The sequence below is a fragment of the Entelurus aequoreus genome, linkage group LG04 (genome assembly GCF_033978785.1).
Source record: "Entelurus aequoreus isolate RoL-2023_Sb linkage group LG04, RoL_Eaeq_v1.1, whole genome shotgun sequence".
In the NCBI taxonomy this organism is placed as follows: Eukaryota; Metazoa; Chordata; class Actinopteri; order Syngnathiformes; family Syngnathidae; genus Entelurus; species Entelurus aequoreus.
Window position 1 is genome coordinate 35,483,007 of NC_084734.1, and position 134,627 is coordinate 35,617,633.

General features: G+C 40.4%; 3 protein-coding genes across 4 annotated transcripts; 2 read left to right on the plus strand and 1 right to left on the minus strand.

Moving 5' to 3' along the window:
- Positions 1-6,529: 6,529 nt before the first annotated feature.
- Positions 6,530-90,328, plus strand: iyd (iodotyrosine deiodinase). Of its 2 annotated transcripts, none has more exons than XM_062044702.1 (6): positions 6,530-6,978; positions 84,113-84,331; positions 87,017-87,214; positions 87,301-87,460; positions 87,543-87,699; positions 89,024-90,328. In XM_062044702.1, exons 1-6 carry the CDS (start codon positions 6,873-6,875, stop codon positions 89,204-89,206), a joined length of 1,023 nt encoding a protein of 340 aa, XP_061900686.1. In that variant the 5' UTR covers positions 6,530-6,872; the 3' UTR covers positions 89,207-90,328. The 2 variants fall into 2 exon arrangements, with proteins under 2 accessions (XP_061900686.1, XP_061900687.1); XM_062044703.1 differs by lacking the exon at positions 6,530-6,978 and adding an exon at positions 23,157-23,776.
- Positions 26,748-75,976, minus strand: ppp1r14c (protein phosphatase 1, regulatory (inhibitor) subunit 14C). Its single transcript, XM_062044708.1, has 4 exons — positions 75,647-75,976; positions 38,762-38,845; positions 34,112-34,144; positions 26,748-28,971 (listed from the first exon to the last, which is right to left on the minus strand). Exons 1-4 carry the CDS (start codon positions 75,887-75,889, stop codon positions 28,897-28,899), a joined length of 435 nt encoding a protein of 144 aa, XP_061900692.1. The 5' UTR covers positions 75,890-75,976; the 3' UTR covers positions 26,748-28,896.
- Positions 90,329-94,406: 4,078 nt separating the features above from the next.
- On the plus strand, positions 94,407-121,501 carry LOC133648530 (translocation protein SEC63 homolog). Its single transcript, XM_062044709.1, has 20 exons — positions 94,407-94,675; positions 98,590-98,689; positions 102,869-102,983; positions 103,058-103,170; positions 103,247-103,308; positions 103,380-103,438; positions 103,516-103,566; positions 103,640-103,748; positions 103,824-103,918; positions 113,022-113,154; positions 113,241-113,333; positions 113,407-113,552; positions 113,627-113,774; positions 113,838-113,920; positions 115,125-115,193; positions 115,273-115,419; positions 115,489-115,656; positions 115,723-115,923; positions 116,226-116,330; positions 120,161-121,501. The coding sequence occupies exons 1-20, from the start codon at positions 94,552-94,554 to the stop codon at positions 120,305-120,307; spliced, it is 2,268 nt and encodes a 755-aa protein (XP_061900693.1). The 5' UTR covers positions 94,407-94,551; the 3' UTR covers positions 120,308-121,501.
- The last annotated feature ends 13,126 nt before the right edge of the window (positions 121,502-134,627 follow it).

Sequence of the window (134,627 nt, forward strand, 5' to 3'; positions counted from 1 at the left end):
CAACTATTTCCAGATCAACACTGTATGAAAAAAATAGTCAACAACAGAAGGAGATAAAGTCTGCAGGAACCTACCACATAGCGAAGGACATACATTATTTGATTTCCTATTATGCAGCTAATTTTTATTTGACATTTATTGAAATATCTTGTGTGACATCATGCACAAAAGTGCACTTTAATTGTTTTAAACTACTGTGGTGGCGTTCTGTACAAAAAGTGCACTTTAATTTAGTGTTGTTTTGATATGTCATATTAGTGACATCATGCACAAAAGTGCACTAATAGCTTGTTTTAAAATGTCTCTGACAATATTGCACTTTCTGTTTTGAAATGGCATGAATGTTTGTGCCACTGCTTAATAACTGTTAAATAAATACAGTTTTGGTAAATTGACTTAGTTGTGATTTCCCTCTCTGCATGAAAGTTTAAAATAAGCATATATTAATGAAGTATGAACAAGAATGTTTTAATGTACACACATAGAATCATCATACTGCTGTGATTATATGCATCAAGTGTTCATTCAAGGCTAAGGTTAAATATCGATATATATATTGTGTATCGTGACATGGCCTAAAAATATCGAGATATTAATAAAAGGCCATATCGCCCAGCCCTAATTACACATACAACCCCTCCCCTTCCAGAGTGTGACTAACGAAGCTGCCAACAGGCATGTATTTTTTACCCTTAAATACACTTTGCTGCTCTCCAGGTATGCATTTTCTGGCATTTCACGCTATGAGTTCAGTCTATGAAACCTGAATAACGTTACCATGAATTGATTTACGTGGACCCCGACTTAAACAAGTTGAAAAACTTATTCGGGTGTTACCATTTAGTGGTCAATTGTACGGAATATGTACTGTACTATACAATCTACTAATAAAAGTTTCAATCAATCAAAAAACTCCTGTGTTGAAGAGCCAGCGCATGATACTTGCATTATGTGATGTGCACCTACAAATAATTAATTGCTCTGCGGCAACGTGGATTGTTAAGACTAGCTTTTTAAACCAATCAATTATTTCCAACCACAATAACAAACCCCTTCTCTCCTTAATAACCATCTTTCATTCACGACAGAAAGTTAACAGCCTAAAAAGAGTTGTAGTTGCCCATAGAGTTGACGCCACGTCATGCTATAAATATTTCAATTCAAAGATATTGGTCTTGTCTGGGTTCAGGGTCGAGACCAGGTATCCAGGGCTGAAAAAAGTTGATGACCACTTATTATTAATTTAAACCTGGTTTAAGGGGTCATATTATGTTTTTTTCCTACATTTAAAACACTTCCATTTGGTCTACATAATATGTAAAGGTGGTGCTTCGGTCTATATTTTGCATAAATTCGATTCTACAGCCCATCTTCAAGCCGCTTTCTGGAATATGCCGTTTTGTGGGTGGTCTTATTTACGTGCAAAATCCTCCTCCAGGCTAAACCCCCTACGACTGGTCCCCACCCCGTCAGCCATGTTTTAGTTTTTAGCGCTTCCATATCGAGTCTACAGACAGGTACAAGTTAGAACTGTATGCTACTTTTCATTAGAAACGGCAACGGCGGAGGATTTTAGCATGCATGTGCATGTACGAGCAAGTCTGCCCCACAACAAGAGGATAAAGAAAAAGAAGGAACTCATTGACAACTTTGGACTACAACTGAAAAAAATCCCTATAAAATATTGAAATTGTTGTCTTGGCAGCAAAAAACAGGGAGCGGACGTAATAACAATGCCGCACAATCAATATTTATTATTGAGCAGGGTTTCTGCAGTAGCTGAACCTGTGTTTAATTTGCATGTTATCTCATTCCATGACAGTGGATGTGCAAATCCAACTTGAACTGGAGGCAAGAGAGGGAGGAATTCTCGTTCAAATGTTGTATCAAATGTGACAAAAGCAATAGGTCAGGTACTAAAGAAGAGAGATTGGTCTATGGGTCATAAAGTTATCCTTATTATCTGGGGCCGGCCCACTAACACGAGCAAACATTAGGACTATTTGTATTGGCGTGTACATGCACTGCATTACACTCTAAGCTCACATCTAGCAAAAAAACTAACATAAAGATTTAACAACCAGCACAACAGGATAGGCCCACATTTTTATTTCCACAGGACACAGCGTTAAATACCATAAAGTGACAGAGTAATGAATTTAGAACACTGAGCAGCAATCTTTGCACAAAGCCTGCAGATAACACTTCCTCAGCAAACTCCCTTGACTATTTTTTTGTACCACTAAACAAATATAAACTGTCACTAAAATGCCAAATCTCTTCAAGCTTTTTGTCTTTGTAAGGATACAGTGGCAGTAATCCTACACTGAGACTTTAACCTGATAGGCCAGGCTACACACCCACTGCACATTTTTGAGTATGGCTGGCCAATACAACAATTTCAAATAATCCCACAGGACAAAAAAGGCAGTTAAACATCATTGAATCTTCATCCTTAGCTGTAGTGGCTATCATTAATCAACTCACAGGGGGACCATTTGCATTACTGAATCAGTAACTGATTTTTACACTTGTAATTATACCGGTGGGTAAGCGAGTGTACCATGGGTTATACATTTGTGGATTATTTCTTTTTATTCATGAAGAAGGGCTCAAATATCAAAATAAGTCTTATATTTTGAAAGCCGCACAAGGCAACAAGGATTCTGATCAAGGCCTAATAAAAACTATTCATACATTTTTTAAAGCACATATTTAAAATACATTTTAAATCATGGCGGACGCTAAATTAAACATTGACAGTTTTGTTTTGGTGAGTTTGGCGACACATCAGATGATAAGTTGTCATTACACATATTAATGTAAAAAGGTACCATAGAGCAGTGGTCCCCAACCACCAGTCCGGGGACCGGTACCGGTCCGTGACGCATTTGCTTCCGGGCCACAGAGAAACATTAAATAATTTATAAATGACTGCATTTTCTCTGACTTAACTTTCGCCTGTCCCACTAGACCAGGGGTCGGCAACCCGCGGCTCCGGAGCCGCATGCGGCTCTTTGACCACTCTGATGCGGCTCAGCTGCATACTTGCCGACCCTCCCGGTTTTCCCAGTATACTTAACGACCCCCCCGATTTTCCCAGGAGACTGCCTCTCCTAGAAATCTCCCAGGGCAAATATTATCCTATTTTCACTCTAAAGACTTAATCAAGGGCGTGCCCTAATGGCACTGCATTAATTGTCCTCTATAGCATTTACAAACAGCGTGCCAGCCCGGCCACATGTTATATGTTGCTTTTACTTGCACACGTAGGCGACAGCAAGGCATAGTTGTTCAACAGCCACACAGCTTACGCTGATGGTAGCCGTATAAAACAACTTTAACACTGTTACGTTACAAATATGCGCCACACTGTGAACCCACACCAAAAAAGAATGACAAACACATTTCTGGAGAACATCCGCACCGTAACACAACATAAACACAACACAACAAATACCCAGAATCCCATGCAGCCCTAACTCTTCCGGTCTACATTATACACCCCCACTACCACCAAACCCCCCCACAGATCAACGACCCCCCCCCCGTGCGTCGGTTGAGCGGAAGAGTTAGGGCTGCATGGGATTCTGGGTATTTGTTGTGTTGTGTTGATGTTGTGTTACAGTGCAGATGTTCTCCAGAAATGTGTTTGTCATTCTTTTTTGGTGTGGGTTCAAAGTGTGGCGCATATTTGTAACGTAACAGTGTTAAAGTTGTTTTTGTACGGCTACCGTCAGTGTAAGCTGTGTGGCTGTTGAACAAGTATGCCTTGCTGTCACTTACGTGAGCAAGCAAAAGCTGCATTCAACATGTGGCCAAGCAGGTACGCTGTTTGGGCAAGCTGTAGAGGGCGCTAAAAGCAGTGCCAGCACGTCCTGAAATTTGGGAGTCTCCCGGAAATTTGAGGGGGTTGGCAAGAAAGACGCTATCAAGCGCCACTCAATTAAAAGTCGCGGGCCGCACTAACATTAAATTTCCATATCGAGATGCGTGCCGGTGCGTGTGTCAGAGACCCCTGGTTAACATAGCGCAAAGCAATTTAAGCTTTGTATGCGGTGTTTTTCATTTTAAATTTTCAAAAAATTTTTGTGGCTCCCATTGTTTTCTTTAATTTGTGAAACTTTCCAAAATGGCTCTTTGAGTGGTAAAGGTTGCCGACCCCTGCACTAGACACACCAATAAGCTTGTTTATAGATGTACAATAACACTCTTCATAGTAAGTTGCCATTTGTTATATTTATTATAGCTTTGTGACATGATACAATGCACATTAAAGGCCTACTGAAATTATTTTTATTTATTTAAACGGGGATAGCAGATCCATTCTATGTGTCATACTTGATCATTTCGCGATATTGCCATATTTTTGCTGAAAGGATTTAGTAGAGAACATCGACGATAAAGTTGCAACTTTTGGTCGCTGATAAAAAAAAGCCTTGCCTGTACCGGAAGTAGCGTGACGTCACCAGAGGAAGGACTCCTCAAAATTTCCCATTGTTTTCAATGCAGCTAGAGCGATTCGGACAGAGAAAGCGACGATTACCCCATTAATTTGAGCGAGGTTGACAAATTTGTGGATGAGGCACGTTAGAGTGAAGGACTAGAATGCAGTGCAAGACATATCTTTTTTCGCTCTGACCGTAAGTTAGGTACAAGCTGGCTCATTGGATTCCACACTCTCTCCTTTTTCTATTGTGGATCACGGATTTGTATTTTAAACCACCTCGGGTACTATATCCTCTTGAAAATGAGAGTCGAGAACGCGAAATGGACATTCACAGTGACTTTTATCTCCACGACAATACATCGGCGAAGCTCTTTAGCTACTGAGCTAACGTGATAGCATCGGGCTCAAATGCAGATAGAAACAAAATAAATAAATCCCTGACTGGAAGAATAGACAGAAGATCAACAATACTATTAAACCATGTACATGTAATTACACGGTTAATAATTCCCAGCCTGGCAAAGCTTAACAATGCTGTTGCTAACGACGCCATTGAAGCTAACTTAGCAATGGGACCTCACAGAGCTATGATAAAAACATTAGCGGTCCACCTACGCCAGCCAGCCCTCATCTGCTCATCAACACCCGTGCTCACCTGCGTTCCAGCGATCGACGGAAGGACGAAGGACTTCACCTGATTATCCGTGCGGTTGGCGGCTAGCGGCGGCTAGCGCGTCTGCTATCCAAGTAAGTCCTCCTGGTTGTGTTGCTACAGCCAGCCGCTAATACACCGATCCCACCTACAACTTTATTCTTTGCAGTCTTCATTGTTCATTAAACAAATTGCAAAAGATTCACCAACACAGATGTCCAGAATACTGTGGAATTTTGAAATGAAAACAGAGCTTTTTTGTATTGTATTCAATGGGGTACCAATACTTCCGTATCAATCGTTGACGTCACGCGCATACGTCATCATATCTAGACGTTTTCAACCGGAAGTGTGGCGGGAAATTTAAAATTGCACTTTATAAGTTAACCCGGCCGTATCGGCATGTGTTGCAATGTTAAGATTTCATCATTGATATATAAACTATCAGACTGCGTAGTTGGTAGTAGTGGGTTTCAGTAGGCCTTTAATGAACATATAAAATATAAATGTGACAGATTGTAGCCAAAGGCTGATTTCCATCTACATCCCATTGCAAAGAAACAAGCCCAGGGCTGCCACTAATTCAGCGTTATAGTGAGTTGTATTTTTCATGCACTTATTTTTGCTGTATTTATCTGGCACAAGTGGAAAGCCGGTCCCTGAAAATGGTGCCTACATCAAACCGGTGCAAAAAAGGTTGGGGACCACCGCCATAGACAACAAATATTTTATTTTTCAAAACACAGAAGATATTAGTGCTTTGTTAATCGTACAGTTTTACACTTGTAAATATACCGGTGTGTAAGCGAGTGTACCATGGGTTAGGGATTGCAGCTGAGATAGGCTCCAGCAACCCCCGCGACCCTGAAAGGGACAAGCGGTAACAAATGGATGGATGGATGGATTATTTCAAGTCTATTCATGAAGAAGGGCTAAAATTGCAAATTAAGTTGAACATATTGAAAGCTGCACAAGGCAACAAGGATTCTGATCAAGGCCCAATAAAAATATGTATACATTTTTTTAAAGCACATGTTACAAATACATTGAAAATCATGGCGGACGCTAGATTAAACATTGACAGTTTTGTTTTGGTGAGTTTGGCGACACCTCAGATGATAAGTGGTCATTGCACATATTCGCATAAAAAAGGTACCATAGAGAACAAATATTGTATTTTTCTTAGTTTCAACACACAGAAGATTTAAGTGCTTTGTTGATCGTAACATTTTATGGTGTATTGCGTAGTAAAGTCTGTCAATTCTAAAGTAAAATATTTGTTTATGAAATAACACTACTAGTTGAATAAGTTATGCAGGTTTTAAAAGGCATTTTGAGAAGGTTATAAAAGTTTAGCGATGTTTTAAAGCGAGGTTGTAATGGCGAGGCGACACCTGTCATTTCATGCCGAGGCTCTCCTGGAGCTGTCAGCGGCAGGTGTGGAGCCTATCTACTACTTTCAAATATATAACAATGGCAGCCAAAAGTGAAAAGCGAGTACTTCGTAGCAAACTGAAATGACAACAAATGTTTTTTTTTAAACATGGAGCAACTTGTCCAGTGACTGGTTTCTTTTTAATCCTCCTCCCGTGACCGGCGCCCTAGCTGCCACAGACTACTACAGCTCCGGCTCTCCTTCGTTCGACGAAAACAACTTTTAACCACAGCCATTTTCCAAATGTTCCCCTTTGGGACGAATACCTGCGGTCTTTTAAGTGAGTTTGATAAAGTTTCTACAGTGCGTGGGCTCACCTTGGGACGCGGTAGGAGATGCGTCGCTGTCATCCTGGTCCGCCATTTCTCGTGACGTCACACAGGAACCGGAGAACCTGCCTGGAGAACCCCCGCTCAGCTCCCCCTCCTTCCTCCCTCTCAGGTAGGCGACACTGCGACGACACACCTTGTTTTATTTTTTTTTGCCGTTTGTAACGCTTGTTACCATTTACCATAACCATACAACCACTTGTCCTTGAAATGGGTCGTGTTATTAGCCATGACATGGTAAAAAGGTGTACGAGCAAAACTACCTGTTGTTTATAACTGTTACACTAACCCCTACTGGTAGTGAGCTGCTAATGCAGCCTCCTTGTACAGAAAGTCGTTTTTATTTTTTTATTTTCAAAACCTTTATTTATAATATTCAACATTTACATACAATAAATAATAATAATCAAAACAAGTACAGAAACAGTAAAAAAAACTATACAAAACAGCCCCAGGGGCTTGTAAACTCAATAAAGCAACTAAAGAAGAATATATATATATATATATATATATATATATATATATATATATATATATATATATATATATATATATATATATATATATATATATATATATATATATATATATATATATATATATATATATAAGAATATATATATATATATATATATATATATATATATATATATATATATATATATATATATATATATATATATATATATATATATATATATACATATATGTATATATATGTATATATATATATATATATATATATATATATATATATATATATATATATATATATATAAATGTGTGTGTGTGTGTGTGTGTGTGTGTAAAGCCATAGGCTCACACAAGTTCCGTAAATAATCCAAATTTGGAGCACAGCATCAGTTTTCTCATCTTTTTGGTTGTTAGAGGTAGAAAGCGTTTTAAAGTAAACTTCTAATTATTTTTTAAAGGCACAAAAAACAGGTCGGGTATTGATAGTACATGTCATAAATAATAGAGATTGATACATGACATGGTAAAAAGGTGTACGAAAAAAACTACCTGTTGTTTATAACTGTTACACTGACATTTACTGGTAGTGAGCTGCTAATGCAGCCTCCTTGTAAAGAAAGTTGTTTTTTTTAATTTTCAAAACCTTTATTTATAATATTCAACATTTACATACAATCAAATAAATAATAATAATCAAAGCAAGTACAGAAACAGTACAAAGACAGTACAAAACAGCACCAGGGGCTTGTAAACTAAATAAAGCAACTAAAGAAGAATGCAATATATATATATATATATATATATATATATATATATATATATATATATATATATATATATATATATATATATATATATATATATATATATATATATATATATATATATATATATATATATACACACACACACATATATGTGTATATATATATATATACACTACCGTTCAAAAGTTTGGGGTCACATTGAAATGTCCTTATTTTTGAAGGAAAAGCACTGTACTTTTCAATGAAGATAACTTTAAACTAGTCTTAACTTTAAAGAAATACGCTCTATACATTGCTAATGTGGTAAATGACTATTCTAGCTGCAAATGTCTGGTTTTTGGTGCAATATCTACATAGGTGTATAGAGGCCCATTTCCAGCAACTATCACTCCAGTGTTCTAATTGTACAATGTGTTTGCTCATTGGCTCGGAAGGCTAATTGATGATTAGAAAACCCTTGTGCAATCATGTTCACACATCTGAAAACAGTTTAGCTCATTACAGAAGCTACAAAACTGACCTTCCTTTGAGCAGATTGAGTTTCTGGAGCATCACATTTGTGGGGTCAATTAAACGCTCAAAATGGCCAGAAAAAGAGAACTTTCATCTGGAACTCGACAGTCTATTCTTGTTCTTAGAAATGAAGGCTATTCCACAAAGTTGTTTGGGTGACCCCAAACTTTTGAACGGTGGTGTGTATATATATATATATATATATATATATATATATATATATATATATATATATATATATATATATATATATATATATATATATATATATATATATATATATATATATATATATATATATATACACATATATATATATATATATATATATATATATATATATATATATATATATATATATATATATATATATATATATATATATATATATATATATATATATATATATATATATATATATATATATATATACACATATATATATGTGTGTGTGTGTATGTGTAAAGCCATAGGCTCACACAAGTTCCGTAAGTAATCCAAATTTGGAGCACAGCATCATAGTTTTCTCAGCGTTTTGGTTGTTAGAGGTAGAAAGCGTTTTAAAGTAAATTTCTAATTCTTTTTTAAAGGCACAAAAAACAGGTCGGGTATTGATAATACATGTAATAAATAATAGCGATTGATACATGACATGGTAAAAAGGTGTACGAGCAAAACTACCTGTTGTTTATAACTGTTACACTGACACCTACTGGTAGTGAGCTGCTAATGCAGCCTCATTGTACAGAAAGTCGTTTTTTTTAAATTATTATTTGTTAAAACCTTTATTTATTATATTCAACATTTACATACAATCAAAGAAATAATAATAATCAATACAAATACAGAAACAGTACAACAACAGTACAAAACAGTGCCAGGGGTTTGTAAACTCAATAAAGCAACTAAAGAAGAATGCTTTGTTTTAAAGATGTGCTATTTGTATTTACACAGTATGAGAAAATTTAAAAAAAATAATTTTACATTTGCAACCTCATTGTACTATTGGGTAAGTTTTATATTCATAAATGTAAGTTTCTCAATACCCGGCCTGTTTAAAAAATAATTAGAAATTTACTTTAAAACGCTTTCAACCTCTAACAACCAAAAAGCAGTGAAAACTATGAATCTGTGTGCCAAATTTGGATTATTTACGGAACTTGTGTGAGCCTATGGCTTTACATTTGTTACATATATATATATATATATATATATATATATATATATATATATATATATATATATATATATATATATATATATATATGTATATATAGAAATATATATATGTATATATAGAAATATATATATAAATATATATATATATATATATATGTATATATAGAAATATATATATATATATTTATATATATATATAAATATATATATTTATATATATATATAAATATATATATATATAAATATAAATATATATATATAAATATATATATATATATATATATATATATATATATATATATATATATATATATATATATATATATATATATATATATATATATATAATAATGATAAATGGGTTGTACTTGTATAGCGCTTTTCTACCTTCAAGGTACTCAAAGCGCTTTGACAGTATTTCCACATTTACCCATTCACACACACATTCACACACTGATGGCGGGAGCTGCCATGCAAGGCGCTAACCAGCAGCCATCAGAGGCAAAGGGTGAAGTGTCTTGCCCAAGGACACAACGGACGTGACTAGGAAGGTAGAAGGTGGGAATTGAACCCCAGTAACCAGCAACACTCCAATTGCTGGCACAGCCACTCTACCAACTTCGCCACGCCGTATGTAACAAATGTAAAGCCATAGGCTCACACAAGTTCCGTAAATAATCCCAATTTGGCACACCGATTCATAGTTTTCACTGCTTTTTGGTTGTTAGAGGTTGAAAGCGTTTTAAAGTAAATTTCTAATTATTTTTTAAACAGGCCGGGTATTGAGAAACTTACATTTATGAATATAAAACTTAGCCAATAGTACAATGAGGTTGCAAATGTAAAATTATTTTTTTTTAATTTTCTCATACTGTGTAAATACAAATAGCACATCTTTAAAACAAAGCATTGTACAGAAAGTCGTGTGTCACTCATTTACTTAATTTGATTGTAGGGGGCGTGGCATTTAATTGCTGGGTTTTGATTGGCCGATTTAACTGTATTGTTGTTTTACTGTATTCTTTTATGTTTAGCAAGTATTTAAGCATACAATTACTGGATTAAGGGAAGTATGGATTTTAATTTTACAATGTAATCCTCCCCCCAAATGTATTTCCCTCACATTTGTTATTGTTTGCCTGAAATTCACATATTGTATTAACTTTAGTGGTAGAACAATAGACTTAGACTTAGACTTAGACAAACTTTTTATTGATCCACAAGGGAAATTGTTCCACACAGTAGCTCAGTTACACAGGATAGAAAGGATAATGCAGGTATTAAGTAGACTAAAATTGTACCATAGTAGCAATATAAAATATAACATATGTGTAATATTTACATATTATATATACAGTATATAATATATACTGATTTATTATATTATAATATATTTCATATAATATATACAATATTTAACAAATCCTAATTACCATGTACAATATGACGGTATATGTATAATAATATGCGAGGTGTTTAAATAGTGAAAGTGCAATAATACATGTAATAAATAATGGATATTGTGTAAGAAGATGCACTTAGATTTATTTAAATAATATTTCAAAATAACACTACATTCACATTATTATTGTTTGTTTTTATTTATTTATTTAATTGTGTCAACATGATTATTAAAATGCATTTGTTGCTTTTTTCCGCTAGAGGGAGCGCTAACTCCTTGTATTAAAATGTAATTGACTATCCAGCACTTTATACAACTCGTGAAAACAACAAATAAAATAACATAATTTAGTGATTTACAGAATGCCGACTTGTGTTGATTTAAAACTAAAGGGTTAGGTACTTGACAATTTTGGACTAACAAGTATTCATCTGTATTTTACCACACTGGCCTGCTGTAGATCATTTATTCTAAATGTTAAAAACGTTTTTAATATACATTCACATTTGAGAAACCTTATTAAAACAGACCAGCTATTTGAAGGTAAGCCAAGGATAATTGAGCAAGGCTTTACCGTTCCAGTGGCTAATCTCCTCATATCAATGCTACACTACCCCCACATGAACCCATGGAGTAAAACAGCTACTGATTGGCTTTGGGGAAACCATGGCAACCAGCTGTTTTGACCATTCCATCCACGGAGGAGCTATGAGGGAGGAGATATTTGCCTGATACAGCAACAAACTGACACCTCTTGGGAGGGGATGCTTTGAGGTGTCTGGGGAGGTGAAAGGAGGACAAAATAATGATTGAAACCTAAAATGGCTAAATCAGGTGAAGTGAGGCTCAAGGTTGTGTATTACTTGTTGTATTGGTCATTGTTAAGGATAAAAGATTTTCCAAACGTTCTCTAATTAGTTCCCAGGGGGAGTTGGATTTTCTCGCTGCACAGACACAAAGCCTTGATGGTTCATCAATAAATGAATACGGATGTAAACACACCCTATATTTCTGCAGCCAAAAGTGTATGGACAGTGTATTTAAAACAGGGTGCTGATATGTTGCAGTTTAATACTCCTTTGACTGACCTATGACTCAAGACAAGCCATCAAAAGAACTATATGGTACGGTCTACTGGGAAAAACCCTGTCAAATAATAGATCCCTCTTGCAACAATTCAGTGGTGCGTGGTGTATTTTCACCTTTTTTCAGGACTGTCTTTTTATCCTCGTATTTCCTCTTAGGCAGCAGACAGGACCACAGCCATAGCAACAAGGCCTTGGTAATGGATGCTACTCTAGATTGTTTTTGACTGCATACAGAATCTATGGATAAAATACAGATCCCACCCTGCTCGCCCCCTTTTGCAATCTAAATATTGTCACCTATTACTGCAATGGACCATTGACTGCAAGGACAACAAGACAAAAACAATGCGCTAATGTACAAACAAGTCGGTAGGCGTGTGGCAGTGTGACCCTAGAAAATAAGTGCTATTAATTCTAAATTACTGCAATTAATCCCTGCGGTGCTCATATTCTATTGTCTACACAATGTTTGTTACACAGTGTTTAGCTGTTGTAATTTAGCCTATACCAAGGTTTCTTATCCATAAGGCCCAGCCGAGCGAGCCCTAGAGGGCTACCAAAAAAAAAGAAATCGCAACATTTGCTTTTTTTCCCTCTCCATCACTGATTATTATTCAATGCAGACTTCATGAGAGCCAACAAACATAATAAAACATCACTTACTGTGCAATGTCTGCTGTTATTAGGATGTTCATATATTCTCGTTTGGATAAAGAAGGACTCCTAATCCCCGTGAAAAAAAGGGGGGTGAAATCAAACGTCTTTGCGAGTCATTCTCGCCTTTAACGGGTCTAAATTGGCTATCAAAGTGTACCGCTTATAATAACAATATCACAAATACTTGGTTTATATTCAAGTCACGAATGTAAATGGAGTATTGTTGGCAGTTTTTGAATGGTTATTTCTTGGATGTTATGGGCTGAATAGAGGACCTCCCATTGGCTGCGCTGTAAGCAGACCTGTATTTACGAGTTAGAATGCCATCCATCCATCCATCTTCTTCCGCTTATCCGAGGTCGGGTCGCGGGGGCAGCAGCCTAAGCAGGGAAGCCCAGACTTCCCTCTCCCCAGCCACTTCGTCCAGCTCTTCCCGGGGGATCCCGAGGCGTTCCCAGGCCAGCCGGGAGACATAGTCTTCCCAACGTGTCCTGGGTCTTCCCCGTGGCCTCCTACCGGTCAAACGTGCCCTACACACCTCCCTAGGGAGGCGTTCGGGTGGCATCCTGACCAGATGCCCAAACCACCTCATCTGGCTCCTCTCGATGTGGAGGAGCAGCGGCTTTACTTTGAGCTCCCCCCGGATGGCAGAGCTTCTCACCCTATCTCTAAGGGAGAGACCCGCCACCTGGCGGAGGAAACTCATTTCGGCCGCTTGTACCCATGATCTTGTCCTTTCGGTCATAACCCAAAGCTCATGACCATAGGTGAGGAGGGGAACGTAGATCGACCGGTAAATTGAGAGCTTTGCCTTCCGGCTCAGCTCCTTCTTCACCACATTCCGTATTACTGAAGACGCCGCACCGATCCGCCTGTCGATCTCACGATCCACTCTTCCCTCACTCGTGAACAAGACTTCAAGGTACTTGAACTCCTCCACTTGGGGCAGGGTCTCCTCCGCAACCCGGAGATGGCACTCCACCTTTTCCAGGCAAGAACCATGGATTCGGACTTGGAGGTGCTGATTCTCATCCCAGTCGCTTCACACTCAGCTGTGAACCGATCCAGTGAGAGCTGAAGATCCTGGCCAGATGAAGCCATCAGGACCACATCATCTGCAAAAAGCAGAGACCTAATCCTGCAGCCACCAAACCAGATCCCCTCAACGCCTTGACTGCACCTAGAAATTCTGTCCATAAAAGTTATGAACAGAATCGGTGACAAAGGGCAGCCTTGGCGGAGTCCAACCCTCACTGGAAACGTGTCCGACTTACTGCTGGCAATGCGGACCAAGCTCTGGCACTGATCATACAGGGAGCGGACCGCCACAATCAGACAGTCCGATACCCCATACTCTCTGAGCACTCCCCACAGGACTTCCCGAGGGACATGGTCGAATGCCTTCTCCAAGTCCACAAAACACATGTAGACTGGTTGGGCAAACTCCCATGCACCCTCAAGGACCCTGCAGAGAGTATAGAGCTGGTCCACAGTTCCACGACCAGGACGAAAACCACAATGTTCCTCCTGAATCCGAGGTTCGACTATCCGGCATAGCCTCCTCTCCAGTACACCTGAATAGACCTTACCGGGAAGGCTGAGGAGTGTGATCCCACGATAGTTAGAACACACCCTCCGGTTCCCCTTCTTAAAGAGAGGAACCACCGCGCCGGTCTGCCAATCCAGAGGTACCGCCCCCGATGTCCACGCGATGCTGCAGAGTCTTGTCAACCAAGACATCCCCACAGCATCCAGAGCCTTAAGGAGCTCCGTGCGGATCTCATATACCCTCGGGGCCTTGCCACCGAGGAGCTTTTTAACTACCTCAGCAACCTCAGCCCCAGAAATAGGAGAGCCCACCAAAGATTCCCCAGGCACTGCTTCCTCATAGGAAGACGTGTTGGTGGGATTGAGGAGGTCTTCGAAGTATTCCCTCCACCGATCCACCACATCCGCAGTCGAGGTCAGCAGAACACCATCCTCACCATACACGGTGTTGATAGTGCACTGCTTCCCCTTCCTGAGGCAGCGGATGGTGGTCCAGAATGGCTTCGAAGCCGTCCGGAAGTCGTTTTCCATGGCTTCCCCGAACTCCTCCCATGTCCGCGTTTTTGCCTCCGCGACCGCTGAAGCCGCACACCGCATGGCCTGTCGGTACCTGTCCGCTGCCTCAGGAGTCTTGTGAGCCAAAAGAACCCGATAGGACTCCTTCTTCAGCTTGACGGCATCCCTCACCGTCGGTGTCCACCAACGGGTTCTAGGATTACCGCCACAACAGGCACCAACTACCTTGCGGCCACAGCTCCAATCAGCCGCCTCGACAATAGAGGTGCGGAACATGGTCCATTCGGACTCAGTGTCCAGCACCTCCCTCGTGACATGTTCAAAGTTCTTCCGGAGGTGGGAATTGAAACTCTCTCTGACAGGAGACTCTGCCAGACGTTCCCAGCAAACCCTCACAATGCGTATGGGCCTGCCAGGTCTGTCCGGCATCCTCCCCCACCATCGCAGCCAACTCACCACCAGGTGGTGATCGGTAGAAAGCTCCGCCCCTCTCTTCACCCGAGTGTCCAAAACATGAGGCCGCAAATCCGATGACACAACTACAAAATCGATCATGGAACTGCGGCCTAGGGTGTCCTGGTGCCAAGTGCACATATGGACACCCTTATGTTTGAACATGGTGTTTTTTATGGACAATCTGTGACAGGCACAAAAGTCCAATAACAAAACACTGCTCGGGTTCATATCCGGGCGGCCATTCTTCCCAATCACGCCTCTCCAGGTTTCATTGTCGCTGCCAACATGAGCGCTGAAGTCCCCCAGCAGAACGAGGGAATCACCCGGAGGAGCACTGTCAAGTACTCCCTCGAGTGAATCCAAAAAGGGTGGGTACTCTGAGCTGCGGTTTGGCGCGTAAGCGCAAACCACAGTCAGGACCCGTTCCCCCACCCGAAGGCGGAGGGAAGCTACCCTCTCGTCCATCGGGTTGAACTCCAACGTGTAGGCTCTGAGCCGGGGGGAAACAAGAATTGCCACCCCAGCCCGTCGCCTCTCACTGCCGGCAACGCCAGAGTGGAAGAGAGTCCAGCTCCTCTCGAGAGAACTGGTTCCAGAGCCCTTGCTGTGCGTCGAAGTGAGTCCGACTATATCTAGCCGGAACTTCTCCACCTCGCGCACTAGCTCAGGCTCCTTCCCCCCCAGCGAGGTGACGTTCCACGTCCCAAGAGCTAGCTTCTGTAGCCGAGGATCGGACCACCAAGTGCCCTGCCTTTGGCTGCTGCCCAGCTCACATTGCACCCGACCTCTATGGCCCCTGCTATGGGTGGTGAGCCCATTGGAGGGGGGACTCACGTTGCCTCTTCGGGCTGTGCCCGGCCGGGCCCCATGGGGACAGGCCCGGCCACCAGGCGCTCGCCATCGTGCCCCACCTCCGGGCCTGGCTCCAGAGGGGGGCCCCGATGACCCGTGTCCGGGCGAGGGAAATCTGGGTCCTTTGTTTTTATTTTTCATGGAGGTCTTCGAGCTGCACTTTGTCTGATCCCTCACCTAGGACCAGTTTGTCTTGGGAGACCCTACCAGGGGGCATAAAGCCCCCGGACAACATAGCTCCTAGGATCATTGGGACACGCAAACTCCTCTACCACGGTAAGGTGGCAGCTCAGAGAGGAGTTAGAATGCATTACAAAAAAATACATCTATCGTCATGTCTTCCCTAATGATTGTGAACGATAATTCCGAAAAAAGTGCAGTTCCCCTTTGATTGCACCAAACCCCTGGAATAGTCAAATATCTTGACCTAAGACCTTCACACAACCCTGTGTGTTTGACTTTAGCTGCACTAATAGTCATAGTATTTGCATTAATATAGTAGTAGTAGAAGTAGTAGAAATGTCCCAGTGTAATGTAGTACACGCCTACATATTCTATGCATGACACGCAGTAACATTTATGTCTGGCACGCTGGAATGAATGCGCTCAGTGTAGTGAAATTAAAAATACTTTTACACACACACTCCCAAGCTGTTAATGTAGTATTTATAACTTTGAGAAAGTGGCTTGTACTTGTGCTTGTAGAATAAAATATTTACTTAAAAGCTCCGAAACACATCTTGGTAGAGTGAGCAGAAATGTAAACCTCAACACAATCTGTTCTGGTGGGTGTGTTGACCTATAACATTTTTGGACGATTTTCCCCATAGGAGAGATTGAAATTAGAAATAATCTGTTACCGTATCAAACTCTTGCCTCTAAGGCAGTGTTTTTCAACCACTGTGCAGCGGCACACTACTGTGCCGGGAGATACAGTATGGTGTGCCGTGGTAAATTATTTAATTTCACCTATTTGGGTTAAAAATATTTTTTGCAAACCAGTAATTATAGTCTGCAAATGATGTGTTGTTGTTGAGTGTCGGTGCTGTCTAGAGCTCGGCAGAGTAACAGTGTATTACTCTTCCATATCAGTAGGTGGCAGTCGGTAGCTAATTGCTTTGTAGATGTCGAAAACAGCGGGAGGCAGTGTGCAGGTAAAAAGGTATCTAATGCTTAAACCAAAAATAAACAAAAGGTGAGTGCCCCGAAGAAAAGGCATTGAAGCGTAAGGATGGCGATGCAGAACGAAACTAAAACTGAACTGGCTACAAAGTAAACAAAAACTGAATACTGGATGACAGCAAAGACTTACTGTGGAGCAAAGACGACGTCCACAATGTGCTTTCGAACATGACATGACAATCAACAATGTCCCCACAAGGAAGGATAAAAACAACTGAAATATCCCTGATTGCTAAAACAAAATAGATGCGGGAAATATCGCTCAAAGGAAGACATGAAACTGCTACAGAAAAATACGAAAAAAAGAGAAAAAGCCACCAAGATAGGAGCGCAAGACAAGAACAAAAACACCACACACAGGAAAAAAGCAAAAAACTAAAAATAAGTCACAGCGTGATGTGACAGGTCGTGACAGTACACCTACTTTGAGACAAGAGCAATATTGATGCATGGTTTGTTATGGTTTAAAGTCATACCCAACAATTGCGACAACGACATTTTACTGTCAACTGAGTTTCGTTTTTTAATTATTTCTGTGGTGGTGTGCCTCCGGATTTTTTTAACAGCAAAAAATGTGCCTTGGCTCAAAAAAGGTTGAAAAACACTGCTCTAAGGGCCAAAGGGAAAACGTGCCAAAACACTTTAGACATCCCCTTATTACCATATAGAAGGTAGTGGAGATCGTCATGTTCGATATGTGGCAACAAATTAGCCTTGCGGACATGCCATCAATGATTGTGTGAGCTTGAAAGAGGTCAGGATCAATATGTGCTAAATTTGGAAAGCCACCCTGGCCAACGAAACGACTCACCCATGGTCTACAACAGTGTTTCTTAACCATAGGGCTGGGGCCCATTGTTCAGAGCCCTGAATAGGGAGAGTAAAACCAACTCGGTTTCATAGTTGTGACCAAACATGGCGCCCAGTACTCAAAAAAAGGGGCTTTTGACCAATCGGATCTCTTAAGTGATTGGTCAAAAGCCCCTCATGTGACGACAGGGCACCATCTTTGCTACCAACTTTGAAAACAAGTTGGCCATAGTCTCTCTATACACGGCTCTCCCATCGTTGGGCCGCGAGCGTTTCTCAGCTGTAGTCTGTATGGGCCGCAGTGGTACCGAGTTGTAATACACTTTTCTCCCACTTGTGGCAGTAATGACAATATCAAACAAACAGAAGAAGTCTGTTCTTAAGTGCAAAAATTATGACTAAAGTGGTGAAGCAGCATTTTCATTTGCACTTTCGTTTTATTAACGGTTTGTTTAAGAAACATATATATTGCCAAATCAAGAGTAAGATTACACATTCAGTGTTAATATTTGAGTGGGCCCCCGGTCCCCTCTGTCGTGGAAAAGCTGGGCCACGAGTTAAAAAATGTTAAGAACCCCTGGTCTATAGCATTATGAGTAACACTTTTAACAAGTATAAAAAGAAGATAAACTCTGTATAGTGTGGATGCAAAATAATAATAAAAACTGTGTAGCGACAGCTGCGGCATGATGACAAGATCACTGCGTGTGCCTGGGAGTTGAGTCTCTTTGTATAAAGTCAGAGTAAGCAATGTACTCTCTGTTCTTTAGCCAAATTCTTCTTAGCAAATTGGATGGAGTCACGTGTACGTACCACTTTGGTTTCCATGCTAATGCAACATACATTTGCGGGGGTCAGCAACCCGTAGCACTTCCACTCGCTTCTTTTTCTCGTTTTCTCCACCAAACGTTGTATACTGTGCGTGAATGCACAAAGGTGCGCTTTGTTGATGTTTTTGACTTGTTGGAGTGCTAATCAGCCATATTTGACTCCAAGCTAATCAATGCTAACATGCTATTTAGGCTAGCTGCATGTACATATTGCATCATTATGCCTCATTTGTAGGTACATTTGAGCTCATTTAATATCCTTTAATTTTATCCTCTTTGTATATAATTTAGTTTTGCATGTCTCATGACACATTATCTGTATGTAATATTGGCTGCATTTCTGATAGTTGTTTGTGTGCCATGTTGTTCCAGACCACAGCAAACGTTACCCAGCTTGCAAAGATTGTAATAAATCCATTAGAACTACCGTTACTTTTAACTTGGACAAACACATCTACACCTTTGGCCATTAAAAGCCAGTAATTGAGTCAGTTATCTCACCTTCTGAGTAGCCTCTGATTTACTAATGTTTTCCAATATTGTAAAAATGTGTAGAATAAATATTACATTTCAACATTTTTGTCAACAAAGTTTTGCTTCAGCCTGCGACACATAGTCATTTTGATAGTAGGCTATTATAGCTAATATAGACACTTACATTATGTGTTGCCTTATTATAAGACTTATATAAGTTTTTTCTTTTTTTGCGGCTCCAAACGGATTAGTTTTTTGTATTTTTGGTCCAATATGGTTTTTTCAACGTTTTTGGGTTGTTAACCCCTGGTCTATGGTTATCATCACTTTTCCTCTTTGCGATGATTGCATGCTTTGCTGTGGGAGATGCTCGCTGAGCTGAAGTCTCCCAAGATTTCCTCATGTATTCAGTTTCTACTGCTCGCTAGTGTTACCACCATATCTGAGTTAATGTGCAGAAATATAGGGAAATAACTTCAAAAGTACACTTCATTCATTAACGGTGTTACAAAAAAGATCAGTTAGAATTATACATAATGTTGGATATAGAGAACATACAAACCCTTTATTTTATTTATTGAATCAAAAATACTGAAATTCAACGATTTGGTGCATTTGCAAACAGCTAAAATTATACACAAAGCAAACTACAATCTGCTACCCAAAAATATACAACAATTCTTCTCAACAAAAGAGGAGAAATATAATCTTAGAGAAAAATGTAAGATACAACATTTGTACGCACGTACAACCCTTAAGACCTTCAGTATATCAGTATGTAGAATTAAATTATGGAATGGATTAAGCAAAGAAATCAAACAATGTACTAATATGATCCTCTTCAAAAAACTATTTAAACTTAAAGTGTTTACAAAGTACAAAGAAGAAGAACCATGATAAACATTCTGAATTTATCTCATCCGTCCTTTCATTTTCAAGATACTCTTACTCATCTCACCATATGAAATATAACTTACTTCACCAATTATTATGTATTTATTTTTATTGTTATTACTTATGGAGTATATTGTGAATAAATTGAGAACAGGAAGTGAACAAAAGTTTTAGCAACTGCTATGTAAAGGAAAAGGGTGTAGGATTAAATAAGCTCTGCTTCTTCCTACTCCTTTTCGAACATGTTGAATAGAGACACTGGAAATTGTGACGTATCATGTTGTATGCATGTATGTTCCAAATAAACTCAAACTCAACTCGAGGTTGTCTCCTAGTAAGAGGAAGTCAACCACGTGGTTGATCAGACACCGGCATGCCCTAACATCCGCCATCTTGCTCGTGAATTGCTTGTCATGTGACTGAAGTGGTTCAGGTCCCAGTATATGTCGGAGAAGAAATGAGACGCCCCTTCCACTTGAAAGGACATGTAGAGATGCGGGCGGTGATTATCTTTTTTTCTTCACCAGCCGGGACAGTCCGTCTTTTTTTTCCATCCCTGTGAGCGATGATGGATGACTGCATCCAGCAGGCGAGAGACAGGAAGGAGGAGAAAGAGGCACAAACATGTGGGACAGAGAATGGGGAGGTGGGGGGATGATATAGCGGGGCTATGATGTGCCGCATCTTCACATGACACTTCCATCACTTTACATTATCATTTTGATGCACAACGGTTTCCTTTTCCCATCGCTTCTGATTACCCGGGAAATGACTTGAGGACTCTGCTGGTGGTGATGTGATGTGCTGGTGTGCAGCCAGCTGACTGAGAGAGCATACAGGGGGGTGGAGGGTTGGGGGCCCGGTGCGCCCATCCTTAGCTATTCCGCTCACATTCACCTTGCAGTCCCAATTATTCAAGGCAGCGTGCACGAGTCCCTAACAGCCAGCCAGCCAGCCCCAGCTGTGAAAAGTGGGTCATGGAATTTAAAGGCGCACGCTCAGCTTCTTGCGTTGTCGCCAACCCCTCGCCTCAGCCTCCTCCTTGACACGCAGCATCCGCGCGACGTGCACGCTTCCTGCAGTAAAATTCCACACGGCTGTTTGGGAATGTGTGTCGGTTAATCAGAAGACATCATTCCCCGCCTTCAAAAGCTGCCCGTCTCCTCCTTTCACGCCACCGTGTTCCTCGCATTGGCCTTCGAGGGCCCCGAGAGGGCAACGAGCATACTCTGCCTAGCAACAGCGTACAGTAGGGCAGTAGGCTAGTCATATGGGGCCAGACTCGCAGCAGAGAAAGGCAACTCATGCGCACAATGAGCAATAAAGTCCTACTCGGCTGAGCTCCTGTCCTACTAATCCACCACACGGCCTCTCTTTAAAATGGCGCAGATTTCCTGCATTTTTTATTGTCAGCAAAAAACAGATCACACGCACACTTTACGTTACATTTTTAAAAACAAGATTGCTTATTGTGGATGTACAGAAAAAACAAGAGCAGCTGGGAAAAGTATTGATTAAAAAAAAAAAAGGTATAAAAAAAGGAACGTGTTTGTGAAGTAAAAACCTTTGGGCCGACAAATGTCCCCTTCCCCCCCCTCCACATACTACTTAAAAAATACATGCAAAGCTCATTCTATAATGGACACTTTTTAAAATACTTTCCATAAATTATAAAATAGCAACCTATTGCCCCTGAACTGTTTCTTGAAAGAGAAAATCCTATAAGGTACCTTCTCACGAAACCCCGGATGTGCCTTGTTCGGCTGTAATGACGACCTCCTGAACGAATACGAAAGAGGACGCTATTGTAGCCAACATAGCCCGGCGTCACACAGTGCAAACGCTATTTTTTTTTTTTTTACACAACCACAACCTGGGAAGGACATCAAAAACAGCACCGTTTTTTTTTCTAAAGATTTCCTGGATTCTCTCCAACGTGTTAGTCACGTTATTCTGTAATAAAAATTTGGTAACACTTTAGTATGGGGAACATATTCACCATTAATTAGTTGCTTATTAACATGCAAATTAGTAAAACATTGGCTCTTAATTAGTCATTATTAAGTACTTATTAATGCCTTAATCTGCATGGCTTTATTATCCAACCAGTAAGCCATTAACTAAGAGTCTTCCCTCAATAACCTCAGAATTATTGCTTATCGTAACCCTAACCCTTTTATGTTCCCCTGGTGTCCAAATAACTCTAAATTAAGTCTTTTTTAGTTTAATAAGCAACCAATTAATGGTGAATATTCCCCATACTAAAGTGTTACCAAAAAGTCTTTAAAGTTAAGAAGCTAACTTGTTTTTTGCTTGTTTATAAGTGTTCTATATCGATACTCTTTGTCAATGTTTACTTACTTATGTTTGCATGCAAGACGGGCACTTTGTAAAGTGTGGTATGCAACAAAATAAACAACAAATCAACCATTGACCCGCTTGTGTGTGCGTCTTTGGCAGCTGAGGGGATTTTGTCACATGGCTGACAGGTTCATTGATCGACTGAATCTTCGTTAAAGGTCCCGTATTATAATACTTTCACCCATTTGAAATTAGCGGTCCCACAATTGTGTCATGGAAGTGTGTTGTCCAAAGTCTAGCCTTGATTTTTCTTGGTTTTTCCAAGATGGCGCCAGTATGTGCTTTGGCCCGCCGTCTCTCGCTGTCAGCTCTGTTAGTTTTTGTGTTGTTTGCGTCTATTTTCGTCTCTGTCAGTTCACTGCTTATGTATGACCGCCAAACACTGTTGGATCTTTGCCCCTCTCCCACTGATATGATCAACTTCGACGTTGGTTTTTTGACGTCCCAGTCATCTTTTTCACCTGGCCGGATTCCTGCTTTCCTTTCCCGCCCCCTGGCTCCTCTCCCCCGGCGGAAGCGTCCCCGGCGCCGCGGTAGACGTGGCGGCCAGCTGGTGAAAGTTAGGGCACTCCTGGCCCGGCTTCCTGTGGCTTCCCGAAGGAGGAATGGTGCGGTATCCGGTCTCCTCCTGCACCTACGCTCGCTGGATCCCATCGGTTCCTGGCTTGTTCCTATCGTTGGTTTGGAGGAAGAGGCTTGCCGCCGTCGCTCCTGCTGGATTCCCGCCACCTGCGGGCTGTGTGTCGGGCCCCACCTGGATTAGCTGCGGCCTTGGACGTGCTGGCCCCCGCCAGGTTCGGTCTTGTGAACGCAAGATCCTTGACAAACAAAACTTTTATCCTGAAGGATTTCTTCACTTCCCGCGGACTGGACTTCCTCTGTGTGACGGAAACATGGCTGAGAGCCGGTGAGTCCGCCCCTCTTAATGAACTTCTGCCTCCGGAGTGTTCCTACTTTAATTCTCCGCAATCGTCTGGCCTAAAAGGAGGAGGATTAGCAGTCGTTTTTAAAAATGACTTTAAATGCCGTCAGATCCGCGTGCAATCCTCCTTTTCAAGCTTCGAACTGTGCATGTTTGAACTGGGTCTTTCTGATGTGGTCCTGTGTGTCGTCGTTTATCGTCCGCCCAAGTACCACAAAGACTTTATAACTGACTTTTCTGAATTTCTGGCTGAAATCCTGCCCAAATATGATCGTGTCCTTATTGTGGGTGATTTTAATATTCACACCTGCTGTCCAGACGAGTCGCTTTCCAGGAGCTTCCTGAATGTAATTGACTCTTTTAATTTCATACAATCTGTATGTGGTTCCACACATGAACGCGGGCATACACTCGATTTAGTGCTCTCGTATGGTTTGTGCGTTTTTAATTTGGACATTTGCGACGCTGTGTTCTCTGATCATATGCCGATCCTGTTTGATATTCCCACTCAGTGTCCGGTTAAATTGTGCGCTCCTCCTCAACGCTCTCGCATGTTTAATTCTTCGTCTCCTGCTCTGTTCTCCTCAATTTTTTCGACTCTTTGTGAGGATAATTCTGCAGCCTCTGTATGTCTGAATACTGAAGAGTTGGTTTCTGGGTTCAACTCTATTTGTTTACAAACACTGGACACGATCGCTCCTTTCAAGTGCCGCCGCTCTAAAGCCACGCCTCAGCCCTGGTTGAATGACGTCACTCGGGCTGCCAGGCGCAAATGTAGGATGGCAGAGAGAAAATGGAAAAAAGACAGGCTGCATGTGTCCTTTGCCATTTTTAAAGAAAGCCTGTTTTCCTTTCAGATGACTGTAAAGGCAGAGATGAATATATATCTATCTCAGATTATATCTTCTAACTGTAACAACCCCAGAGTTCTGTTTAAAACTATTAACACTGTCATTGATGCTCCCAAATCTGTTGGTTTTGATGCTTCTTTTGAATTCTGTGAAAATTGTCTCAATTTTTTCACTGACAAAATTGTGTCAACTAGAGCCAGTTTATCTCAGCCTTCATATGACCCTTCTGTTCCACTGAATGTCTCTTCTGTTTTCCATCAGTTTGAGCCGGTGTCCTTTTCTTTTTTAAATGACACAGTTAGTCATATGAAGCCCTCTGGTTCTCCTGCAGACTCCCTCCCACCTCGCCTGTTTAAGGAGGTACTTGCTACTATTGGATCAAGTGTCCTTAACATTATCAATAGTAGCCTCTCTTCTGGAATAGTTCCAGTAGAGTTTAAACATGCAGTGGTACGACCTCTACTTAAAAAACCAAGCCTCGACCCCTCTCTCCTCTCTAACCTTAGACCTATCTCTAATCTTCCATACATTTCTAAAATATTAGAGAAGGTTGTCTACAGTCAATTGTTGCCCTTCTTAGAGGATAATGGTATCACTGAGTTGTTCCAGTCCGGTTTTAAAGCCCTCCACAGCACAGAGTCAGCGCTTCTAAAAGTTTTTAACGATATCCTCCTGTCAACTGATTCTGGTAAATATGTTGTCCTGGTGCTTTTAGATCTGTCTGCTGCTTTTGACACCGTCGACCACGCCACCTTAATCACTCGTCTTGAGAACTGTGTGGGCATTAAGGGCGCCGCCCTCAGCTGGTTCCGGTCGTACCTAACTGACAGGAGTTTTTGTGTAAAAATAGACAGTTTTATGTCTTCCACAGCTCCTTTACCACATGGGGTTCCCCAGGGCTCAATCCTTGCCCCAATCTTATTTGCGCTTTACCTTCTCCCCCTTGGTTCTATTTTTAGGAAGTACGATATTGCATTTCATTTTTATGCCGATGATTGCCAGATTTATTTTCCCATGGCACAAAATAACACGGTTCAACGTCTTATTGACTGCCTGCACGACATCAAAGCCTGGCTTTCAGCTAACTTCCTGAGCCTAAATGAAGATAAAACAGAAGTTATGTTGTTCGGTCCAAGTCGCTCCCCCTCCCCCAACGTTGACCTCGGCACTCTGACCCCATATCTCAGCGACTGTGTCACAAACCTGGGGGTAAAGTTCGACTCAGATTTTAAATTCGAAAAACAAATCAGCAGCGTCGTACAAAAAAGTTTTTATCAATTACGCCAAATAGCGAAAGTGAAACCGCTTCTATCAGGACATGATCTCGAGAAATTAATCCACGCCTTTATCTCGACTCGTTTAGACTACTGCAATGCCCTGTATGTAGGCATTAGCCAGGCCTCCCTCACCCGCCTGCAGCTCGTGCAGAACTCTGCTGCTCGTCTGCTAACACAGACCCGCAGACGTGAGCACATCACCCCTATATTAGCGTCCCTTCACTGGCTCCCTGTGCGTTACAGAATCAATTTTAAACTCCTTTTATTTGTTTTTAAATGTCTAAACAACCTCGCGCCAACATATCTCTCCGACCTCCTTCAGCCTTACTGCCCCACCTGATCCCTAAGATCAGCCGATCAGCTGCTACTGACGGTCCCGGACACAAGGCTGAAGCTTAGAGGTGACAGAGCTTTCGCTCCTGCTGCTCCCAAGCTCTGGAACGACCTACCTCTGAGTGTTAGACAAGCCTCCTCCCTTCCTGTTTTTAAATCTCTCTTAAAAACATACTTTTATTCCATGGCTTTTAACACTGAGTGATATCCATCCTGCAATGGCGCCCCATAATACACCTGCTGTGAACCTGTTTTTAGGTTTTTATATTTTATTTATTTATTTTTTATCGTGTTCCGTTTGTGTTGTGTTGTGTTTGCTCGGTTCTTGTATTATTTTTAACCTGCCCATTGTACAGCACTTTGGCTACCCCTGTGGTAAATTTTAAATGTGCTTTATAAATAAAGTTGATTTGATTTGATTTGATTTGATTGATGCTGTAGTCTAGACCAGTGGTCCCCAACCACCGGGCCGCGGCCCGGTACCAGTCAGTGGATCGATTGGTACAGGGCCGCACATGAAATTTAAAAAAAACTAAAAAAAAAATTTTTTTTTTTTTTTAATTAAATCAACATAAAAAACACAAGATACACTTACAATTAGTGCACCAACCCAAAAAACCTCCCTACCCCATTTACACTCATTCGCACAAAAGGGTTGTTTCTTTCTGTTACTAATATTTCTGGTTCCTACATTATATATCAATGTAGATCAATACAGTCAGCACACATGATTGTATTTTTTTATGACAAAAAAATAAATAAATAAAATACCATCCCCCTCCCCCCCGGTCCGTGGGTCAAATTTTCAAGCGTTGACCGGTCCGCAGTTACAAAAAGGTTGGGGACCACTCGTCTAGACAATTTAAAAGGGCTTTAAGTAAGCCCGACTGTGTTTGTAGCTTTAATGCTAATGAGCTTTGTTTGTCTGACAGAGTGTGTGTCTCCAAGAATTGCAGTTGTGCACTTTTTACATACACACTTTCAACTCTGCACTTGTCAAACGTAATAAATGCCGTTTATCGCATACAACAAGGTTCCATTTAGGAGTGGGACCAAAGGACGCCAATGTTAGCTATGTGTCCTCACATTTTTTACAGTAACAGTGTGTTATAGGTTAGCCTTTTCGCTGAAAAAAGACCAACTGATCCAACTCCGAGAACCCACGTATGACCGAGAGACACTTGGCGGAGCTCTGGTTTTTATTTGAAGACATGTAGCAAAGCCTGGGGATGGAGGTTTGGGCTTTCAAAAAGTAACCATTTGAGCGTTTCTTCTCTTAAAAGTGGAGACTGCGTGGCGCGGTTGGGAGAGTGGCCGTGCCAGCAACCTGAGGGTTCCTGGTTCGATCCCCAGCTTCTACCAACCTAGTCACGTCCGTTGTGTCCTTGAGCAAGACATTTCACCGTTGCTCCTGATGGGGTCGGGGTTAGGGCCTTGCATGGCAGCTCCCGCCATCAGTGTGTGAATGTGTGTGTGAATGGGTGAATGTGGAAATAGTGTCAAAGCGCTTTGAGTACCTTGAAGGTAGAAAAGCACTATACAAGTATAACCCATTTACCATTTACCTGTATATTTTTCCACAGTTGATGCTCATAAACAGGCTCTCGGGATCATCTTTTGCTTAATGGGAGACCTTTAAAGGCAAGTGGTTTTTAAATGAGTGTTGTTGCTCTGCATTAAGTACCTAAACACACTTCATCAACCTGGCATTCTGCAGCCGACATGACAAAACACTTCCTCTTTGGGAATGGTGTATCACATGTCAACGCTGTTTGACATTTGTAATCATGTTTGGCACGTAAAGTGTCACGTTTCAAGTCATCTACAGGTTCTGACTTTACTGTTTGTGTCTGTCAGTACAGTTATAAGGTTGAGCGCTGAGAAATAGTCCAACATATCCTGAATGTCCTTTTTAAAAGGCGAGCCTTACCGATAAATGTGCACGAATCAAAACAAACCGCTAAACGATATGTGCTGTGACGGGGAAATGAAAGGCTGCCAATCATACAGGCTTGCGGTCCCGTGCGGAGAACTACAACACCCATCATGCCTTGCTGCGGTGAAAAGTACACAAGAACAGTGGGTTAAATAGCATACATATTTAAAAACGGTTTCGCTAGTAATATATATTTTTAAAATCCACTATCTCTTCGGGGGTTACATGTAAAAACAAAAATCAAACAAAAATTGCTTTTCCGTATGCAAGCAGAATAAGTTACAGTACATGAGGATAATGAGCAGGACATGAACTAAAAAGCATTTTCCTATCAAGTAACAGCGAAACACTTCAGTAAAAAAAAAAAACAGCAGAAGAGTCGGAGTGAAGCACTGTGCTTACGTACATAGTGCCTACTTACAGTGCCACAGCTAATCTCACAACAAAATGCAGTACAAATGTTTTAGCGCCTCCCTTTGCTTGACATTTTTTGTCTCTATGGCTGGAAACGAGCAAACATGGCTCTGAAATGTAAAATTAGGCTACGTACCTTTTTTTTTTTTTTTAACAGTCCAGTAATGTATATTACCCTTGTTTGTGTACATGTATTGTCTAAAATGCATGATGAATGCTTGCCGAGTGATGTGCTGTGTAATTGGAGGGGGTGGGAGGTGCTGAGGGAGATGAGGCGACGTCGCTTTCCCGCTATTATAGACCCTTCTTAGACGGAGCGCTGAGTTTCCTCATTCCTCTTATCCTGCCCAGCAACTCGCGGATAAAATCCTGTGGAGGTGGGGGTGGGAGAATGTGAGTGGAAGAGAGAAAATTATAATTAGAAAGGAGAGCTCATTCACACACAGAAAACAATGCTGTCATCATGTCATCACATTTTACAGGTCAGTCAGTTCATTGCTAGTACACTATATATTACGATGGAATATAATTAAAAGTGCATGGTTATGATACTGTATATGTGCCATATAAGTTGTTTAACAAAACATAAGGAGTGGAAAGACAAGATGACACCACTGTACAGTATGTCACCTTTAACCCCCGCTGTGACTGTCCTCCATCTTTATGTCGCCTATTTCCTATTCTATCTTTGGCCCTCCAGCTGCTTTCCGACATCATTTTGCATCACATCGTCCCAGACTGTCGTTTCTTACAGTAGTTAGTTACCAGGATTGAGTGAATTACATTCGTGGTCAAAAGTTTACATACACTTGTAAAGAACATAATGTTTTTGATTGATTGATTGAAACTTTTATTATTAGATTGCACAGTACAGTACATATTCCGTACAATTGACCACTAAATGGTAACACCCGAATAAGTTTTTCAACTTGTTTAAGTCGGGGTCCACTTAAATTGATTCATGATACAGATATATACTATCAAATATATACTAACATCATAATACAGTCATGACACAGGATAATCATCAGAGTATATACATTTAATTATTTACATTATTTACAATCCGGGGTGTGGGATATGGAGGGGCGGGGGGGGGGGGGGGGGGTTAGGTTTGGTTGGTATAAACACTTCTGTCATTAACAATCAGCATCAACAATTGCATCATCAGAGAAATGGACATTGAAACAGTGTAGGTCTGACTTGGTAGGATATGTACAGCAATTAGTGGACATAGAGAGAGAGATATCAGAAAGCATAAGAAAAACATTTGATAATTAACAATCCGGGGAGGGTGTTAGTTTAGGGTTGTATGGCTGTCTTGAGTTTCCAATAATTTCTACAACTCTTATTTTTTTGGGATAGAGTGATTGGAGCACATACTTGTTGGTCACAAAAAACATTCATGGAGTTTGGTTCTTTTATGAATCTGAAAATGTGACCAAATCTGCTGGTAGTATTATGCTCTGGGCCTGTCACGTTTCAAGTCATCTACAGGTTCGGACTTTACTGTTTGTCTCTGTCAGTACAGTTATAAGGTTGAGCGCTGAGAAATAGTCTAACATATCCTGAATGTCCTTTTTAAAAGGCAAGCCTTACCAATAAATGTGCATGAATCAAAACAAACAGCTAAATGATATGTGTTGTGAAGGAGAAACGAAAGGCCGCCAATAATACAGGCTTGCAGTTCCGTGGAGAACTACAACACCCATCATGCCTTGCTGTGGTGAAAAGTACACAAGAACAGTGGGTTAATTAGCTCACATATTTAAAATGGTTCCGCTGGTAATATATATTTTTTAAGTCCACTATCTGAGTATAATACTACCACCACCATGCTTGACGGTAGGAATTGGTGTTCCTGGGATTAAAGGCCTCACCTTTTCTCCTCCAAACATATTGCTGGGTATTGTGGCCAAACAGCTACATTTTTGTTTCATCTGACCACAGAACTTTCCTCCAGAAGGTCTTAAGTCCTCAGCCCGGAGGTTGGGTCTTGGGCGCAGTTGGGTGTTCCAACAGGACAATGACCCCAAACACACGTCAAAAGTGGTAAATGAATGGCTAAATCAGGCTAGAATTAAGGTTTTAGAATGGCCTTCCCAATGTCCTGACTTAAACGTGTGGACAATGCTGAAGAAACAAGTCCATGTCAGAAAACCAACAAATTTAGCTGAACTGCACCAATTTCGTAAAGAGGAGTGGTCAAAGATGCAACCAGAAGCTTGCCAGAAGCTTGTGGATGGCTACCAAAAGTGCCTTATTGCAGTGAAACTTGCCAAGGGACATGTAACCAAATATTAACATTGCTGTATGTATACTTTTGACCCAGCAGATTTGGTCACATTTTCAGTAAACCCATAATAAATTCATAAAAGAACCAAACTTCATGAATGTTTTTTTGACAAACAAGTATGTGCTCCAATCACTCTATCACAAAAAAATAAGAGATGTAGAATTTATTGGAAACTCAAGACAGCCATGACATTATGTTCTTTACAAGTGTATGTAAACTTTTGACCACGACTGTACCTATGGCCCCCGGGATGATATTTGATTAGTATTAGAAATGGCCCGCAGGCCACAGCCGCCTGCTGCTGTTTTGCACGCACCAATACTCCAGTGTTGGCGCTAGGAATTTTCAAAATGGGGTCCCAGGGACCTCATCGAGTCATAAAAATGGGGTCTCACAACAAACTTTTGGGGTCCCACTTTTTTGTAACCTATTTGAAAACAAATGGTAAATGTCTGCATTATTAAGTTAAATTAAAGTTAAATTACCAATGATTGTCACACACACACTAGGTGTGGCGAAATTATTCTCTGCATTTGACCCATCACCCTTGATCACCCCCTGGAAGGTGAGGGGAGAAGTGGGCAGCAGCGGTGGCCGCGCCCGGGAATCATTTTGGTGATTTAACCCCCAATTCCAACCCTTGATGCTGAGTTCCAAGCAGGGAGGTAATGGGTCCCATTTTTTATAGTCTTTGGTATGACTCGGCCGGGGTTTGAGCTCACAACCTACCGATCTCAGGGCGGACACTCTATCCTGTTATATCTCACATTCTATATTGTGTTTTGGAAAAAGGTTGTCATAAACGTTACTTAATTCATTGAAAGAAAAAAAATACAAAAGAAAACACATTTTAATATGTACATTTATTCAGTTATAAATATTTATTCACTTTCTTATTTCCTTCATGGTTCTAAACTTTACTTTAATTACATTTTTCTCTATATTTTTATTGTAATATTTTCAGAATGTGTTTGTTCTATTTTTGGCATAAGTAAGACAAGAAAAACAATCTGATGTTGTCTTTTTTTTTTAGTTTTAATGCCATGATTTTAATAGTCCGGCCGGCGTGTGCATAGATTTTCCTCCATGGGCCCCTGAGCTAAAATTGAGTTGGACACCCCTGCGCTAAAGCTACACAACAATACACTTTGGTGCAGTATTTTAATCTTTGGCCGTTACAGTCCACTTGTACTGCGGCCAAATGTGGCAATAGTGATCCACCACATACAACTGGTGTAGTTTCTTTGTGTGTGGCACCTATCACCGTCAATGCTGCCTACTGTCATTTATTGAGCTAATTGCCTCTGCCAAATGTATAAAATATGTGCCACTAACAAACACAATGTGTTTTGTTTGTCAGTGGGTTAGCAGAATTACACAAACACTACATTAAATGAGGTGAAACGCTTTAAATTTGATTGTAAATCCTGCTAAAAATGCAGACCTAGGACTTTATTTTAAACCGGGGTCCGCTTGCATTGGGGCCAAAATGAGGGCAGTGACCCATCAGATGGAGCTCTATTGGAAAGAACACATAGTTGTTTACTTAATATTACTATTAGTATTTTGTACTTGCATTGCGGTCAAAAGTGGGCAGAAGTACCAAAAAAATGTGCAAATAAAAACTAATGTGATGAAAATTTAAAAAGGGCGGCAGAAGGCACTGACCAGGTGCAGCAGATGTGGCCGTGGTGTAAAGAAAACGTTGAGATCTCTATTTGTGGTTAGATTGTTTACTTGTTTGTAATTTTGGAGGACTCCACGACATTTAAGAATGTAAAAAAGACAAACGAGTACTGTCTGCTTGCATCAGGGCCATGTGGGGCAATGACCAACCAGAATTGGTTTGAAAAAGTTTGCTATGTGTCAGTACTAGGGATGTAACGGTACGATATTAACACGATATTAGTACGATATTATTGTGGTATATGTCCAATAAAAAAAAAAAAGACTTAAAAATGCCACAGTATGTAAAATAAAGTGGCAGAAATGTTTAGGATAAACACACTTACTGTAATTGAACACACACACAATGCTAAAATGTTGTAATCGTACTAAAAACATGTATTTTTAAGTGCAAATAATTGTGCAGGTACAAATCGGCCCTAGTGTGTAAATGTTGTCTGTCTATCTGTGTTGGCCCTGCGAGGAGGTGGTGACTTGTCCAGGGTGTACCCTGCCTTCCGCCCGAGTGCAACTTTTTCTTTCTGAGAAGCAGTGTCCTCCACAGTGGACATGTTTATATCAGTCTGGAAAATGCTTCTTCTCAGAAAAATTGGACTTTTAATCATGTACAGTATATACCTTACAAACTGGTTTCACTTGCAAAAATATTTTCTGGGTGATGGTTTAAAAGATGGCGACTTGTCCAGGGTGCCTCCTGCCTTCTGCCCGAGTGCACTGATATTCTATCACACTTACTGTACATCACCACCACCTTTAGGCGTGGAGTGGAACAGCATCACCCGACGCAGTAAATTCAATGAAATGAGACAGGTTTGGGATTGTGCTGCCTCGACAAAGGTCTCTTTCGGAACATTTTAGATCTTTCTGTTAACATCTTTACCACCGCCATTTTTTTTCCTGCATTGTGTCCTTGCTCTTTTCTGTGAGGATTGTCAACAAAATGGCATCTGTGCCTCTCCATTCTCAATGGATTATCGTGTGTGTGTGTGTGTGTGTGTGTGTGTGTGTGTGTGTGTGTGTGTGTGTGTGTGTGTGTGTGTGTGTGTGTGTGTGAGTGTGTATACGCGTGTGTGTAGCGATAACACCCGTTCTACATGAGCTGTCAATCTGGCAGCCGAGACGACTAATGACCTTGAAGTGGTTGCGGGATGACCTAATGCCACGTACTTAAAACACCAACAGCCATATGCAGGTGACAGATGGGAAGTGTGAATGGCCTGTTAGGACATTGTTATTACCAAAACCGCTTAACCCCACATTCATTAAAACACACTTAACACACACACACACACACACACACACACACACACACACACACACACACACACACACACACACACACACACACACACACACACACACACACACACACACACACACACACACACACACACACACACACACGTCCTCTATATTTATATCACTTGCTAGATATGACGCTTCAATGCACCTGAATAAGCAGGTTATGTGTCTAGCATATAGTTCACTGATGTAATGTTTTAATGTGCAAATCAAATACAAACTCACCTCTGTTGGCTTGTAACAGTCTATTAATGATTCCTGTGGAAAAAGAAAGCATTATTAACAAATACATCTTAAAATCTACTATACTGAGAAACAAAATCACACATAGTGATTTATATAAATAAACATTGATTGATTGATTGATTGATAATGCTTAATGCTTAGCATACAAAAAATTTGCCGAATTCAGCGTACCATACCATACAATGCAGTAAAAGTAACAGTATAACCAAGCACCATATATTCAATCCAAAACACACAATGTGTCAATTGAGCTGCATTTACCCCCTTTGTGTATGATTTGGTTTTCAACAAAAACTTAGCCCAAAATGTTACCCCGTTTCTGTGTACAATTTTGGTTATTGTACAGACATATATTGCGTGTAAAAAAACTTGTCCAAACAAAAAATGCTAAATGTCAGCGACTCAGTCTTCTTACTTTTTGCATTGCGTAAACTACAAAATAAGATACCATGGGGCCAAAGGAAGTTGTGAGTGTCTGCATTTTGATAAAGAGGGTGAGAAACACTATTGAAATTAAGAAAATATTTGTAACAAAGTACGAAGATGACATCCATGTGGCTCTCCCGTCCCCACCTCGGTCTGTGCTCATGTTTCATTTATCCATTTCATTCGCCATTCATATGTAATTCAAATTGTATGTAAAAATACAATGATTCACAATAACTTGTGTTTGTGTTATTTTTATGTGTCTGGAATGGATCAATTGGATGTACATTACTTCTTTTCGGTTTTTGTACAATTAAGTTTTTGTTGGACCTTCTGGAACGGATAACTCACGAAAACAGATGCCCTACTTGGCTTCAACCAGCAGAGGCGCTGTTGTTGAACTAAGTCACAACTAGTTTGCGGTCTACAGAAGTGGTCATGAAGTCCTTTGAGCGTTTGGTCCTGCCCCACCTCAAGGACATCACCGCCCCCCTCCTGGACCCACTGCAGTTCGCCTACAGAGCCAACAGGTCTGTGGATGATGCAGTGAACCTGGCCCTCCACTTCATCCTGGAGCATCTGGACTCCCCAGGAACCTACGCTAGGATCCTGTTTGTGGACTTCAGCTCTGCCTTCAACACCATCCTCCCTGGACTGCTACGAGACAAACTCTACCAGCTCAGCGTGCCCGACTCCCTCTGCAGTTGGATTAATGACTTCCTGACAGACCGAAGACAGCACGTAAGGCTGGGGAAGATTGTCTCGGACAGTCGAACCACAAACACTGGTACTCCTCAGGGCTGTGTACTCTCCCCCTGGCTCTTCTTCCTGTATACAAACTGCTGCACCTCCAGTCACCAATCCGTAAAACTGCTCAAGTTTGCGGATGACACCACCCTCATTGGGCTCATCTCGAATGGCGATGAGTCCGCCTACAGGAGAGAGGTAGACCGGCTGACGTCCTGGTGCAGCCTCAATAACCTGGAGCTGAACGCCCAGAAAACAGTGGAGATGATCATGGACTTCAGGAAAGTCACAGCCCCACCATCCCCCCTCACCCTGATTGACTCTCCCACCCCCGTCCCCATTGTGGACTCCTTCCGTTTCTTGGGCACCACCATCACCCAGGACCTCAAGTGGGAGCTGACCATCAGCTCCCTCATCAAGAAGGCCCAGCAGAGGATGTACTTCCTGCGGCAGCTGAGGAAACTTAAGGTGCCGACCGAGATGCTGGTGCAGTTTTACTCAGCCATCATAGAGTCCATTCTGACCTCCTCCATCACAGTGTGGTTCCCCGGCGCCACAGTCCAGGATAAGAATAGACTGCAACGCATCGTACGTGCTGCGGAGAAGGTGATTGGCTGCATGCTCCCATCCCTCCAGGACTTGTTCTCCTCCAGGACCAGGAGGCGTGTGGGTCGGATCACAGCTGACTCTTCTCACCCTGGACACACACTATTCTCCCCTCTCCCCTCAGGCAGGAGACTACGCTCCATCCAGACCCACACCTCCCGCCACCTGAACAGTTTTTTCCCCTCGGCCATCAGGCAAATGAACAAGAACTCCTAACAGCAGCTCCTTGAATTCCTTGAATCCCTTCTAAGTCTATCTGATAGCTCAGTCACAGCTCTTTTTATACCAAATATGTGTTATATGTGTTTTATGTCGCACGTTTGCACCAAGAAAAATTCCTAGTTTGTGAACCCGTTCTCAAACAATGGCAATAAAACTATTCTGATTCTGATTCTGATTCTGAACAACACTTGCACTGAAACAGGTGTTCAGAACATTCAGAGACACATTGATTTAAAATTATTATTATTTTTGAAAATAGATTAACTTTTGAATTTGGATTAATCACAGGTTATTACTTGTTTGCATATTCTAAATAACTTAAAAAAGGTCCCCGATATTTGTACACAAATGCAGTTTTATTGTCAGAATGTCATACATGGACATGTTTAAAAATGGTTTATTTGAATGCACGTAATTTATTTGCTCAAAACTTTGTAACAATTTTATGAAAAGTTCTGTCAGGGTTTATTTTGAAGTGAAATTTGCCACTAAGCACACCAGTTGGAGTTTGCTCGTTCACGCATTGATCTGATCACTAACCATCTGCGGTTTAAGGTAAAGGAGCATGTATACATTCTGTAATTAATATGTGTATATACTGTGCATGATTAATGCAACATTTTTTTATGATTATACACATGAGTTAACTTGTTATTTTTGACACACCAGATTAAAATATGTATTTTTAAATGACAATGAATAGGTTATGTCTGCCATAGTTGATCAAAGAAAATTGAAGTGTACTCTAAATGCTCATCTCTTGTTTATACTATATATGAACAAAAGTATTGGGACATTTGGCTAAAGTCGAAGAAAACATGAAGACTATCTACAAGATTTTAGAGCAGGGGTCCCCAAACTTTTTGGTCGGGGTCTGGGCTGTATATACAGTATATATATATATATATATATATATATATATATATATATATATATATATATATATATATATATATATATTCTTCACGCACTAATTTACTGAAAGAGAGCGCACTTGCACATGTCACGTTATCAATGGTAAAATTTGCATTTTTAGACAATATGATTTGCCTGAGCGGCTAGGAGACACCGAGAGTAACAAGCGGTAGAAAATGGATTCGAAAAGACAGATTTATAAAAATAATAATACATTTAAAAAAATATATGTATTCATATATATATATTTTTTTTTTTTGGGGGGGGGACCCCTGTTTTAGAGTGTCATTGTGAAGTAAAGATCTCCTTCTCATGGACATGGTACAACGTTTGACCCAAGCTCGACAAACTTTCCCCGACCGGATTACAAAGGCGAGCTTTGAATTAATAAAAAAAAAATAAAATCTGACTTTACTACACAACTTAAAATATAGCCGAAAGTTGTTCTGACTAGCCATCCATCAGGGAGTTAAATATGTTTAATTGTTAAAAATAACAATTAGTCAGTTAATGTCCCCAAAAGTTCATCTTTAAATGTTGTCTTGTTCTTGCAGTAAAAGTATATGGGCTAAAGTAATGGGACACATGGCTACAGAAAGTGAAAATGGAAAAAAATATGATCATTTTTTTTACAATATTTAGAGTGTCGTGTAAGTGTTTTTTTAATCTGGTCATTGGGTATTACATTTGTGTGTTTGGATTAATTACTCATTTAAGAGGTGTACTGTATCTCAGTACTTTTCTCCATATAATGTAGGTTATTTGATCTTAAATTGGTTTTAAATACAGATAAAAGCAAGGTAATGGTTTTCTCTCATTCAAGGGTGCTACTGGAAAATATTCCAAATATTGTAACATCAAATGGAAACCTATAGAGCAGGTCTTAAATTACAAGTACTTGGGTTTTACTCTTGATCAGGAGCTTTCATTTAAAGCCCATATTAACATCTTGGTCTCTAAGCTTAGGGTAAAGCTTGGTTTCTTTTTTAGAAATAAAAACTGCTTCTCTCTTAAAGTCAGAAAGAAATTGGTGACAGCAACAATCTTGCCTGTAATTGATTATGGAGACGTGCTTTATTTTAGTGCTTCATCTAAATGCCTCCAGTCCTTGGACACTGTTTTTCATTCAGCACTAAGATTTGTTACTGGCTGTCGTAGTCTCACCCACCATTGTCAACTGTATATGAAGTCAGACTTATTTTCATTGAGTGCACGCAGATACACACATTGGCTGACTATCATTTATAAGGCTCTTTTAGGTTTAATACCTCCATACTTGTGTACTCTGTTACAAAGAAAAAGCAGCTCTTAAGCATTACGTTCTAACAATTTGTATGTTTTAACTGTTCCTCATGTACTGACTGAATTTGGCAAAAGAGCTTTTGGCATTGCTGCCCCTATGGCATGGAATGCATTGCAGACGAAACTGAAACTTACAGAACTACTTCCATTTGGAGCCTTCCGTTCTGTCCTGAGGGACAAACAGCGAGAGACGTTTGCACAGTGCCTGTGTTTTTAAAGATGTAAATCTCTGTTGTTTTACAGTTCTCTTATGTATTTTAAAATGTATGTCTTAATGTATTATTTTTGAAACTGCTCTGTGACATGTGCTGTTGACCTCTTGGCCAGGTCACCCTTGTGAAAGAAATCTTGATCTCAATGGGTTTTCTTATCTGGTTAAATAAAGGTTCTAAAGGTTTAATGTAAGTTTACCTGCAGTTTGCTGGCTCTCTCGTCATCATTGTTGACCTCCAAGAGGTCATCAATGTCTATCTCCACCTCAGGCATCTCTTCCTCCTGCAACACGCAAACACAAATGGTGTAAATTAGAGACTTTGACATACTTCAGCCGCATGATGTTGTCCTAAGAGGAACACATGAAAATGTCATTGCCACGCTGCGCTGTCAGGATTGGGCCGCTTTGTGGCTCTGTGGTTTAAGGGTTGTATTCTGCTTGGAGACACTTCAAAAAGGTTTGCCATCACCCCAAGGCTACGCACCAGACCTCACCTTCTAGCGCAGGGGTGGGCAATTAATTTTTACCGGGGGCCGCATGAGCAACCCGAGCACTGCTGGAGGGCCACATCGACAATATTTCAATTAAATTTTGCTCAATATTATTTTTGATATATAACGTAAGATAAATAATAATAATAATAATAATAATAATAATAATTAATAATAATAGTAATACTTCAACATAGTGTGTGTAACAGCATTCCATGACTAATATAAATAAATTAACATTAATAATAAATGACAGTAAAATAAGCACACGTATGACTGAGGAGTCATTGTGTAACTTTGTGTGGTGTTTGAGTTGTCTGACTTTTTGTGTGGCCATAAACGCACCAGTGGTTTAGTGCTATGCGTGTTGGTGACAGATGACAAGTTGGTTTTGGCCTGGTTTGTACGGCAGAAAATTACTAGTTTTTCGAGATAGAAGTGTTTTCTTATGTTTTTGGTGTGGTTCTGGCCGAATATAAACAGTTTTGCTCAATAAAGTGATCGATATAATTCCTGGCCTCGAAGCATCTCGATAGACGTTACAATAATTGAACGGTGTTCAATTGAATGCTGTTGACGAACACCGTTAGGGCCGCTTGTTGTCACTGTCACTCAAAGTTGCATTGCAAAATTACATAGAATAAATATGTTTATTTTGTTTAGAATTCAGATGGGATTTGATTTGGTGCGCGGCATATATTTGCTGCGCGCAGCAGACGCTAGCAGTGCGCAATTGCGCAGGCACGCACCTTAGAGGGAACGTTGCTTTGCAGTCCATGTCTTGTTGGAAACACGGCATTCTTCATCAACTTTTCTCTTTTTAGCGTCTCGGGTGTAAACCGTGCATCACTTGTCGCTGCATGTGCACCTTCACTCGCAGGTTACACACGGACACACGCCCATAAATAATACTTTTCAAAATAAAAGCAGCACAGTTGTATTGCGCGCACGACATAGATGTTTTTTCAACTTTATTTTGTAATTAATGATTGCAGCTGTTCACATTCACTCACAATCACGCACACGGAAGTAATACAAATAACGATTTTCAAAACAAAAGCAGCACCGTTGTATTGCACACTCGACATAGATACTTTTTAAAATGTATTTTGTAATTTATAATTGGCCTCACGCGGGCCGGACAGGGACGCACAAAGGGCCGGATGCGGCCCGCGGGCCGCAGAATGCCCAGGTCTGTTCTAGCGGGTGTCAAGACGCGTCTCAATGCTGTCCATTGCAAACTAAATCCACGTTAACAGTGTGAACTTGTGCAGCCGTTTTATCCAATAGTCATCGTGATGAGTTCAGGCCAGGAACCGCAATTATTTGAGGAAATGCACGTCCATAGAGTGTCCTCTGAAGTACAACTCATCTGAGCGTATGCTTTAGCCGGGAGCCGTCGTTGGTATTCAAACGCAGGAAGAAGAGCGATGATGAAAAGACTGTATTTTGTATCTTATCTTTGCGCTTTGACATTCTGTACAGGTATGTTGGCGTGCAAAGAATCAAATACAGAGCCCAATTATACTTTTCTATATTGCAATAGCTCGTGTAGGGCTGGCAGTTTTTTTGGCTACATGTGGCTATCTTCATTAATATTTACACAGACATGAACACCCCCGTTAACCTTCAATCCTCATTCACTGAGAGGCGTTTACACGAGCAGCTAATCATCTTGCCGCTTGAGCTATCTCATTGAAATAACCTGTCATCTTATTAGCAAAACATGAGAGGGGAGACGAGCCATATCAATGCAAGAGGAGGGAATTTAATATTTATATGCTTGATTACGTATTAGGAGTGAGAGTTTTTCATATTTTTGTTAATGAGGTGATAATGTAAAATGCCCTATACATTTAAAATGTATACACACATTTTTGTCTAGTAAAAACAGCAAAAAAAAACCTAATAGAATGCAGCCTTTAAAAGTGCCTGTTTATAAACAAGCACAGTGTATCCCAAAGTTGACCAACTGTGCAGCCGTTTTATCCAATAGTCAATGTGATTTTTTCAGGAGAGAACACACAGACGCTAATACAAATAATAACAGAAGAAAAGAACAAATTAAAAAGATGGTTTGACAAAAACAGACTATCTTTGAATCTCAGTAAAACTAAAATAATGCTATCTGGTAACAGTAAAAGAGAAAGTCAAACACAAATACAAATAGACGGAGTTGACATTGAAAGGGTAAAAGAAAACACATTTTTGGGTGGAAATTTCATGTAAAAAATATACAACATAAAGTAGCAAGAAACACGTCATTAATGAATAAAGCAAAACATGTTCTGGACCAAAAGTCACTTCATATTATTTACTGCTCGCTAGTGTAACCATATCTGAGTTACTGTGCAGAAATATAGGGAAACAACTACAAATGTGCACTTCATTCACAAAAGATCAATTACAATAATACATAATATTGGATATAAAGAACATATAAACCCTTTATTTATTGAATCACAGTTATTGAAATTCAACGATTTGGTGCATTTGCAAACAGCTAAAATGATGTACAAAGCAAACTATAACCTGCTACCCAAGAATGTACAACAATTCTTCTCAACAAAAGAGGAGAAATATAACCTTAGAGGTTATAACGGTTATAAACGTAACGGGTATAAACGTAACGTTTTTTTTTTTCCTTCACTTCCGGTTCCGGTTCACCGTGCGTGACTGCTCGCCGTCTGTTCGCTGTTGCGAAAAAGCTAAGTAGCGCTCTATCTGTGTGCTTTTAATTGTTCTACAGCTTTCTTTATCACTTCTCAAACATTTTTAGTGGTACTATTTAACTTGCAAATCACCCGATCTCTGTCCCACCACCCTTTCCTCAGCTAGCTAGCTGCTAAGCTAGCGCGGAGAAAGGCAGCGCCGGTCAGTAAGAAGCTACTCCTACAGACCGCGACCACTTCCCTGAGGACAGCAGGAACTTCACTCGGTGACAGAAAACACTGTGAGTAATGGCTTCCTGCGCGTCTTGCACCATACTCACGGAGAGGTTGGCTCTGCTAGAGGGCCGTGTCCGCCAGTTAGAGCAGAGTAATGTCGTAACTTTAGATGTTGCGGACACATCTGCTAGCGTTAGCTGTAGCGAGCTAACTAGCCCAGCTTGTAGCAGTCCTAAGCGGCCTACAAGCTACGGTGTACCGGTTGAGACGCATAATAGATTTAGCTCTTTAGCTAGTCCTACACCCCAGTCTACCGGGCACCACACCTTAGTTATAGGGGACTCCATCACCCGAAACATAAAGCTTAGCAAACCAGCCACAATAAAGTGTATCCCCGGGGCCAGAGCACCTGACATTGAAGCTAATCTTAGGGAGCTAACTCGCAACAGGCCTAGTAAACACGTACGACAGGCTAATCGCACCACTAATTATGCGAATATAGTTGTACACGTTGGCTCCAATGACACTAGAATGAGACAGTCAGAGATTACAAAGAGAAACATAGCCAGGACTTGTGATCTCGCCAGAAAGATGTCCAGGCATCGAGTAATTGTCTCTGGCCCCCTGCCTGCGAGAGGCAATGATGAGAGATATAGCAGATTAGTCTCGCTTAACAAGTGGTTGTCTAGCTACTGTAGGCAGCAGGGACTAACGTTTATTGATAACTGGCCCTCTTTCTGGGGCAAACCAGGTTTGCTGATGAGAGACGGCCTTCACCCTAACCAGGAAGGCGCCATCATCCTGTCTAGAAACATAGACTACTATTTAAGTCTCACTTGACTGACTACACTAGAGCAAGCCCGGTCACAGGCAATTACAATGTCTGTTAGTCCGGGTGAGGAGTCAGTTAAGCTAGAACTAGCCAGCGCCAGGCTGGATAATCCATGTACGCATAGCAATTCTCTTAGAATAATACACAATTCACATAATGTTTTTTCTGTTGTGTCTGTGTCAGGGGTGGACATGCATTCTACTGAGGTGGCAAATTATGATATGTCCAGTCTATTGCAGCACCAAGCAAACAATCGGAAAATTCCCGTCATATCAATTCCTAGATATGGTCGAAACTATTTAAAGTGCACTACGCATAATAAACGCAACATTGTTAATATTGCCACTACGGATAATCTTAACAAAAACTCGTCAAAACAGCCCAATACCTATAATATGGGCTTTTTAAACATAAGATCATTGTCTCCCAAGGCGTTATTGGTTAATGAGGTCATTAGAGACAACAATCTTAACGTCATTGGTCTTAGCGAAACCTGGCTCAAACCGGACGAATTTTTTGCGCTCAATGAGGCATCTCCTCCTAACTATACGAATGCGCATGTTGCCCGCCCTCTTAAAAGGGGAGGGGGTGTCGCACTAATATACAATGAAAATTTCAACCTTACCCCTAACCTAAATAATAAATATAAATCGTTTGAGGTGCTTACTATGAGGTCTGTCACACCGCTACCTCTCGACCTGGCTGTTATCTACCGCCCCCCTGGGCCCTATTCGGACTTTATCAGTGAATTCTCAGAGTTTGTTGCTGATCTAGTGACGCACGCCGACAATATAATCATAATGGGGGACTTTAATATCCATATGAATACCCCATCGGACCCTCAGTGCGTGGCGCTCCAAACCATAATTGATAGCTGTGGTCTTACACAAATAATACATGAACCCACGCATCGCAACGGTAATACAATAGATCTAGTGCTTGTCAGGGGTGTCACCACCTCCAAAGTTATGATACTTCCATATACTAAAGTAATGTCCGATCATTACCTTATAAAATTTGAAGTTTTGACTCTTTGTCAACAAGCTAATAATAATAATAACTGCTATAGCGGCCGCAACATTAATGCTGCCACAACGATGACTCTTGCTGACCTACTGCCTTCGGTAATAGCACCATTCCCAAATTATGTCGGCTCTATTGATAAACTCACTAACAACTTTGACGATGCCTTGCGCGAAATTATTGATAGTATAGCACCGCTAAAGCAAAAAAGGGCCCCTAAAAGGCGCACCCCATGGTTTACAGAAGAAATTAGAGCTCATAAATTATCATGTAGAAAACTGGAACGCAAATGGCGCGCGACTAAACTTGAGGTTTTCCATCAAGCATGGAGTGATAGTTTAATAACTTATAAACGCATGCTTACCTTAGCTAAAGCTAAATACTACTCAAATCTCATCCGCCTCAACAAAAACGATCCTAAATTTCTGTTTAGTACAGTAGCATCGCTAACCCAACAAGGGACTCCTCCCAGTAGCTCCACCCACTCGGCAGATGATTTTATGAATTTCTTTAATAAGAAAATTGAACTCATTAGAAAGGAGATTAAAGACAACGCATCCCAGCTACAACTGGGCTCTATTAACACAAATACGACTGTATATACGACGGACACTGCCCTCCAAAATAGTCTCTCTATTTTTGATGAAATAACATTAGAGGAATTATTACAGCGTGTAAGTGGGATAAAACAAACAACATGTTTACTTGACCCACTTCCTGGGAAACTTATCAAGGAACTGTTTGTATTATTAGGTCCATCAGTGTTAAATATTATAAACTTATCACTTTCCTCCGGCACTGTTCCCCTAGCATTCAAAAAAGCGGTTATTCATCCTCTGCTCAAAAGACCTAACCTCGATCCTGACCTCATGGTAAACTACCGACCGGTCTCCCACCTTCCGTTTATTTCCAAAATTCTCGAAAAAACTGTTGCACAGCAGCTAAATGAACACTTAGTGACTAACAATCTCTGTGAACCTTTTCAATCCGGTTTCAGGGCAAATCACTCTACGGAGACAGCCCTCGCAAAAATGACTAATGATCTATTGCTAACGATGGATTCTGATGCGTCATCTATGTTGCTGCTTCTTGATCTTAGCGCCGCTTTCGATACCGTCGATCATAATATTTTATTAGAGCGTATCAAAACACGTATTGGTATGTCAGACTTAGCCTTGTCTTGGTTTAACTCTTATCTTACTGACAGGATGCAGTGCGTCTCCCATAACAATGTGACCTCGGACTATGTCAAGGTAACGTGCGGAGTTCCCCAGGGTTCGGTTCTTGGCCCTGCACTCTTTAGTATTTACATGCTGCCGCTGGGTGACATCATACGCAAGTACGGTGTTAGCTTTCACTGTTATGCTGATGACACTCAACTCTACATGCCCCTAAAGCTGACCAACACGCCGGACTGTAGTCAGCTGGAGGCGTGTCTTAATGAAATTAAACAATGGATGTCCGCTAACTTTTTGCAACTCAACGCTAAGAAAACGGAAATGCTGATTATCGGTCCTGCTAGACACCAACATCTATTTAATAATACCACCTTAACATTTGACAACCAAACAATTAAACAAGGAGACTCGGTAAAGAATCTGGGTATTATCTTCGACCCAACTCTCTCGTTTGAGTCACACATTAAGAGTGTTACTAAAACGGCCTTCTTTCATCTCCGTAATATCGCTAAAATTCGTTCCATCTTGTCCACTAGCGACGCTGAGATCATTATTCATGCGTTCGTTACGTCTCGTCTCGATTACTGTAACGTATTATTTTCGGGTCTCCCTATGTCTAGCATTAAAAGATTACAGTTGGTACAAAATGCGGCTGCAAGGCTTTTGACAAAAACAAGAAAGTTTGATCATATTACGCCTATACTGGCTCACCTGCACTGGCTTCCTGTGCACTTAAGATGCGACTTTAAGGTTTTACTACTTACGTATAAAATATTACACGGTTTAGCTCCAGCCTATCTCGCCGATTGTATTGTACCATATGTCCCGACAAGAAATCTGCGTTCAAAGAACTCCGGCTTATTAGTGATTCCCAGAGCCAAAAAAAAGTCTGCGGGCTATAGAGCGTTTTCTATTCGGGCTCCAGTACTCTGGAATGCCCTCCCGGTAACAGTTAGAGATGCTACCTCAGTAGAAGCATTTAAGTCCCATCTTAAAACTCATTTGTATAATCTAGCCTTTAAATAGACCCCCCCTTTTTTAGACCAGTTGATCTGCCGTTTCTTTTCTTCTCTCCTCTTCTCCCCTGTCCCTTGCGAGGGGGAGTTGCATAGGTCCGGTGGCCATGGATGAAGTGCTGGCTGTCCAGAGCCGGGACCCCGGGTGGACCACTAGCCTGTGCATCGGTTGGGGACATCTCTGCGCTGCTGACCCGTCTCCGCTCGGGATGGTTTCCTGTTGGCCCCGCTGTGGACTGGACTCCCGCTGATGTGTTGGATCCACTGTGGACTGGACTTTCACAATGTTATGTCAGACCCACTCGACATCCGTTGCTTTCGGTCTCCCCTAGAGGGGGGGGGTTACCCACATATGCGGTCCTCTCCAAGGTTTCTCATAGTCATTCACCGACGTCCCACTGGGGTGAGTTTTTCCTTGCCCGTATGTGGGCTCTGTACCGAGGATGTCGTTGTGGCTTGTACAGCCCTTTGAGACACTTGTGATTTAGGGCTATATAAATAAACATTGATTGATTGATTGATTGATGGAGGGAAATCTAATTTAAAACCTTTAGCATATCAGTATGCAGAATTAAATGATGGAATGGATTAACCAAAGAAATCAAACAAAGCACCAATATGATTCAGTTTAAGAGACTGTTCAAACTACAAGTGTTCAGAAAGTACACAGAACAAGAATCATGATGAATATCTTGAAAAAAATTATTGAGACAAAGATTATTTATGTATTTAATATTTGTCTACTTACTATGGTATATTATTCATTTATTATGTATTTGTTCACTGTTATGTTACAGAGAACAAGGATATAGGATACAATTGCTATGGTATGAAAAGGGGTAGGATTAAATAAACTCAGCTTCCTACTTCTTTTCGGGCGTGCTGTAATGAAACAACAGGAAATATGTGATGAATTACATTGTATCGTATGCATGTTCGAAAAAAACTGAAACAGAACTGAACTGAAATTATGCCTCGAAATAGTAATTGAAAACCTAGTAAGTCCACAATTGTATCGTAACGCAAATGAGAAACAGCTGGTGGTGAATTTTTTTTTACAGTATAACATATTTTACATTGCTACATATTTTCACAAGCGAAATCAAATTGTTTAAATATTTATCAGCTTGTGAATGCATCATTTTCCCTTCCTTTTTTACCCCAAGATTAAATAAGATCTGCTTCTTCCTACTCCTTTTTTTGACTTGTTGAATTGAAAAGATGTTCCTTGTGTGTTTGAAAGAAGCTAATCCATAACACACTGATAAGGTGGTATACAGATACATGGTGTCTCTGCTGTATATATGTGCAATAGCATCGTAAATAACGATCATCATTTGTGGTATTTTTCAATGAAAAGAAAATGTATACTAGTACAGCATTTACGACATAAATACATTTAGATTTAAGCAAAACAATTAAATTGGGGAAACTGATTGGCATTCTTTTTTTGTTTTTGGCAGGTTCAGATTCATTACTGCCCCCTAGTGCTTTGGCTGTATCCTGCACACTCTGCATTTTATATATTTATATACTGTATATATATATATATATATATATATATATATATATATATATATATATATATATATATATATATATATATATATATATATATATATATATATATATATATATATATATATATATATATATATATATATTTATATATAACACAAATATAATATGGTCTGAACTGACTTGAGATTGTGTGCCTATGCTAAGATCTCACTATTGAAAATTTATGAATATTAAAATGGATTAAATAAGCAAAATTCCTCTTTGCTGTCAGTCAGTCTGCCACTGTCGTGTCCTGTGTGTGCGACACAATTGAACTTGTCAGCAGGCTGTCCGTCACCCTCTGTCACAGACCTTGGCGACAACTGGGGCAGCCATGGCCGACGACTGCGGGCCATTGCCAATGACACACACACACACTCACACAAACACGCACGCACACTTCAAGCTGCCAGCAGCAGTCTTCAGCAAAGCTTTAGCGTGCCAGTCAGGCTTGTAAAGAGAAAAGCGCTTCACACCAACCAGAATGGAAAAGGCAGTCAACATGTAGATAAACGCCGAAGTTGGCGCTGATTAGGAGCCTCAAATAGATGATGAGGTCACACCACCCTGAGAGAAAATACTTTTTTGGTCTTGTCACTAGTGAAGGCTGCTAGCTGAAACTTCTGCATGAAACTCATGTAAAATACTGCATATGTAGACAGTGCTGTGACACGTTGTTTGATGTTTGAATATTTCATTCAGCAGCAGTAGCTCATTACTATTGAGGAGTGATACCACACGTTTTCTTACCAATACGAAACCAAAAATTAAGGATTCGTACTGAAACTCGGTACCATTATGGCACCAGTGCGGACATAAACCGTCAAAACCCGACGAAAAAACAAAAGATGATAACGGCGCCTGTTTTTGGTGCAGTGAAATGAGACAAAAATCAGGTTTAGTTATCGCCAAGTAAACTATCGTGATGGTCTTACGCTTGGCGTTGGGTTTTCAAGTTAGTTTTATAGTGAGCATCTACTGCAGCTAAAATGCTCAGTTCCAAACATACAGATGTTTGGTTGTACTTCAACTCAAAAGATTCAGCAACCTGCGACAAGTGCTTGAAGGTGATTTTGTGCAACTAACGTTGTGTAATTTTGCTCATTAATACAAAATTGATGCATGTAAGATTGACTAGAAAACACTGTACCGTTTTTTCCGGACTATAAGGCACACTTAAAATCCTTTTTTTCCCCTCAAAACTCGACAGTGGCCTTATAACCCGGTGCGCCTAATGTAAGGAATAATTTTGGTTGAGCATACCCACCTCGAAGCTATTTTATTTGGTACATGTTGTAATGATAAGTGTGACCAGTAGATGGCATTCAAACATAAGAGACACGTGTAGACTGCACTATGATGGGTCTCAAGTAAACAACACCAACATTTTATATGTTTCATTGAAAATATAGAACATTACACACGGTGCTCAAAAATCTATCAAAATGTTTTAGTAGGACTTTGGTAAACTATGAAGCCGCACCGCTTGAAGGATTGTCGGCGCATTAAGCATACGGGTATTATTATGGTGTGTGTATAAGGTAAGACATATTATCTGGCGTTTTGTTTCGCAATATTATGCAAAAGCAACTTTTCTTACTTTCTGGTACCTGCTGATCTGTATTTGGGGTCTGCGTAAATCCTGAAAAATTGCGCGCGTCCGCCTTTGTAGTCTGTGCTGACTCGTAGTCAATAATCTTCATCTTTTTCTCTATCTTCTTGTTATGGGACACTCATCCTCCGCTGTTGCCATTTGTAATAAAAAGTAGTGTAAAGTTCTTACTTATATCTGTCAGTAAACTCACCATGAAAGCGCTAAAACATACCAGTGCAGTGAGTTGGCGAGTGGACCAGGGGTGGGGGGGGGGGGCGATTTTTTTATTTTTTTTGTCATAAAAAAATACAATCATCTGTGCTTACAGACTGTATCCCTGCAGACTGTATTGATCTATATTGATGTATAATGTAGGAACCAAAAATATTAATAACAGAAAGAAACAACCCTTTTGTGCGAATGAGTGTGAGTGAGTGTAAATGGGGGAGGGAGGTTTTTTGGGTTGGTGCACTAATTGTAAGTGTATCTTTTCTTTTTTATGTTGATTTAATTTAATTTTTTTAGATTTTAATTTTTTTAAATTCTTGTGTGATCCACGGACCGGTACCGGGCCGCGGCCCGGTGGTTGGGGACCACTGATGTAGACCACAAGGAAGTGTTTTACATTTAGAAAAAATGTATAATAATATGACTCCTTTAATGCGCCCTATAATCCAGCGCGCCTAATATATGAAAAAAGATAAAAAATAGACCATTCATCGGCAGTGCGCCTTACAATCGGGTGCGCCCTATGGTCCGGAAAATACGGTAGTTACGGTAGATTAACATAGCCACACGTATAGATAAATGATCAATTCCTGCCTGAATTGTACGGAATGTATGCACATGTATGATAATTATGACAATGTGTTGGAGGATATTATTTCATTAGTAAATGTATGGCTTAGTTATCATTGTATTTATATTGTGGAAGTATTTAAATTATGTTCAACACTTTGTATTTTATCATGTATTTTATGCAAGCACCATTTAAACACTAACACTGTTTCAAAATGTTGTCATCTGATACTATGTAATACTATGTATAAAAACAGTACACAACCCTATCAAAGTATAGGGTTTCAACGATACCTATCGTCGGCCAAAGTTAGGAAATAAAACATGACATGCTGTCAAATCAAACCACATTATTTTGGGGGCTGTCAAAATTAACAAGTTAACTTGTGTGATCATAAAAAATTATCGCATTAATCATGCACACACTTAAATTAATCATGCAATTTATTATGACAGTACAAACCCTTCTACCTTATTCACTGTACGGTCAGTGATCAGCTCAATGTCAGTGATAAAGTCATCTAATATAATTTGTGTTAAAAGGGGGGCAGATAAATATAAGAATAGTAATCTTCCATCTGCTCCTTTCTGATAATGGAAATGTATAAGAAACAAAAAAAAAACAATGAAAGTGTCAACTGTATAGGGCTTGTATATATGCATTTTCATGAAAGGAATAAAAAGAAATGATGATGATGATGATGAGTGTAACAATGAGCGAGGAGATTACGACTGGTGTGCCTGCTGGCAAATTTCATTCCAAAATACAGCCTGAAAGAAATTTAAATACAACTGTTGCCAAGTTTTGTGCAAATAAATGACATGCATTCAAGCAAAACGTTTAAAAATGACAATAAAATGGTGTTTGTCTATAAATATTGGGGTCTTTTCTTAAGCTAATTTCAAGTAAGCAAGTGGGTAATCACCTGTAATTAATCATGATTAATCCAAATTCCAAAATGTGATTAATCTGATCACCCTACTTATTTTACATCAAAACATATTAGTCGTGATTTATGAGAGTGTACAAACTAAAATTACACTTAATACAACATACATTGTAAAAGCTTTTCGTGAAAAAACAAATTAAAAAGATGTTTTGACAAAAACAGACTATCTTTGAATCTCCAGTAAAACTAAAATAATGTTATTTGGTAACAGTAGAAAAGAGCATTATATGCAAATACAAATAGACGGAGTAGACATTGAAAGGGTAAAAGAAACTAGATGTTTGTGTGTAATAATAGATGATAAAATGAACAGGAAATCTCATATAAAAAATATACAACATAAAGTAGCAAGAAACACATCTATAATGAACAAAGCAAAATATGTCCTGGACCAAAAATCACTTCATGTTCTCTACTGCTCGCTAAGGTTACCATATCTGAGTTATTGTGCAGAAATATGGGGAAATAACTACAAATGTGCACTTCATTCATTAACTGTGTTACAAAAAAGATCCATTAGACTGATACATAATGTAGGATATAGACAACATACAAACCCTTTATTTATTGAATCACAAATACTGAAATTCAATGATTTGGTAAAACGGCAAACAGCTAAAATTATGTACAAAGCAAATTATAACCTGCTACCCAAGAATGTACAACAATTCTTCTCAACTAAAGAAGAGAAATATAACCTTAGAGGAAAAACTAACTTAAAACATTTGTATGCTGGTACAACATTTAAGACCTTTAGCATATCCGTATGTAGAATTAAACTATTAGTTGATTAGTTGAGCTCATAGGACTTGAGCTCAGTTGAGCTCATAGGACTCATAGGATCCTTGAATGGAATAGATTAAAGTTAAAGTTAAAGTACCAATGATTGTCACACACACACTAGGTGTGGTGAAATTTGTCCTCTGCATTTGACCCATCCCCTTGATCACCCCCTGAGAGGTGAGGGGAGCAGTGGGCAGCAGCGTAGCCGCACCCGGGAATCATTTTTGGTGATTTAACCTGCAATTCCAACCCTTGATGCTGAGTGCCAAGCAGGGAGGTAATGGGTCCTATTTTTATAGTCTTTGGTATGACCCGGCCGGGATTTGAACTCACAACCTACCGATCTCAGGGCGGACACTCTAACCACTAGGCCACTGAGTAGGTATTAAGCAAAGAAGTTAAACAATGTACTGATATGATCCAGTTTAAGTTCAAATTAATAGTGCTTACAAAAGTACAAAGAAGAAGAATTATGAGAAATACCTTCAAACTTATTGAAAATGGGATATTCTTTGTCTCAGTATGTTAATAATGACTGACTTAATTATCTATTACAAGAACTACTGTATTAATCATTCAGTGATGTAATTGTGTTACAAAACGAAGACAATTAATGACCATATGTTTTTGTAAACCCTCTGAAGTGGGGAAGGTTTAGGATTGAATAAGCTTTGCTTTTTCCTACTCCTTTTCGGACATGATGTAAAGAAAAATGATATGAAATTGTGTGATGTATTATACTGTAAGTGTGTTCATGTTCGAAATAAACTTAACTCAGTCAATCAATCAAAGCTGGTATAGCTGCTCAGGTCAGGCCTTGTGGTTAGAGTGTCAAACCCTGGCCGAGTCATACCAAAGACTATAAACATGGGACCCATTACCTCCCTGCTTGGCTCTTAGCATTAAGGGTTGGAATTGGGGGTTAAATCACCAAAATGATTCCTGAACGTGGCCACAGCTGCTGCTCACTGCTCCCCTCACCTCCCAGGGGGTGGAACAAGGGAATGGGTCAAATGCAGAGAGTAATTTCACCACACCTAGTGTGTGTGTGACTATCAGTGGTACTTTAACTTTAATTTAAAAAAACCAAAACAATGCATTAATTCCAGCAGACGGCATTTTGGTATGAAATATTTGAGTTATATCATGTAATATGTCACTGTCCTTACTTGATGCACATGTTCTTCGGTCCCATGACCAAAATACCAGTGTAAACACTAAGTCAACTTTACCAAGTTCCTCTTTTAATTCTTAGTCCAGACCGGAGTAACAAAACAACAGTGTGAACTTCGTCTTAAAGTAAATTGAACCAAATCACCGCTTACAAGTGGTCCAAGGCCACTAGACCGGGGGTCTGCAAGCTGCTCTTTAGTGCCACCCTAGTGGCTCCCTGGAGCATTTTTAAAAAAGGATTGGAAATGGAAAAGATGGGGTAAAATATTTTTTTGTTTTAGTATGTTTATTGTTTGAGGACAAACATGACACAAACGTTCCCAATTGTTAGAAAGCCCACTGTTTAATATGTCTGTGTGTATGCTTCACTGATGAGAGTATTTGGTGAACATCGTTTTGTCCTACTAATTTCGGCGGTTCTTGAACTCACCATAGTGTGGACTGTGACGCAACAGTTTGTTTACATGTAAAATCTTCCACTCCATCTTTGTCTCATTTTGTCCACCAAAAGTTTTATGCTGTGCGAAGGTGAGCTTTGTTGATGTTATTGACATGTCAGAGTGCTAATCAGGCATATTTGGTCAGTGCATGACTGCAAGCTAACTAAATAGCTAACATGCTATTTAGGCTAGCTGCATGTACATATTGCATCATTATGCCTCTTTTGTAGGTATATTTGAGCTCATTTAATATCCTTTACTTTTGTCCTCTTTGTATACAGCTTATAGTTGCATGTCTCATGACACATTATTTGTATGTAATATTGGCTGCATTTTCTGATAGTTGTTTGTGTTCCATGTTGTTCCAGACCACAGCAAACATTACCTAGCTTGCCAAAGATTGAAATAAATCTATTAAAAAAAGACAGCCTGCCGTTTCCTTTAACTTGGGCACACACATTTATACCTTTGGCCATTAAAAGCCAGTCATTTCCAGGAGTTATCTCACCTTCTGAGTAGCCTCTGATTTACTATTGGTTTTTAATGTTGTAAAAATGTGTAGAATAAATATTGAATTTCAACATTTCTGTCAACGAAGATTTGCCTTTGACACATTGTCATTTTGATAGTAGGCTATTATAGTTAACATAGACAGTTATGTCATGTGTTGCTTTCATTATAAGACTTATATAAGACTTTTAAAGTCATTTTGATAGTAGGCTAAAATAGCTAATATAGACACTTACATCATGTGTTGCTTTCATTATAAAACTTAAATACGGCTTTTAATTTTTTGCGGCTCCAGACAGATTCGTCTTTTGTATATTTGGTCCAATATGGTTCTTTCAACGTTTTTGGTTGCCTACCCCTGCACTAGACCATAGAAAAGTCATTTTGACCGAAGCAAATTTGACACAGCCTAAGAATATGTTTGTCCTGAAGTACGAAGACTAATGCTGCTAAAGGGAGCGCAAACTGGTTGTGAACAATTCAACTGCGTTGTCATGGAGCTTGTAAATAAGGGTGTGTACCTGGCAAGGAAAAGGACAGCGTTCATGAGTAAATTGGTGTGTGGTATGAATGCACGCGACAGTCAACAACAACAGCCAGCTGCCTTGCTTGCCGAGCATGTGTCAGACTTTGTTTTCACCGACAGCCAAGCACCCCGCCGGCACTCTCAGTCCACTTGGTCCACTGTGAGGTGGCAGCATGCTAATGCAAATCAACCCCTGACCCTGGTTAACTCAACAAACTCTGTGTTGTGGAGACGTCACTCAGCCCAGGAAGGAATTCTTGTATCGGAATGTTACCAATGCTACCATTACAATTGGTGACGGTAAACTGGATCTGGTTTCCTGCACTGGGTGTGACGTTCATTGTATTGTCTAAGTAGAACGGCATAGCAGTAAACAATTGAAAACAAGCTTTGTGAGCACTGTAGTAGTCAAGGGTGTCAAATAATAATAGATTGGCTTTTTTTGTATACACCACAACTTTACTGGAACTAAACCAAACTACAACAACAGGTACTAAAATGTAGAGTTTCATTGGAACAAGCACATGGTCTTCAATAATATACAGATCATAGTCTGGTATAGCATGATGCCAACTCATTTTAGGCGTCGGCAACTCTAAAGTGTACTCGACCCCTAAAGGGGGTGTAAAGCAGGGGTGTACAAACTTTTTCCACTGAGGGCTGCACACTGAAAAATTAAAGTATGTGGGGACCATTTTGAAATGTTTCATTTTCAAAACCAATACAATATACCGTATATATGTTTTTTGTTTGTTTTGAAACCCACTACTACCGACCACGCAATCAGATAGTTTATATATCAATGATGAAATCTTAACATTGCAACACATGCCAATACGGCGGGTTAACTTATAAAGTGCAATTTTAAATTTCCCGCTAAACTTCCGGTTGGAAACGTCTTTGGATGATGCGTATGCGCGTGACGTCAGGACGGCAACGGAAGTATTCGTACCCAATGTGTCACCATACAAACTGCTCTGTTTTCATCGAACAATTCCACAGTATTCTGGACATCTGTGTTGGTGAATCTTTTGCAATTTGTTTAATGAACAATGGAGATTGCAAAGACGAAAGTTGTAGGTGGGATCGGTGTATTAGCGGCTGGCTGTAGCAACACAACAAGGAGTACTTACTTGGATAGCAGACGCGCTAGCCAATGCTAGCCGCCAACCACATCTGTGATCGGGTGAAGTCCTTCGTCGCGCCGTCGATCGCTGGAATGCAGGTGAGCACGGGTGTTGATGAGCAGATGAGGGCTTGCTGGCGTAGGTGGAGCGCTAATGTTTTTATCATAGCTCTGTGAGGTCCGGTTGCTAAGTTGCTAAGTTAGCTTCAGCGTCGTTAGCAACAGCATTGTTAAGCTTTGCCAGGCTGAGAATTATTAACCGTGTAGTTACATGTACATGGTTTAATAGTATTGTTGATCTTCTGTCTATCCTTCCAGTCAGGGATTTATTTATTTTGTTTCTATCTGCATTGGAGCCAGATGCTATCAGTAGCTCAGTAGCTAAAGAGCTTCGCTGATGTATTGTCGTGGAGATAAAAGTCACTGTGAATGTCCATTTCGCGTTCTCGACTCTCATTTTCAAGAGGATATAATATCCGAGGTGGTTTAAAATACAAATCCGTGATCCACAATAGAAAAAGGAGAGTGTGTGGAATCCAATGAGACCTTGTACCTAAGTTACGGTCAGAGCGAAAAAAGGTACACCCTGCACTGCCTCTATAGTTCTTCACTCTAACGTTCCTCATCCACAAATCTTTCATCTTCGCTCAAATTAATGGGGTAATCGTCACTTTCTCGGTCCGAATCTCTCTTGCTCCATTGTAAACAACGGGGAATTGTGAGGAATCCTACCTCCTGTGAAGTCACGCTACTTCCGGTATAGGCAAGGCTTTTTTTTATCAGCGACCAAAAGTTGCGAACTTTATCGTCGTTGTTCTATACTAAATCCTTCCAGCAAAAATATGGCAATATCGTGAAATGATCAAGTATGACACATAGAATGGATCTGCTATCCCCGTTTAAATAAAAACATTTCATTTCAGTAGGCCTTTAAGGGCTCCCCTCAATTTTGGTCCTGGCCCCAGGAAAGGTCTCAGCCATAAAAATGGTTAAAAAAAAAATAATAATAAAATAAAAATTATATATATATATTTATATATATATATATGTATATATATATATATATATGTATATATATATACATATATATATATATCCATCCATTTTCTACCGCTTATTCCCTTCGGGGTCGCGGGGGGCGCTGGAGCCTAGCTCAGCTACAATTGGGCGGAAGGCGGGGTACACCCTGGACAAGTCGCCACCTCATCGCAGTATATATATATATATATATATATATATATATATATATATATATATATATATATATGTATATATATATACACTTCAGGTTTCTCTGTCGATGTAAAGATAATGACTATTTATGTTTTATGCCTTTTTTTGTCAAAGAAAACATAAAAACACAAAATATGCACTATTCCCCCCTCCTCCCCCAACATTTTTCCAAGTGGAATATTTGATGTGAAGAAATTGAAGTCTTAAAATTGAAGTCTTAAATATGTCAATAATTCATAACACCATTGATTTTAATTCATTATAATTATTTTGAGCAATGTGAGTTCTTTTTTTAATCCCACTAAAATTATTAGGAATCCAAAAAGACCTATGTTTAACCTCAAAAGTGTTAAACATAAGTAATACAATTTTTTTACATAACACTTAAATCTCTAAATTAATTTCCTTTTTTTTTATACAGTATGGCAAACACACAAAATATGCGATATATCTCTCAAAAAATATTTCAAAAAGGAATGTTTGATGTAAAATAAGTGGAATCTTGAATAGGTTAATAATCTATATAATTGATTATGGTTCATTATTATTTTTCGAGCACTGACAGATTTAAATAAAAAACAGCCTGCATGGCATTCACTGTGTTATTAGAGTTGACATTGCAACTTTTTCTTGTTACTTTTCCCCTGTTAGCGCCTTTATTCCACAGTTTTATGTTTTTTATAAAGTATTTTTTGAATGTGCCGCGGGCTGTAAAAAAAATTACTACATTATAAAAAGGTAACAAAGTTGGTTTAACATAGTAAGAAATAAATGTAATCGCGGGTCAAAAAAGTATTCCTTACCTTTATTTATATTTAATCTTGTATATATTTTACTTTTTACCTTGCCTTGAATGGAAACAGGCTTTAAAATACTATTCAATAGGAGGTTGAGCGTCTTCAAATGGATTATGATTGCCCTTAAGAGTTTGCACTCTACCTTGGAAGTTCACTTTTATGAGGCCTATCATTTACGTTATTTGCAGCAGTGGCTAGTGACATTGGACTGAAGGGACGTGAAGGAAGACTTTGTCAGATCCAGCGCACAGATAAGTGGGTCACTCTGATGATGAAGAAGGATGAGGATTGTGCAACAGCTCAGCTTTCTTCAACGTCGCATCAAAGCGGAAAGGAGCTGAATGTGGGATGAATTTGTCTTAAGAGAGCAAGCGGCACTGGAGGGATGGGATGATCAGCTATAGGACGCCGTGTGGTTTAACTAGAAAAGTCTTCTTTGGAAGCTTGTCAAATAGCATGGAGTAAAATCACAAAGAAAAAGAAAACATGGATGACTAATAAGTGGAGTGTTTAAAGAGTGCTTCTTTACCGGGTCCCTCAGGCGTTACAGTGCGCTGAAGCCATGCAGCGTGAATGATGTGAATTTACAGCATAGAAAAGTTATTGCTGCTCTTTCCCACGCTGATTCAGCTCGACTCCAGAGGATATCCTCTTCATCACAGAGGGGAGGAAGAACAAAGCGGCCTCAATGGAGGACGGTGATGCACGCTGAAGTTTGACGACGTTATTATTCATACAGCACCAGAGACCCCGTGACAGCATCTCTCGTCTCATCTCATTTTTTCAAAGGCAACTGTAGATATGAAACTACGATATACTTTAGAGTAGTCAGTGTACAACTTGTATAGCAAGATTTACTATCAATACACAGCCAAGAAGTGACTACAGCCCACAGTGAACTTTTTCACAATTTGCTTGGTGTCAATATTAAGTGTGAGCACTATTTTATCTTAAAGGCCTACTGAAATGATTTTTTTTTATTTAAACGGGAATAGCAGATCCATTCTATGTGTCATACTTGATCATTTCGCGATATTGCCATATTTTTGCTGAAAGGATTTAGTAGAGAAAATCGACGATAAAGTTCGCAACTTTTGCTCGCTGATAAAAAAAAAGCCTTGCCTGTACCGGAAGTAGCGTGACGTCACAGGAGCTAGTATTCCTCACAATTCCCCATTGTTTACAATGGAGCGAGAGAGATTCGGACCGAGAAAGTGATGATTACCCCATTGATTTGAGCGAGGATGAAAGATTCGTAGATGAGGAACGTTACAGTGAACGACTTGAGAAGCAGTGATGGACGTATCTTTTTTCGCTCTGACCGTAACTTAGGTACAAGCTGGCTCATTGGATTCCACACTCTCCTTTTTTATTGTGGATCACGGATTTGTATTTTAAACCACCTCGGATACTATATCCTCTTGAAAATGAGAGTCGAGAACGCGAAATGGACATTGAGTGCCTTTTATCTCCACGACAATACATCGGCGAAATGCTTTAGCTACGAGCTAACGTGATAGCATCGTGCTTTAACTGCATATAGAAACAAAAAAATAAACCCCTGACTGGAAGGATAGATAGAAAATCAACAATACTATTAAACCGTGGACATGTAAATACACGGTTAATGCTTTCCAGGCTTGCGAAGGTTAACAATGCTGTGCTAACGACGCCATTGAAGCTAACTTAGCAACGGGACCTCACAGAGCTATGCTAAAAACATTAGCTCTCCACCTACGCCAGCCAGCCCTCATATACTCATCAACACCCGTGCTCACCTGCGTTCCAGCGATCGGCAGAAGGACGAAGGACTTCACCCGATGCGTTTGGCGGCCCGGAGACGTAGGAAGTCAAGGTGAGGTCGGCGGCTAGCGCGGCTAGCGCTCCAACAAAGTCCTCCTGGTTGTGTTGCTGTAGTCCGCTGCTAATACACCGATCCCACCTACAACTGTCTTCTTTGCAGCCTTCATTGTTCATTAAACAAATTTGAAAAGATGTCCAGAATACTGTGGAATTATGAAATGAAAACAGAGCTTTTTGTATAGGATTCTGCGGGTACCACAACTTCCGTTACTCTGACTTCGTCACGCGCATACGTCATCATACCGCGACGTTTCAGCCGGATATTTCCCGGGAAGTTTTAAATGTCACTTCATAAGTTAACCCGGCCGTATTGGCATGTGTTGCAATGTTAAGATTTCATCATTGATATATAAACTATCAGACTGCATGGTCGGTAGTAGTGGGTTTCAGTAGGCCTTTAATCCTCTTGGACATGGATTTCACCAGAGCTGCACAAGTTATTACTGGAATCCTCTTCCACTACTACATGATGATGTCGCTGGCGGAGTTGGTGGAAGTTAGGCACCTTGCGCTCCTCCACCTTCCTTCCTTCTTCTTGAGGATGCTCCATAGGTGCACACCTGGGTTCAGGTCTGGAGGAGATATTCTTAGCCATTCCATTACCTTCACCATCTTGGAGGTGTGTTTAGACTCCTTATCATGCTGGAAAGTTGCCGTGCGGCCCAGTTTCTGCTTCGAAACCTCACTCAGGCACTCGTGCAGCTCCAGCTTGACTGGATGATGACGATTATCTTGCTCCACACTTGTGCTGCCAGCTATTTGCACAATAATGTCTGTGTGTTGACTGCAAATCCATCCTGCTCTACTGACTATTTTAAAATATATCCATGTTTACTTTCTATAGTACAGTATGGTCTCTTGACAAGGTATTAGTGGTGTCCCGATACCAATATTTTGGTATCGGTACCGGTACCGAAATGTATTATGATACTTTTATAATTTTCTAAATAAAGGGGACCACAAGAATTGGCATTATTGGCTTTATTTTAACAAAAAATCTTAGGGTACATTAAACATATGTTTCTTATTGCAAGTTTGTCCTTAAATAAAATAGTGAACTTACTGGACAACCTGTCTTTTATTAGTAAGTAAGCAAACAAAGGCTCCTAATTTAGCTGCTGACATATGCAGTAACATATTGTGTCATTTATCATTCTATTATTTTGTCAAAATTATTAAGGACAAGTGGTAGAAAATGAATTATTAATCCACTTGTTCGTTTACCGTTAATATCAGCTAACTTTGTCCTTTAACATGTTCTATCTACACTTCTGTTAAAATGTTATAATCACTTATTCTTCTGTTTTTTGATACTTTACATTACCTTACAAATTTGGGTATTAATCCGATTCCAAGTCGTCACAGGATCATACATTGGTCATATTCAAAGTCCTCATGTGTCCAGGGACATATTTCCTGAGTTTGTAAATACAATATATATTAAAAAAAAACGAAAGAAGATTTTGTTATGCTAAAAAATATCGATGTAATCATAGTAGTATCGACTAGAAACGCTCCTGTACTTGGTATCATTACAGTGGATGTTAGGTATAGATCCACCCATGGCGTTTGTTTACATTGTGGCACCAGTGAGCTACGGTGTGTAGTGAAGCATGTTTAGCTATTCCTCGTCCTGCAGGGATGATACTTGTAAGAAACTGACTTTATTTGTCACCATAGAGGCAAAGATTAGTGATTTAGTAGCTAAAACACCGTCGACTACGGATGGACTTTAGCCGCTAGTGAGCTAGCTATGTATTACAGCACCTCTTTCTGAGGGCGTTTCAGTGTTATAACTACACCTTTATCGTTAGTTTTTAAGCCAAAATGCATCCGTTCTCCCTTTTCTGTCTACACACGTCGTCTGCTTGTAAGTACTCCGTGATTGTGCACCGCCGAACATGCTCCTCTGCTCGTAATCCAGCAATGGCACAACGTGACGACGACGGGGTGAAGGTGGAGAACCGGTACTTTTTAGAAGCTGCATAGTACCAAATATGATTCACTATGATTGCGGTACTATACTAATACCGGTATACCGTACAACCCTACAAGGTATACTTGTCCATACTATTATCCACCCTCTGATTTATTTTCATGGTGTGCATGATTCATGTCAGTAAATTTACCACATATTTCCATCACTGAGCGGTTAATGTATTGACAACCGAGGCTCATTTGGACTTTTGCCCTCAGTCTCCCAAGCAGGCCTAGATTGGATCATCAATAGCAGCCTGATGTTTCTCGCCATCAACAACCCTACAGTCACAACATCAACTGATTTATAGGAGTCATAGTTCTAGGATTTGATTTAAACAGCCACCAGATTCTCCTCTGAGTGAATGAAGACAGTGTTTGTCGTTTTCCGCCCCAAAGGGAACGAGCCGGTGTTTGTACACAACGGGCTCCAGTTTATAGACAGAGCCCGCCTCACTTGACAAGGAAAGCTAAGATAGACGGGAGGGTCTCTGCGTGAGAGGAGGATGTCATGGGGAGACAAGCGAGTCAACATCTCTTCCTCAATGCAACCCTCAGTCAATCCATTGCAGCTGACAAATGTGAACTAATGACTCATTTGCCATGGAAAATTAAAAGATAATGTAGCAGATTTGTGAACTCGAATCAACACTAGACAAGGATGTCAAGACAACATTGGCAAGCCCTACATTTGACCTTTTAATGGCAAAAACATCCAATAGCGCGATGCTATTATGTCTAAACACAACACAGGGGGTTAATAAAAAGACATGTGACACCTCTCTGTGTTAAGAACTGTTTCACCAGCTGTCGCCACATCCACTCACTACAGTAAAAGGCACTGTTGTCAGCGCCTTTTGATTTGTGTAGTGGCAGATGTGTGGGTGGGTGTCTTCGCAGGTGCTACATAAAAGTGTGTCAACACGCACATACATATACACGCATATTTTTAAGAATGTAATCCTATTGCATATATTCACATCAAGGCAATTGAAACACAGCAGAAAACACAAATTGATGAACCAAGGTTTACTGGCAACCGACTGGTTGGATGTGTCACCCGAGCTCAGCCAGCATTTGATTTCCTGGTCTAGCAGATCAAACTTAAGTTGGATTGATCGATCCAGATGTCGATAATATCGATATTATAATTGTTTTTGTTCTTATTATTACAAAACATTTTTGGGGTTGATTTTGTTATTGTGTACAAAATCAGGGAGTAAGTCTCTGGATACAGGATGTTATTGTTGTTAGTTATTGTGCACTAGCCACTTTATTTAGATTTTTTTTTTTATGTATGTGGCATTCAATACCACAAATGTAATACGCATGTGATTTACAACAATACTAGCAAATTCTAAATTTAGGTTATAAATAATATGTTATTGTGTTTACTTAATTTACTTGCTATGAAACATTTTAAATTATATAATCTATTGTCAACGCATCGGATTGGGATTCGAAATGGACATTTTGGTACTTTGGACAATGGCAATGGTACACAATGGTTTGGGCCGTTTGGCGGAAAAACACCTTTTTATTAAATGGCAAAAAATATCAGGGTAATAGATAGGGATGTCCGATTTTTTTGTCCTATCTATTACCCTGATATTTTTTGCCATTTTATAAAAATGTGTTTTTCCGCCAAACCATTGTGTACCATTGCCATTGTCCAAAGTACCAAACTGTCCAAAGTACCAAAATGTCCAACCAGTGCTGTCCTAATTTCCCATAAATGCTCTAATTAAAGGTGCTGTTTGCAACATTTACACAGATGCCTAGGGGGCACCAACTTTCCAATGTATTTTACAGTGTATCCCACCGTCTCACGGCTTCTCAATCAATCAATCAATCAAAGTTTATTTATATAGCCCTTAATCACAAATACCTCAAAGGGCTGCACAAACCACAACAACATCCCACATCAGGGCAAGAGAAAACCTACATAATGACGCAACACATGCACACGCGTTAGCTTTAGGTGTTGTTAGCTAATAATAGCAATTTGAATAGCTAGCGTTAGCTGCCATTGAATGTATATTTTATCATAACAACAACATGACGGAAAATTGTTTGTAGCTTCAATTGGACTGCTTTTGTATGTGTGCACGAGCTCCCTGCGCATAGGTGTTGACGAGACCGGGTGAGTGATGGCCGTAAAAACACCAATTATTTTATTCGGCCCGTGTCATGAGTGCTTACCATCCAGCAGCTTCATCTATTACTAAATGCACTTTAAAACGTTGGTTGCAACGACTGAGCTGTTACAAGTGCATGTTACACTTGCCATACTGTTGTGTACAATTAACTCATCAGCACTATTAATGCTGACTGATCAGTTTGCTCCTTGCCGCAATCACAACATTGGTTCTGTTGCTGCGGTGTTCCATGTGGTCAAAAACAGCTATGGTTTCTAGGGCTCTGACGAATGATAAGCCACGGGTCAGTTTCGGCTAATTCTCTTGAAAAAGTATGTGATAGCCATTACCGAATAAATGCCTTTCAATGCAAATTATAAAGGCCGATCCTCTCTGGCTTATTACAACTACAAACGACAAGCTAGCAGCTAATTGTTTATCTCCATATACAGTGTGGAGCCGCTCCCCTTATTTATTAATAATCACCTCCATTACAACAATTAAACTGCATTTCTTGATTTCTTAAGTATCATTATTAGGTTTTAGGAGGAGGCTAAACATGTTGCACATCGAGTGAAATCAAGAGCAGGCATGCTGATAGCTAAGCTAGCCACTTGTAGCGAGCTGGAAATCACAGAAGAAATAAGTGCTTAGTAAAGTTGAAGAAGTGTAGATAGGATAGTGTTGTAGCAGAAAGTAAGCAGCTATTAACAGGAAATTAACAAGTAGTTTCAAAGGAGTCGAGAGAGGATACTACAACAACTGTTAGTGTGTCAGCATTATCAGTCAGTCCACGACACATAGGGGAGGGCAGATCAATCCATAAATTGGTGGTGTTGACACCAACTGACAGGATCAGTTTGTGATCGATACTAGCATAATTGGATCGTTTTTAATTTATTTTCCAAATCACTCTTTATTGTTTTTGTTAATGCTTACAAACTCAGAGTAACTGGAAACAGGAGGACTTTGACGGCAAAAAATATTTTAATGAAACATAGATATTTTTGGCTTTTGTTTAGTTATTATGTACTATTGACTTTGTCTATGGATGTTCTCATTAATCCAGGCCATTGTATTCTCAGGGAATTAAATCGATCGTAACCGGACTGTTCAGTTTGTCTTAGAAGATGGTTCGCCTCTCATTCAAGTAGGCTTTATCAGTTCATGCTCGTAGACTTAAGATTGGTCAGATCTATGAGATTTAGGACCCCCTTGAAAACGAGATGCTGCATCTCTAGGGGCCATCCTGAGTAAATTTAATTGAAATCTAGTCTAGCTGCTGTTGCCAAAACCCCAATTATTTATCCTTACCACAAGAATGGTTCCGCCCTAATGTAGTAATAAAAATACTACCACTACGGGCCCAAAATAAGTCGTTAGACTGGAATCACCCATGTGAGCATACCATTCAGTTGAAGAAATGGCACCAAAGGAGCATCTGTGACTGGAATGTTTCTAACTCCTGTTGTTTGTTGGAGGCTAAATTGCAGTCTTTTAGAAATGGTAGAAAGGACAGTGTTGTATGTGGGAGACAGGTGGTGTCGCAGACCAACTTCTCTGTCAGGGATGGTTTATCAACCATGGTTTCCATCAGTCCCCTTTTGAACCATCTATCCTCCCTGTCCAGATTCTGGACATGTTTGTCCTCAAATGAGTGCTTTCTGCCTAAGGTGCAGGTAGACAGCTGAGTCTTGTCCTGAAGTGTTTGCCCGCCTATGCTGTGCCATGCGTCGGCTTAGTGGTTGTTTTGTTTCTCTAATTAATAAATAAGTGCATACATCATTACACTGGACAACATACACCAGATTGTTTTTGTGGGTGTGGGGTGTACGGTCTTTGGGATGCACTAGTCTCTGTCTCAGAGTGTTGCCTGGTTTGAAGTGTACTGGGATGTTGTGTTGGTTGAACATTCTTGTGAGTTTCTCAGATAGACATGATACATACGAAATGACAATGTTCTTGCGTCTGTCACCTTATTCTTCCTCATCCACTTTTTTCTTTGTTCCTTCAAGAACTGGATGCACTTTTCACAAACGACCAGCTGGGGTAACCTCAAGTTTTGAGGACTTCCCTCAAATGTGTATACTCTTTTTTTATTTGGCCTGTGGGCTGGTGGCAACCCTATCAGCTCTGTGTGTGTTCCAGTTGGTGCTGTCTGTCAAAAAGTAGGTATTGATCAGTATGTGTGGTTTTTCGGTAAACGCCAACATGGAGGTCCCTTTCCTCTCCAATGTGGATGCCACAGTCCAAAAAAGGCAACTTACTGTCTTTGACATCCTCTCGCTTAAACTTGATGTTTTTGTCCACTGAGTTAATGTGGTCAGTAAAGGCTTGCACTTCTGGGCTACTGATTTTAATCCATGTGCCATCCACATATCTGTACCAATGACTGAGTGCTGTTCCCTTAAAGCTCAGAGCTCTCAGTGTCCTCCTTGTAAAGGTTTGCCACAGTTGGTGATACAGGTGAACCCATGGCACAACTGAGTTTGTGTCTGTAAAAAGTTCCCATGATTTTGAAGGACTTTGATGAGGGGCGGAACATCTTCTTAGACAAACTGATTGATTAATTGAGACTTTTATTAGTACATTACACAGTACAGTACATATTCCGTACAACTGACCACCATGTACCTAAATTGTAACACCCGAATACGTTTTTCAACTTGTTTAAGTCGGGGTCCACGTTAATCAATTCATGGTAAAACAGTTCAGTTGCAATCGATTGAATGCCCTGAGAATGCTATTGACTCTGATTTGCTCAAATAATTGTATGTAATAAAATAGAATAAGGAAGTAGTTTAAATATTGGGCTGATATTGTTAAACTCACTCACCATAAATAAATTCAAAAATGTAAAATTAATACATCTATATTGGTATTGGACGATCTCACTCATGGATGATCGGAATCGGAAGCATGAATCCCTGATCGGAACATCCTTTACATTGGTTTCCTGTCCACTTTCTCATGCCCCCAAATCATTAGAATGTTTTTAATGAGTTTTCAGGTTTGGGGAAATAACAGCCTTTGATTATTGCCTGCTCCCAATTAACACCGTCTATTTGCAGTTTGATAATTAGAGTCCTTATGATAAGCGTGCGGGCAGCACGGTGGAGCAGGGGTAAGTGCATATGCCTCACAATAAGAAGGTACTTGGTTCAATCCCCGGGCTCGGGGTCTTTCTATGTGGAGTTTGCATGTTCTCCCCTTGACTAGGTGGGTTCCCTCTGGGTATTCCGGCTTCCTCCCACCTCCAAAGACATGAACCTGGGGATAGGTTGATTGGCAACACTAAATGGTCCCTAGTGTGTGAATGTGAGTGTGAATGTTGTCTGTCTATCTGTTTTGGCCCTGCGAAGAGGTGGCGACTTGTCCGGGGTGTACCCTGCCTTCCGCCCGAGTGCAGCTGGGATAGGCTCCAGCACCCCAGCGACCCCGAAAGGGACGAGCGGTAGAACATGGATGGATGGATAGATGATAAGTGTGCTAGCTGGTGGAAACATGGCATGATTTAAGAAAAGACAAGGCTTTTAAACATACTACTAGTATGGTAATCGTACATTTTGCCAATAATGAGCTAATCAAGCTGCTTGACACTATTAAAAAGTGTGGTAAATGACATGCAAAATTCACAAAGTGTTCAAAAGTGAATTATAGTTAAATGTTTTCATGCTATAATGATAGGCATACTGTATACTGTACACACATTTACAATACAGTAAAATGCTGCAGTCCTAAGCTGCAGTTTTTGCTCTACAGCCTATTGAGCGTCGCTAATGATTTGGCTTCAGTTGCACGGTTTACTCTGTCCTCTGTGACCGCCTGAGGTTCACATGACACGCCGCTGTTCGTCTTTACTCGGGAAGAAAGAAAGAAAGGAAGACATGAAAGGCGAGCGAGGGCAAATATTGACAAGGTTACAGGAGAAGTGGGAGTCGGGGGTAGGCGGGGGAGGCGGTACAGGAGATAGATATCTAAAGGAGAAAAAGACAGGAGGAGAATGGGGAAAATAGCCTGGAGACACATTCTGATTATCAGTGAAAAGTATTTGCTCCAATTGCTTTCCATACAAAAACAGTATGCAGACATCCGTGCATGTGTTCCAGGTCATCTCCACCTTTGAAAAGCACATGTAAAACCCCATCCAAACACACACACCAGGCTGGAAGCGAAACACTGCATACATCCATGAATAAGCTTCATTGAGCGAGCCTCTATTGACGGCGCGCCATGAAAAAGTAGGACATCTCCCGTTACCAATGTGCACAATTTCTCGCTTCCGCTATCGATTTTTTGTCAATGCGTCTTCAGACAGACTCATCACTACTGTCATGACTGTCTGGATCATCATCATTCCCTCGGCATTCATAAAAATAACAATAATGTAACCTGTGAATGTATTTAGGTAAGCTAGCTGACTGACCATGCACTAGACCAATTGTGTATGATCAGTTGGGTAGCATTTTTACACACACACACACACACACACTAATGAGTCTCTTGCATTAGGTTTTCCTATGAAACCGATACCATACTTGACCTTTTTAAATAGTGCAGTACAATCTGTGGTCTCTCTCTCTTTCTTTCTGTCTCACACATACACACACACACACACACACACACACACACACACACACACACACACACACACACACTAGCACACACATTCTTGTATTTTTTACCTTCTTGAGACCTCCGAAAAATGCCTACCTCTTTAGGACCACCCTTTCTAGATGTATAAAGATTTGTATTTACAACATTTATAATACATACAGTACATGCTATACAGATATAAAAAAGCTTGTTGTGAAAAATGAGTTGGGAATTTCACAAGAAAAAGGTCACAATTTCACAAGAAACTTTTAGAATTTTGGCAGTATTATAATGAAAGTCGTAATTTTACTCAACACAAGTCAAAATTTTACAAGAAAAACTGAACATTTGTGCAATATTATTTCAAACGTTATAATTTTACTCAATGACAGTCGCAATTTCAGAAGAAAAGCTTAACATTTTGGCAATTTTATGAAAAGACCCAAAAGGGACAAGCGGTAGAAATCGGATGGATGGAGTAATTTTACTTGACAAAAGTCACAATTTTATCAGAAAACTTTAACATTTTGGCAATATTATAATAATAATATGAATTTCGCTTGGCAAAATTATGACAAAATTTTACTGTAGAGGCTAACTGTTAATGGCCACTATAGTCTTAGTACCGTATTGTATTTGTTCATCCTACGGTCCCATATGGGATGCGGGTTGTCTTACGTTAGCACCAGAAGTAAAAAAATCAGCTGTTCACAATGCCGTTTTTTTTCGGGGATGAATAGGGAAGTCCTTCTTTAGCTGTCATCTTGTTTTATCATATATTGATGCCTTTGCACCTGTCAATGTTTACTTTTGTATGCACATTAAATCAACCAAAGATCCTGACTTTGGAGCAATGTTCACAGACTCTAGTATTTGGCTCTCTGTTAGATGCAATGGTTTTCGGTATTAGGACCATGATTTTGGTCCTAACTTGTTTACCGGTCCTCACGTGGAAGGTACTTTTCCTTGTTGATTCTTCAAGAAGGGTAGAAATACAAGAACACACACACACACACACACACACACACACACGCACACACACCACCCAATGTAATTTCGGAGCCAACACTGAGGTGCTAACGAGCATGATGGCAGTGTGACTTCCTGTTTACAGTCATGTGACCAGACATACATCAATAGTATGTGTGTGTGGAAAAGCACCACCTGCTCAAAAGAGTGAGGGCCGTTTCACAGAACGCTAATCAGTCGTCATGAAACACAAGACACACAACTCTAAAGATAGACATTAGCGAGTCGAATCTCAGGTGAAATACAAACCCAGACAGGCGTGACCGTGAAAAGCATGTCTGATGTCAATGCTTGTAATTTAGCTGTACGTCAGGTTTTTTTGTACATCACAGCCCAAAAGCTTAGTCTTCTTTACAAGGCGAAGCCCGTCAACCTTTAAGAAATGTTGCGAAAACCACGCAAACTTGAACGCATCAGTCGAAATGTCGCGATATGACCACAAATAACAATGGAGAAAATAAAGGGTCTCCTGGTCATTTGACACCCCAAAAGAAGGAGTGGACTTTACCCCCTATTACCCCCGGCCCTTAAAAGTTTATAAGCAACAATACAGGTAACAGTCTAATGCAGGGGTGTCAAACTCATTTTAGCTCAGGGGCCGCATGGAGGAAAATCTATTCCCACGTGGTCCGGATGGGTAAAATCATAAAATATATGGATAAAGTTTATCTATAGCCTTTTTATTAGACATTACAAATTACATGATGGCGTCGCGTTTACACCCCACTCCAACTCTGTTTTACCTACCATAATGAATAATCATGATTTCAATATTGATAAAAATAATCGTAATTATTGTTTTGGCCAAATTCATGTGTAAGACTAGATTTCATACATGTACACTATTTTTATCTATATGGACAAAAAGTGAAGTTACGTCTTATGGCCATCAAGTACCACCTTACAAAATTCTTACATTTGATTTAATGTTTTTTTATCTGTTAGTCCATATTGGGCTATCTTGCACAATTTTCACATTCATTTTATTATTTTTCTACCATATTACTTGGTTTATAATGCTTGTGTTGCTTTAATATGTCCACATTCAATTTCTACTTGAGGTCCATGAAACAGCGTTTTTTTTTTTACAATAATGTTCCTTCGACAAAAGGAAATCATTTTCATTGTGTTGTTTGTCTTTTTTTTTTTATATAAACGTGGTTATAAGATTTCAGTATAAGTACTTTTTGAAACTTTTGAGTGCATTTAAAAATACCGCGCTAATAATGACCATGACAATTTGGGTCACAACGACCGATATAAGAACCTAATACAGATACACATATGTATATATATGTATATATGTATATATATATATATATATATATATATATATATATATATATATATATATATATATATATATATATATATATATATATATATATATATATATATATATGTGTACACATACATAAATACATACATATATACACACACACATACTTACATACACAAATATACATATGAATACATATATACATATATGCATATCAATATATACTGATTTTTTTTAATATTTCTTGTGCGGCCCGGTACCAATCGATCCACGGACCGGTAACGGGCCGCGGCCCGGTGGTTGGGGACCACTGATATACAGTATATTGTTCTGTAATATATATATATATAGTTTTTGTAATACATATATATATATATATATATATATATATATATATATATATATATATATATATATATATATATATATATATATATATATATATATATATATATATATATATATATATATATATATATATATATATATATATATATATATATATATATATATATATATATATATATATATATATATATGTATATATATATATATATATATATATATATATGTATATATATATATATATATATATATATATATATATATATATATATATATATATATATATATATATATATATATACATATATATATATATATATATATATATATATATATATATATATATATAAATCTCTTGCATTATATATACGGTAAATATATCTGTGTGTGTGTGTGTGTGTGTGTGCGTGTGTGTGTGTGTGTGTGTGTCTTGGACAGGTTTTGCACTGAAAATGAAATACTTTTTAAGTGCAATAACAATAAATAAAGTTCTATTCTGATATTCAAATGTCCTCCAAAAGCACACATTGAATTTATTTATTGAATTTTAGTGAAGTCATTCACAAAAAGAAAACATGGTGGCTATAGGCTACATGGAGCTAGCAACTACACCACAGCCGGTACACACATAAAGATTTTCTAAATCTCAGGCGATTTTTTTTATTTTTATTTGTTGCCATTTTGATCTTTATTTGTGTGGTGTGCTCCAATCATGTCTGAGCAGCACACCACACACATAATTATATCCCACCACCATGCCTGACATCAGCTGAAATCTCGCGTGAACAAATGTGAAGACACTTAGCAACCACCATAGCAACGACCTGAACACACAGAAACAGGCAACATGGAAGAGGACATGATGATGGTCTTGTTGGGACTGTTATTGACAGAAAAATACCGTACTACAAAACAGAAAAGACTGGAAAAAATAATGGAGACGGCGTGAACATGGCCTTAATAATTTATTAAGTGAGCTTGAGGTAAGTTTTTTAATGTATTTAATTAAAGGTAATAGCTGCTGTTATTAGCGTCGTAGGCCTACTGCTACAAAGGTTAATTGCATCAAAGCAGTTGATGTATTATGTTGACAGATTGTTTACACCTGCTACCTTGGTTCTAGCTCAGTCAGCTCGCTTCTCGATTGGCTACTTTCTGTACACTGCCACCACAATTCACAATGCAATGACTCAAGAGGCGTTGGCGTTCCCCACTGAACCTGAAGAGTTTTGGTTGTAAATATTAAAGACGTTTAATATTTACGATTGACCCGTTTTGGAACCGATTGCCGGGACAAATTCACTCTTAACACATCTCAGACCACAGGACAATCTTATCAGACAATCTTTTAAGACATAAGATTATCGGACGTTAGCGGTATTTGGTAGGAAGGGGCAAAATCGGGACAAAAACAGCCCAATTGTTATTATGTGTGTACCCTGCTTAAGCACACAAGCTCGACATACATAATAAATGTATTAATTGAAAAATATTATAGTCCAATATACAGCATTTGTCAAAACAAGTATCAAATAATTATAGTTGCATATTACTTACAGATACAAAGTCCCTCAAGGCAGAAGCGTATGAGAAAGTATCCAGTAACAAACGTGACTGCATCATTCGATTTATTGTGTCTTCCATTGACCTTGGATGTTGGAGCTGGGAATGAGGTCACTGCCGAGCTACGGCATGAGCGTTCCAACGTACAACAACAACACAACGTATACGAATGATTTAATCACAAAAAAACAGACAGAAGTGCTAATAACGGCTCTTACAAAAGATTCTATTGTAGTTTACACCCAGAGCCAACTCAGGGGTAGCGAGGACTCTGATTTTCCGAGTAAGAAATACGACCTTGGGGGTGATCCAGTTGAAACTTCCGACTAGGAACGTAGACATTTTGACATCCCAGTTCAAACTGAGTGATGAGTTTAACGTAATGCATTAATGTGGCCACTATGTGTCGTCGAAAAACCAATTACCACACGGTTAATAATAATAGGCAAGTGTTTTTCATATCTACCAATGTTTTCGGTTTGATTAATTTCACTTCATCATACATTTTCTAACATTCCACACCACAAATTATTAAACTAGGTATGATTCCTTTAAAATCGTATTGGATCAATATTGGTATAAGCTCATACTCAAAGCTCCAATATTGGTATCGTATTTAAATAACAAGCATTCAGATCTGAACAAGGAGTTATAAAAAGTGGCCGCTAATAATGTAGTTGTTACACCTGTCCTGATGTTCGGTCCGGTGCGGACCGTAGTAGAGGGGCACAGGGAAGACGTTCCCTTCAGGGTCAATGCCATTTCAATGCCTTTTAATTTATATTTTAACCTTGTAAAATTGTTCTTTGACTGTTAGTGTTTAATGTAGTGTAAGATTTTCTGTTCAAATAAAGCCAATATTGACATTTTTCGTACTTCCCTTTATTTGGAAAAGTATCGATATACATTTTGGTACCGGTACTAAATTATTGGTATCAATTGTTCGATATGAATTTAAACTATAACCATAACCATCCACGCATCACTAATGACTAATTACATGGTTACTCTGCCGATCTCTAGACATCACAGACACTCAACAACGGCACATTTTTTGCGGATTATAATTATTTATTTGCGAAAAAAAAAAAAGATTTAGTTTTTTTTTAATGCTTAGAAGACCTGATGTTGCCATCATTACAGATGAAAAGCGATCCAGACCAATTAGGTGAAATTGCATAATTTCCCACGGCACACCAGACAATACGTCACAACACACTAGTGTGCCGCGGCACAGTGGTTGAAAAACAATCCCCTATTAAGAGGGTACTAGTGTTGTAATGATAACAATATTTTGGTACTGGTACCGGTACTAAAATTATTTCGATACTTTTTGGTACTTTTCTAAATAAAGGTGACCACAAAAAAATTGCATTATTGGTTTTATTTTAACCAAAAATCTTAGGGTACATCAAACATATGCTTCTTATTGGTGTTAAGTCCTTAAATAAAATAGTGAACATACAAGACAACTTGTCTTTTAGTTGTAAGTAAACAAACAAAGCCTCCTAATTAGTCTGCTGATGTATATGCAGTAACATATTGTGTCATTTATCATTCTATTTTTTTGTCAACATTATTAAGGACAAGTGGTAGAAAATGAATTATTAATCTACTTGTTCATTTACTGTTAATATCTGCTTACTTTCTCTTTTAACATGTTCTATCTACACTTCTGTTAAAATGTAGTAATCACTTATTCTTCTGTTGTTTGATACTTTACATTAGTTTCGGATGATACCACAAATTTGGGTATCAATCCGATACCAAGTCATTACAGGATCATACATTGGTCATATTCAAAGTCCTCATGTGTCCTGGGACATATTTCCTGAGTTTATAAACATACTATACATTTAAAAAAAAAAACGAAAGAAGATGTTGTGATGCCAAAAAATATCGACGTAATCATAGTAGTATCGAATAGATACATGCCTTTTCTTGATATCATTACAGTGGATGTTAAGTGTAGATCCACCCATGGCGTTTGTTTACATTGTGACGCCGGTGAGCTACGGTGTGTAGTGAAGCATGTTTAGCTATTCCTCGTCCTGCAGGGATGATACTTGTAAGAAACTTACTTTATTTGTCGCCATGGAGGCGAGGATTAGTGATTTAGAAGTAGCTAAAACACTGCAGACGGCAGATGGTAGGTAGCCGATATCTAGCTAGCCATGTCTTAAAGCACCTCTTCCTGAGGACATTTCAGTGTTATAACTTCACCTTTATTGTTAGTTTTTAAGTCAAAATGCGTCCGTTCTCCCTTTTCTGTCTACACACTGTGTCTGCTTGTAAGTACTCCGTGATCGTGCGCTGCCGAACATGCTCCTCTGCTCGTAAACCAGGAATGACATGACGTGACGACGACGTGGGCGGGGGGGGGGGAGTAGGGGACCGGTACGTTTCAGAGGTGGCATCGTACCGAAGAAAATGATTAATTAGTATTGCGGTACTATACTAATACCGGTGTACCGTACAACCCTAGAGGGTACCAAAAGAAGTGCAGTTATTTTGGTACCATTTTTAACTTAACGATGCAAACAACAAAATAAATTGTACCGCTTTTACCATAGACGGGCTGTAAAACGCTTGCAAACGAGGCTATTAAAAAGACAACAGAGTGGCTTTTTGTTGAATGTTAACTTTTATAAACACAGTGTTACATAAAATGCATTAAAAGGCTGCATTGGTCGGACAGGCTTTGTGCACATATGTGTGTCAGTGTGGACCCTCTGTTGTCACATCGAGAGGGGGGTGGGTAGGCGGTAGGCTCAGTGCCATGGGAGGCCATTGGCTGGCGAGGAGACTCGCAGCATCAGCACATCCTTAACCCACTGCCCTTCTTTTACTCAACCATCCCCCCTTCCGCTCCGCACTGGCACCCAGTGGCATCGACACATGAATGTAAAGAAGGCCACGGCGGCTAGAAAATGGTTAAAGGTCACCGACATGATGTCACATGCAACACCGGTGGCAGTTGGTTTAAAACCCGTAGTGTGCACTCCGACTCTTTGATCAGGGAGAGGAGAGGTGCAATGGGCAGTTATTTCATCAATGAGTAGAAGTTTAAAACATGTCTATACTGTATGCGGCACGTCTCCACGCTGCAGAGGACAAAGAGACATGCATGCACATTTTTCACATCATTTTTTTCCATGAACTGTAATGAACCACAGCTATTGACATTAAACAATGATTGTCCATTTCAATATTTTTGCATTGTAAGCAGTTTTCCTGCAATAAAGCCCCAGACAAGCATGGATGAATTCCACCTTTCCTGCAGGTGTAACATGAGGAAGAATGAATGGGGTCCACTCATGCATGTTGTCCCCCTCCTTTCCTCCCCCTCCGTCCCCACATGGCTGGCCACTCACCTCGCAGTCGTACAAGTCGCTGAGCTGCTCGATGATCCACTCCTCCAGAACCAGCCTCTTCCTCAGCTCCTTGCGGTCGTACTTGACGGTGACTTTGCCGTGCTTCTTCTGCACCGGGTCGACGTCGGGTGGCGCGCTCAGGGGCGCCGAGCCCACGCAGCCCACCCCGGGCGCGGGCTGGAAGAAGACGCGGCCGCCGGCGGTGGGCAGCGGAGCGCTCGTCTCGGTGCTGGCGGCCGACATGGCGGGCGGGCGGGCGGCTGACTGGACTGGCTGGCGAGGCGGCGGAGGTGAGTGAGTGAGTGAGATAGTGAGTGAGTGGCTCGAACGGCTGCTGCAGCAGTTTGTGGAGTGGACCTGGCCTTTTAAACAGCTGCTATTTAAAGCGCAGACGCTGGAGTGGGCGGAGCTTATGTCGGCATGAAATGAGCAACTTAAGCACATCTATCTATCTATCTATCTATCTATCTATCTATCTATCTATCTATCTATCTATCTATCTATCTATCTATCTATCTATCTATCTATCTATCTATCCATCTATCCATCTATCCATCTATCCATCTATCCATCTATCTATCTATCTATCTATCTATCTATCTATCTATCTATCTATCTATCTATCTATCTATCTATCTATCTATCTATCTATCTATCTATCTATCTATCTATCGATCTAACAACATGAATTAAAGTTGCCATGTCTATATCTATAGATTATGACTACTTCTCCATTCAAGCGCATCTATTTTATGCTGCCTTATATTGTAATATATGGTAATTGGGATTGGTTGTATATTGTATACAAATATAATATAATATATCAATATATATATAATATATTGTATATATAATATGTAAATATTACATATACGTTATACTTTATATTGCTTCTATGGTACATTTTTAGTCTACTTCATAACTGCATTATCCTTTCCATCCTTACCCGTTCCCTCCTTTGTAACTGAGCTACTGTGTGGAGCAATTTCCCTTGTGGATCAATAAAGTTTGTCTAAGTCTAATGATATTATGTGTAATCTCAATAACAGGACGTTTATTTACTCAACTGCAGAGAGTGACAGGCATCTGCAAGGGAGGTTTTTTTTTTTACAAATGCAGTATTCTATTAATATAACAAATTATATTTTATATTTCTAATAGGGTTCTTTTCCCCACACACATAATATTTGATTAACATTTACAGTACCAGTCAAACCTTTAAAAACACCAATTCATTCAGCATGACGTGTAGGTGTAACTCGCCTGGTCCAGCTTTACAGGTGCCATGTCTGCTTTGTTGGTGGTTTGTCTATCTATCTTTTTCATACTTGCCAACCTTGAGACCTCCGATATCAGGAGGGGGGGAGTGGGGGCGTGGTTAAGAGGAGAGTATATTTACAGCTAGAATTCACCAACTCAAGTATTTCATATATATATATATATATATATATATATATATATATATATATATATATATATATATATATATATATATATATATATGTATATATATATATATATATATATATATATATATATATATATATATATATATATATATATATATATATATATATATATATATATATATTTATTTATTTTATTATACATATAAATAAAATAAATACTTGAATTTCAGTGTTCTGGAGGCTATCCAGTAGATGGCAGCATTGTCCTGTTTAACTTCTCCGTTCATGAATGAGTATATCATTTTGGCCACTGTGTTCAATGGAGAAGTCTGTTCTACAAAATGTACAGGCAACATACATACACCTTCCCCTTCGAACTTTCCTGGATGAACTGAAATTCTTGTTTCCATTCGTTTTGGAACTTGCAAGCGTATTTCTTCATCTTGCTCGTCGACGGCGTCGCCATGTCTGTAACTTCCTCGTTCTTCTGCTTCGTCTCCTTGTTGTGTGCGCAGTTGTGCACTCTACTCTCTAAAAGCCGTAGATGTTATGACGTCATTGAGCAGGCAAGCTGTTTATATTGTGGGAAAGCGGACGTGAGAACAGGCTGTCCCCACTCAGGTCCGCATTGAGCTGGAGGGGGCGTGGCCTCCAGCTCCGGCTGAATACCGGGAGTTTGTCGGGAGAAAATTTCTGCCGGGAGGTTATCGGGAGAGGCGCTGAATACCGGGAGTCTCCCGCTAAAAACGGGAGGGTTGGCAAGTATGATCTATCTATCTATCTATCTATCTATCTATCTATCTATCTATCTATCTATCTATCTATCTATCTATCTATCTATCTATCTATCTATCTATCTATCTATCTATCTATCTATCTATCTATCTATCTATCTATCTATCTATCTATCTATCTATCCATCCATCCATCCATCCATCCATCCATCCATCCATCCATCCATCCATCCATCCATCCATCCATCCATCCATCCATCCATCCATCCATCCATCCATCCATCCATCCATCCATCCATCCATCCATCCATCCATCCATCCATCCATCCATCCATCCATCCATCCATCCATCCATCCATCCATCCATCCATCCATCCATCCATCCATCCATCCATCCATCCATCCATCCATCCATCCATCCATCCATCCATCCATCCATCCATCCATCCATCCATCCATCCATCCATCCATCCATCCATCCATCCATCCATCTATCTATCTATCTATCTATCTATCTATCTATCTATCTATCTATCTATCTATCTATCTATCTATCTATCTATCTATCTATCTATCTATCTATCTATCTATCTATCTATCTATCTATCTATCTATCTATCTATCTATCTATCTATCTATCTATCAACATCAACGTGAGCTTTAAAGTTGCCATGTCTGCTCTATATCTATAGATTATGGCTACTTCTCCATTAAAGCGCATCTATTTTATGCTGCCTTATACTGTAATATTGTCCATGGTAATTGGGATTTGTTATATATTGTATACAAATATAATATAATATATCAATATATATGATATATTGTATATATAATATGTAAATATTACATATATGTTATACTTTATATTGCTACTATGGTACATTTTTAGTCTACTTTATACTTGCATTATCCTTTCCATCCTTACCCTTTCCATCCTTTGTAACTGAGCTACTGTGTGGAACAATCTCTCTTGTGGATCAATAAAGTTTTGCTAAGTCTAATGATATTATGTGTAATCTCAATAACAGGCTACAGTTTCCTTATTCCTGGGATGTTTATTTACTCAACTGCAGAGAGTGACAGTGACAGTAGTTTTTTTATTTTATTTTTATTTTTATTTTTTTTTTAACAAATGCAGTATTCTATTAATATACAAAATTATATTATATATTTTATTAGGGTTCGTTTCCCCACACACATAATATTTTATTAACATTTACAGTACCAGTCAAACCTTTAAAAACCCCTTATTCATTCAGCACCTGGTCCAGCTTTACAGGTGCCATGTCTGTCTATTTATCTATCCATCTATCTATTTACCTATCTACCCAAACATACCTGGACTCATTATGCAGTATTGGGCAAATGTACGTAATGAAGTGTCGATCTTATATGTTTAGTACAGCTTAATTCTTTCGGTAGGCAGTTTTTCTTCAATGGGGGATGAAGAAAAATGGCATCATTCATCATCAGCAACATTGTAAACAACCTGTATTTTGAGGGACATGTTATCTAGTCAGTGGCGCCTCCACCTGGACAATTTAGGTACATTCAAATACAATATGAGCGTCCATCCAGCCATTTTCTACCGCTTGTCCCTCTCGGGGTCACGGGGTTGGCTGGAGCCTATCCAAATATGAGCATTGCATCAGTAAATCATAGCTGTATTGATTGGTTGTGTTCAATATGCTGATGAACAAGCACATGCGCAGACATTATGGGCGCCAGGTGCTCAAGCCAGAAAAAAATTGCACCCGTCACTTAGAGTATTTTTTATTATTATGATAAAAATCACAGATATTTTCAACATGTATAGCAGCAAATACAAACTCAAATTAGCAAACTGAATAAAAGATTACATTTACGGTTCACATATTTTTTTATGTTGTACTGTTTTCTGACAGTTGACGCATAAGCAGCATCACACTAAAAATCTATGTACCTCACCTGACTGTTGTATAGTTCAAATAAAAAAAATAAAAAACGGCCTTTCATCTTAATCAGGGGTCAGCAACCCAAAACGTTGAAAGAGCCATATTGGACCAAAAATACAAAAAACAAATGTGTCTTGAGCCGCAAAAAATGAAAAGCCTTATATAAGTGTTATAATGAAGACAACACATTATGAAAGTGTCTATATTAGCTATATTAGCCTACTATCAAAATTACTGTGTGTCGGCTGACACAAATCTATGTTGACAGAAATGTTGAAATGTAATAACTATTCTACACATTTTTACAACATTAGAAATCATTAATAAAATGGAGGCTTCTCAGAGGGTGAGATAACTCCTCAAAATGACTGGCTTAGAAATGCCAAAGGTAAAGTTAATTACCTATAACTTCTATAAATGCCAAGTTAAAGAAAATGGTGGGCTGTCTTCTTCTAATGGATTTATTCAAGCTGGGAAACGTTTGCTGTGGTCTGGAACAACATGGTACACACTCAGCTATCTGAAATGCATCCAATATTACATACAGATAATGTGTCATGAGACATGCAAATATAAATTGAATTAAGGGGATTTAAAGGAAATTAAATGAGCTCAACTATACCTACAAACAAGGTATAATGATGCATTATGTACATACAGCTAGCCATATAGCATGTTAGCATCGATTAGCTTGCAGTCATGCAGTGACCAAATATGCCTGATTAGCAAGCCACACAAGTCAATAACATCAACAAAGCTCACCTTTGTGCATTCACGCACAACAATAAAAGTTTGGTGGACAAAATGAGACAAAAAAGGGGTGGCATAAAACACGTCTTAGAAAGTCAGAGCATGTTGTACAAGTACTGCCTAAATTAGTAGTACAAAACGGCGCTCGCCAAATAGTCTCTAATCACTGAAGCATGTTTAATATAAACAGTGTGATTTGATTTCTAACAATTAGCACATTTGTCTTCCTACAGAAACCATATCAAAACAAAAAATATATTTTTTCCCTCATCTTTTTCCATTTTTCATACATTTTTGAAAAAGCTACAGAGAGCCACTAGGCCGGAGCTAAAGATGCGGCTCTTGAGCCGCGGGTTGCCGTCCCCCGACCTAAATGATTAGGATTTTAAATGAAACATAAAAAATTATTTGTACAATATTAAAATTAGCTTTAAATTAGTCGCCTGCCCATCCAGCCTCCTTCCAGAATAGCTCGCTTATAGTTGTTTTAACACCAACTACCAGTGACACAAGGAATAGGCCCTTTTCCACCAAAAGTTTAGGAAAAAACTTTTGGTTCCTGTAATCTCTGGTCACTGGATCTACAGGTTCCTGTGGAAGTGTGTGGTTTGTGTTTGCACTGCAGTTCAGGGTAGTTTATACAAATCAGGCTGATGACTAGGGGACTGGTTCATTATATTTCTATACTGATGCCATGTAAATAAACAGACAATATTAGGTCACAGTTCTTTACTAAAAAGTAAGTAATTTAAATACAAAGCAATCGTATACAAAACGATATGATTCAAAAAATAAAGTGTACCGAATTGTTCATAAAAAGTCTGGCTTTTGTCCGGAATGTCCAACAGTCAGAAAGTCATCCTCTCGATGAGGGTCAGACGATTCCTTTTGGTCCCTTTCAGCTGTAAAAACCAATATATAAATAATAAATGTCAGTGTTTATATCATGCCGACAACACACACACATCGGCTTTGGCGTTAGCTTGTTAGCATTAGCATTCTGTTCACTCGGGTTGAGGCTAATAACTACACAACAGCAGTGTCACTGACTACTTTTGCAACATGTAATTACCTAAATAGTTCATATTTGTTGTGATTTACCTTTGTTCCACTCGTGTGCTGCCTTCTTTATTTCACATTTATCCAACAAAGTCCGAGTAGTAAGCAGCTGAGGTCGCCGCTGCAAATGCGGCTTCATACTCCACCGTAAATAGGTTTAAAAGAGTCTGTCCACTTCTCGTAGCTTTGTAACGAAATGAAGTTCGTAAAAACTAATAAACAACAATAAATTGCATATAGTTTAAACAGTGAAGTGCGGTGAGGTTCATGGCTGGTGAGGCACTGAGTTCATCACAGTCAGATTTATAAACATAGGAACCCTAAAGAGTATCTTATTCACCATTTGATTGGCAGCAGTTAACGGGTTATGTTTAAAAGCTCATACCAGCATTCTTCCCTGCTTGGCACTCAGCATCAAGGGTTGGAATTGGGGGTTAAATCACCAAAAATGATTCCCGGGCGCAGCGCCGCTGCTGCCCACTGCTCCCCTCACCTCCCAGGGGGTGAGAAAGGGGATGGGTCGAATGCAGAGGACACATTTCACCACACCTAGTGTGTGTGACAATCATTGGTACTTTAACTTAACTTTAACTTTACACATACAAACTGTAGCACACAAAAAAAGCACATTTAATAAAAAAAACGTTATTATGGTCTTACCTTTACTTATAAATGAAGTCCATGTGCCGCTCTTTTTGAACAAAAGCATCGATAACTTGTTTATAGAAGTCTTCCTTATCTTTCTTCAGTTTTAAAAGTCTCTCTGTCTCGAGGGAGATTTTCCTTTAGATATTACCTCCTGCTTCGATTGAAAGTCCAGTTTAGAAAACTGTTTTATTTTAGATATGTAATCCTCCATGTTACAAGTTCAGGCGAGAGGAAAAAATAAACGATCGCTGCTAACTGTTGCTGCTTGTTGTCACTTCTTCTGCAGCCGAGTAGTTGCAAGAATGATCTCTGGGATCACTACCGCCCTCTACCCCATGAGGCGGGATTACTGCAAGCCTCCCCCAGTGCGTTTTCGCAGCCGTTTTATGATTGCTCAGCACAAGAAATACGTTACACACATACAGTTGTTGACAAAATACACAGTACATGATATACCTCAGCTAACTAAACTATGGAAATGTATAATATAATTCATATAGCAATACGGTCTCACTGCAAAGCAGGCCAGCAGTTAGCCGAGTCATTGCGCAATCCATGGCGAGGCTCAACTGGCTGGTGACTCACCGCAAGTCTCTTCTCAGTATTTGAACAGCAAATGTGAAAATTCAGCGATTTTGAATAAAAATAATCTAAAACTGGTGAAGTTAAATGGAAAATAACTTTATAGTATAATCACTGGATATATATAACAATTTAATTTTTTTTTTTTCTTTTTACTTTTTTTTTCTTTCCATGATGGCACGTGAGGCCCCGCCTCACCTGCCTCCCCTGACTGCACGTCACTGAGTTTAAAGATTACGGCCAAGTAAAAACACTCCAAAATAGTTCCACTGATCAGCATTCTTTAGCACACTCATTTCGTTCTTCTTTCTCACCATTGTCAAGTTTGTTGTGATAGAAATATACAAGAAATGAGAAATAAACAAGTATATTCCAATGGCGGTCCTGTGTTTGAAAGAGAAGTTTTAGGAACGCCCCCAACTGTGTTCAACCAATCAGTGTTTGACAGCACAGCCCGCCCCCCAAAAAGGTTCCTGGTCCCACCGGGCTAGGAGAAACTTTGAAATGTTCATGAAGAACTAAATCTACCTGGGTAGTTTTTGGCGGAAACCCAGGGGGAACTTTATTTACTGAAAAAGTTCCTGCGGTGGAAAAGGACCTAATGTAGATTCCACTCCCGAATCTTTTGTTTTTTTTGGGATGAAATTGCCCTCATTTTACCACGGAAATGTGTCATATATTGCGCATTCAAATGTGGACAGACATGCCCTCTGTCCCTTCATTAAACATGACAGACGTGAGCAGGTTTTGACTGTGTTGTGGTTAGTTTTGGACCAAACAACAACAGGGGATTTCACCGTCACCTATTTCCTGTCTGATGCTACATGTCAGAGGGGACGCATAGGCCCAGCGCCACATGAGCAAGAGGGACAGGGGCCAAGAACTAAATGCCCGGTCAGATATTGAAACATTTGGTGGGGAATTACTATGAAAAATTGTTATAAAATGAATGAGGAGGAAATAAGGGCTCCAGAAGAAAGGGTCAGGGTCTACCTGTGCACGTGCCTTTTTATTATTGTTGTTTGCAGGGGTATTCAGCTGTTTCTTAATAGTCATTAGGCAAAATATTACAAACAGCTCTCCAGGTACAGTATGTTCCACATTCCAGAGCAAGTCATCCAATTTAAAATGTGTTCCTCAGATTATCACTCAATATGAGAGTGTACTGTTGCAGACGCATGAATCAAACAGGATGTACAAATTACACAACTTAATCTACTCCTTTGTGACAATAGTGGGACCTTATCGTAACTTGCGAACTTTACACGTGAGGCTCATCCCAGGAATTTACATAAACAAGCTGATTGGACTGAAGGGACCCTGACTCAGCTTATTTGACATACTTCACAGTCAAGCAGCCGAGCCCTCTTCTCTGTCCGGTCATGGCCGTCCTCTCCGTCCTCACGCCCTTCCTGGCGCTGGTGCTGTGCATGGTGACGGGCTACTTGTTGCTGAGGAGCCGCCGCCAACACAAGGTTGTAGACCCCGGGGGGGCAACAAAAGCTGGCTTTAAACCATGGGTTGACCAGGATCTGCAGGATGACAGCGAGGTCCCCACACACGAGGATGGTAAGGATTTAATTTTTCATCTAATTGATTAAAGATTAAAGTTAGTACTTCGACTTTAGTCCTTTATCCATACATTTCTCTGCAAAATACACCTGCATAGAAGCACTCCTTTTCCTTGTTTTTTTATGGTGTTTCACAGTTTTACAGCTGTAGGCTCCTTCCGTCTTATGAAACATCAAGCCTGCAAAGTGAGCACCAAAGCTACAGCATTTAATCATTAATCCACATGTGTCATAAAGTCACTTTTCTCCAGTGGTGTGCCGTCAGGGCCAGCAAGGCCTTCTCTGCTGGCCGAACATAAATCATGATCATTAATTAATTAAAGTTAATTTTATTTTTAATTGACTTTCCATCAATATATAAAAGTAGTCATCATATTCTCTTCATGTCATATTAGGCTCCTGTGTTGCTTTTTGAAGTTAGAGCTTTTATCCAATCAGAATTCAGCTAGCTAGTTGCCAGCGCTGTATGAAATCTGCCGGAGGCCTTCTGACCCAACATTAGCGGCGGCTGTGCAGTGTAAACCAACGCAGGACGTTGCGATAGCCGATCAGATCACAAGTTGTTGACAATAGCCCATCTAGGTAGCCTTACGTTGAACGAGACTGTGATTGGACACTCACTCGTCACTCCCGAGTATCCAATCACAAGTTGTGATTGGATACTTGGAGACCCGGCCAGCGGAGAAATCAGCGGTACTCACTTTTTTTAACCAACAAAGAAGCAGAGCAAAACGTTGATTAGGTGGTAGATGTACACTACCATTCAAAAGGTTGGGGTCACCCAAACAATTTTGTGGAATAGCCTTCATTTCTAAGAACAAGAATAGACTGTCGAGTTTCAGATGAAAGTTCTCTTTTTCTGGCCATTTTGAGCGTTTAATTGACCCCACAAATGTGATGCTCCAGAAACTCAATCTGCTCAAAGGAAGGTCAATTTTGTAGCTTCTGTAACGAGCTTAACTGTTTTTAGATGTGTGAACATGATTGCACAAGGGTTTTCTAATCATCAATTAGCCTTCTGAGCCAATGAGCAAACACATTGTACCATTAGAACACTGGAGTGATAGTTGCTGGAAATGGGCCTCTATACACCTATGTAGATATTGCACCAAAAACCAGACATTTGCAGCTAGAATAGTCATTTACCACATTAGCAATGTATAGAGTGTATTTCTTTAAAGTTAAGACTAGTTTAAAGTGATCTTCATTGAAAAGTACAGTGCTTTTCCTTCAAAAATAAGGACATTTCAATGTGACCCCAAACTTTTGAATGGTAGTGTATATTTGCGACGGCATTTTCAAGAAGGATATTTAAAGAGAGACCAGATCTTGTGAGACGAAGTCGGCCGACACCGGGAATGAGTTAAGCTGTCCTGGCGGTGAAATGGTTTGCCTGCGACCTCCACTCGAATCAACCAACTACGAGCGGTACCAATGGCTTTACAAATTGTGAGTTCAAAAATATTTTTTCACATTCAATATGTTTTTTACAATTGTTTTAGTTTTGACAGTGCCACGTCTGATGCGATTTTTAAATGCGCCAAAAATCAGCCCGTTTTGTACACTAGCGACAAATTGAGGTGATTCAATACACAGTAGTGCGCAAGGGTGTTTCTGTGTAGTATTTTTAAAGTCGTGGTCATGTAGTGACATAAATGATGGTATTTTGAGAGGGAATTATTGAAATCGGACTAAGTAGGACATCTCTGAAGGCCTAGGTGGGAAACGCAAGGCCCGCCACTGTTTTTCTGAGTGTGTTTTGAGAATGTTTAAGGCCTGAGTGCAGCAAGTGGCGCTGTATAAACATGCAGTGGTAACACAACAGAAATAGGCGGGGGACCCGAGGACAAAGTCCTAGCCCGGGTTCAATTTGTCTGCATTGCATTGAAAACCATGGCAAGCAGGTCACTTACAAGTCTAATGTGTAATATCAATAATAGACAGTTTTCCTCAAAGTATGTTTATCGCTACTGCATTGGGAGTCTTTTTTGTACAAATGTAGTTTTATATTAACATTAAAAAATAGAACCGACAGACAGTATATTTTAATTCATGTTTTTATGATTTAAAAAAATATATGATTATTACAGTGTACATCATCCTAGTTTTTAAAGACTCCCTTCCATTCAACAGCATGAGAACTTACCTTTAAAACCTTTGACTGGTACTCTATCGTCTTTCGTAAAATTTCTCTGGACATGCCCTTTGTGTCCTACATTGGATACATCTAAAGATTTGAAATTGCGTAAAAAAGCAACAGCTTTACAGATGCTGTTGGAGGAGCTCATCAAAATACAATGCCTGTGTTTTGGCTCAACATGGCCTGTTCAAACCTAAATGGTTGGCAAAAATGGGTTCTTGATATTCTTTTGCATACCCTGTGTGACACAATGGTGAAAGTGGTGGTATGGGCTATTTGTTGGTAAGAAAATATAGGGGTAAGTTTTGACAGTTTGTTTATGGGATTCCTGAAATACCACACTTTTCAGTATTCCTGATGTGCTTGCAAACTTTGGTGAGTTTTCATGCATGTTAAGGCTTTCCAAGATACAAGGGCACTAATTACGCTGCATACTGAACAAGATGCGGTCTTTATTTAGTCTTTGCATTTTGATTGGGGTACAGCGTCTATGCATCAACTGCCAACCTTCCCTGCGTGAGGTCTGTCTGTTAAATGTCTCAGAAGAAGGCGAGTGGGTTGACAGCACAGACGATGACGATCTCCAGCACGTGCCCTACTCACCTGAGCGCCATCCCGAGGAAAGGATGCTGCAGCGATCCCAGGACTTCTACGCTCTGATGAACCAGCGCAGGTCGGTGCGCTTCATCAGCCCAGAGCCGGTCCCACAGGAAGTCATCGACAATGTCGTCCGCACTGCAGGCATGAAGATAAAGACTTTGTTCAATCCTCAATAAAAAGAAAATGCAGCTATGTGATTTTTTAAATTTTATTTGGGATGGGAGCAGGTACCGCACCCAGTGGAGCGCATACAGAACCCTGGACCTTTGTGGTAGTCTTCGACGTGGACACAAAGCATCGGATCAGACTGATAGTGGAGGAAGAGGAAGAGGTGAACTACCGCCAGAGGATGGGCGACAAGTGGGTGAATGATTTAGCTAAATTAAGGTGAGCTTGCGCCGCATCTAATTAAAAAACTAGCGCTAATGCTGATCAGTGATATACACCCAATGATTATATGCACCTGCAGGACAAACTGGATCAAGGAGTACCTGGATGTCGCTCCATGCCTGATCCTGATCTTCAAGCAGACCTACGGCGTTCTGCCGAACAAGAAAAAGAAGACACACTACTACAATGAAATCAGTGTCTCCATAGCTTGTGGCATCCTACTGGCTGCACTGCAGGTGAAGTACAGGCAGAGAATCATAAACAAGTTAATGGTAAATGGGTTATACTTAAAGATGTCCGATAATGGCTTTTTTGCCGATATCCGATATTCCGATATTGTCCAACTCTTAATTACCGATTCCGATATCAACCGATACCGATATATACAGTCGTGGAATTAACACATTATTATGCCTAATTTTGTTGTGCCTTAAACAATGTAACAAGGTTTTCCAAAATAAATCAACTCAAGTTATGGAAAAAAATGCCAACATGGCACTGCCGTATTTATTATTGAAGTCACAAAGTGCATTATTTTTTTTAACATGCCTCAAAACAGCAGCTTGGAATTTGGGACATGCTCTCCCTGAGAGAGCATGAGGAGTTTGAGGTGGGGGGGTAGTGGGTACCGGGGGTGTATATTGTAGCGTCCCGGAAGAGTTAGTGCTGCAAGGGGTTCTGGGTATTTGTTCTGTTGTGTTTATGTTGTGTTACGGTGCGGATGTTCTGCAGTGGACAGTGGATGTTTGTCATTCTTGTTTGGTGTGGGTTCACAGTGTGGCGCATATTTGTAACAGTGTTAAAGTTGTTTATACCGCTACCCTTAGTGTGACCTGTATGGCCGTTGATCAAGTATGCATTGCATTCACTTGTGTGTGTGTGAAAAGTCGTAGGTATTATGTGATTGGGCCGGCACGCAAAGGCAGTGCCTTTAAGGTTTTTTGGCGCTCTGTACTTCTCCCTATGTCCGTGTACACAGCTGCGTTTTAAAAAGTCATAAATGTTACTTTTTGAAACCGATACCGATAATTTTGATACCGATACCGATAATTTCCGATATTACATTTTAAAGCTTTTATCAGCCGATAATATCGACAGCCCGATAATATCGGCAGCCCGATATAATCGGACATCTCTAGTTATACTTGTATAGCGCTTTTCTACCTTCAAGGTACCCATTCACACACACATTCACACACTGATGGCGGGAGCTGCCATGCAAGGCACTAACCAGCACCCATCAGGAGCAAGGGTGAAGTGTCTTGCTCAAAGACACAACAGACGTGACGAGGTTGGTAGAAGGTGGGGATTGAACCAGGAACCCTCAGGTTGCTGGCACAGCCACTCTCCCAACTGTGCCACGCCGTCCCCAGTACTATATGTAGCAGCACTATTTCATAACACTTAATACAGCGCACCTCAGTTACCATTCAAGCAGATTATTGATTCATTTAATTGGACTTTTAGGGAGATTCTATGATTGAGCTCCATAAATTCTTCCCAGTGACAAGTAACCAGTCAAACATGTGATTCAATGTACCCATCTTGTCTTTGAACCAGAACGTGGGCCTTGTGACCGTAACGTCGACGCCCCTCAACTGCGGCCCTAAACTCAGGCTCCTTCTCAAACGACCGGCCAATGAGAAGCTCCTCATGCTACTTCCTGTCGGTTACCCTGCTAAGGACGCCACCGTGCCTGACCTCAAACGCAAGCCTCTGGAGAACATCATGGTGCACATTTGAGTCTGCACAGAAAATACATGATAATATTTTGTCATTAATAAGTCATTTGAATTAAAGATCTTTAAAAGGTAGGTTCCTATTTAGGGCAGAATATAAGAGAAGCGTGCGTCTGAATTAGTTATCCATATGGACACAAATTCAACACATTTGACACATAGTTGTTCCATTTATTATTTTTTGTTTGGGAATATGATAAAAAACTACATTCCACTCGTTATTAAAATTGTAATCATCAACATGAATAAAAAAATATGATAATATGACAATCAATTAAAAGTTGTATGCAAGTTCAGTGCATCTGGAAAATATTCACAGCGCTTCACTTTTTCCACGTTCTGTTATGTTACAGCCTTATGCCAAAATGGAATGAATTCATTTGTGTCCTCAACATTCTACAGACAAAATCCCATAAGGACAATGTGAAAACTTTTTTATTTTATTTTTTGCAAATGTATTAAAAATATATAACTTAAAAAAATCACATGTTCATAAGTATTCACAGCCTTTGCTCAATACTTTGATGCACTTTTGACAGCAAATACAGCCTCGAGTCTTTTGGAATATGATGCCACAAGCTTGGCACACCTATCTTTGGGCACTTTTGCCCATTCCTCTTTGCAGTACCTTTTAAGTTCCATCACGTTGGATGGGAAGCATTGGTTTTCATCCAGAATATACCGTAGTACTTCCCTGTCGCTGAAAACCATCCCCATAGCTGCATAGCATGATGCTGCCACCACCATGCTTCACTGTAGGGATGGTATTGGCCTGGATATTGAGCGGTGCCTGGTTGTCTCCAAACATGATGCCTGGCATTCACGGTAAAGACTTCAATCTTTGTCTCATCAGACCACAGAATTTGTTTTTCGTGGTCTGAGAATATTTCAGTTGCATGTTGACAAACTTTTTACTAAGAAATTACTTCCGTCTGGTCAATCTACCATACAGGCCTGATTGATGGATTGCTGCAGAGATGGTTGTCCTTCTGGAAGGTTCTCCTCTCTCCACAGAGGAATGCTGTAGCTCTGACAGAGTGAGCATCAGATTCTTGGTCACCTCCCTGACTAGACTAAGATGAATGCAGGAATGTACCGAGACATCCTGGATAAAAATCAAAGCTTCCCATCCAACCTGATGGAACTTGAGAGGTGCTGCAAAGAGGAATGGGCAAAACTGCCCAAAGATAGGTGTGCCAAGCTTGTATTCAAGCATTGTATTCAAAAAGACTTGAGGCTGTAATTTCTGTCAAATGTGCATCAACAAATTGAGCAAAGGCTGTGAATACTATCTGATTTTCTTAGATTTTTTTATTTTCAATAAATTTGCAAAAAAAACATTTTTGCCTTGTCATTATGGGGTCTTGTCCGTACAATTTTGAGGACTAAAATTGATTAAGCTGCACTTGGGCGGAAGGCGGGGTACACCCTGGACAAGTCGCCACCTCATCGCAGGGCCAACACAGATAGACAGACAACATTCACACTCACATTCATTCAGATGTCCCCAATAAAAACAAAACATGTACATTGAGTAAAAGTTACCTATTAGTGTGCTCTGGAAAACATGAAAATGTGGTAAAAGTCTCAAACAATGTGTTCTTTAATGGTGACTATTTCTGAATTAAGATAATAACGTTCCATTGTAGGGCAGCACGGTGTCACAGTGGTTAGTGCGTCTGCCTCACAATACGAAGGTCATGGGTTTAACCCTGAGCTCTGGATCTTTCTGAGTGGAGTTTGCATGTTCTCCCCGTGACTGCGTGGGTTCCCTCCGGGTACTCCGGCTTCCTCCCACCTCCAAAGACATGCACCTGGGGATAGGTTGATTGGCAACACTAAATTGGCCCTAGTGTGTGAATGTTGTCTGTGATGAGCTGGCGATTTGTCTAGGGTGTACCCTGCCTACCGCCCAAATGCAGCTGAGATAGGCTCCAGCACCCCCCACGGCCCCATAAGGGACAAGCAGTAGAAATGGATGGATGGACGTTCCATTATTTTTCTATTGTAATATTAAATAGATAGATAGTACTTTATTGATTCCTTCAGGAGAGTTCCCTCAGGAAAATAAAAATTCCAGCAGCAGTGTACAGAATTGAGATATAATATAAAAAGTAAATAATAAATAATGGGGGTATATGTTATTGTTTTGCATCCCCTGTCATCCTAGTACCCCCCCCCCCCCCCAGAGAGGAGTTGTCTAGCACTGATCAGGCTCCTCTGGCTACTGATAACGGTATGCAGAGGGTTTTGATTGATTGTAACTTTTATTGGTAGCACAGTACAGTACATATTCCGTACAATTGACCACTAAATGGTAACACCCGAATAAGTTTTTCAACTTGTTTAAGTCGGGGTCCACGTTAATCAATTCATGGTAAATGAATGGGTGACTGGCATCATCCATGATGCTCACTAGTTTTTCCACAGTCCTCTTCTCTGCCACCGTCACCAGTGAGTCCAGTTTTATTCCGATCGTAGAGCCGGCCTGCCTGATCAGTTTCCCCAGTCTGGAGCTGTCCTTCTTAGATGTATTGAGTCCCCCCCCCAGCACACTACAATGTACAACAGAACACTGGCAACCACAGACTGGTAGTACATCCACAAGACTTTTTTGCAAATGTTGAAGGAGCGCAGCCTCCTCAGGAAGTACAAGTACAAGTGGTCCGTGTTAACAGTCCAGTCCAGCTTGTTGTCCCCCCACACGCCGAGATACTTGAATGAGTCCACGGTCTGTACCTCGACTCCCTCGATCACAATAGGTTGTGGGGCGGTATGGCTCGGTTGGTAGAATGACCGTGCAACTTGAGGATTCCAGGTTCGATCCCCGCTTCCGCCATCCTAAGTTAAGTTAAAGTTAGTTAAAGGCCCACTGAAACCCACTACTACCGACCACGCAGTCTGATAGTTTGTATACCAATGATGAAATCTTAACATTGCAACACATGCCAATACGGCCGGGTTAACTTATAAAGTGCAATTTTAAATTTCCCGCGAAACTTCCGGTTGAAAACGTCCATGTATGATGACGTATGCGCGTGACGTCAATCGTTGAAACGGAAGTATTTGGACACCATTCTATCCAATACAAAAAGCTATGTTTTCATCGCAAAATTCCACAGTATTCTGGACATCTGTGTTGGTAAAACTTTTGCAATTTGTTTAATGAACAATGAAGACTGCAAAGAAGAAAGCTGTAGGTGGGATCGGTGTATTAGCGGCTGGCTGCAGCAACACAACCAGGAGGACTTTGAGTTGGATAGCAGACGCGCTATCCGACGCTAGCCGACGCTAGCCGCCGACCGCATCGATGATCGGGTGAAGTCCTTCATTGCTCCGTCGATCGCTGGAACGCAGGTGAGCACGGGTGTTGATGAGCAGATGAGGGCTGGCGTAGGTGGATAGCTAATATTTTTAGCATAGCTCTGTGAGGTCCGTAGCTAAGTTAGCTTCAATGGCGTCGTTAGCAACAGCATTGTTAAGCTTCGCCAGGCTGGAAAGCATTAACCGTGTAGTTAGGCCCATGGTTTAATAGTATTGTTGATTTTCTGTCTATCCTTCCAGTCAGGGGTTTATTTCCTTTGTTTCTATCTGCAGTTAAGCCCGATGCTATCATGTTAGCTCCGTAGCTAAAGTGCTTCGCCGATGTATTGTCGTGGAGATAAAAGTCACTGTGAATGTCCATTTCGCGTTCTCGACTCTCATTTTCAAGAGGATATAGTATCCGAGGTGGTTTAAAATACAAATCCGTGATCCACAATAGAAAAAGGAGAAAGTGTGGAATCCAATGAACCCTTGTAACTAAGTTACGGTCAGAGCGAAAAAAAGATACGTCCTGCACTGCACTCTAGTCCTTCACTCTCACGTTCCTCATCCACGAATCTTTCATCCTCGCTCAAATTAATGGGGTAATCGTCACTTTCTCGGTCCGAATCGCTCTCGCTGCTGGTGTAAACAATGGGGAAATGTGAGGAGCCTTTCAACCTGCGACGTCACGCTACTTCCGGTACAGGCAAAGCTTTTTTTATCACCGACCAAAAGTTGCGAACTTTATCGTCGATGTTCTCTACTAAATCCTTTCAGCAAAAATATGGCAATATCGCGAAATGATCAAGTATGACACATAGAATGGATCTGCTATCCCCGTTTAAATAAAAAAATTCATTTCAGTAGGCCTTTAAAGTACCAATGATTGTCACAGATGTGGTGAAATTTGTCTTCTGCATTTGACCATCCCCTTTTCACCCCCTGGGAGGTGAGGGGAGCAGTGGGCAGCAGCGGTGGCCGCGCCCGGGAATCATTTTTGGTGATTTAACCCCCAATTCCAACCCTTGATGCTGAGTGCTAAGCAGGGAGGTAATGGGTCCCATTTTTATAGTCTTTGGTATGACTCGGCCGGGGTTTGAACTCACGATCTCAGGGCGGACACTCTAACCACTAGGCCACTGAGTAAGTCACTAGTCACTGGCGTTGTGTCCTTGGACACTTTACCCACCTGCTCGCAGTGACACCCACACTGGTTTAAATGTGACTTAGATATTGGGTTTCACTATGTAAAAGTGCTTTGAGTCACTAGAGAAAAGCGCTATTTAAATATAATTCACTTCACTTGTGACCTTGCATTATTATTATTATTATTATTATTAATTAAAAAAGTCAGTCTCTTTCTTTAAAAGACTATCTATAGTAGAAACCTACTCAGTGGCCTTGTTGTTAGAGTGTCCGCCCTGAGATTGGTAGGTTGAGAGTTCAAACCCTGGCCGAGTCATACCAAAGACTATAAAAATGGGACCCATTACCTCCCTGCTTGGCACTCAGCATCAAGGGTTGGAATTGGGGGTTAAATCACCAAAAATGATTCCCGGGCGTGGCCAAGGCTGCTGCTCACTGCTCCTCTCACCTCCCAGGGGGTGAACAAGGGGATGGGTCAAATGCAGAGAACAAATTTCACCACACCTAGTGTGTGTGTGACAATCATTGATACTTTAACTTAAAAAGTTTAGACACCCCTGGACCATACTGTTTCCAGGCACTCGTAATAAAATGTTTGTAATAAACAACAATATTTTTTCAAAATAAACATTCACCTTACTGAACGTCGGTTTCGAGGCTGTCATATACGGGTTGTCTTTAGGAGGCAGTAGAGACGCCATTAAAGGAGATACGACCAACCTTACCACAACGAAGAAAACGAAGCCCATTGCGCATGCGTACACCACGTACACCAACGCCGTTAGCTCGTTAGCTCAGCAGTCCGTCAGTCAGGTAGCAGCAGCGGGCTCACACCAGGGGGACGCGCCGGCTCGGCGAACAAGAGCTTTCGGAGGACTTGGAAGCGCCGCGACAAAAATGGCTGGCCAGCAGTTCCAGTACGATGACAGCGGCAACACGTTTTTCTATTTCCTCACCTCTTTCGTGGGACTCATTGTCATCCCGGCCACCTATTACCTCTGGCCCCGGGATCAGAATGCTGGTAAGGCCCCGCTGTCTTGTCTCCATGCTAACTTAGCTAGCCTGGCAACTCTTCCTAAAGACACGTCGCTAAATCTAAACCACATTTACATGCAAGAGTGCCGTGTCATCACTGTAGTAACACCACGAAGTGTCCACTAATCCCATTAGCTAACTTTAAACTAATAACACAAAGTCACTGTCTAATGTTTCCTCAAGGGTGTTCATGCATTCATGCAACTTTATTGAACTGAAAAGAGTCTTATCTGGACGTCAACAACAACAACAACAACAACAACAACACACCTCTGGCCTGGCTTATGCAACGTATGCCAACAAGCGACCCTACTTCTTGCCAGGTTGCCAGATGTACACCTTGACATCATTTAGTAACACCAGAGGGCATTGATATTGATGCTAAAAAGTACTAACATGCCAAAACAAATGCCATCCATCCATCCATCCATTTTGTACCGCTTGTCCCTTTTTGGGGTCGCTGGAGCCTTTCTCAGCTGCATTCGGGCGGAAGGCGGGGTACACCCTGGACAAGTCGCAACTTCATCACAGGGCCAACACAGATAGACAGACAACATTCACTCACTAGGGCCAATTTAGTGTTGCCAAACAACCTATCCCCAGGTGCATGTTTTTGGAAGTGGGAGGAAGCCGTAGTACCCGGAGGGAACCCACACAGTCACGGGGAGAACACATGCAAACTCCACACAGAAAGATCCCGAGCGCAGGATCGAACCCAGGACCTTCGTATTGTGAGGCAGATGCACTAACCCCTCTATCACCGTGCTGCCCTAACAAATGAAAAACAAATCCATCCATCCATTTTCTACCGCTTGTCCCTTTCGGGGTCGCGGGGAGCCCATTTCAGCTGCATTCGGGCGGAAGGCAGGGTACACCCTGGACAAGTCGCCCCCTCATCACAGGGCCAACACAGATAGACAGACAACATTCACACTCACATTCACACACTAGGGCCAATTTACTGTTGCCAAACAACCTATCCCCAGGTGCATGTCTTTGGAGGTGGGAGGAAGCTGGAGTACCTGGAGGGAACCCACGCAGTTACAGGGAGAACATGCAAACTCCACACAGAAAGATCCTGAGCGCAGGATCGAACCCAGGACCTTCGTGTTGTGAGGCAGATGCACTAACTCCTCTTCCACCGTGCTGCCCTAACAAATGAAAAACAAATGAAGAAAAAAAAAATTATCTCAATCACACATCTGCTTGCTGACACTTTGGCTTCCCTCTCCAGCCAGGGTGAGTTGGCTAAAGCGCCCCGGTTCTTCGAGCTGAAGGCTGCGGAAGAGGCGATAGCATTACATTTACCTTGACTTGATTTTACATTGTGCTTGATTGAGATTACATGTTATTTTCTGTAGTTATAAATGGTAAATGGGTTATACTTGTATAGTGCTCTTCTACCTTCAAGGTACTCAAAGCACTTTGACACTATTTCCACATTCACCCATTCACACACACTGATGGCGGGAGCTGCCATGCAAGGCACTAACCACGGCCCATCAGGAGCAAGGGTGAAGTGTCTTGCTCAAGGACACAACGGACGTGATTAGGTTGGTAGAAGCTGGGGATCGAACCAGGAACCCTCAGGTTGCTGGCACGGCCACTCTCCCAACTCCGCCACGCGGTCTCCACTTTTAAGAGAAGAAACGCTCAAATGGTTACTTTTTGAAAGCCCAAACTCCTTCACCAGGCTTTGCTACATGTCTTAAAATAAAAACCAGAGCTCCGCCAAGTATCTCTCGGGCATACGTGGGTTCTCGGAGTTTGATCAGTTGGTCTTTTTTCAGCGAAAAGGCTAACCTATAACACACTGTTACTGTAAAAAATGACACAAGGACACAACAGACGTTGTGTTAGAAGTGGGGGATCGAACCAGGAACCCTCAGGTTGCTGGCGTGGCCACTCTCCCAACCGTGCCCCCAGTTCTTCTGTTTGTTTATCAAGAAAGTCAACTGTCCCTCCGACATCATATGAGGAAAGGCCAGGGAAACCATTGGAGGTTAATAGTTGTTAATACCACAATGAGTCCAATATTTATAATGATAATAATAGAAAATAAAAATAGTGACGTCATCAGAACGTAAACACCCTGAGTTGCTACAGATTAGGGATGTATATGGGCGGCATGGCGTGGTGGGTAGAGTGGCCGTGCCTGGAATTTGAGGGTTGCAGGTTCGCTTGCCATCCAACTCACTGCCGTTGTGTTCTTGGGCAGGACACTTCACCCTTGCCCCCAGTTCCGCTCACACTGGTGAATGAATGATGGGTGGTGGTCGGCGCAAACTGGCAGCCACGCTTCCGTCAGTCTGCCTTCAGTCTTCCGTCAGTGGCTACAAATGTAGATTACCACCACCAGGTGTGAATGTGGAGTAAATGAATGGTGGGTTCTCACTTCTCTGTGAAGCACTTTGAGTGTGTAGAAAAGCGCTATATAAATCTAATCCATTATCATTATTATTATTATTATATCTTTAGGCTTTTATCAATGCCAATATTGATATTCCTTAACGATACCAATATTCATCGATACTCTTATCGGTACTATATGTAAATGAAGATGTGAAAAATGCATTTGTATTAGCACCAGAGGTTTTACGCCACAGACATCACGATGTAACATCTCACAGCAGGGAAGTATTTTATATCAACACCTGCTTTTTAGGTCTTAAACAAGTCAGCTGTTTTTGCTGTGCAAGGTGCAATGCAGTTATGTCATCTTCTTGTATAGACCACACATCAATCCATCCATCCGTTTCCCTATAATATTTAAATGACTAGTAATAAGATAATAAAAATGTATGGTATTCATGTTCATTCACATACTTTTAACATGATATCTCATATCAAATATATAATATAAATCAATACAATAAATTAGCATTTTAGGTGGGTGTGCATTTTGTAACATTGTCATTTGTGTTTATGTTGCACAAAGGCCTATATGAGTGACAGACCGTAAGACAGTGTTGACCCTTGCCGACGTACGTGTCTGTGTCGTGAGTGTATTATATATATATAAAAAAACCCAGTAATTATTTAAAATGTTCACTTTTTTCAGTGGATTAATATTGGCCTGGATCGCTTAGAGCAGTGGTCCCCAACCACCGGTAGTAACCGGTACCGGACCAATTGGTGCCGGGCCGCACAAGAAATACAAATAAAGATTTTTATTTTTTTTATTTTTTATTAAATCAACATAAAAAACACAATATATACATTATATATGAATATAGATCAATACAGTCTGCAGGGATACAGTCCGTAAGCACACATGATTGTATTTCTTAATGGAAAAAAAATAATAATAATTTTTTTTTTAATCCCCCCCCCCCCCCCCCCCGGTCCGTGGGACAAATTTTCAAGCGTTGACCGGTCCGCAGCTCCAAAAAGGTTGGGGACCACTGGCTTAGAGGACGGTCGTGTTGATGGTGGTTGTGAGTTAAGTGGAGAACACTTGAAACTCAAAGTAACTCTTTTTAGCGTGCTTGACTTTGGGGACTAAAAAGACATATTGTTGTGTACATACATACGTTTGTGTGGTTTTGCTTCTATATTTGTCATTAATCCAAGCTGATTATCATCTACCTGTACGTAATAGCGACACTTGAACTGAATATGACAACGTGTCATAATGACGACGATCAGCTGTATTAAAAAAATACAGATAGCAGTATCATTAGTCCAGAATCACAATCACTGACACAATTAAGAACCTATCCCTACTACAGCCCGATACAAAACTGATTGTTTAGCTCCCCACTGTACGAGCTAAAAAATTTAATTTACCTTTTGCATAGGTGAAGTTTGCAGTGATTTTTCTTTGTTTCTCAAGCTGCCACGCCTCCCAGGGGAGGAAAAAGCACTGTACTAAAATTGTAATATGTGTGTTTGTTCCAGAACAATTGCGTCTGAAGAGCCTCCGGAGGGTCCATGGCAGGTGCCTGTGGTACCGTCTCAGGCTGATGAAGTCCCAGCAGAGCATCATCCCCACCTTAAAGTGAGTCTAAGAGTGTGTGTCCACTGTCCTCTTCAGGGGAATCACACTTGTTTTGCACACCATGTTTTAGCAGCATCATCTTCTTTTAAACGATGAGCACGCAGCTCTAAAATTAGTCTCTATTTGTTTCTATTTTGGTCCACCGGAGGTATTAATAAGGCTGCGCTGACAAGAAGAGAAAATGATACTACAAGAACAAAGAGATAGTCACAATAAGATCGCAAAAAAGTTTGAAAAAATGAAGAACAAGTCATGACTGATTATGTGTGAAAAAGGCACCCTTTTATGAAAATAAATAATATAACAAGAAATATTACGTCTTTGCTCTAGTATTGTCTCTACTTCATTGTCATAATATTGGGACGTACCCTCGATAAAATACCACATTAATTCGTAACATGGCGACTTCATTCTCTAAAAAAATTGTTGTTCACTTACATTGCAACTTTTTACTCATGTGACGGTCTTGTTATTGGAACGATACAACTTTATCTTGTAACGGCACAACTTTTTTCTGACACCTTTGATTCATAACATTCCAACATTTCCTTGTAATATCACTTTATTTAAAAACAAATTGGGACATTTTTTCTTGTGAAACACAACTCCAGTTTTTTAACATTACACTGAAGAAAGGAACACTTTCAAGCTGTTATATCACATGATTTTTTTCGCGCAACCTAATTCCTGTAACGTTAGCATTTTATTCTTGTAACAATACGACTCTGTTCTAAAGACAAACACCCCCTATTTTGTAACATTCCCACTTTTTTCTTGCTACATAACAAATGTATTTCTGAAAATATACATACAGTACAACATTTTCACTTTTTTTTGTAATTTAACGTGCCGTGGTGTTGCATACTTATTTGTATTTTTGGATCTGCTGCTAATCAACCTGGCTTTCCTGTGTAATAGGGATTTAATAATATAACAGTTATTGCCACCCAAATAATTATGGTTAACATTAGCGTGGTATTGTTGAATGTGCTCTTAAAGTACTTATACACACACTGAAATATTTTAACCTTGTCTTATTTAACAAATATCAATAGACATACACAATGTATTTTCCTTGGCAGAAGAAACATTACGTTATTCTTTCTGCACATGTGCAGTAACATGGAATACTCCATTGTGTGAGAAGAGGGGTGGGAACTGTCAAAACAATCACGATTGATTAAGTATTATGATATATTTCTAAACACATGAATCAAGACAAAAAAAAACAAATAGAAGACAACTTTATTAGTCATTTTTAGGAGATGATTGGGAGGTTCTAAGCAAATGTCTGTGTTTGCCTAATGGTTAAAAGGGAACTGCACTTTAAAAAATGTTTACCTATCGTTCATAAACATTGCGAATGACATGACAACGACAATTTTTTTTTTTTTGTATTTTAAGTTGTAAATGAAAGTCCGCTGACAGCGGAGCCAAACGGAGGTCCTCTATTCCGCCCAGAAAACCCAATAAATAACCATCCAAAAACTGCCAACAATACTCCATTACATCTCGTGACTGCAATATTAAGCAAGTATTAGTGATGTTGTTGTTGTAAGCGCTAACGCTGACAAACTATTTATAGCGGCACTGTGATCACAAGCTTGTGTGCCAATGTTTACATGTTTGACTGATGAGCTGCTTCCTCGTTTCCTTGCCCATCAAACTTTATTGTAGATCATAAATAATGCCTCTCACCTGTATAGTAGAAGAATGAGGGCGTATTCCGACACATACAGATTCCTTTCTTTCATGAAGACAAGAATATAAGTTTGTGTATTACCTGATTCTGATGACTTGCATTGATAACTGATAATGTCCACATTTTCAAATGGAAGAGAAAAAAAGTCCTCCTTTCTGTCCAATACCACATGAAAGTGGTTGGTTTTTGGCATCTTATTTGTCCAGCTTCCATACTCGTTTTTATACACTTTAAAAGAAATGCATTGGCGGCAAACTCCATAGCTTGCTAGCTTGTGCACACCGGCTTTCTGAGAGTCTTATTTTATTAGCGCAGGCAGGAAGAAGCAGCGCTTTTATTGTGAAGATAGGAACTGTGCAGTCGGTCTTTAGAGTTTTGACGGCAGGTACGGCGCGAGAGTCTGTTGAAACAAAAAGTGTTTCTCAGCTTCCTGTCAGTCATTTTTTCTTAATAATGAGTTCACAGCAGCCAGCGTCATCTCACAAGACCCTCGGGTGGCGTGAATGTCAATTAAGTGACGAAAGTGACGTCTTGGTGAAGATTTATGATCGCTAATTTTTAGGTGTATTTTTTTAATGCCTGACTGACACACCCTCCGCGATCGACCGGTAGCTCACGATCAATGTAATGGGCACCCCTGCTTTGATGTGTCTTGTATTCATGTTAGCATTTAAGCTAGCTCACAATTACTGTGCTAGCTTGCTTCTCCAGTAAATGAGCAATATCACTGGTCTGAGTTTATCAAAATGCGATTATCTATCATGGTTTTACGATCATTTTAATTTGAAATGGCAATGAAAACAGTCAGGCGTTTCACCCCAGTTTATCTTCAATACTGTAATCGTTACATGTCAAATGTATACCAATTACTAACATTTTTGTTGTACTTTTCGGCTGGCTCGTCATTGGTTGGAAAGTTGAAATGAAAGGACTTCAACTAAAGACCCTTCCAACTGATGTTTTCATATTCATGCGTTGTCTGTGTTGTTGATTGTCGGGAATGGAGCGTTATTCCCCGGTGGTCTGGTGTTCAGTATTGCTGCAGCACTCTGTTTGTTTCCTGTCTGCTTTCTCGGCCCAGTTGATATTCACACCTCTTCCTACCACTCCTGTTCTGTCTCTCTAATGATTCACGCTGCTGCCAGCATGAAATGTGTTTCATTAGGCAAAGTGGTCGACAGGTTTTGTTTCCTCTTCCCAGCTGTCTCATAATTAGACATTTATCATAGCAATCCTTTTGGGGTTTTCTGTCGCTTTACGGGTTGCCGACCAGTGGAGGGGTCGGCCGCCATGGCAACAGATACTGATGGAGAACAGGCCAGTGGGGTTTGCTATTGTCATGGAAACAGGGTAAAGTTCTACAAATTGATGCCAAACATCTGAACCTATCTAATTGTTTGTACAATTACAACAATAATAATAATGACACTCACTGACCAGCCTGTGATTGATGTTTTTGAGCTTATTGTCACTTAATTGGGTACAGCACAATACAAGTACTGTATCAAAAGTTCAACATTTATGAAAATAATAATGCTTCTGTTTTTGTTTGGCGATACCGTAACCAGACTTAAATTGTGCATCCATAGAGTTGCAAGAATATTGTCTTAAATCATTAGCAGGCATTGTGACATTTCCTTATTAAAATGACAACTTAAATCTTATTAAAAAAACATTTTTTTACTCAAAAAATAGAATATAAGCTCGTACCATCTATTTTCCCCCCTGAGACTTTATTCTCTTAACAATACATTGTTTCAAAACATTTTTATTAAAACATTATTTTCCTTACCTAAGGAATTTTTACTTTTACATTTTACTTGTCATTCTTACAATGTTTTTGTTGTACTTTAACAACTTTCATCTCCTAACAGTATCTTTTTTCTTTTTAAATGTATTTATTCTTGTCTTTATATCACCTTAATATCCCAACTTTATTCCCCTAACATTATGCTTTTCTCCCTTGTAAATTGCGACTTCATTCTTACTGTTTTTTGTGTAATATTTTGACTTCATTTTCTTAAAATTCTGTCTTTATTTACGACTTTTGATATTGAATGCAGCTGAGATAGGCTCCAGCACCCCCCGCGACCCCGAACGGGACAAGCGGTAGGAAATGGATGGATGGATATTAAGTATGAACTATTTAATTTGGGTGATGGACATCATAATAGAGTAAAAAAGCTTCATACACTGGCTTCCTATGTGGTGGGGATCAGCTACAGCTGATAGCATGCGTGTGTGTGCAAAGAGGCTGTGCGGCTCAGAGTAGTCGTACAGAAACTTGAGGGGTTTCTGGTACGACTCCAGCTTCAGCCTTGTTTCCTTAGGCAAGAAGCTTCACCCACCTTGCTCCCAGTGCCACCAACACTGGTGTATGAATGTGTTTGGCAGGACCCCCTTGCAAAAGATATTCTAAATCTCAATGAGACGTTCCTGGGTAAATAAAGGTTTTCATGTTAAGTATGTGTTTTCAGGAAAGCTGCCTTGTTGTTTGGCTGGGTTGTCTTCCTGCTACTGGCGTACAAGGTGTCCAAGCTGGACAGGGAGTACCAGGAGTATAATCCTTATGAAGTTCTCAACCTGGACCCGGTAAAGAAATACACATTTAAACTCGCATATTCTGAGCAGAAACTATGCTAGTTATTAATTTTTTTACTCTCCAGGGATCATCGCTGTCTGAAATCAAGAAGCGATACCACGTGTTGTCGCTCAAATACCATCCAGACAGACGTGGCGACGAGGGCACCTTTATGAGAATCGCCAAAGCTTATGCTGCGTACGTGTCATTGAGCAGTGTAAATTTAATCCATTAGTTTTTGATATTGAATGTTTTGTACTCTTTCTGCTTACAGTCTCACTAATGAACAATCCCGTAAAAACTGGGAAATGTACGGCAACCCGGATGGCCCAGGAGGTCAGCTTGTGTTTTTTTTTGTGTTAACATGACCAAAAAGATCTAGATCTAGAACCTGTTTGTTTTTGCAGCGACCAGTTTTGGCATAGCCTTGCCAGCCTGGATTGTGGACCAGAAGAACTCAATGCTGGTATTTGTCATTATTTGCAACATACTGCATGTGTACATTTTATTTAGTAGCACTCTAAAGTCTGTTTTGTGTTGCAGGTGTTGTTGGTATACGGTCTAGCCTTCATGGTCATCCTCCCAGTTGTTGTGGTAAGTGGTTCTCTGGTGTTGGTTGTTATTGTACTGAAGGTCTAGTTTACTGACTCTAATTGTACTACATCAGGGTACATGGTGGTACCGCTCCATCCGATACAGCGGAGATCAGATCCTCATCAACACCACCCAGCTCTTCATGCACTTCATGTACAAGACGCCCAACATGAACATGAAGCGTAAGTTTCTCTTGTTGTCTTGGTAATGCAATTGGAGAACAAGCACTAAATATTTGTATTCTTTAACCTCTGCAGGGTTAGTGATGGTGCTGACGGCAGCGTTTGAGTTTGATCCTCGCAGCAATAAAGAAGCCACCATAAGACCCACAGACAACATTGAAGTCCCACAGGTAAGAAACCATTAAAAAAAAGAAAAACAATTTACTCTACTCCTACATTAATATCACTATGGTTCCTTCCAAATCTTACATATTTATTGTTTGCAACATTTGGTGCAAAAGTGTACCTTTTTTTCCAGTAAATTTATTCTTGTAGTATTGCTACTTTTTTATAGGGGAATTTTCTTAAAATTTTGTTATCTTAAAAATAATATATTTTATACTGTAATTTTTAAAAATACAGTCATCGTCCGCTGCATAACACTTCAAATATTGCAGCTTCACCACATGCAGATTTTTAAAGCCTATTCCAAAGCATTAATCTGTCTTAAGAACAGACATACAATGTCGTTACAGCAGTTACAGTGTAGATAGAACCAGAAGACTGATGCGGTGCCCCGTAAAGATACAAGAAGGAAAGGTAAACATGAGGGGAGGAGGAGGACAAAAAACTCCCAAACTAAGCTCCTATGGGGAGTTGGGGGCTCAGTTTGAGTCTTGGAAAAAACCTCAAGCAACAATAAGCACATATGAGCACATATTTACAACACACAAAAACGTGAGACGAGCAACAAAGGCAGGGCGATGAAGGCCTGTGATGGGGGTGGGTTGTATGTGGGCATATATGTGAAGTAGTAGTCCATGGGTCCGTGTTTTGTTCATAAGCCTCCAGAGTCGCTCCATTTGGCATTACGAAATAGAGTCAACCTCCCAGGTGTGTTTCGCTGCAATGGTCTCACTGGGGTGTTTATGACATGACTGCCAAGGCCTAGGCAGAGTGAGCCGAATTGTAGATAAGGATTGTTTTGGTTAGGGTGAGCAAACACTTTCCAATGTTTTGGTTCTAGTTGTGGCTCTTAAATTAATCATAATTTCGCCTTGCAGAGCAAAAATCTTCTTTGAGAAGTTACCAAATTTGTGATTAAATTCCGAAATGACCAAAAACTGAGTGCCCACATCTCTGCCCAAAACATCGATCACTACGGGCAGCCTTTGGGCTCCTTAAACGGCTATCATCGTCTTCCGAATTTTTCCATAGACCGGAGCAACACTTACTCCACAGTTCCAAATGAATAGATATCTTCAATGTCCTCGACGGAAAGAACCGCTAGGCACACGACTCTCCACTTACCCCAAGAGTCCCTCATGTATCTAGCAGGAAAAGTTCCATCAGGACCGGCAGGTTCCCCCGAACCTGAGCTTCTCGTCGAAGATCTTGTCAATTGAGTTGAAAGACGAGTTTATCAATTCCATGTTTTAGATTTCGGAGAACAGTGCAAAAGAGAAGAGATAAGGGAGAGGACAATGTGTCCGCTTTTGTTGAGAGCTGCAAAAGAAACAAAGTAAAGTAATAATACCAATACTACAGTAGTACTGGCCACTAGAGGAGATTAAGGCCATGTCCAGACGAACACGGACAGTTAAAAAAAACGCATATTTGGGGTAAAAACAATCTCCATCCACACAAGTGTAGTTTCAAAACTGTCTCTGTCTACACACAAACGCATACACCTGCTGTCATGCACATTTTGTCAAATCAGAAGCCTGAAAAAAGCAGCAAAAGCTGACTTGGTGGCATTACACCTCTATTATGTTTATATTGATATACTAGACGTACAATGACACATACATTATCTCTAAAACCAGCCTGCACCTACACAGAGCCCTGGGAACATTATGAATCTTTTTTTTAGTGTTTAAAGCGCTGATGCACGCCTCTGCTGCTGAAACTCAACACTCATAGAATTATGACAAATTAATTAGCAACGTGGTGATATATTACATGTACAGTGAATTGTACATTATTTCTAAAATCAGCATGCACTAACGAGCCAAGGAAACCATTTTGCATGTTTTAGTGCCTATATATAGCACACGTGTGTCGCTGCAAAACTCTCGTGGAATTATAAAGCATTTAATCATGGATATAGTACATGCACAATGAAGTGTATATTGTCTTTAACATCAGTACACACAAGGAGGACGCTACATCATGTTTTTTTTAGTTGCTTGGTCGCTTTTTACACGTGTGCACAGTCGCGCCCGGCTCCATCTACAAAAATGGAGGCAAGACACGTAAGTTAGCTTCATGATTTGTCGTTAAACAATGACTAAAAACATAAGATAATGTTGGGCCTTTCTTATGACAGAGCTAAAAGTCTTGCTTGTCAAAGTTGTCCATCAGGTGGAGGTTCCACAGCGATTGTATTCAAAACAGCTGACTGTAATTAGCGCTGGCAGGAGTGTCGCAAAGCCCATTTTGATGTGTCTAGCATACACCCACGACCCCAAGAAGGACAAAAGGTAGAAAATGGATGGATGGATACATTAAGTCCTCTTAAAGTGTGTTTAAAGCCAGCAAGGCAGTATTGTTGAGCTTTGTAAATTAACAGCGCACAACCATGACGTCATCACAAGTCTCTGTGCCGTGCTAAGTGGAGAGTTTTGGAACTCTACACTTTGGCCAGCGTTTGCAAAAGTCTGCGTTTTTAAAGACAAAAGTATGTGTCTGCGTGTGGACAAGAGGCCTAAACCCAGAGATAATTATTCGTTTATTAAGTGTTCGTGTTCATGTGGACATGGCCTAAACTGATCAGTGCTCGCTGTTAAGTATTGTGGCCACTGATCGGCTCAGCTTCAGGCAGCTTTACTGTATTGAATTAAAAGAGCGTAAATGTAACTTAACAGTGTTATATCATGTCTAGAGGGCTCTCAGAATGTTGAAAAACGCAGTTAATATAATAAACATATGTTTTATGCTGAGCTATGAAAATATTAGATTTATAATAATAATAATGGATTAGATTAGGGGTGTAATGGTACACAAAAATTTCGGTTCGGTACGTACCTCGGTTTAGAGGTCACGGTTCGGTTCATTTTCGGTATAGTAAGAAAACAACAAAATATAAACATTTTTACATTTGTAAACAATGGCTTTATCCTTTTAACATTGGGAACACTATAATAATTCTGCCCATGTTAATCAACATTAAAGTGCCTCAAGTTGTTGCTCAGATTAAATAAAATGACAAAACTTTTCTTCTACATATAAAAAGTGCAACATTAAACAGTTTCAAGTCAACTCATGCTTAATTTATTACAGCATTTGGGAAGCCTGTAGTTGTTTTATTATGTAAATGTTATATTTTTATCTACATGTGATAGCAGGGACCCTGCCATTCAAAACTAGGCTGCTGCATTACTAATGATTAATGTAACTATAGCTGAAAAAATAGTACAATAGCAATAGGAGAGACTATTCATCCCTGAACACCATGGAGTTCATGTAGGCTTAAAGGCCTACTGAAATGAATTTTTTTTATTTAAACGGGGATAGCAGATCTATTCTATGTGTCATACTTGATCATTTCGCGATATTGCCATATTTTTGCTGAAAGGATTTAGTATAGAACAACGACGATAAAGATTGCAACTTTTGGTATCTGATAAAAAAAAGGCTTGCACCTACCGGAAGTAGCGTGACGTAGTCAGTTGAACATATACGCAAAGTTCCCTATTGTTTACAATGATGGCCGCATGAAGTGAGAGAGATTCGGACCGAGAAAGCGACAATTTCCCCATTAATTTGAGCGAGGATGAAAGATTTGTGGATGAGTAAAGTGCAAGTGAAGGACTAGTGGGGAGTTGAAGCTATTCAGATAGGGAAGATGCTGTGAGAGCCGGGGGTGACCTGATATTCAGCTGGGAATGACTACAACAGTAAATAAACACAAGACATATATATACTCTATTAGCCACAACACAACCAGGCTTATATTTAATATGCCACAAATTAATCCTGCATAAAAACACCTGCGTGTTTGTTATGCTAGCTCCTAGCTCCTCTGCTAGCTCCTAGCTCCATAGAACACGCCAATACAATTCAAACACCTGATCAACACACACAATCACTCAGCCCAAAAGACCGTTTACCTAACCCAAGGTTCATAAAGCTTATATATTTTTAAAAAGTTACGTACGTGACGCGCACATACGGTCAAGTTATCGAATGTTTAGCAGCCAAGGCTGCATACTCACGGTACCTGATATTCAGCTGGGAATGACTACAACAGTAAATAAACACAAGACATATATATACTCTATTAGCCACAACACAACCAGGCTTATATTTAATATGCCACAAATTAATCCTGCATAATAACACCTGCGTGTTTGTTATGCTAGCTCCTAGCTCCTCTGCTAGCTCCTAGCTCCATAGAACACGCCAATACAATTCAAACACCCGATCAACACACACAATCACTCAGCCCAAAAGACCGTTCACCTAACCCAAGGTTCATAAAGCTTATATATTTTTAAAAAGTTACGTACGTGACGCGCACTTACGGTACGGTACGTGTTATGCTAGCTCCTAGCTCCTCTGCTAGCTCCTAGCTCCATAGAACACGCCAATACAATTCAAACACATGATCAACACACACAATCACTCAGCCCAAAAGACCGTTCACCTAACCCAAGGTTCATAAAGCTTATATATTTTAAAAAAGTTACGTACATACGCAAAAAAAAGCCAAAGCTGCATACTCACAGTAGCACGTCTGCGTCTTTGTCATCCAAATCAAAGTAATCCTGGTAAGAGTCTGTGTTGTCCCAGTTCTCTACAGGCGTCTGTGTATCCAAATCAAAAGTCCTCCTGGTTAGAGTCTCTGTTATCCGAGTTCTTCCATCTTGACTGCATCTTTCGGGAATGTAAACAAAGAAGCGCCGGCTGTGTACTGTTGTGGCTGACTACGTTCGAAAAATACGTCCATTTCGCACCGACAACTTTCTTCTTTGCTTGCTTGGCTTCCTTCTCCATAATGCAATGAACATGATTGAAACAGATTCACGAACACAGATGTCCAGAATACTGTGGAATTATGAAATGAAAACAGAGCTTTTTCATATCGGCTTCAATGTGGAAGGCATACCCGTGTTCGTCGGGCTACGTCACGCGCATACGTCATCCTCAGAGGCGTTTCGAACCGGAAGTTTAGCGGCAAATTTAAAATGTCACTTTATAAGTTAACCCGGCCGTATTGGCATGTGTTATAATGTTAAGATTTCATCATTGATATATAAACTATCAGACTGCGTGGTCGGTAGTAGTGGGTTTCAGTAGGCCTTTAATGATGCAATTACATTATTATATCAACTATCAGAGACAGAAACTCTTCATTTAACATAAAGTCCTTTTTTGCTGCTTCAACACAGAAAAAGGTAAAGTGAAATAACAGACAGACAGGGCTTTGCTGTCCGTAACACACACACACACACACCGCAAAATGAGCTAACGTTATGCTAAAAGCGAATTAGCCTTCACCTCAAGCCAGGACTGCGAGCGAGTTGAGCTGCCTTTTATATTTCTAGAAGGTCAACGGGCTCATAGTGATGTTACTAGTAGTTGACTGGGAGATGTTTATTATAATTTGGGGAGAGTCCGCTGCCTGATGCTTACCTGCTAAACGCTAAGCACTGACTACATGCGCTCTGAATACGCACTGCTGATTGGCTGTTACCGCTCTGAATACGCACTGCTGATTGGCGGTTACCGCTCTGTTTGTAACCAATCAGATGGTTGTGTGGGTGGGACAATGCTGGGTGCTGTGTAGAGTACTGACAGAAACAGAGGCAGAAGGAAGCGGAGGCGGCTACTTAATATGTTCGTGTGGAAACTCATTCGGTACACCTCCGAACCGAACCAAAACCCCCGCACCGAAACGGTTCAATACAAATACACGTACCGTTACACCCCTAGATAAGTTTTATATAGCGCTTTTCTAGACACTCAAAGTGCTTCACAGAGAAGTGAGAACCCATCATTCAATCACACCTGCTGGTGGTAAGCTACTTTCGTAGCCACAGCTGCCCTGGGGTAGACTGACGGAAGCCTGGCTGCCAGTTTGCGCCTACGGCCCCTCAGACCACCACCCATACTTGCCAACCCTCCCGAATTTTCCGGGAGACTCCCGAAATTCAGCGCCTCTCCCGAAAACCTCCCGGGACAAATATTCTCCCGAAAATCTCCCGGTTTTCAGCCGGAGCTGGAGGCCACGCCCCTTCCAGCTCCATGCGGACCTGAGTGAGGACAGCCTTTTTTCACGTCCGCTTTCCCGCGATATAAACAGTGTGCCTGCCCAAGCACGTTATTCCATACGAGGCGTCCGGCATACCGCCGATGAGCATGGTGCAGATGGAGAAGATCTTCTCGGCGTCCGTGTTGGCGCGCACGTTTAAAGCCGACGCTGGTCAGGCTGCTGAGGGTGAAGTAGAGGGCGGTGATGTACGAGCTGCGCACCGACAGGCCGCCGACTATGTTGTTGACGTAGGGCAGTGGTCCCCAACCACCGGGCTGCGGCCCGGTACCGGTCCGTGGATCGATTGGTACCGGGCTGCACAAGAAAACTTTTTTTTTTTTTTTTAATTAAATGAACATAAAAAACACAAGATACACTTACAATTAGTGCACTAACCCAAAAAACCTCCCTCCCCCATTGATACTCAAAAGGGTTGTTTCTTTCTGTTATTAAGCTTTCTGGTTCCTACATTATATATCAATATAGATCAATACAGTCTGCAGGGATACTGTCCGTAAGCACACATAATTGTATTTTTTTTAATTAACCTCCGTCGGACAAAATTTCAAGTTACAAGTCAAGTTACGCAGTTACAAAAAGGTTGGGGACCACTGACGTAGGGCATCTCCAGGCGTTTGCCCAGCTCATGGAGCCATCCTTGGGGAAGAGACGGGAGGACAACAGGGTGACAAGAACTAAATCATCCAGACTAGAGATAAATTGTATTATTATTGTATTATTATGTTTATCTTACCTAAAAATAAATATATTTATTAATTTAAAAAAAAACGAAATACATTTTTACTATATTTTGCTAAAAACATCAAAATTAATTGTATTTTTATTTGTATTTTTTCTGACTTCTTATTACATCCAGCCATAGAATTATACATTAAAATAAACATATTTGAAGTAATTAATTTTAAATGATCATAATAATTCATTTAAAATGACCATATTTAATTATTAAAATAATTGCTTGTTTATCAACAACTTTAGCATTTTATTCATTACATTGTGAAGCTCTCAGAAGCCAAGTTATGTTATATTCCTTAAGATTTATTTATGCAAGTTTGAAGTATCAATTATCTAAACACAGTTTTGTTTGCATATTTTCAGGATGTATATATATATATACCGTATTTCCTTGAATTGGCGCAGGGAATATAGTATACGCACGTCTAGAATTACTGCCGGGTCAAACTCGTTTCTCAAAATAATTAACGCATGCTTGGCCTTATCGCCGGTTCATTATTGACGCCGGATCAAATTCGTTTCGCAAAATATTAATTTTATTATCGCATGTCTATAATTTTCGCCGGGTCAAACTCGTTTCGAAAAATATTTAGCATATGGCTAGAACTTCCACCGGGTCAAATTCGTTACGTCACGAGTGACGCTTAACTGTCCTCATTTTCAAAATGGAGGAAGCTGCTTTCAGTAGTTTGCAACCGCACAATCGCACAAAGGAAAAAAGATAAATAGCTATTCAGTAGGATTTAAGGTCCAAGCTATTGAATACCGGTACAGTATGCTAAAAAGAACAGTAAGCAGCTATGTTTTATTAATATACCGTAGCTGCGTGTGTTAAATACTGTATGAGTCATCAAATGACTCCCGCCTCCTGGTGGTAGAGGGCGCTGCCGCGCTAGTGATCCTTCTTGCGACTTCCGGTACTGCAGAAGAAGTGAACACACGCAGCAAGAGATTTTTTTTTTTAACATGGAGGATTACATACCGGTATCTAAAATAAAATAGTTTTCTAAACTGGACTTTCAATCGAAGCAGGAGGTAATAATTAAAGGAATATCTCCATCGAGACAGAGAGACTTTTAAAACGGAAGAAAGAAAATAATGAAGACTTCTATAAACAAGTTATCGATGCTTTTGGTCAGAAGGAGCTGCAAATGGACTCCATTTATAAGTACAGGTAAGACCATAATAACGTTTTCTTTATTAAATGTGCTTTTCACGATGGTATGCTTACATCACACTCAAAGCGCACGCCTAAATTTACCGGATTCCTTTTGGTAAACGCCGGAGTGAGAAGAGGTTTTAAAATAATTAGAACCTTTATTTAACCAGATAAGAAAACCCATTGAGATCAAGATCTCCGGTAAACGCAGGAGTGACAGGAGGTTTTAAATTAATTAACGCCCCTGCGGCTATTCAAGGAAATACGGTATATGAAATACTTGGTGAATTCTAGCTGTAAATATACTCCTCCCCTCTTAACCACGCCTCCCGTCCCACCCCCGACCACGCCTCCCACCCCCCCACCTCCCGAAATCGGAGGTCTCAAGGTTGGCAAGTATGCCACCACCTATCATTCATCATTCATTCACCAGTGTGAGCGGCACTGGGGGCAAGAGTGAAGTGTCCTGCCCAAGAACACAACAGCAGCGATTTTTGGATGGTGAGAGGCGGGGAGCGAACCCGCAACCCTCAGGTTTCTGGCACGGCCACTCTACTCACTATGCCATACCGCCCCTATAATCAATTATTCCTACTTTGTTTATTATGGTATATGGTATATATGGTATATATAATTGGTCCGGGACCAATTAACAGCGATAAACGAGAGACGACTATATTGGATTTGTTACAAAATGTGCATATTTTTTCTTCTTTTTGCCCCAAAACATTTTTTTTCATATTTAAATTTCTCCATTAAACATTTTTTTCTTGTCAAATTTCAGTTTCTCTTAAGTACTACTTTTCTTTGTAATAAATAGATACTGGCTTTTTTTTGTGAATATTAAGATGAAGTTTTCACCAACAAGACTATTTTGTGTAAAATGACATCCATCCATCCATTTTCTACCGCTTGTCCCCTTCGGGGTCGCGGGGGATGCTGGAGCCTATCTCAGCTGCAAAATGGCATATTCTTGTATAATATTTTGATAATCTAAAATTGTTTAATTTCTGTATAACATTAATATTCCTTTGTAGAATTTAAACAACATAAACCAAGGTCATGCAGGTTGGGTTATTAGCGATCATGATTTTCTCCATAATCTTTTTATCCCGTCTTGTAGTTGATCCGAGAGCTTGGAAACATCAACGTAAAGAAAAAAGAGCCTCCCTTCTGCTACCCCTACAGTCTGAAGGCCAGAGTTTTAGTGCTCTCTCACCTGGCACGAATGGACGTGTCTGATGAGTTGGAGGAAGGTCAGACACTCTATTATCGCTCAATATTAAGGGATCACGGTGTGAAAATAAACATTTAACCCAGGCGAGGTGTGTTTGTGCTTCAGATCAGAGGTTTGTGGTGAGAAAGAGTCCTGCTCTCCTGCAGGAGATGATTAATGTGGGCTGTCAGCTGACCATGATGGCCAACAGCAGAGGAGGTCAGCACAAACACACAACATGAATATGACGAGACGTTTTGGAGGACATCACTAACTGTCTTGGTGTGTCCAGGTTTCCACGCTCCTCGTCTGGTCACCATCGAGAACTGCATGAAGCTGACGCAGATGATTGTGCAGGGCCTGCAGGAGTCCAAGTCGCCTCTGCTGCAGCTGCCGCACTTTGAGGAGGAGCATCTGCGCTACTGCATCTCCAAAAAGGTACCAGGTGTTCACTCATTGGCTCTTTGGTCCTCCTGACATTGCCTTCAGTTTACCTTCCTCTTTGTCGCCAGTACAAAGTTCGGAGCCTGCAGGACCTGGTGAGTCTCAAAGACTCCGACAGACGTATCATGCTGCGCTTCCTGGGGGAGGAAAAGTATGACGAGGTCCTGGCCGTGCTGGGCAGCTTCCCTCACATCACCATGGATACCAAATTACAAGGTTGTCGTTTAAGTCAAGACAAAGTTTTAAAAAATGCACCTGACAGCTGATTCTTGTTTGCAGTGCTCGATGACGAAGACAGCAGTAACATCACAGCGGGCTCCATCGTCACGGTTACAGTCACCTTAACCAGAAAAAAGATGGCGGTAAGCACCTCCATACAAAGTGGTTTCTTTTGAGATGAATGTTCCTTGTATGATCACACGGGGGTGCTGTTGCTGCCAAGCAATGTTAGACATGGATTAACAGTGACTGGACTTCTTGTACGCACACATGCTATGCTAGGAGTGAGCGTAACAGGGTGAGGTGAGATAGTGTTAGAATAAGGAAGGGTGGGTAATAGGTCTGCAACTAACAATTATTTTGATAGTCGATCAGTCAACGATTATCATAACTACTAATCGGATAACAAAGTGTGCACATATTTAATGGCTCTAAATTTTCCATCGACTTCTAAATGCAGCCTAAGTTATTTTAGGCATGTGCTTACTAACAACAAAATATGACTAATTTATTCATAAATATTTATACTGTAACTGTGCTGCTCATTCAGCTGTTACAAAAATTAAAATGACTAATAAAATGTTGTCTATTTAAAAGAAAAGAAAGGCAAAGTGCTAAAAAAAATCTTGTTTATGTATTAAAAACAGTTAAAAAAGCAGCAATGAAAAAAACAATCGAACTTCCTCAAAAAGAAAAGCATTTAGTTATGTTTAACAAGCTGCACACTGGTATATTGACTATTGATTAACTCTTGGCAATTTTAGCACACTTATAGACTCAATATGTAGAATAGTGAAGTGAAGTGAATTATGTTTATATAGCGCTTTTCTCTAGTGACTCAAAGCGCTTTACATAGTGAAACCCAATATCTAAGTTACATTTAAACCAGTGTGGGTGGCACTGGGAGCAGGTGGGTAAAGTGTCTTGCCCAAGGACACAACGGCAGTGACTAGGATGGCGGAAGCGGGGATCGAACCTGCAACCCTCAAGTTGCCGGCACGGCCGCTCTACCCGAGCTATACCACCCAGTATCAGAATACTATTCTATTAATTATTAAAATGTTGGCTATTTAATAAATTGTATGTTTATTCTTATGATACCTCCATATTGGTCTGTCTCTCTGTGTGCGCACGTGCAGTTTGCGTTTGTTGTTGTGCCCTTTTTTTACGGCATTGCAAATTGACGCTGCTTTAAAGCGTACTTGAATTGATGTAGAAAAAGTTTAGCTGGCTGACTTTGGCTAGAATGATAGTTAGTTATTTTTCACGCAACTTCATCTGACTTTTGTTAGCCAGCTCGCAAGGTAGAAGCTAACACTCTTACTGAGGTACTTCTTGTGTATGTAGGAGATGTTTGAGAAAGAGCAGGATTTAACACCATGTCCAGGAGAGGACACCACACCTGCAGAAGAAGCAGTAAGCACAAAGTTAAATGTCAATGCACGTTTTTTGGGATTAAAGTGTTGCTAAAGTTTAATATTGTTCGTACCTGAAGCAGGGAGACTTGAATAAAGCCAAAACAAAAGTATGGCAGAACAAAAATAAAAGCACCAAAAAGTCCAAGAAGAAGAAGTTAACCAAGAAGAAGGCCACACCGGCACTGACAAAAAGCAAGCAGGCCAACGGCAGCGTGGCAGGAAACGTAAGTGTCCAATCACAGCGGATCTACACGTCATGAATGCACTGCTTCATCTGCTGCTCGCCGTCACAGGATGTGGTGTCTACGACGACGACGAAGGAGGATGATGAGGAGGTCTCGGATAAAGGCAGCGAGTCGGACGAGGGCGAGCCCAACAAAGACTCCCCCAGCGAGCGGGACGAGGACAGTGACAAGCAGAGCGACACTGAGGTGGATGAGATGGGTGGCGACGACGAGGAGGTCAGGAAATTAAGCAATCAGTTTAGTTTTATCGTCGGGTCTTATCTGTCTTCCTTTCCCCCACAGGAGTGGGAGGCACTGCAGCAAAGCATCCAGAGGCGAGAGCGCGCCCTGCTAGAGACCAAGTCCAAGGTGACGCACTCCGCCTACAGCCTCTACTATGCTGAGGAGAAGCAAGAGTGGTGGTGGCTCTACATCGCCGACCGCAGAGACCAGACGCTGGTGTCCATGCCCTACCACGTCTGTACGCTCAAAGACACAGAGGAGGTTGGTCAACAAAGATAATCATATTCATACCAGACTCCACCATCAGCTTTCTTCCAACGAGGCCTGTGGGCCCCCACTCACGGCGTAGATTCAAAACGCCAACTAGCATATCTGTCATGTGAGCAGCTGCTCGCATGTTTGACAGGCTTTCAACAACGAAGCAGGAAATGTTTTAGTGAGTGCGCTGATAGATGATTGGTTCTCATGACACCTTCAAGACATCAACACAGTACTGGCCCCCAGTGTGAAGATTTACTGTTTCATTGTTTACCCCTTGTGTGTGTGTGTGTGTGTTTTTGTAGGTGGAGCTCAAGTTTCCGGCACCTTCCAAAACAGGAAACTACCAATACTCTGTAATCCTGCGCTCTGATTCCTACCTGGGACTGGACCAGATCAAACCGCTTAAGGTCACACCACTACTATACTGTACTATAAGCTATACTGTACTACTACACCAAAAAAAAAACAGTGAAGTTGGCACGTTGTGTAATTTGTAACTAAAAACTGAATACAATGATTCAACTTACAGTATATTCAATTGAATAGACTGCAAAGACGAGATATTTAATGTTCGAAGAAGCTCCTTTTTTTTCCCAATAATCATTAACTTAGAATGTAATGGCAGCAACGCATTGCAAAAAAGTTGGCACAGGGGCATTTTTACCACTGTGTTACATGGCCTTTCCTTTTAACAACACTCAGTAAATGTTTGGGAATTGAGGAGACCAATTTATGAAGCTTTTCAGGTGGAATTCTTTCCCATTTTTGCTTGATGTACAGCTTAAGTTGTTCAACAGTCCGGGGCCTCCGTTGTGGTATTCTAAGCTTCATAATGCGCCACACATTTTCAATGGGAGACAGGTTTGGACTACAGGCAGGCCAGTCTAGTACCCGCGCTCTTTTACTATGAAGCCACGCTGTTGTAACACGTGGCTTGGCATTGTCTTGCTGAAATAAGCAGGGGCGTCCATGATAACGTTGCTTGGATGGCAACATATGTTGCTCCAAAACCTGTATGTACCTTTCAGCATTAATGGCGCCTTCACAGATGTGTAAGTTACCCATGCCTTGGGCACTAATACACCCCCATACCATCACAGATGCTGCCTTTTGAACTTTGCCCCTATAACAATCCGGATGGTTCTTTTCCTCTGACGTCCACAGTTTCCAAAAATAATTTGAAATGTTGACTCGTCAGACCACAGAACACTTTTACCCTTTGCATCAGTCCATCTTAGATGAACTCAGGATTTGCAAATCATTGTATTCTGTTTTTATTTACGATTTACACAACGTGCCAACTTCACTGGTCTTGGGTTTTGTATAATGGTGATGTTGCCAGGTAAACGTGTGTCCCAGGTACACACCTCATATTTGCCATGAAAAACAATACATAGTAATAACAACTTGGTTTAAAATCACAGTAAAGTGCAACTATTCGTTGACGTTATCGACAACAATCTTTATCAAAATTTGTCACAGACAAATTAATTTGTCGATAATAGTCAGTGATGTCATCGCTGGTGTTTTCTGGAACTAAACGAACATGTGCATGTCTGTGTGACTGGTGACTGCCAAGCAACAGGAAGAGACAGATGGCTCCGGCCATTGCAAAAACACAGCGGTTAAAAACTAAACACGACCAAGACACGTATAACTTGCTCAATTAGCAAAGTGGATCTTGCTCGGCAGTACGTCTGTGATGCGATCGCCCATTCTCCTCAGCTAGATTGTTCTAATCCTCCTAGTAAAAAAAAACATGTTTCCTCTGCTCAATGCTGATAATGGTGTTGATGTTTAGAGGACGTGCTATAATGAAATTTAAAGAGAAAAAAACATACTGCGTTGAGGAAAAATACTGTGAATGGCAGTCACCATTTTGTTATGCTCATGTGGCGTCTGTGCGTAAATGCCACTTCCCAAAAGATCCACTTTTTCTCGAGTAAGCAGAGAAAGGAGAACGCAGATTCAAATTTTGTTTAATTTCAGATACATTTTCAACATGATTGAATATATACGTCATTTATAATGACATCATTACATACCACCACCAAAAGAGTATAATACTACAATTTATGAAAATTAAGAATTTAAGAAATAGAAATACTTTTTTTTCCCAACTGGAGACACCTGCCTTGAACTTGCCAAGGACCCACTCAAATCACTACATTGAAAACCTGTCAGCGTCACTGCTAAAAGCTGTGCTATGCTAGGAGTGAGCGTAACAGGGTGAGTTAGTGTTAGAATAAGGAAGGGTGGGTGATAGGGCTGCAACTAACAATTATTTTGATAGTCGATCAGTTAACGACTAATCGGATAACAAAGTGTACACATATTTAATGGCTCTAATTTTTCCATCGACTTCTAAATGCAGCCTAAATTATTTTAGGCATGTGCTTACTAACAACAAATATTTATTCATACATATTTATACTGTAACTGTGCTGCTCATTCAGCTGTTACAAGCATTAAAACGACTAATCAAATGTTGTCCATTTAAAATATAGGAAAGGCAAAGTGCTAAAAAAAAAACTTGTTTATGTATTAAAAACCGTTAAAAAAGCTGCAATGATAACAACACAAAATCGATCTTCCTCAAAAAGAAAATAATTTTGTGATGTTTAACAAGTTGCACACTGGTATGTTGACTATTGATTAACTTGGAAATTTTAGCACACTATTAGACTCAATGTGTAGAATACTATTCTATTAATTATTAAAATGTTGGCTAGATTAGATTGTATGTTTAATCTTATGATACCTCTGCATTAGTGCTTGTCTGTCTCTGTGTGTGCTCGTGCAGTTAGCGTTTGTTATTGTGCCCTTTTTCACGGTGTTGCAAATTGACGCTGCTTTAAAGCGAACTTGAATTGATGTAGAAAAAGTTTAGCTGCTTGACTTTGGCTAGAATGATAGTTATTTTTCATGCAACTTCATCTCACTTTTGTTAGCTAGCTAGCAAGGTAGAAGCTAACTGAGGTTGAGACCGCATCCTCCACAAAAACACAGTCCGCTTTGCAAAATGAGCAAGGTATTCATGTTTTTAACAAGAATAAGAGGAAATATCCTTACACTTTGCATGTTATCACTGGCAAAATGTTTGCGAGTGGCGATGCCGACCCACTTCCGCTTGGAAAAACACGAATGATGACGTCACGACTATTGTCGACAAATAGAATTGTCGGCGATACATTTTATTGTCGACTAATCGTTGCCGCCGTAGTGGGTTAGTGTTGACAGAACGAGGGATGGAGAGTGCATGTCACAGTGTTAGTGAATGGAATAGTGTTTGAGAATGAGCTAGTGAATGGCAGTGGAGAGTGAGTGTGTAAGTGGAGGACATTGAAAACAGCAAAAGAAAGTACAGTGGAACCTCGATTTGTCAATTGAATTGGTTCTTGAACCTGGTTTGTACATCAAAAAGTTTGTATAGTGAAGTAAAGTTTCCCATAAACAACAAATATGAATGAGTTCCAGCCTCGACAAAATTCCATATTTTAGTGAAGGTTTGAACAAAATATAAAGTGCTATACAGAAGTGTATCTCAAACACACATAACAAGGATGTGATGGATCAACTTTCTATTTAATAACAATTGAACTGTGCTTTAACAAAGTCAAATCCAACCACATTAGCATCATCAACAAGGAGGTTGGGACAGACAGGGAAGGGAGCGAGCGAGGCCCCTTCCCTCCCCTTCCGTGTGTCTTTTATTGTGCTGGTGGAGAGGAAATATTCCCCACCTGTGCAGTTAGTCTCCCCTGGCACTGTTTTCTAGTAAAGTCCAGTCTCTTCTCAATCAAAACTTGCTGTGGCACTGAGCCAACTTCCTTAATCCTTCCAAATACTGGAGTCTTTGTTTAACTGCCAATCTGGTCTGTTGACTTTGTGGGATTTATATCGAGTTAGCAAAATGGAAAACCCCCCCAAAAGGTACACACACTGAAGAGCTGAGATGTAGAAGTGAGTGGAGGGCTCTGCCACCTCTACAATGTGTAACCCTGCATTTTGCGAAAAGACACAGTTCGCACACGGAGGCGTGCGTAGCTCGTACAAAAGGTCTGTTAATCGAAACGTTTGCTAAAAGGGAAGCTTGTAAATCGAGTTTCCACTGTAAGTCCGTGTTGGAGAGAGAGTGACACGTGAAAAATGAAGTGTTAGAAAACAAGTGTGTGTGATTAAATGTTGGTTCATGTGAGTACGTAATGATCATGTGTGTGTGATGTAACGTGTGTAGCTGGAGGTGCACGAGGCCAAGGCCATGTTGGACAACCATCCCCAGTGGGACATCCCTGACACAGAAGAGGAGGACGAGGAGCAGGAAGACAGCGACGGCATCGAAGAGAGCGATGATGACGACGACGATGACGACGACAACGACTGAACACACACACGCACACACACTCTAACAGCGACACACTTTCTCACACACGCACCTCCTTAGACACGCCCATCACAGACAGACCACCTCCTACATTCTCCTACAACACACACTCACTGACAAAGACTCAGCTGGGACATTTGCTCGCCTCTTTTTTACTCAGATATTTACACCCGCGTGCGTGCGTGTGTGTGTGTGTGTGTGAAGAGTGTTTCTAATAACCTTGTAAGAGTTTGTACAGGTGTGACAGTTGGTGTGGACTGGACACGACCACATGTCAGCTTATATGTGCAACAACAACACAACAAGCTGTGTTCCTTTTGCCTCAAGTTGTCACAATCACCCGACAACAATTAATACTTTCTATGTACGCTTTCAAGCTGCACACCCTATTAGCCACGTCCAGAGTGGCTGCACACCACTTCAACAACTTAGCAAGTGAGCACTATCACCTCCTGTTTTCTTGTAGCACATTCCAGTGTGTGGTCATGTGGTTCTGGTCCACAGAAACCTTACTTTATAAGCCAACAACGTCCACTTGGGTGCCATGCATCCACCATTCTTTCTGCTGGCAGTATTGCTTCTTTTGTGTGTGCGTCTGGACCTCTGGTGTCCCCCTGTGGGTCAAAGTGACTGCTTACAGTGTGCAGTTGATTGAACATTAAAGTTTGTTTTTGTGCTAGCAATACACTTCCTTTTCTGTTCATAATACAAAACGCCAGTGTTACCGTATTTTTCGGAGTATAAGTCGCACCGAAGTATAAGTCGCACCTGCCGAAAATGCATAATAAAGAAGGAAAAAAACATATATAAGTCGCACTGGAGCCCGGCCAAACTATGAAAAAAACTGCGACTTATAGTCCGAAAAAAACGGTAATTTGACCTTTTTTGGTGGTTTTAACAGCTTCGCTCGTGTTCCATTGAGGCTTTATGCTAGCAGGCGACCGTAGTGTGTGTGTGTGTATACAGTAAGGCTGCACAACAGAATGTAGCATCAACGATTTTTGACGCCATGTGGACAAAAGCTCAGTGAGGTTAAAAAAAAGACTACAAAGACTCTTATAGTGAAAGACCCTAAAAGTACTCGACTATCTTCTATCTGCCACTCTTGTTTACAAAGAACTGTCATTGTAAATGAAAAAAATATATTATTTGTATTTAAAATCATTTCAAATAAAATCTTTTAAATGATGACAACCAGATAGTCTCTCTTTTGTCGTGTGGAAAATAAAATGTATGGAAATATGGTTCACAACCGGTACAGATTTAGGACAGTAAAAATGTTTCTCTAAAAAGGACCATGTAAGTAATGAATACATTTGCAATATTTATAGAACAATTACTAGGTGCTTCTGAAAATGTATTAAAATAACTACAAAATATATAAATCTATATTAAATATGCGAATTATTTGAAAGTGGGCTGAAAAAAAAAAGTATGGGGGGAAATAGAAGAAAACATATGAAACAATATATACATACATATACATATTTACACACACATATGGTGTAAATGTACACACATGTACATAGACAACATTTATACATTCACATATAAATGTATAACCATGTATATACACATTTATACACACAGATCTACAGTATGTATGTATATATACTGTATATATATATATATATATATATATATATATACATATGTATGTGTAATACATATATACATACATATGTACTGTATGTATAATACATATATAATATACTATGTATATATACATATATATTTTATATATATATACAGTATATATATATATATTATATATTTATTTATATATATATATACACACATACAAACATGCGTATATAGGTATATATACATATGTATATATACAGTGTACATATACATATCAGAAAGTATACAAACACCCTAACATTTTTGACTGTTTCGTTGTAGCCATTTGCTAAAATCAAAAGAGTTCATTTTATTTCTCATTAATGTATGCTCAGCCCCCCATCTTGACAGAAAAAATTTAAATGTAGCGGGGACAAGCGGTAGAAAATGGATGCATGGAGATTTTAGCCAATTTATTAAAAATAAAAAACTCAAAAATCCCATGTACCGTATTTTCTGGATTAAAGAGCGCACCGGTATATCAATCAATCAAAGATTATTTATACAGCCCATTACCACAAACGTCTCAAAAGGCTGCACAAGCCCCGACATCCTCGGATCTAAACTCACATCAAGGCAAGAAAGAACTCAAGCCAATGGGAACAATGTGACACCTTGGATGGGACCACAGATATAGGGACCCAGCTCCGAATGACCAGTACAATGGATGACGAGTTGATAAGGTTAATAATGTGAGAGTCCAGACCGTAATAAGACCATCAGGGGATCCTCTAGCATGTAGACAAGTCAGCAGCGCAGAGACATCACCAACTGATGCATAGAGGAGTGGTCCAGACTTGGAACAGCTAGTGCCTCCTCTGTGAAAACTGATCCATGGCCACTTAAAAACCTCTCCACGTAGGAGAGGGGGGCAGAGCAGAAAAGAGAGTTGGGTCGAAGAGAATACCGAGATTCTTTACAGAGTGCTTTGTACAATTGTTTGGTTGTCAAATGTTAAGGCGGTATTAATAAATAGGTGTCGGTGTGTAGCAGGACCAATAATCAGCATTTCCGTTTTATTAGCGTTAAGATCCAAAAAGTTGCTGGACATCCATTGTTTAGTTTCATTAAGACACGCCTCCAGGTGACTACAATCTGGCGTGTTGGTCAGCTTTAGGGGCATGTAGAGTTGGGTGTCATCAGCATAACAGTGAAAGCTAACACCATATTTGCTTATGATGTCACCTAGCGGCAGCATGTCTATACTGAAGAGTGCAGGGCCAAGAACCGAACCCTGTGGAACTGCGCACATTACCTTAACATACTCTGAGGTCACATTGTTGTGGGAGACGCACTGCATCCTGTCAGTAAGATAGGAGTTAAACCAAGACAAGGCTAAATCTGACATACCAATACGTGTTTTGATACGTTCTAATAGAATATTATGATTGACGGTATTGAAAGCAGCGCTAAGATCAAGTAGCAGCAACATGGATGACGCATCAGCATCCATAGTTAGCAATAGGTCATTAGTTATTTTTGCGAGGGCTGTCTCCGTAGAGCAGGGGTAACCAACGCGGTGCCCGTGGGCACCAGGTAGCCCGTAAGGACCAGATGAGTAGCCCGCTGGCCTGTTCTAAAAATAGCTCAAATAGCAGCACTTACCAGTGAGCTGCCTCTATTTTTTAAATTGTATTTATTTACTAGCAAGCTGGTCTCGCTTTGCTCTACATTTTTAATTCTAAGAGAGACAAAACTCAAATAGAATTTGAAAATCCAAGAAAATATTTTAAAGACATGGTCTTCACTTGTTTAAATAAATTCATACATTTTTTTACTTTGCTTCTTATAACTTGCAGAAAGACAATTTTAGAGAAAAAATACAACCTTAAAAATTATTTTAGGATTTTTAAACACATATACCTTTTTACCTTTTAAATTCCTTCCTCTTCTTTCCTGACAATTTAAATCAATGTTCAAGTAATTTATTTATTTTTCATTGTAAAGAATAATAAATACATTTTAATTTAATTCTTCAATTTAGCTTCTGTTTTTTCGATGAAGAATATTTGTGAAATATTTCTTCAAACTTATTATGATTAAAATTCAAAAAAAATATTCTGGCAAATCTAGAAAATCTGTAGAATCAAATTTAAATCTTATTTCAAAGTATTTTGAATTTCTTTTAAAATTTTTGTTCTGGAAAATCTAGAAGAAATAATGATTTGTTAGAAATATAGCTTGGTCCAATTTGTTATATACTCTAACAAAGTGCAGATTGGATTTTAACCTATTTAAAACATGTCATCAAAATTCTAAAATTAATCTTAATCAGGAAAAATTACTAATGATGTTCCATAAATTCTTTTTTTAATTTTTTCAAAAAGATTCGAATTAGCTAGTTTTTCTCTTCTTTTTTTCGGTTGAATTTTGAATTTCAAAGAGTCGAAATTAAAGATAAACTATGTTTCAAAATTTAATTGTCTTTTTTTTTCGTGTTTTCTCCTTTTTTAAACCGTTCAATTAAGTGTAAATATAATTAATTATTAATAATAACATAGAGTTAAAGGTAAATTGAGCAAATTGGCTATTTCTAGCAATTTATTTAAGTGTGTATCAAACTGGTAGCCCTTCGCATTAATCAGTACCCAAGAAGTAGCTCTTGGTTTCAAAAAGGTTGGTGACCCCTGCCGTAGAGTGATTTGCCCTGAAACCGGACTGAAAAGGTTCACAGAGATTGTTTGAAGTGTTCATTTAGCTGCTGTGCAACACTTTTATCAAGGATTTTCGAGATAAAGGGAAAGTGGGACACTGGCTAGTGGTTTACCTGGAGGTCATGATCGAAGTTAGGTTGTAACAAACGCACCCAAGTTCTCCGGGTGTCTCTGCCACTACGCAAATTAAGGAGTCACGGGCGGGACCTGATATTGAGCTGGGAATGATTAACACAGTAAATAAACACAAGACATGTATAACTATTAGCCACAACACAACCAGGCTTATATTTAATATGCCACAAATTAATCCTGCATAACAAACAACTCCCCCCTCCCGTCCATATAACCCGCCAATACAAATCAAACACCTGCACAAAACACTCAATCCCACAGACCAAAGTGCAGTTCACCTCCCCAAAGTTCATATAACACGTATATTTCCCCAAAGTCCCCAAAGTTACGTACGTGACATGCACATAGCGGCATGCACGTACGGGCAAGCGATCAAATGTTTGGAAGCCCCAGCTGCGTACTCACGGTACCGCGTCTGCGCATCCAACTCAAAGTCCTCCTGGAAAGAGTCTCTGTTGTTCCGGTTCTCCACAGGCCAATTGAAAGTCCACAAAAAAGGTCAAAAATGAGGATTCTTCCATGAAGTGGCTCCATAGCAAAAAACGCTGCGTCTGACTGGTGCTCCTAGGTGGTTTGTGACGTCAATTTCCGCTTACCCCCGGTTTGATAGCACCAGATGCCTTTTATATCCCCACATATTAAGTTACATTTTTAATATTAGTATGATTTATAGAATACGCCTGTAACAGTTCATAATACGAGGTGTATGGATGACATAATTATATATACTGTATATATGTATTTTCCCAGCTGAGCACAAGTTAATTGTGACTGGCAATTTATTATACATATACACATCGATGGACCCCTATGGCCATTACATTCCCCCCCCAGCCGGCGGCTTATGGGGACCATAATAGGGTTTCATGTTTACCACATTAATAGTATCCACCTTAGACTTATCAGTCCACCAACGAATACTGTAATTTACAGGACCTAACTTCCTTTCTACCCGCACAGGCCCGAACCATCTGGGTGCAAGTTTGGCAGAGAATTTAGTTGAAGCTTTGGAAAGTGGGTGCGCCCTAATCCAGACCAGATACCCAACTACAAAGTGTACAGCTTTGCGTCGTGCATTATAATATCTGGCTTGTCGAGCTTTGGACGCACCTACATGTCTCTCCACTTCCTCCTTTAGGTGTGTGTGTGTAAGTATCAGTGGCGTGCGGTGAGGTTCATGTCAGGTGAGGCACTGCATCATCACAGTCAGATTTACAAACATATGAACCCTAAATAGTATCTTATTCACCATGTGATTGGCAGCAGTTAACGGGTTACGTTTAAAAGCTCATACCAGCATTCTTCCCTGCTTGGCACTCAGCATCAAGGGTTGGAATTGGGGGTTGAATCACCAAAAATGATTCCCAGGCACGGCGCCGCTGCTGCCCACTGCTCCCCTCACCTCCCAGGGGGTGAACAAGGGGATGGGTCAAATGCAGCTGGACAAATTTCACCACACCTAGTGTGTGTGTGACAATCATTGGCAGGGGCGCCGAAAAGGGGGGGGGGGGGGAAAGGAGACGGATTCTAGGGGCCCATGATGGAGGGGGGCCCAGAGAGGCCCCTAATGATGATGAAATTATAATACAGAAAAAATAATGGGTCTCCTGTAAAGATTATTTTCATGGGGCCCAAAATCCCAAGCGGCGCCCCTGATAATTGGTATACTTAACTTTAACTTTACACTTACAAATTGTAGCACACAAAAAAGCACATTTAATTAAAAAAAACGTTATTATGGTCTTACCTTTACTTATAAGTGCGGGAACAGTGGTGTTCCTGTTGGAAGAGTTGTGAATGAATGAAATATGAAATCCGCGCTGCTGTCTGCAGGTGTACCTAATGTTGTGTCCCTGTTCACGGCTCCTCCGGCGCGCCGCGCAAGCATTGTTGTTTTTGCACTTTTTGGCTTCTTGTTAAGTGACTTTTTTTGGGTGGATTCGGTCTTGCACGTGGAGGGTTTGGGTGTGGGCTTTGGTTGGTGTGGTGCTCCCGTCGGGCGGTGCATTCTGCGGCGGAGGTGCTTGGCACCAGGAGGCGGGGTTATGAGACGAGCCTCCAGTTTTATGATCGCTCAGCACAAGAAATACGTTACACACATACAGTTGTTGACAAAATACACTGTACATTATATACCTCAGCTAACTAAACTATGGAAATGTATAATATAATTCATATAGCAATACAGTCTCACTGCGCAGCAGGCCAGCAGTTAGCCGAGTCATTGCGCACAATCCATGTTGAGGCACAACGCAGTGACGTGCCTCAACTGGCTGCTGATCACCGCACCGTCTCTTCTCAGTATTTGAACGGCAAATGTGAAAATAAAAATAAAAATAATATAAAACTGGTGAAGTTAAATGGAAAATAACTTTAGTATAATCACTGGATACATATAACAATTTAATTAATTTTTTTTTTTTTTACTTTTTTTTTTCTTTCCATGATGGCAGGTGAGGCCGTGCCTCCCCTGCCTCTAGTGACCGCACGCCACTGGTAAGTATGGTGTGATATGTAGATGTGTGTGGTGGTGGAGCTTTGTGCACCAGTCGTTCCAGGGGTCCCATCAGATTCCGCCCGGGAGTCGTCTCATGGACAGCGATGTTAAGGGCAAACCGGAATTCAGGCAGCCACTTATCCCAGTCCTGATGATGGTTCCCTACGAAGGCAGCAATCATGGTCTTCAGGGTGCGATTGACTCGTTCTGTCATGTTGGTTTGTGGGTGGTAAGCTGTGGTTAATTTATGGGTTACCTCCCATGATTCGCACAGACGGGACATCAGTTGGCTTGTGAACTGTGGCCCTCGGTCAGACACGAGATATGTAGGAACTCCCCAGCGAGTGAATATGTCATCTTTAAGAATTTGGCAGACCTTGGGAGTTTTGGCGTCTTTCAGGGCAAAAAGCTCCACCCACTTGGAGTAGTAGTCCACCACCACCATCAGCACAGAGTTCCGAGCCTTAATGAGGGAAAAAGGTCCGATGAAGTCCACTCCCAGCATCTCTCCTGGGGCGTTGACGGTAGAGGACTGGAGTTGCCCAGCTGGCTTGTCATTGGGGTTTTTGTATTGTTGACAAGTCCTGCATGCTTGGACGTGACTCCAGACGTATTTCCTTACTGTCGGCCACCAAGCTACTTCCAGAATCTTCAGGAGCGTCTTCATTCTCCCCAGATGTCCTCCGAACGGACTGTCATGGAAGTAGGCCAGGGGCGGCATGGCGAAGTTGGTAGAGTGGCCGTGCCAGCAATCGGAGGGTTGCTGGTTACTGGGGTTCAATCCCCACCTTCTACCATCCTAGTCACGTTCGTTGTGTCCTTGGGCAAGACACTTCACCCTTGCTCCTGATGGCTGCTGCTTAGCGCCAAGCATGGCATCTCCCGCCATCAGTGTGTGAATGTGTGCATGAATGGGTGAATGTGGAAATACTGTCAAAGCGCTTTGAGTACCTTGAAGGTAGAAAAGCGCTATACAAGTATAACCCATTTATCATTTATAACTGTGGCATCAGAGCAAATGGCACTACCAGCTGGTAATTGAAGCCGCCATACTTAGATGGTACTCCCCGGTACCACACCCCTTGCTGAAGTTGATAGTGTATCCGGCCAGGCGTAGGTTGGTCAACAGAGGGTCTACATTCCAGACATGTTGAATCAGTTTTTTGGGCCTCAGAAAGATCTTGCAGTGTGCTGGGTAGATCTGACCAGTAGGTTTTCGGGACAACGAGGCAAATCTTCCCTTCTGGTGATTGGGGTACCCGTGACAGGGCATCTGGTACCACATTGCAGCAGCCCTTTTTGTAATGGACTCTGAATGTGAATCCCTGGAGTCTCAGCGTCCACCGTGTAAGTCGGGACGAAGTTTTAGGGCAGTTGAATGCCCATGAAAGGGCACTGTGATCCGTGAAGACATCAAAAGTTTTTCCCTCGAAAAAATGTCTCCACTTCTCAACAGCCCACACCACAGCCAAGCACTCTTTTTCGGCAGTGGAGTAGCGGACTTCAGCTCCTTGGAGCACTCTGGAGGCAAAGGCAAATGGCAAGTTCATCACCTTCAAGGCGTTGTATCAGGACCGCGCCGAGGCCCAAGTCACTGGCATCACAGTGAACCTGGAAACTGATTTGTGGATGGGGCTGAGCAAGCACTGGTGGTGACTGCAATAAGGATTTGAGGTGGTCGAAGGCCGCCTGACAGGTAGGACTCCACTCCCAGGGAACATCCTTCTTCTTTAGTTAGTTTAGGGGAGCGGTAATGTCGGCCAGCCTGGGGATGAACTTGTGGTACCAGCCGACCATGCCAAGAAACCTCTGAAGACTCTTCAGGTCTGTGGAAGGGGGATATGCAGTTATTGCTGGTTTTTTTTCCGCATCTACTTTCACTCCTTTGCCTGATATTAGGTGTCCAAGGAAGGTGAGCTGATCTTGAAGCAGGTGACATTTCTTGATGTTGAGAGTAAGGTTTGCTTGTTGTAGTTTTGCAAACACCCCTTCAAGGTCAAGCAGGTGTTGTTCTTATGTTTGCGAAAACACAATGATGTCATCAATGTACACAAAACAGATTCTTCACCTAAGCTCACCCAGCACTGTTTCCATTAAGCGCTCGAAGGTCGCCCCAGCATTGCGCAGTCCAAACGGCATTACTTTAAATTGGTATAGACCCAGATGTGTGATCATGGCAGTCTTTGGCTTGCTATCCTCACCCATGGCAACCTGCCAGTAGCCACTCTGCAGGTCAAGGAAGCTGAAATATTTTGCACCTTGCAACGACTCTAGGATCTCATGTATGAGGGGCATGGGATAGGCGTCATGCTGGGTTTTGGCATTCAAGCCCCTGTAGTCCACACAGAATCGGGGTGTTCCGTCCTTCCTGGGTTTCAGAACAACAGGAGAGGCCCACGGAGATGTCGATGGCTCTATCACTCCATTGCTGATAATTTTTTTGATTTGGTCTTCGATTATTTCTTGTTTTTGACTGGACACTCTGTAAGCTCGCTTTCTCACAGGCATCTCATCCATGGTGGTGATTTGATATTTAATTACCCTGGTGGCCCCAGTAGTCTCAGTCCAAACAGTTGGCCACTTCTGCAGCAGTGGCCGCACCACCTCAGGTTGGGATTCGAGGAGGGGGATTGCAGACTGATTTACTTGGGGTTCCTCATTTATGGCCATGTAAAAATTAATGGAGGGACCAGGGTGAGTCCAGAGAAGCATTTCTCTGCCTTTGGGGAGAAATTTGAATTCTCTCCTTCCGGGCATGACATACCTCCTGAGATGTTTGAGTACCATTTGTGATGTGGTCATGAAGTCGAGACCTAACAACAAGGGCATACATACAGTAAGTGGCCATCAGCCATCAGCCATCACATGAACCTGTAGGGTGCCGTGAAAGTCATGCAGATTGAGGAGCAGGGTGGCTTTTCCAACTGCTTGGTTTACTTGTCCGTTTGCCAAGACAAACTTTGGAATTCCGCTTGGCTCCAGAACCTCGCCGCATTTCCTCACAGCCTTCCACAACGTATGACTCATCAGCGAGTAAGTGCATCCGGAATCCAGGACTCCATCTCCGTTAGAGCCACGCATGCAAATAGGGACCACCAGGAGGGAATGTTCGCCCATAGCAGCGGCAAGGACCGCCCCACTTCGACTCGGCCCATGCTCCATCTTCTTGCCAGATCTTTTTGGAGGGTTGCATTGTTGGACACAACTCCAATAGTCTTTACTGTTTGTCCAATCCCGTTCAATCAGGGAGCCCAGCTTGACCGGCTGTTCTACCATTGTCACGATTCCCTGTAGACTACTGGCCAACCTGGGATTGCAGGCACCGAGTATGCGGCGCACGATCTCGGCTTCCTCCATGTCAGGTCTCCACTTCAGGCAAAGGGCACGATAATCATATGCGAAATCTCGCAAGCACTGATTAGGGGTTTGAAGGTTGGAGTGGAGCTGCATCTCAATCTCGGATTGGTAGTCCGTTGGCAAAAAGGCTTCAAGGAAAGACTGCTTAAATGTAGACCAGCTGGTTATGTTACTGCGGGCTGCCGACCACCAACTCCTGGCAGGACCTTTTAAGACGGCAATGAGGGTTCCCACCAGCTCAGCATCGCTCAGAGGGCGGAGTGCTAGAAAGTTTTCACACTGTTCGATGAAATCTGTGACATCGGCTGAGCCTCTGGAATCTCCAAACTGGGGAAATTCCATCCTGATGGGTGGTCTGGCTGTGACAGCAGGTGTAATGGTGGGGACAGCAGGTGCAATGGTGGTGACAGCAGGTATAATAGGGAAGGTTCGTGTCCACATATGCTTTCACCTCTCCTTCCATGGTCTCCATCGCTGTCCTAAGTCCATCCTCCCGGTTAAGGGTGCTGTCGACCGCTTCTGTGAGTCGGTTCTCCAGAATGTCCATTCGTTGTTGAAGCGTCAGAAGTTGCTCCAAGACGGCTTCTGGTTCCACCCCATCCTCTTCCTCTGCTGCCGCATCCTGTCTGGACTGTTCTAAATACATAGAGTCCAGTAAATTAGTCAGCTCAGCAACACCATTTTGATTGGGCCTACTGGTGACATGGCGGAAAGGGTCAAGGGGCGGAGTTGGGTCCTGGGCTGCATCAGCAAAGTCCTGTCTGTCCTCTTCCTCCATGAGGTAGTGGCTGCTGGTCGACATTGCTCCAATTAAATTAATTATGTGTAAGTATTATTACCTGTCGTATTTATTAGTGTCTGTATGTGTAAATGTATAAAAATGGTATGTACAAAACCCGTTTCCATATGAGTTGGGAAATTGTGTTAGATGTAAATATAAACGGAATACAATGATTTGCAAATAATTTTTTACCCATATTCAGTTGAATATGCTACAAAGACAACATATTTGATGTTCAAACCGATAAACTTTTTTTTTTTTTGCAAATAATCATTAACTTTAGAATTTATGCCAGCAACATGAGACAAAGAAGTTGGGAAAGGTGGCAATAAATACTGATAAAGTTGAGGAATACTCATCAAACACTTATTTGGAACATCCCACAGGTGAACAGGCAAATTGGGAACAGGTGGGTGCCATGATTGGGTATAAAAGTAGATTCCATGAAATGCTCAGTTATTCACAAACAAGGATGGGGCGAGGGTCACCACTTTGTCAACAAATGCGGGAGCAAATTGTTGAACAGTTTAAGAAAAACCTTTCTCAACCAGCTATTGCAAGGAATTTAGGGATTTCACCATCTACGGTCCGTAATTTCATCAAAGGGTTCAGAGAATCTGGAGAAATCACTGCACATAAGCAGCTAAGCCCGTGACTTTCGATCCCTCAGGCTGTACTGCATCAACAAGCGACATCAGTGTGTAAAGGATATCACCACATGGGCTCAGGAACACTTTAGAAACCCACTGTCAGTAATTACAGTTGGTCACTACATCTGTAAGTGCAAGTTAAAACTCTCCTATGCAAGGCGAAAACCGTTTATCAACAACACCCAGAAACGCCGTCGGCTTCGCTGGGCCTGAGCTCATCTAAGATGGACTGATACAAAGTGCAAAAGTGTTTTGTGGTCTGACGAGTCCACATTTCAAATTGTTTTTGGAAACTGTGGACGTCGTGTCCTCCGGACCAAAGAAGGAAAGAACCATCCGGATTGTTATAGGCGCAAAGTTGAAAAGCCAGCATCTGTGATGGTATGGGGGTGTATTAGTGCCCAAGACATGGGTAACTTACACATCTGTGAAGGCGCCATTAATGCTGAAAGGTACATACAGGTTTTGGAGCAACATATGTTGCCATCCAAGCAACGTTACCATGGACGCCCCTGCTTATTTCAGCAAGACAATGCCAAGCCACCGTGTTACATCAACGTGGCTTCATAGTAAAAGAGTGCGGGTACTAGACTGGCCTGCCTGTAGTCCAGACCTGTCTCCCATTGAAAATGTGTGGCGCATTATGAAGCCTAAAATACCACAACGGAGACCCCCGGACTGTTGAACAACTTAAGCTGTACATCAAGCAAGAATGGGAAAGAATTCCACCTGAGAAGCTTAAAAAATGTGTCTCCTTAGTTCCCAAACGTTTACTGAGTGTTGTTAAAAGGAAAGGCCATGTAACACAGTGGTGAACATGCCCTTTCCCAACTACTTTGGCATGTGTTGCAGCCATTAATTCTAAGTTAATTATTATTTGCAAAAAAAATAAAGTTTATGAGTTTGAACATCAAATATCTTGTCTTTGTAGTGCATTCAACTGAATATGGGTTGAAAAGGATTTGCAAATCATTGTATTCCGTTTATATTTACATCTAACTCAATTTCCCAACTCATATGGAAACGGGGGTTTGTATTTATGTACATGAAAATGGATGTATATACAGTATGTATCAAAATGTAGGAAAATGGTGACACAATAGGAGTGTGTGTGCCACACTGCTGACTATTTAGGGGTAAAAAAGTGAACCCAATATACATTTATATTTTGACAAGATAAATAATGTTTATATACTACTTGTTCCCCCTAATGTGCTTCGCAAAAAACAACGAAAATAAAAGTCACTGATATCAATGATACACTAAGCCCCGCCCCCGCACGGGCCACCACTCTGTAACAAACGCTCCCAAGTTCTCCGGGTGTCTCTGCCACTACGCAAATTAAGGAGTCACGGGCGGGACCTGATATTGAGCTGGGAATGATTAACACAGTAAATAAACACAAGACATGTATAACTATTAGCCACAACACAACCAGGCTTATATTTAATATGCCACAAATTAATCCTGCATAACAAACAACTCCCCCCTCCCGTCCATATAACCCGCCAATACAAATCAAACACCTGCACAAAACACTCAATCCCACAGACCAAAGTGCAGTTCACCTCCCCAAAGTTATATGTATATTATATTTCCCCAAAGTCCCCAAAGTTACGTACGTGACATGCACATAGCGGCATGCACGTACGGGCAAACGATCAAATGTTTGGAAGCTGCAGCTGCGTACTCAAAGGGTCTCTGTTGTCCCGGTTCTCCACAGGACAATTGAAAGTCCACAAAAAAGGTCAAAAATTAGAATTCTTCCATAAAGTGGCTCCGTAGCAAAAACGCTGCGTCTGACAGGTGCTCCTAGGTGGTTTGTGACGTCAATTTCCCCACATATTAAGTTACATTTTTAATATTAGCATGATTTATAGAATACGCCTGTAACAGTTCATAATACGAGGTGAATGGATGACATAATAAGTATATATATATATATCAGGGGTGTGGGAAAAAATCGATTTAAATTCGAATCGCGATTCTCACGTTGTGTGATTCAGAATAGATTCTAATTTTTAAAAAATCTATTTATTTTTTTTTATATATATATATATATTTTTTTTAATTAATCAATCCAACAAAACAATACACAGCAATACGATAACAATGCAATCCAATTCCAAAACCAAACCCGACCAAGCAACACTCAGAACTGCATAAACAATTGAGTGGAGACACAAACACGACACAGAACCAAAGTAGTGAAACAAAAATGAATATTATCAACAACGGTATCAATATTAGTTACAATTTCAACATAGCAGTGATTAAAAATCCCTCATTGACATTATCATTAGACATTTATAAAAAATAAAAAAAAAGAACAATATGAGATGCATCACATCTCATAAGCTTGACAACACACTGTGTCCAATATTTTCACAAAGGTAAAATAAGTCATATTTTGGTTCATTTAAGGTTGAAACTAATTTACATTGTTGCAATCAGTGATAAAACATTGTCCTTTACAATTATAAAAGCTTTTTACAAAAATCTACTACTCTGCTTGCATGTCAGCAGACTGGGGTAGATCCTGCTGAAATCCTATGTATTGAATCGTTTGAATCGGGAAAAAGTCGTTTTTGAATCGAGAATCGTGTTGAATTGAAAAAAAAAA

Excerpts from the sequence above, each read along its gene's own strand:
- ppp1r14c (XM_062044708.1), bottom strand. The coding sequence starts at position 75,889 with ATGTCGGCCGCCAGCACCGAGACGAGCGCTCCGCTGCCCACCGCCGGC. Across the intron at positions 34,145-38,761 it reads AGAGAGCCAGCAAACTGCAG|GAATCATTAATAGACTGTTA; the intron begins GTAAACTTACAT and ends CTTTTTCCACAG. Across the intron at positions 28,972-34,111 it reads ACTGTTACAAGCCAACAGAG|GATTTTATCCGCGAGTTGCT; the intron begins GTGAGTTTGTAT and ends CCACCTCCACAG.
- iyd (XM_062044702.1), top strand. The coding sequence starts at position 6,873 with ATGCGTCGCTGTCATCCTGGTCCGCCATTTCTCGTGACGTCACACAGG. Across the intron at positions 6,979-84,112 it reads CCCTCCTTCCTCCCTCTCAG|TCAAGCAGCCGAGCCCTCTT; the intron begins GTAGGCGACACT and ends CATACTTCACAG. Across the intron at positions 87,700-89,023 it reads TCCTACTGGCTGCACTGCAG|AACGTGGGCCTTGTGACCGT; the intron begins GTGAAGTACAGG and ends TCTTTGAACCAG.
- LOC133648530 (XM_062044709.1), top strand. The coding sequence starts at position 94,552 with ATGGCTGGCCAGCAGTTCCAGTACGATGACAGCGGCAACACGTTTTTC. Across the intron at positions 115,924-116,225 it reads CGCTCAAAGACACAGAGGAG|GTGGAGCTCAAGTTTCCGGC; the intron begins GTTGGTCAACAA and ends GTGTTTTTGTAG. Across the intron at positions 116,331-120,160 it reads ACCAGATCAAACCGCTTAAG|CTGGAGGTGCACGAGGCCAA; the intron begins GTCACACCACTA and ends TAACGTGTGTAG.